The sequence below is a fragment of the Phoenix dactylifera genome, chromosome 1 (assembly GCF_009389715.1).
Source record: "Phoenix dactylifera cultivar Barhee BC4 chromosome 1, palm_55x_up_171113_PBpolish2nd_filt_p, whole genome shotgun sequence".
In the NCBI taxonomy this organism is placed as follows: Eukaryota; Viridiplantae; Streptophyta; class Magnoliopsida; order Arecales; family Arecaceae; genus Phoenix; species Phoenix dactylifera.
Window position 1 is genome coordinate 5,894,440 of NC_052392.1, and position 142,802 is coordinate 6,037,241.

General features: G+C 39.4%; 11 protein-coding genes and 2 long non-coding RNA genes across 24 annotated transcripts in view; 7 read left to right on the forward strand and 6 right to left on the reverse strand.

The window, feature by feature from the left end:
• Nucleotides 1-4,422: 4,422 nt before the first annotated feature.
• Nucleotides 4,423-6,905, forward strand: LOC103721455 (myb family transcription factor IPN2). 3 transcript variants are annotated; one of them, XM_039124836.1, is made up of 6 exons: nt 4,423-4,809; nt 5,079-5,155; nt 5,287-5,344; nt 5,530-5,596; nt 5,725-5,797; nt 5,908-6,905. In XM_039124836.1, the coding sequence occupies exons 1-6, from the start codon at nt 4,641-4,643 to the stop codon at nt 6,559-6,561; spliced, it is 1,098 nt and encodes a 365-aa protein (XP_038980764.1). In that variant the 5' UTR covers nt 4,423-4,640; the 3' UTR covers nt 6,562-6,905. The 3 variants fall into 3 exon arrangements, with proteins under 3 accessions (XP_038980764.1, XP_038980768.1, XP_038980765.1); XM_039124840.1 differs by having other exon boundaries at nt 4,424-4,809; nt 5,018-5,155; XM_039124837.1 differs by having other exon boundaries at nt 4,641-4,809; nt 5,728-5,797; nt 5,908-6,561.
• Nucleotides 6,906-12,987: 6,082 nt separating this feature from the next.
• LOC103723438 (RCC1 domain-containing protein RUG3, mitochondrial) lies at nt 12,988-35,321 on the reverse strand. 3 transcript variants are annotated; one of them, XM_039124844.1, is made up of 6 exons: nt 34,716-35,318; nt 32,044-32,183; nt 29,886-30,080; nt 16,973-17,101; nt 16,634-16,789; nt 12,988-13,767 (listed from the first exon to the last, which is right to left on the reverse strand). In XM_039124844.1, exons 1-6 carry the CDS (start codon nt 35,240-35,242, stop codon nt 13,535-13,537), a joined length of 1,380 nt encoding a protein of 459 aa, XP_038980772.1. In that variant the 5' UTR covers nt 35,243-35,318; the 3' UTR covers nt 12,988-13,534. The 3 variants fall into 3 exon arrangements, with proteins under 3 accessions (XP_038980772.1, XP_038980778.1, XP_038980774.1); XM_039124850.1 differs by having other exon boundaries at nt 32,044-32,218; nt 34,716-35,156; XM_039124846.1 differs by lacking the exon at nt 12,988-13,767 and adding an exon at nt 15,372-15,672 and having other exon boundaries at nt 34,716-35,321.
• LOC120110287 lies at nt 20,446-23,135 on the forward strand. 2 transcript variants are annotated; one of them, XR_005511149.1, is made up of 3 exons: nt 20,446-21,299; nt 21,630-22,571; nt 22,925-23,135. It is a non-coding gene; the product is annotated as an uncharacterized LOC120110287 (long non-coding RNA). The 2 variants fall into 2 exon arrangements; XR_005511144.1 differs by having other exon boundaries at nt 20,449-21,299; nt 22,991-23,135.
• Nucleotides 23,213-23,826, forward strand: LOC120110289. 2 transcript variants are annotated; one of them, XR_005511152.1, is made up of 2 exons: nt 23,213-23,315; nt 23,455-23,826. It is a non-coding gene; the product is annotated as an uncharacterized LOC120110289 (long non-coding RNA). The 2 variants fall into 2 exon arrangements; XR_005511155.1 differs by having other exon boundaries at nt 23,459-23,826.
• A 12,223-nt stretch (nt 35,322-47,544) lies between the features above and the next one.
• On the forward strand, nt 47,545-57,121 carry LOC103723435 (histone-lysine N-methyltransferase 2B). The gene is made up of 4 exons (XM_008814344.4): nt 47,545-48,605; nt 48,690-48,833; nt 54,127-54,312; nt 56,687-57,121. The coding sequence occupies exons 1-4, from the start codon at nt 47,619-47,621 to the stop codon at nt 56,765-56,767; spliced, it is 1,398 nt and encodes a 465-aa protein (XP_008812566.2). The 5' UTR covers nt 47,545-47,618; the 3' UTR covers nt 56,768-57,121.
• Nucleotides 57,122-59,328: 2,207 nt separating this feature from the next.
• On the forward strand, nt 59,329-73,601 carry LOC103723436 (protein PLASTID TRANSCRIPTIONALLY ACTIVE 14). Its single transcript, XM_008814346.4, has 13 exons — nt 59,329-59,517; nt 59,619-59,774; nt 59,889-60,026; nt 62,395-62,520; nt 64,220-64,348; nt 68,397-68,486; nt 68,568-68,718; nt 68,923-69,032; nt 69,820-69,891; nt 72,523-72,628; nt 72,749-72,949; nt 73,094-73,136; nt 73,254-73,601. Exons 1-13 carry the CDS (start codon nt 59,335-59,337, stop codon nt 73,330-73,332), a joined length of 1,584 nt encoding a protein of 527 aa, XP_008812568.3. The 5' UTR covers nt 59,329-59,334; the 3' UTR covers nt 73,333-73,601.
• A 1,139-nt stretch (nt 73,602-74,740) lies between these two features.
• On the reverse strand, nt 74,741-82,829 carry LOC103723437 (50S ribosomal protein L22-like). Its single transcript, XM_039124875.1, is given in 8 exon segments — nt 74,741-75,343; nt 75,439-75,500; nt 75,665-75,741; nt 75,743-75,781; nt 79,367-79,528; nt 80,157-80,236; nt 81,049-81,171; nt 82,657-82,829. Coding segments are annotated over 6 exon segments (495 nt in total). The 5' UTR covers nt 80,187-80,236; nt 81,049-81,171; nt 82,657-82,829; the 3' UTR covers nt 74,741-75,218.
• An 809-nt stretch (nt 82,830-83,638) lies between these two features.
• Nucleotides 83,639-106,897, forward strand: LOC103723440 (multiple RNA-binding domain-containing protein 1). Its single transcript, XM_039124877.1, has 15 exons — nt 83,639-83,853; nt 83,959-84,066; nt 84,144-84,258; nt 86,724-87,553; nt 87,690-87,821; nt 90,797-90,889; nt 91,007-91,124; nt 96,773-97,096; nt 98,950-99,014; nt 101,912-102,083; nt 102,646-102,750; nt 102,835-102,936; nt 103,052-103,225; nt 105,981-106,112; nt 106,188-106,897. Coding segments are annotated over exons 1-15 (2,637 nt in total). The 5' UTR covers nt 83,639-83,851; the 3' UTR covers nt 106,353-106,897.
• A 2,143-nt stretch (nt 106,898-109,040) lies between these two features.
• Nucleotides 109,041-117,834, reverse strand: LOC103716205 (vacuolar-sorting receptor 6-like). 2 transcript variants are annotated; one of them, XM_008804117.4, is made up of 13 exons: nt 117,107-117,834; nt 115,530-116,222; nt 115,353-115,441; nt 115,157-115,226; nt 114,544-114,627; nt 114,372-114,448; nt 114,152-114,233; nt 110,670-110,752; nt 110,503-110,566; nt 110,263-110,391; nt 109,705-109,808; nt 109,472-109,577; nt 109,041-109,392 (listed from the first exon to the last, which is right to left on the reverse strand). In XM_008804117.4, exons 1-12 carry the CDS (start codon nt 117,399-117,401, stop codon nt 109,476-109,478), a joined length of 1,872 nt encoding a protein of 623 aa, XP_008802339.2. In that variant the 5' UTR covers nt 117,402-117,834; the 3' UTR covers nt 109,041-109,392; nt 109,472-109,475. The 2 variants fall into 2 exon arrangements, with proteins under 2 accessions (XP_008802339.2, XP_008802338.2); XM_008804116.4 differs by having other exon boundaries at nt 109,051-109,362; nt 117,107-117,822.
• A 3,058-nt stretch (nt 117,835-120,892) lies between these two features.
• On the reverse strand, nt 120,893-125,972 carry LOC103716204 (ATPase WRNIP1). Of its 5 annotated transcripts, XR_005511174.1 has the most exons (4): nt 124,363-125,972; nt 123,184-124,227; nt 121,447-123,072; nt 120,893-121,082 (listed from the first exon to the last, which is right to left on the reverse strand). XR_005511174.1 is itself a non-coding variant. In XM_026808150.2 (2 exons), exons 1-2 carry the CDS (start codon nt 125,955-125,957, stop codon nt 121,064-121,066), a joined length of 1,614 nt encoding a protein of 537 aa, XP_026663951.2. In that variant the 5' UTR covers nt 125,958-125,972; the 3' UTR covers nt 120,893-121,063. The 5 variants fall into 5 exon arrangements, 2 of the variants coding, with proteins under 2 accessions (XP_026663951.2, XP_038980815.1); XR_005511172.1 differs by having other exon boundaries at nt 121,447-124,227; XR_005511175.1 differs by having other exon boundaries at nt 121,447-124,227; nt 124,353-125,972.
• Nucleotides 125,973-134,735: 8,763 nt separating this feature from the next.
• LOC103716203 (pentatricopeptide repeat-containing protein At3g46790, chloroplastic-like) lies at nt 134,736-137,206 on the forward strand. Its single transcript, XM_008804113.4, has one exon. It carries the CDS (start codon nt 134,953-134,955, stop codon nt 136,987-136,989), a length of 2,037 nt encoding a protein of 678 aa, XP_008802335.2. The 5' UTR covers nt 134,736-134,952; the 3' UTR covers nt 136,990-137,206.
• Nucleotides 137,207-140,338: 3,132 nt separating this feature from the next.
• On the reverse strand, nt 140,339-141,151 carry LOC120104243. The gene has a single exon (XM_039115082.1). The coding sequence runs from the start codon at nt 141,149-141,151 to the stop codon at nt 140,339-140,341; it is 813 nt and encodes a 270-aa protein (XP_038971010.1).
• Nucleotides 141,152-142,468: 1,317 nt separating this feature from the next.
• The window catches only part of LOC103716202 (protein ECERIFERUM 26-like), a 6,292-nt gene continuing 5,958 nt past the window's right edge, over nt 142,469-142,802 (reverse strand). The window contains exon 2 of the mRNA XM_008804112.4: nt 142,469-142,802. This exon is cut by the window's right edge and continues 862 nt beyond it. Coding sequence (XP_008802334.2) covers nt 142,795-142,802 — 8 coding nt within the window. The 3' untranslated portion in view covers nt 142,469-142,794.

The window sequence follows — 142,802 nt, forward strand, 5'->3', positions numbered from 1 at the left end:
TAGATCTTGCCTTTTGGGCCAATCTTAGCACAATAAGTTCATCAGATCCGAATCAACTTGTTTCCTGGATTATGTTATTGGTTCATACATATCATTTACTGCCCCCTTTCTAGAGAGACCACTTCAATGGATCAATATGATATTTGAGAGGAACCGAGAGGCTGGAAAAAAGGATTTATATCAGCCCAAACCCTACCACAAGTATCTTGGACACCAGAGGTTTAAACTAGGGCCACTACTGTAACAGGAAACACGGCTAGTCTTTGCTTAAAAAAAGTGCACCTTAGGACCGGTTCGCATGATTTTGACGTGCCATGCATGCTTTTGTAGTGTTTCTTCAGGTTTGAACTCCTATATTATCCCTTCTTCCAATTAGAAGTCCCAAGGGTCCCGCAAACCTTAGTTTGGTGCCGTACCCAATTCAAACGGAAAAAGTAAAGAGGAAAAAAGGGGACACGTTAAACGCTTCATGAGTTCTTTTACAATCCTAGTGCTTTAGAAAAGCTTGATGATCTTTAACAATTCTTATATTAAAAATCCCATTATGGTGAAGATATCATTGGCCAGATATTATGATCGTTCACACCTTAATCTCCATATAACTGAATGCTATGATAGACCACACACACACACACACACACACACACACACACACACACACACACACACACACAGAGATTCAATTAGATTTTTTTCATAGATTAAGAAAAATGTAATGGTACACCTGGGAGGTAAGATGACAGGTGTTCAATTGATCTTCCTGTATCCAAAACTCATAGGGCTCATAAGTTTGGGTGACATGATACTGTCTTTATGATTTGTGTCTTAGCTAATAAGCTCAGTTTTCGGTTTAAATTGTAAACTTAAAACCGATTGATTTTTTTTTATCCCTAACTACATGTTTAAGTTTTGAGTACAAAAAAAAAAAAAGTATAACAATGACGCAAAACTAGCTAGACAAAGCATGCAAGAACGAGAGACTTGTGAAGGAAATATGAAAACGATCGAAAAAGGAGAAATGGCAACTGACTAAAGAGAAGAAAGTGGCAAGCAACTGCGGTTCTGAAACTGAAATGGGATGACTTTGGATCTCTTCCTGGCCATGCAAAGACAAGCCGTAAAGAGCTTTGTCAATTTAATTTGGCTCTATACCAGTAGTATGTGAACCAAGCAATTGTGAGGAAGCAAAACAAAAGGTATCCACTAATTATGGAAAAGAACTTCTAGCTAATTGCTTCACGACTATGCTACAGCCATTTCCATGATCACTGAGTAAATTAAGTTAATAACAATAAATATATTTTCAAAAATTTAATCACTCGCTAATTAATTATTCAATTTGGAGAATCACGTAGCGCATGAAAAAAATATACATACGTAAAGTAAAAGGATTTAATTAGTCAGACAACATTCGGACTAGGATATAGGTCAAGACAAGGATATATTTGCTTCCGATATTATTTTTCGAGCGAATGCTTTTTATATGCATTAGCTGTGCTGATGTGCTCTTTGCCTCTAGGGTTACCTATAAAGCGAGGGCCTGCATGAAGCTTGACAGAAAAGATTGGCACCAATATATTATACAAGGAATCATTCATTCTAAAGAGCATCTCTGAAGTCGTGCTTGAAATCTAAGCTAACATGGCTGGTGGATATGATTTGAAGCTTAATGAACTAAAAGTTAAACACCAACTTTGCAAAGTATATTTAAATGGGACAGCTCCTTTGCACGTGGATTTTATAAGGAACCTTTTAGGCTAATGAGGCCGAAATTTCCTTGTAGAATATGATGACAGGAACCACTATGGACTAAGGACAATGTTATGCGGCAAGAGTGTTTAGAGAGAGAGAGAGAGAGAGAGGCTTGCTATTGACACCCACTTATTCTTAAACACTGCTTTCTTCATTGCAAGGGTGCAACTAATCTAGGCTAGGTTGTAACTTTGAGTCTAAATTGAACAAATATGTACCTAGTTCAGCTCGGTTGGGAACTTAAGATGAGGCCTGAAAAGCTTGTGTGTAATTTGAAAATTTTATGATTGGTTTCCTAGCTCAAGTCGTAATTCTAATTTTCGATATTGGGTCGACCGGTCCGATTCAGTGCAATGAAGCCTAGCCCAGACTAAAATGAACTTATGAAGGTTGCAATCAGAAACAATTTTGGCACTAGAGAACCTAACCAACAAAACCGAATTATGTTTCGGTCGATACGTTTGTATGTTTTCAGGTCATTGTTTGAGCCGGTTGGCTTCGGGCCAAGTTAGATTTGAGTCGCTTTGGGCCCTTGACACAGCCGAGCTCTCCAAATTGAACCAATATTTGCCATGCAATGGTAGGTGCTGGAAATGGTGGGTTCCAAAGCGAGTAATGTAAAAAAATGAGTGATGATAATATTATTCCTTTAGAATCTTGGCTTTATTGGGTTGCACTTTCTTAGAATTTTCGAGAAAAGTATTCAATGATCAAATGGAAGGATAGTCACAGGTATATGGTATTCAAGAATGATATGACTGAGGGAAATTTGTGCATGTACATTGGAAGCTACTAAATTTCAAGTAAAAATTTAACCTTCAGAAATTAATCCAAACAAATGTAAATTAGTCGTTGCACTTTATGGTAGGTAGTGCATGAAAATTTAGCAGTACGAAGGGATTCCAACCACAAATAATTTTCGTAATTCCTTATTAAATGAGCATTTCATGAACAGGCCATGAAAAACCTGCTTATTGTAACTAAGCATGAGGAGAAAAACATGAGAAAAACGAGGAAATTAGCAGAGAGTCACATATAAGGAAGTCTGAAAATATATATGCATGGTTACACAATCAGCCTAAGTTATCTACTTTATTATCACAAGCTGCTGATAAATCTTTTTCTTATCAGTGTTTTCATGATGCATTTTCCGAATTCTCGCCGACCTTCAACATAACACATACTATCAGGATAACTTGAAAGAATGATAGGAAAATTTAACTATGATGGAGAAGCTAGCTTACAGGGAAAAACTAAGAAAAATGAAATTGTAAATAAAACCTATTTCCATGTTCTAAAGATTTAAGACGAATCTTCATTTAAGTGTCAAAGAAGAAAGCATCTATTCCCTTCTGGAAGAGAGTAAATGGCATGCATTATCTCTCTGTGCGAGAGAGAGAGAGAGATGAGAGGAGAGAGACACTGAACTTTATAATGTTCTTACTCATCCTCTCTACTTTTCTCCAGTGGGGCCCTACGTTGTCAACCATATGGGTTTTGACTTATTTATTTTTGTTGTGATTTGGGTGATGGAAATGCTTTAGTGACGTATGCATGGGTGAGACAATCTTCCATTCTACCAAAGCGAATAGGGCCCCACACAGCACCGCACCATCGACTGGCTCCTCTCCGAGAGACTTTTAGGAATGATGGTGCCATGCCCAAGCACCAACACTGGCGCTCAGTGCAAATATACATATAGTCGTTTAAATATTCTAGTGATTACCAATCCAATTCTCATGTTATGTTGATACGGAAGATCACAACAAAATCTGTACTCTGACTGTCCTTTGGTGCAATATATAAAATTTGCTGGCTTATGGCATCTATAGAATATTGATCGCAACTTGGTATGCGAGCTTGATGAATGACTTTAGAAAACAAACGTACTAGTGATTCATGGGAAGTTTATCCAGTATTGTTGTTTCTGGGATAAAGAATTGGCTCAAAACTGCCTTTTTTTTCTTAAAAAAAGACGCCATAACAATGTGTATAGGCTATTAGGCTCAGTAATTTCCACAAGTCACAATGATCAGTAGTTTTTTTTGTTTCTCGTAGAGCACAATAATTATTATTTTTTTTGAGAGAACACAATAATAAGGAGTCGATCGATGTTGCACAAATTTGTCTGAAGTTCATGTTTGACCAAAAGGTACTTAAAGGGTAGAACTTAAGTTGTTGAACTCTTCGTTTTGGTGACGAGATGAGCATAGAGAAAACGCCGAGATGGATGCCTTAATATAAGAAGCAGAGAACTTGAATAGCAGTGAAACATAGAGATACCTGTCCAACTTACCATCACCATGGAACCTCTTCTTTGGTGATATATAAAGAACTAAATGACGGCCTTGTTCCTGACCATTCAACAATAGTTCTAAACGCGAAGTTTGGTTTATGATAGCACTGGAGCACAAAAGTGTTATGCTCCAAGAGGAAGAAAAAAAAGAGGGCCGAGAGAGAGAGAGAGAGAGAGAGAGAGGCAGTGATTGATAGGTGCACCTGGAATAAGTTCAAAATCGAGGAAGGTAGGGCTGCATGCTAGGCCAATATGATTGCATGGGGCTCTCTTATTTTGAAAAAGCTTCGAGTGACTTGAAGAATAATGGCCCTATAAAGACATATGTTCTCTCTCTCTCTCTCTCTCTCTCTCTTTCTCTCTCTCTCTCATCTTTTGGCAAAGGTTTTCGAGTCGGTGGCTTTTATCGCAGGGTTAGAATAACATACCATGGCTTTGCAAGAGAGAGAGTGAGAGAGAGAAGAGAAGAGAGTAAGCTCAGGCCATCTCTCCAGAAAACGCACCCTATTCCTCCATATATGCGACGCTTTTGTTTTTGAATCTCTTCCAAATCTATAGCAGGAGAGAAAGAGAATTAGAGAGAGAAGAAAGAATGTTCCCTTCCAAGAAGCCAACTATGAATTCACATGAAAGGCCGATGTCATGTGTCCAAGGGGACTCTGGCCTTGTCCTCACCACCGATCCCAAGCCCCGGCTTCGCTGGACGGTTGAGCTCCATGATCGCTTTGTTGATGCTGTAACTCAACTCGGAGGACCTGACAGTATGATCATCCTCTGCCTCTCTCTCTCTCTCTCTCTCTCTCTCTCCCCCCCTAACTCTTCTTCCTTCTTCTATTCCTGCTCCTTCACGCTCTCTCCTTATTTTCTCCCCGTCTCTACTCCTCCTCCTCCTCCTCCTCTTCTTCTTCTTATTCCTCTTATTCTGCTGAGTTATCTCTCTCTCTCTCTCTCCCCTTCTCCTCCCCCCAGAAAAAAATTCTAGTAATCATCTATAGACTATGGATGACAAGTACCGCCTTTGGTTTTGTAGAAGCCACGCCAAAAACAATCATGAGGGTTATGGGCGTCAAGGGTCTAACTCTCTATCACCTTAAGAGCCACCTTCAGGTATATCTATATGTGAAAAAGTGATATTACCTTCGCCATGCTATATTGTTTAGCTGCCTCCTTCTAGGGTTGATCAATTTTCATATCCCTTTATACAATCTTGGTTCCTTCCTGCATGTTTTATTTTGCAGAAATTCAGGCTCGGGAAACAACCACACAAAGAATTAAACGACCATTCTGTTAAGGATGGTGAGACAGATCTGACCACATGATATATATATATATATTTTTAACTGGCTCAAGCTAGTGACTGTTTTATAAAAATTTAATCCCATATAAATATTTTTAAGATCTTTGATATCTTCCTTTCTTTGTATCACGTTTCTTGTTCAACATAAACTTACTGTTTAACTTTTTTTTAACCATGATGGCAGCTTCTGCATTAGAGATGCAAAGAAATGGAGCCTCTTCATCAGGGATTATGAGTCGAACCATGAATGAGTAAGCTACTAACATGTCATATTTTAAGAAAGCTGACTAAAAGAACTTATCTAAAGAGAACAGCTATATCTGTCTTCGAGGGATTATTTGGTTATTGAGACTGTTCCTGGATTTGTAAATCTTTTTAGCAGGAACGTGCATATCACTGAAGCAATTAGGATGCAGATGGAAGTGCAGAGGAGATTGCATGAGCAATTAGAGGTGAAAATAAATTTTATAAAAGCACCCATTATTTTCCATCTACATGTGTTTGATAGTATTAATACTTACTTTCTGTTAAATTAATTCGTCATGAATTTTTGGATCAATAGGTGCAAAAGCACCTCCAAATGAGGATAGAGGCTCAAGGCAAGTATATGCAGACCATTTTGGAGAAAGCATGTCAAACACTTGCTGGCGAGGGCATGGCCTCGGGAAGTTACAAAGCTCTTGGAAACCAAGGAGTCGTGGATATGGCAGCCATGAAAGATATGGGCTCACAAATGAGCTATCCTTCACTCCAAGATCTACAGTTATATGGTGGAGATCAACTAGACATGCAGCAACAAATGGATAGGCCTCTTGATGGATTCTTTCCAACTAATGAAGGCATTTGTCTAGGCAAGAAAAGAACCCACCCCTACAGTTCTAATGGGAAGAGCCCATTGATCTGGGTTGATGACTTCCGTCTGCAAGAACTGGGATCAGCTGCAGCATGCATGGGCACACAAGAAGAACCTTCTAAGAGTGATCAGCTCCAACTTGCACCATCTGTGATCGATAGTGGAATGGACATGGACTCGATGACAGATGTCTATGAGACCAAACCAGTGCTCTCGACTGACAGCATGGGTGAGAAGAAGTATGAGGGATCATCAAAGCTGGAGAGGCCATCTCCACAAAGAGCTACTCTTCCTGTGGAAAGGATTAATCCGATGATAAGAGGTGGTGCTCTACCACAGACTAGAAATATATCCTACGGGTGAGGATTGTTGATTCTGCAAGAAAATTCACTCCTTCATGCTTAAATAATTGACTTGAGTGGGAACGACTACGTAAATCTTTAAGTCAAATTGGCATTAGGGTTCATGGTCAAGTACAAGTTACGATGCTATGCGAAGTACTTCATGTTAAAAACTCTTAAGACGTTTATGTTCATCAGTCTTCTGTTGTGTTTTATGGGTCAGGTAGGGTCGAGTTTGTCCTTGTAAGGAAGTTTGGCTGTGCATGCTTAGATAAGTAATTCGATTGGAGATTATTTAAGTAAATTATATTTGTCGAATGGTTTTAGATCAATGCCATGAGAAGCATCTGTTTTTTTCCCGCGTCATTTATCTAAATTCTTCTCTTCTCAGGCAGCAAATGAGCTATGGAACTTTGGCAAATTAATTAATTAACATGCATGTAATATACTTGTAGCATGAAGACTGTGTTTATCGTTGACTGTAGAAAACTTAGATACCCTGCGAAAGATTTTTTTTTTATAGAAAAAAGAACTGTTCTTGACCGGTTTTGCTATTTATGCTTCTAATCTTCTATTCATTCTGTGAATTGTCTTTCTATGCTAATGGAATGACATGACCTAAGAAAGTCAGGGTAGAAGACAGAAAATGATATTAAGTACGCTAGAATTTTATTATTTGGAAGGAAGAATACTTGTGACAATGAGAGAGAACTTACGAAAGATGGTCCTTGGCTCGCTCCATCTTTGCTTTGCTGTTTCTTTTGAAGAAGCCTGGGAGCCTCCACCCCACCCCCCACCCCAATGCCTCTATCTGCTTATCACTTGGAAATCTTTCTTAAAGGTAGCAAACAATAAAAAGAAAAACCAGTTGTCACGGCTTCACGGTTTCCAATGATCTTGGTGCCGAGCGTACTCTTATTTAGAATTCTAACGTCAGCTCATGTGGGTCTTCTAGTGTTCATCTCCTCCCTTGTTCTTTACCGAGGAGTAACCCTTTTTGGCCTTTGCTTTTAGGTTTGTTACTCCAAGTTAGTTACTCTCATCATTGCAAGCATTAACCATTGAATATATCAATCGTGGTAGAAAATATATACCATGCAGACCTACAAGTCCTATACACAACACTCTATCCTTAAAGATATTAAAAAAATTGAAAAACGAAAAATAAAGCAAGAGACATAGCCCTCATTGGAAACTCTTCCTTTTGAGCAAGGCAGACAAAGAGTATCTAGTCTTCCTTTTTCTCTTTTTCAATATATCAGCACACTCCGGTTTCATGAGCATTACAAGAGTACCGTAGCTCTATGACAACTTGGACTAGTTTATATGGTCCTCCAAAATCTCTCTAGTTGGAGGCTTTTTCCTTTCTTTTTTTTTGGGTCGTGGAGTAAAGAGGAGGAGATGGTGCAGTTGCCTTTATTGGTCTCAGGGAAATGTAGGGAGGGTGCAAGTTGGCAAGAGAAAGCTCTCCACCCGAGAGAGAGAGAGAGAGAGAGAGAGAAGGGAGGGATAAAGGCTAAAGGGAGAAACACAACGAGAGAGTGCAGTCCTCGAGGAAGCTTCTCTGAGAGCTTTGGAGGGGAGGCAAGGTGGGGAAGCATTATATTCAAAAGGTGGGTGGTCAGAGCGCCATATGAGGAGGGGTTTAAGGCTCGTTTTCCAATGGAAATCATCTGTGGGGAAGATCAAAGCACCTCGGATGCTGTTGAGGCACTGTCTCTGGGAAGGGACAGCTTTGGTGTTCGCGAAAAGAGAGAGACAGAGAGAGGAGGGAGAGTAAAGAGAAAAAAGGGATTCGGGATAAGAAAGTACCATCAGGAAGAGGGGAAGCTTCGCTTCTTTTGCATGATAGTTGCAGTAGCAGCAGACAGCAGTAGTGCTGGATTCTCTCTCTGTCTCTCTCTCTCACACACACAAATATTTTATAGGGCTCAAGAATGTAGTTTCTGCTCCTCTATACTCGAATGCCAGACGTACACAAAAATATACAGAGAAGAGATAATGTGTTAGTTAACATATGAGATTAGCCAAGCTTCAATGTTACAATATGAGTATGGTTGGATAATCATTCATGGCCTCAAAAGAAATGGAACAGGATAATAAACAAATGCTTTGGTGTTATGGTGTTCAAATTGGGAGAGGTCAGGCTTAACGAGGTAATCATATACTGGAATTTGACACATGCGATGCACATGACAGAGAGTATATGGCTGCAATACTCCAGTCTTATTAAGTTTGTTGCATTATTTATATTATTTTAACTTTTTATTTAATATTAAAATAGATTGTCAAGGCTATTATATATTGATGATCCATTCTTTATTAACTTAAGCTTTTGAGATTAATTAGTTATTTAATATAGTATTTGAGCTTACATTTGTTGGAGATCACAAGTTCCAATCTCTTTAGTATAATTATTTATCTAATGATCCTTGATTAGTCATGAGCATAGATAAATACGTTTCACACAAAAGCTGATTTTTGCCTTATGTGTAGTAGATAGGATTGTTTCACTTTATTTAATACGTATTTCCTCACTCCTTCCCCACTCCTCTCTCTCTCTCTCTCTCTCTCTCTCTCTCTCTCTCTCTCTCTCTCTCTCTCTCTCTCTCTCTCTCTCTCTCTTTGTGTGGATGTTTTAATTAACAAAGATTTATATCATATTATTCTTTGCACTTCTGTATCCTTCATGACATGGGTATATCTTTATTTTTTCTTAAATGCAAATCTAGTATTATCCAACGTGTTCTAGACAGAAGATCAACCAATACAAAATAGATCCTCTAAATTCCTTATTGCATAGGTCACTACATCATGCAATCATGAGCTAAACAACTAATCCAGTTGGCAGATGAGTGATCCAAATCAATAACTCAATTAAATTTTCAGGTCGATCAATGATCCAACTCAATTAATTAATCTCCAAAATTATCTTCTTGAAAAATTTTCATATATCTCAATTATATGTATAGTTACAAAAATTATTATTAAATATTATATATTATGAATTCTTTTTTGCTTATTTGTTGAATGTTCTAGTTTTTAATTTTCGTATTATTTGCATTCCTATATTTTCTAATCATTTTTTGGCTCTTAGTTTAACTTGTCCAAGTCATGAATCAACTACAATCACTAGTAATTAAATCAGCCAAGATTTTGCCATACAAACATCATTAATCATAAATAGCAATGTTGATCTATTAGCCCGATCGGAGAAAAAGAACAAATTTCTTCAACCAACTCAACTTGTATTTCTCAAAAGAATATTGAAAAATAGAAAAATTCACAAAAATGGGGTCTAGATCCCTATTTGTTTCATTAATGATGATAAAGCTGAGCCACAAGGTCTTTATTTGTACTAATAAAGTCTGTCCTTATACAATCCGGATTGGATTACCCTTCTAGTTAAAGAAAATTACAGTTTTTCCAAAATAGAAATGATTAGTGAAAATAATCATAGAAAGTTAAATTCTTACCAGAGATAGATCTCAACTTCTACATCAATTATCTTAGTCTTGGCTTCTTCTCCTAATTTTTTTTTTCCAAATTGATAGATGAACACGATTCAAGTCTTCTCTAAAAACAAAATTTTTATCTTGTTCAACCCATTTCAAGACAAAATAATGGAATTTAGCCCTACTCGATAGTATTTTAAATCCTTTAGAGGTGCACCCATGTCGTATAACTCAAAAGTTATCTAATCTTAAAAAAAGCACTTCAATCGGACATACCATGCAAGCAAATTAAAGTCTCCAAAAATTTGGCACCCGATTCAGTTTCCGACCTTATCCTAACCTTTTTTTTATTAGCCAGAGTAGTACACATTAGATCTAGTAATCCATCTAGATCGTCTATGTGCTTGCATACATGCTTAAATGTTAGCATTGTAGTTTTCATAACACTGGAATAGTTATACTATCAATAGGTTGTACTTAATTCACATTTAAGTCATGACTTCCACCACTGAGTGACAAGATAATACTTGCTGGACTAAGCCATAGTTGGTTTCCTACAAGATAATTGGAATATTTGGATGGAAGAAAGGAGCTCAAACACCTTCAATGCCCTGGTAAAAACTACTTGCAAGCAAACTCATGCATACTTGGTCATTCTCCCCACCCACCACCCACCACCCTCCCAAAAAAAAAAAAAAAACCATCTCGTTACTGCTGGTGCAAATTTAAAGGAACAAGCTCTTAATAATATTCATTGCAATTTTATATTAAATGTATCTAGATCTTAGTGTGACAAAGTACTGTATACAACAAGGATACAAGCTAGTTGAGTTGGTAAAGCCACTAGGTATGAGATGCTAATAATGTGGGTTTGAAGAGAAAAAATGGTTTTAGATAGGTATAGAAGGTTATTTTTCCAACCAAAGTAACATCACTCCTAAAATTTGATATCAGGATTGACTCAGGGGGGAAGCATATGACAAATGGTCATGATCCTATCAACTAATAAAAGTTTATCAATTAGATTTTTGGTTACAGATTTTTTTTCTCTGTGACTACGGGCTCGTTTGGTTCGCGAGAAGCATTTTCCTTCCTAGGAATATGATTCCTGGGAAACAAATTCCTAGGAAGAGGATGCCTAGGAAAGTACTTTTGGCATGTTTGGTTGACCATGGAAAAGTGACAAATTTCCAAGGTGCTTATGTTTGGTTGGCCATCCACTTTCCTAAGAAAGTTATATATAATTCCTATTATGCCCTTAATAAAAATTAGGTTTTTAATGCCTCTTTAATGCTTCTTTAATGCTGAAGGGACTTTTTGGGAAAAAGTAAAAATGGAGTGATTCCCGCCTCATGGGAAAGTAACTTTCCCATGTTTCTCATGGGAAAGACTTTCCCATGAAATGTGGGAATCACAATCCCATGGGAATACAACTTTCCCTTCTCTCTCCTTTGAAAACTCCAACCAAACAAGAGGCATCTCATTACTTTCCCGTTGACCACACTTTCCCCCCTTCTTTTCCCGCGAACCAAACGAGCCCTACGAGAACTGATAACTACACACATATTTGACGACTCTCTCTCTCTCTCTCTCTCTCAAGCGTTATTTTGAGGGTGATTAGATTAAGATGATGCACATACTAAGAAAAGAAATTTCTTTCATACAAACTTCATCGCTGGCCGGCAATTGATGGCTTCACCCAAGGCCTTGACATCATATAGAATAGAGATAATAAGGGACGAGGAAGAATCGTTGAGGCATCGTTGGCTCCTCTTTTTAGAGGGCTAAAACATGACTACATAAGCCTTTTTCGGCTTCATTAGATTAGATGGAAATATAATTTAAATTCCTCCTAGAGAAATGGGAGCAATTAGAGCACCATCTGATTCTCTTAGGCAGCTCTTTAGTGAATAATTAATGCATTAACCATGATCCGGAAACAGTGGAGTCTTATCAGTAAATTTATGTGGGCAACGTCTTGCAAGTCTCTAAGGTAGTCAAAGTAACTCTGGCATGGCAAAATCCCGGCCTTCTTAAAAGTTGTAAAAGAAGGTGAATGGTAAAGGAATGAGCAAGGGTGACTCAGCTGAGACCATCCAAAAGCTACTAAACAGTCAAACGGCCACATTTTCCTCTTTTAAAAGATGCCACCAATAAGGGCATTAAGTTCTATAAGTAGACCAGGCTTCTCATAGTTCAATACAAGACGTGATTCAAGGGATCTTTTGTCAGCCAACTAGTTGGCAACCTTGCTTGGCTTCCCTTACTGCATGCTGAAGAGAAGTACTCATGGATTCTATGTAAACTCTTTAATCATCTCCTCCAGGTAACATGGCATATTGCATCACCACGCCATACTAAGCTAGAGATTCCAATCCAAACAACAGGCCTCTTGATTATGTTTCTGTAATACAGCCTGAAAGCAGAAATCACAAGCAACTCTTGGCACAAACTCGAGCACTCAATACCCTACAATCCTCGGGCACTGAATTCCGCTGAAATTGAGTGCATCCTATGATTTGGCCATAAAAATCTAAAAATCGCAGGCCATTTTGATTGTCATTGAGGTCACAATCTCTAAATTGAGTGTAGCAACTGCTCGGATGACAGCCCGGTCTGCAAGTTTAGCTAGTTAGCTCATTCAATGGCGACTATAACATTGGTTATTTTTGTAATAGCAGATATGTCATTGACTGTAGTAGAGGATCGTAAAAAAGAGTTCGAATTACTAAGATGAAAAACCAAACACCTGACATGTACCACCCCTCTTCATGGAATAGCCAAGATACATTTTGCAGATAAATTCAAGTAAATATACATATTGTAGAAAAAGGCCAAGGAGTCAAGAACTTGCTGTTGGAGTCTAGAAAAGAACTAGAGTTCTAGGCATCATATTGTTGCACTGTTTAATAAAGCTGAGGTACCTCTTCAACTTAAAAGGAGTGCAAGATTAAGTAGATGGATTCAATGCCACGTATAAAGCAGTCAAAACCTTGAATCTTGAGCACCAGCTGCAAATGACATAAAATATCATTCTGCACAGGTGTATGAAATTTAATGCCGCAAACAGAATGCCAGAAACAAGTATGTCTTCAACCAGCAAACTCAAAAATACTTATTCAACTCTTGTTTCCTGATTGTGGGCTACGATATAGCACTGTGATCATATTTGTCCCTTGCAGTAGTGATTACAAGGGCAACAATCACATAAGAAAAATATCAAAATGAAACCGTAAAAATTCTCCTACTATATCTGCAACATTTGGTTCGCCGTTCCCTGGCATGGAGGTGTCCAAAGTGCACATCAACACTATCAGCACTATATACCACAGTTTCTACTTTGTTTCATCAGACATCAATTGCAGCCGATCACTCAAATTTGTATGGACTCTTACTCCTCACCAGGATTCTTCCCCCCAATTTATTTGCTATAGATGGGAGCACTACTTGGACTCAGATTTTAATGAATCGCAGACTTCCTCTACAATCTCAGCTAGGATGTTTATACACAATAGTTTAGGAGAGCTGTGGCTTCTTAAATTAAGGTGTTTGGTACAATCTGGATGGCAAATCCTCTAGCAATTGGCATTGTCTTGCAACCAAGCACATGCCATGTGATGCACCAACTGCAACAGAAATAACATGATGTGGGCCCAATTCTTCATCCTCCATAAGGAACTTCACTTCAATGGGAAAAGGTTGAACATCTGGTAGCCCAGGAACACCTAGCTGACAATCCCTTGCATTTCCCCACATGAATAACTTCCCTGTGTCTGATTTGTCCAGAAAAATGTTAATAGTTAAATTTTGAAAACTACCATTACCATACCAGTAACTCAACAGGTTATATGAGTAATTAAAGATCATTTGGTTATGGCCTTGTATATTCTTCCATTAACTGAAAATAGAGACATTTCTATTGATACACAAGAAATAGTAAAAAAGCTATGATAGCGATATGGAGGCCAATTTTGAGAAGATTCATTCCATGCCAGATTATTTTAAATGCCCAAATTGAACAGTTCCATCCAAGTGAGAGGTTACCACACCAAGGAGTTTTAACTGAGCAGTCCCAGTTGCAATAATTGAACAATTATTACATCGACAGGAACAAAGAAAAGAGGGCATCACCAACATTTGAATATTTCTCCCTCCTATCTTTTCGTTTTTTTCAAAGGTTAGGAAGGAGTCCCACCCATGTAAGTACCTGGGCTGGTCTGAGACCCGAACCCAGGATTTTCGCTTGGAGTTGGAAGGAATTCCCATCCATAACTGGGCAAAATCGTGAGGGTAACACTACTCGAGACTCAAAGCCCACAGACCCCCACTTGCCATTGATCACAGAGATAATGCTCATGTCATCATCATCCTATCTTTTAAAATTTAGCTTTTATCAATTAGTTTGGATTGGAGTAATAGCTATCTTCAATGATTGGTTTCAAGTAGAATGGTGCTTCTTGGAAGCTTAAGCTGTTAAGGTTAGTTGGACAGCTATTTTCATTAACGTTTTTCTTTAGTCATTTTTGTTAAACAGTAATCTTGTTCAGCACTTCAAATGTTGAAGTCAACTTCATCAAGACAAGTGGAACCTATATCACCTAAATCACTTAAAATGGTTGAATTGATAATTCAACCAACCAGTCGTTTATCAGTTAATCAAGAATCAATTCCAATCAACAAGAGGGAAGCCAAGGGAAACATATTTTTGTGAAAATGCGAGAATGAAACCAGCAATGGTCACTTTAATGCAGAAGTCAAACCAGAACATCAAATGATGTAGAGGTCCAATAGAACTCTAATCCAAACAAAGTTTGAGAAAGAAAATCTTGGAGGATGAATATCTGCTTTTGGAAATTTAGGAAACAATTTCAGGCAGCAAATTAGTGAAACGAACAATTAAGTTTCTAAGCAAGTCACTTGGCAAGTGACCAATAATTTGAGACCTTAGACCAAAGTTAACTGTCCTAGAGGCCATTAGGAAATAAAAGTAGGAGCAAACAAGGAATATTAGACAGAGCTGGAACAGTTACTGGTCGTAGTGACCTAACAATTAAATTCAAATGACAATGTGCAGCCTCAACCTACCCATCCTCCACAACCATCTGCTGCACGTGCTAAGTTCTAGCCAACAAAGGAGGAAATATTGTAAGAGAAGAAATGACCAGACATGAAGAAATCAACATGATAAACCTATATTTGATGAAGAATCTGGTGTTTAATTGGCTAAAATGGACCGTGAGTAAAGACAGAACTACTTTGGGTGGCAATCCCCAGTTTAATATGAATCGAAACTAATTGCAAGATATGACCTGGGAATATTATGGACCATGGCCCTGCGGATAAAATCAGTGGGACATCCAATACACCAAAAAACATATTCTAAATGGACTGTTAAATTGCATAACTTACCTCGCTGGCACAAGTTACGTGAGTTTACATTATTTCTTGGGATGTAAACAAATCAACCATAGAACACATTGGTTGATTTACTGTTCAATTTGGAGAAACTATCTTGAATACATACTTCTCAACAATCTTGGCATAATATGTTAACTTGCCAGTGAATTCCATTAATTTGTGGCAAGAGATGGTGCAACAATTTCAAGCTCAGCTCTTTTGAATAGAGCCTGAGGTCTCAATGGCTGACATATGTAGGCTGAGGCAGCGGCTAGGAGAAACTGCCATGCAATACATTATACAAGTTAAGAAAACTAGGGATTGGTGTCATATCACGTATCTGAAATTGAATATTTGTTTAGTTAGCATAAATTATCTAGATTTTAAAGACAAAGTTTGAGGGTGAAAAACTTAAGACTTATTTAAACTGGCCACTAGGGTCATGTGTTATAGTACAATTCTCAGAAACAAAAAAAGCTTAAAAGAAGATTTCTTCTTTTGGTGCATATTAACCAGATCAGCCTAACATGAAATTGACATTGATGCGGCTGAAGTCATTGGAGAAAAAGCCATGAGTTAGCCAAAGAGCATGAAAATTCAGCAAGTAAAGAATCACTTTCATGAAGATGGAAAGCTGAAAATGTCCAATTTAACTAAAGCCAGTCAAAATTTTGATCAAATGTTGGCCGTTCAATTTATTAGGTTGCCGAATAACAATGCTTCTTTAAAACAAATGAAAGGAAACAAATAATTAAAATTTCATAACTTTTTAAGGCATTCAACTAATAATTTTCCTGATGTTTGAAATAAGGTACCAGACAATATACAGAGTTACTAACCCTGAAAAAGGAAAGGAAATTTCAAGGATTGACAATAATCCACTTTCTGGAGCTTTTGAGACCATCATGGCTTGTGAAAAGGAAGTTGAAGAAGAGGATAGCAAACTGAAGGCCGTTGCATTAGAACAAACTAAAAGCAAACTTGAGGAAGAGAATATGAGCAATAAATTGCGTCTGAGATGGTGGAAAAACTTGAATTGGCAACCAATTATCAGCCAAAGTGTAAACAAAGCCAAAATGGGCAGGATTTCAGTCAGACAATTGGTTTGAGCAACTAAAAGCAAACCAACTAAAATTGGCCATGAAATACATCCAGTGTTGAAAATTGCAGAAACATGCAAACAGACCAGGTAAGATAACAAGAAACGCAGTAAGCTAAGAGTATCTGAAAATATAGCCTTACCTGTAACAGCAGCTGAAGATGAACCTCCACATGCTATAAAGACAATATTTTCCTGAGCCAGAGCTTCAATAACAAGAGGAACTCCCTGGTTTTGAATAGAATGATGACCCAATTGACCATGACCACCATGGCCCCATGAAAGAACTTTGCCATTATCTGAGAACATCTTGAGATACTAATTTCTATTCAGAATTGTCTAAATACATCCACATATTAAATAGTAAGTTAACAGCAAAGAGCATTAGCAGAAATAAAGAAATACTTGACATGACAACTGCTAGGTGACGTAATTTTTCACAATCTATCAAACTCCTGAGAAGGACACTGTAACTATTTTACCTGTTAAAGCTAAAGAATGGTAACCACCACAAGCTATTTGAATGATTCGAACATCGTTGAGGCTAGGAATAAGTCGTGGCTTCCAATCACTTGTTCTATCACCCCGTCCTAGTTCAAAATTCGAATTTGCTGCCCAAAAACAATATACTATTGCTAAGCAGTTGGCTGATAGGTCAAAGTCAGAAAAGTTGCCGAGGAAGATAATTAAATATTTAACAGAATTTTCATTGCATTCCAACAGTACAGCAACTTTGTATCCAACATGCCCGAAAACTGAAAAGCATCAAGTGCACTGATCTCTAGTCTATATTAGTGCAACACAAGACAGCATGTCTATATTCGAGAGTATATAAGAAAGAGTCGAGTAAGCAGATAAGAACCACTTTTAGCAATGGCACTTTGAGCAAAACTGTAATTGGTGCGGAAGTTTCTATCATATGGAAAGTGAAAACTGAGAAAAATCTAGATACTTCCATTGAATCAAATAAAATGTTGGTATAGCTGTAAAATAATAACAAAAAATAATGTTAAGATTTCTGTGATCTCATAAATAGACTAACTATATCAAGACAAAATAAACAGAAACAGAAAACTATACTACAACATTAAGATGTACTCATATTCCAAAATAGTATTAATCACCCAAAAGGGACCACGTTGCCAGGTATTTTGTTTTAGACTGAAATGAGTTCTCCATCTACAGATTTTTCTTCAGATATGCCATTGGGGTATCTACAAGACTGTTCTTCCATTCATCCCCATGATCAGCATGTATCTTATAAAAAATAGAAATACAAAACCACTAAGTCTATGAAGTTTTTAGTTGGGAACAAAGTTCGCCGTCTCAGTACCAAATCCTGTACCGGTGCCACACCAGCACAGTGTCGGTATGGTACGATACAAAATTTTTTGGACGTACCGAATATCGATATGCCACCCGTACCGGATACTGGTACCGAAGAGTATGGCGTACCCTGCTTGGGACATTATCTTTTCCGTGGGAACCACAGAGCATGCAAACACGCACACACAAGAGAGAGAGAGAGAGACCCCGATTCATAGAATTCCACCAGAAGTACTTGTTAGACAGAAATGGAACTCCAGAACACCTCCAAATGACATTTAACTGGTAAACCGAGCAGACCGTTGAAAAATCAAAATTGACTATGACAGCGCAAAATCAATACGTTGGGCTATCAAATGCACCTATTTTTTGGGCAAATGACGATTTCAGAATTGTGCATTACAGATGTTGACCAGTTTAACCAACACTCTGGATTACTCGACAAAAATAAAGCTCCAGAACTTCTTCAGTAGGAATGTTGGCAGTTCGTGAACAAAGCAGACTGCTCTAAATTAATTATGACAAAGTGAATGTTGCATAAAATTAACTTTTCTTCTTTTTTTTGCAGAATTTCTTTTACAGAAGAATACACATTGGTCTAAGTACAAGACAAGCTATACACATTTGCAGGGTTTCCAAAACACATTTACTGAACAGATTTCCAAAACACTCAATACACAAATTTTGAATGTCTGATGCACACTTGTTCAGACTACCACCCGCCTTATACTCATAGTAATGGACAAATCATAATGGGACCCTAAATGTATAACAGTTTGCCAAAAAAACACCCAACAATTTTGTGCAAAATTAAATAATTAAGTTGATATCTTTCCAAAATAAACTATGACAATGAAAGCATGCAGACGGCCTTGAAGAGCATATATAACAGAGGCTTTGTAGTTCCTCTTAATTAACGAATAAAAACATACGTTTGCGCCCAGTGCGACCAATTGGTGTTTGCGTCAATATTCGTGTGTCCTCAATGACGATTCGACGAGCACTTGGTAGTTTACAGTGATGAGTAAACAGAGCTCGGTGATGACGACGGAGGAGAAGGCAGAGGAGGAATAGAGGGCCAGCGAGGCCAAGGGGAAAGGCATAGGCGGTGAATGGCCAACCCCGAGAAAGGTGGAGAAGCTTCCGATGTGGTCGACAGTGGCCCAAGCTCAGCCTCAGCAGCCACTGTGGACCAACCATCGCATATCGAAACAGGAACTCGAGACCCTCCTAAAGCATTTCATAGAGGTACTCGAGCTGCCGTCGGAGAGGGTGGGGAAGGCTCGAAAGGCATGGGCGTCCACGTCAGTCATCTTCCGAAGTCTGGGAAGGCAGGTACGGGCGAAATGGATTGCTCGGGAATTAAGACTGAGGGGGAAGCTCGACTATGACATCGAGGTGTTCCCGATGGCGGAGGAGCACTTGATCGTTCGTTTTAGGAGCGAGGGGCACAGGGACGTGGCACTGGCCAACGGCCTGTGGCTAGTGGCCGACCAACTTTTGGCCATGGAGCGTTGGATGCCGAACTTTGCCCCAGGCGTCAAGACCGTGAGCTGGGTTGTTGTATGGATCCGGCTCCCCTCCCTTCTGTTGGAGTATTAGGAAAAGGAGTCAATATGGGATATTGCGACGGCGGCCGGCCACTGGCCCTAGATGGATTCACATACTAGGTGCGGAAGCTAGGATTTGCCCGGGTCAAGGTGGAAGTAGATGCCCTCAAATCGCTCAAGCCAGGGATCTATATCAAGGGGGAGGAGATGAGACACTGGCAGGCTTTCGTTTATGAAAACTTGCCGACGTCCTGCTACAGATGTGCCCAGATCGAGCATGTCGAGGGGGAATATCGTTTCCCCCCTCCCCCCCAACAGTATCGACGGAGGAGGGGGTTAGGGCATCCCCTGTGCCAATGGTCGTGGAGGCCTTTGCGGAGCCAGGAGGGGAGGTGTCTGACCAGGGTCGCCGCCCAATCTTCGGATCGTGGTTGGCCACTAACCAGGTCCGATAGCCAAAGGTGGCCGTTGTTGAGGTGCGGCAGAGGAGGGCGACTGCGACCATCCCGGAGTCAACTTTGGACCCGTCATCTAGCCATTCCGGCCTGAGTTCCCTGAGGGCTCGACCGAATTCATCCGAGTTTGGCAGCGACTCGAATGGACCGCAAAAGCCCTCCAAGGTGGCGCGGAGGTCGCCAGTGAAAGGGGGCAGCTCAGCCGGCGGCTCGGCGTACTCGGGTGATGAGGGGAGGATAGGGGTTTCTGGTTCTGAGTCGGGGGCAAGTGGGGCCGATGGGCTAGGCCCGGTGCCGGTTCCGAGCCTGCCGGAGCGAGCCATAGCGGCCCCGGTCGATGTGGCTATGGGGGAGGCTGACATTGGGCTGGCCCGTTGAAACGGGCCAGGAGCTCAATGAAAGTTGTGGCACAGTTGAAAACAGTCCTCCAAGGGCTGGTAGAGGGGCAAGGACTCGGATGAGCTGGTGGTGAAGGAGGCTGGGGAGGTGAGGCTCACGAGTGATGACCAACCCCCCAACGGGGTGAATGAAAAACCTGCTATGGAATTGTCGGGGGGGGGGGGGGGGGGGGGGGGCGGGGCGGGAAGCCATCCTTTCGTCCGGCCTTCCGTAGGATTGTACAGTTACATGATCCAGAGATATGTGTTGTTCGAAACTCGGTTGTCGGGGGGCAGTCTGCATCGAGCCAGGTGGGGTTTGCCAAGATCATGAGAGTTCTATGCAGTAGAATCTCAAAGGCTGTCGGAGGGATTATTGTGACTTGGCGGCTAGGAAGTTGTAACATTGATATTTTGTCATAAATATAATCAACAGGTCTTTATGGTCATATCAGAAGAAAATGGGCGCCAATGGATTTTCTCTGCAGTTTGTGGGTACTGTTGGATGAGATATCCAGTAGAGGTGGCAAAATATGACCCGACCCGCCAACCCGACCCGTGTTCGACCCGCCATAAACAGGTTTGGATTTGGCCTAAACAGGTTCGGGTCGTAAACAGGTTGACCCGTTTAACTTGTTTATTAATTGGGTCGGATACGGGTTTTAGACGTCGGACCCGTTTAACCCGTATAACCTGTTTAACTGTTGGGCTGATAGATAAGGGCCACAATCCACAAGATTCAGGGCCGGCCCAATTCTCCGCCTCGGCCCAATTTCACCGCGTTGGCCCGATTTCACCGCGAGGTCCTTAGGGTTAGGGATTGCCGTTTGTGCGCCGCCCGAGCTCATAGTCTCTGTCTCTCGCTCTCCCCTCTACTCTCGGTGCCGCCCGAGCTCCGGATTCTTCGCCTCCCGAGCCCTCTCCTCTAGACCTCCACCTCCGCCCTCTCGTCCCCCTTGCCGACTACTTCCGCCTCCCCGTCGACGGCGACCACGGCGGCTCGACCGGTCCTGGGATTTCTTTGGCTCCCGTCGCCTTCCCTCTCCCTCTTCTGTTCAAAGTCTTCCGTGCGTGCGAGGTCGGATCCTCTGCTCTACCGAGGTAAGATCCATCTTTTGATGAATGCTTTCGATTCACTCGTCTAGTTTATTTTTTTTTCTTCCAATTATCTCTCAGATCTGATACGGTACGGATTCATCCCTACCTACGTTTATTTCTTGGATTTCTAGGGTTTTTTCTGTTGTTCTCTTTTCTCCTGTTGTTCTCTTTGATATTTTAATCTTCAACAAATATATAAGAATCATACTGTTAAAGTAGGCCATGATTTGTATAGATCTGCTAGACTGCTAGTACTTTTTTTGATATTAGAAAAACCCCAAAGGTTTTATAATATCAGATAATTTTTTTGTTTTTTTTAAAGAATATTAGCAGAAAAGACATTCACCATCAAACGGTAGAGCACTTTGTCAAGGTCTAGCATTCTTGGGGATTTCTTCCATCAACAATTTCATAAGCTCGGACTAGACCCAACAGGAATGGCTTTCAACTTTGAATTTTGTTGGCCAGGTCAAGCTTCTGAAACACCCTATCGTCACCTTGGCTATAACTAAGATTCAATGGAGACCTGATCCAAAAGTACAAATAGCATTCATCCAATCCATTTGCAGCACCAGCAACCAATAACACTCCATTTCAGGAAATATATTGCTCCCATTCACCTCGGACTGGAGATTCAGTTAATCTAAAAATTTTGAGTAGCCTATGCGTCTCAAATCAGCAAGAGAAGTTTCAAAGCAAATATCAAAATTTTGAACAGACCTGCCTAGGAGTAGAGGCCTTTGTTCCAAAAGAAAAGTGTGATTGAAGCCCACCATGTTTCATTATAATGAGACAAGTTCATCTATGGGGAAATTTGTATGCCATCAAGCTGCATGCTGATGAGAGTACCCCTTTTTTTTGTGTTAGCTTAAACATTGGTAACTTAACATATTCAATTTTATTTTTACCATCAATTTTATGTGTGGCTTCTTTTGATACTTATAGCTATTTGATAGTTTCTTTTGCTAGATTCTTTTTTTGCACAGGTTGCTATTGTAAGTTTGTAACTTTTGATGGAAGCAATGTCTCAGATTGCAAATGATTCTCGGGAGAAGAAGCGCAATTTTACTGAAACCTCATCATCTGAGTGCTAAGTTGGCTCTGCTGCTTCTGCAGACATATCATCTAACTTTGCATGCTCTGTACATACAACAGGGTTTGGTATAATCATCTTGTTGACTTGTATCTGCTGCTTTATAGAAAGATGGACCTGGAGCACCTGGAGGACAGTCATGGACAGTGCAATGGTTGAAGTTCGACAACAGCTACTTCAAGGTAAGATGATCCATCTTTGGATGACAGGCATTGGCATATGTTCACACATCATAATTTGTTTAATAAGTTCTCAAAATTTATTTTTCAACAGAAAAGGAAGCAATATTCTAGAACTGAAATGTAATCTTTTGACTGATAAATGAAGGAATGAACTTTTTTTTTTCTGCATGCACTCTTCTCTTGTAGTGGATTAACTTTGTCAGCTATAAATGTAGTGTCTTGTATGCAAGTAAACATACAAGAGTTTAGTTTGTGATGTTGTTGCAAACTAACAGTATCGCCTCGACCATGATCATCATTATTGTCATCATCATCAACATTGCCTATGTATGATTTTGATTTTTAATGAACAGAGTTGCTTAGATTGTGCCTTGTCTGAATCATCTGTCAGTCTGGTATTTGGTGTGGTTGTGCCACAGGCTGTTGACTGCATATTATCTATGGTTGCCATTGGTGATATTAATTCTTGATGATGTGTGAACATATGCCAATGCCTGGAGGACAGTCATGGACAGTCCAATGGTTGAAGTTCGACAACAGCTCCTTGGACCCATCTTTCAAGGTAAACAGAGAAACTCGTGCTGCCTTCAGGATGATCCAACTCAAGGATATATGTCTGACGAGTTCTAATTTTTGCTGGCTTATGCTGAGAAATATGCGGAGGATCAGGATGCATTTTTCAAGGATTATGCTGAAGCTCATGCTAAACTTAGCAATCTGGGTGCCAAATTTGATCCTCTTGAGGTTAGTTATTGCATCAAAATAGTCGGGTTTTACTTGTTATTCAATCATTTTATTATTTATATGACCAATTGAAAGAAAGGGGAGATGCAGTTTATCTTCAGTCTCTTGAAAACAATACTCATGCCATGGGGATTATCAGCCAGGGTATCTCAATAGATGATGACTCAAAAAGAGCAGCACCGGAGCAATTTGTGGAAGCAAAGTATTCTTCTTGTGAAAAGAAGCTGGTCAAAAAAGCTTGCTAAAAAAATAGGGATGTTGAAGCACTAAAAAAATGAACAAAAATAAGAAGCTGGTCAAAAAGCTTGCTAAGAAGTACCGTGCTTTCCTAGCATTGGAGGCGATCATGTATATTGACATTTGTTCTATGTGAAGCAGATAGTATTTTCGGGCAAATCCATATGTAAATTTGGATGATTTGACTTGTATTCCTTGTCTTTGTAAAGATTAAATACTTTTTGAATATTGCTGGTATTAGATGAATGAACAAATAACTTGTATTCTTTATGTTCAGCTTTTTGTAAAGATTGAATGATTTTTTAATGTCAATGATGTTGGGACAAGATTTTTATAATGTTTTCTACATTTATCTTCTTTTTTTTGTGCTGCTTTATTAAACAGATTAAAACAGGTTTGGTTGGGCAGGTTAAACGGATCGGGTTGGGCAGGTTAAACAGGTCTAAACAGGTTAAACAGGTCGGGTTGGGCAAACAGGTTACCTGTTTATTAAACAGGTTAAACGGGTCGGGTCGGGTTACCTGTTTATTAAACATGACAGGTTCAGGTTGTAATTTCTGACCTGTTTAATAAACAGGTCGGGTTCAGGTTTATAATTTTCTGACCGGACCTGCACGTGACCCGACCCGTTTATGACCCGACCCGACCCAATTGCCACCCCTAATATCCAGTTTGGTACAGCAGGAATTTCCAGCAGTAGTGGCAGGGGATTTCAATTATATTGATGGTCCTCAGGAGAAGAAAGGGGGCAAGGCATTCACCAACAAGATAGAAGTTAGGAAATTTTAGGAGTTCATAGCAGTGAATGGACTGGTTGATCTGAGGTACACCAGGACGAGATTCACCTAGTGCAACAATAGGTTGGGACGAGTGAAAGGACTGACCGAGTGTTCGCCACGGCGGGATGAATTCAGCACTGGCCAGACTTTCGAGTGACTCATCTACCTCGGATAGCATCGAACCACTGCACAGTTCTAGTGAGTACCTCGACTATATGCCCTTACTCTTGGCCCTTTTGTTTTGAGAATATTTGGCTTTCCTACTTTCGGTCGTGGGAGGTGGTAAGGAAGGCTTGGCAGGTGTCGGTGCAGAAAAATGCTATGTACAGGGTGACACGAAAATTGGAGCTAACCAAATGCCAGTTGAGGAAGTGGAACCGAGTAAAGGTTGGAAACATCTTCAGAAGGGTTGAGAAGATTGAGGCTTCAATTGCTAACCTCCAGGAGCGGGAGGAGAGGAGGGGAGGCATGACAGATGTGGAGCTAGAAGAACTCAGGGCCTATTTAGCCATGCATAATTCACTTCTTCGGCAGCAGAAAATCTTATGGAAACAGAAGTCAAGAATTCAGTGGGTCATGAAGGGGGACAGGAACATCAAGTTTTTCCATCAATCGACGATCATATGCCGACAAAGGAATCAAATCGACAATATCAGGAAGGGCAACGGACAAATGACGGAGGACCCCAGTGCCATCAAGAGTGTGCTAGAGAAGTTCTTCAGATCGAGGTGGATAGATGTGTCGGGTGGCATGGAATCATCCACAACGCCTGCACCAGCATCGAGGGTGACGAAGGAGAATGCAAAGCTGATTAGGCCAGTATCAAGCTTGGAGATCTAGGAAGCCCTCTGATCGCTTGCTGAGGATAAGACACCGGGTCCGGATGGTTTTTCTCGGTCTTCTTCAGGAGGTACTGGCACATTGTTAGGAAAGACATAATTGAGGTTGTTTAGCTGTTCTTTATTTCAGCCAGCATGCCTTGTGAGTGGAAGCAGACTTTCATCACCCTGATTCCAAAGAGGAAAAATCCTACAGAGCCGAGCCACTACCGTCTGATCAGCTTGTGCACCACCTTATACAAGGTTGTAGCGAAAATTTTGGTGCGACGAGTAGGGAGGTTTTTGCTTAGGCTTATCAGCCCTAAGCAAGAAGCCTTTGTTGGGGGGGCGCAGCATCTCCAACAACTTGCTGATAGCCCGGGAGTTCAAGTCTAACCTCTAAGAAGCGTCTGGGAGGAAGCGCTTGATGGGCATCAAGCTTGATATGGAGAGAGCCTACAACAAGATGAACTGGGGTTTCCTGGCGCAATCCTTGAAGAGCTTCGGTTTTCATCAATAGTGTATCAAGTGAATTTTTGGGTGAATCCGAACCCCCTCCTTTGCCATCCTAGTGAATGGTACACCAGCATTTTTCGAGTCTGCGGTAGGACTGTGATAGGGTTGTCCATTATCGCCTCTTTTATTCATCATTTATTAGATGCATTGTCCAGATGGCTACGACAGGCCACTAAGGATCAAGCATTGGAGGCCTACAGACCAGTGGAGGGGTCAGTCCAGATTTCTCACTTACTATTTGCGAATGATTTTTTATGACTAGCCCGAGCTAAGAGACACTCCGCATAGGTGCTACGAAGGATCTTGGTGGTGTACTGTGAGGCTTTTGAGCAAAGGATGAATCTGGATAAGTTAGCAATCTGTTTCAGCCCGAAAACCAAAGCATGACTGAGGACCATCATGGAGATCTTAGGCATGGGCGAGCGTGGGAGCACCTTAAGGTATCTTGGAGTTCCAATCACTGGTCGGCAAAAAAGACGAGAAAATTGTTCAGCCATCGAACAGAATATCAGACACAGGATGGAGGGGTGGCAAGCGAGCGCTTTATAAAGATGAAGAGGATCACCCTGGTTGGGTCGGTTCTTAGCTCGATCCTAGTTTATTTATTGTCTAATACCATTGTGTCAGTGGCATCGTTGAGAGCCTTGGAGCATATGTTCAGAAGCTTCATCTGAAGGAGACGAGGAGGGGGAGGGCGTGGTACACACCTTCTTGCTTGGGATGTGATCTGTCAGCAGATTAGGTGGGGAGGTCTGGGTGTTCACTTCCTGATAGTCCAACGAGAGATTATGGCGACCAAACATGTGGCTAGGTACCTTTTGGAACCCAAGAGCCTATGGTGCATACTGATAAGGGCAAAGTATGGGGAGCGGGTGGTCAGGTCAGTTTTTCGTACTGGTCGTCGCTGCTCTTTCATCTAGAGAGAAATTTGCGCTCGTGCTCCGTTGGTGCTCCCGGATCAAATGGGCCATCGGAGATGGGCGGGCTATTGACGCACTGGAGGATTGTTGGGTGTCAGAGCTGCCCCTCGATCGATGGCCCACCATGTTTGACCCGAAGTGTTTGGCAGGGAGAAGAGTATATGATCTGCTTGCACATGGAGAGAGAAGATGGGATGTGGATCGTGTCCGCAGAGCGTTTGGGGAGTAGTTGACGGCGAGGGTCTTGGCCTTGCCGGCCCCTACTAGGGGAGACCACGGACATGAGAGTGTGGAGTGCAACTGGAAGGACGAGGGTGGGTGCTCGAGAACTACAAGTCCTGGTCAGCGAGGGTCTACTCGACGGATGGATGATGGATTTGGAGGCTACGCATTCATCCCCATGTCGTCCTCTTTCTTTAGAAGGTGGTCTGAGGTTGCTTACCAACGAGAAGTGTGCTGGCAAGGCGGGAGGTGCGAGTCACATCAATATGTGAGGGATGCCCCAGTGTGGAGGAAACCATCAGTCATGTACTATTTGGGTGCCCCCATGTAGCTCACGTGTGGAGTTGGGCCACGGACTCACCGCAGAGTGGGACTTCGGCAGAGGACTTTTTAGGCCGGCTAAAGGAAGCCCGACAGCGATCGAGCACTCTGGAGTGGGGCATTAGATGTACCTATGTGGCATATCATATATGGCTGGACAAAAACGTCCAAATCTTTGAGGGCAGAAGAATGCACCCAAAGACAATAGCGAACATGGCTTTACTCCACGCAGTGGAGATCACCAGCACTACTGTTGCATCATTGCCTGGGTCAGCTAGGAACATCTGGAGTTTCCACTTAGCTAGTGTAGCGCCCAAGACCATTCTGGTCTCTTGGGAGCCCTCACCCCTTGGTTTTCTCAAGGTTAACTTTGATGGCAGTATCGCTGACGACGGAGATAGAGGTGGAGTGAGCTTTGTGATCAAGGATCATGAGTCCAAACTCATTGCGGTCGTGGGATGGCACATCTTCGATGAGTCAGTTAGTGGTGCGGAGTAAAGAGCAGCATGGGAGGGCATTATCTTTGCCAGATTGGTACTAGGGGCTTCTTGCATCCACCTTGAGGGTGGCGTGGCCCTTGTGATTACCTAGATTCAGAAGAGTGCTGACAGGCACAAGCGTCTGGATAGGCACCCGCTCTTGTAAGATATATGTGAGATTGTGAAAGGGCATGCAGCATTTCGGGCTACCCATGTCTATCGGGAGGTGAACAGTGCGGCCGACCGGGTCACTTCCTATGCGGCATACCACCCAGGAGGATTTCGCTGGGAGAGCACGAATCTGCTCCCCCACCCCTTCGTCAACTTCTTCTTTTTGACTCTTATAGGTGTACTCATGCACGTATGGTGTGAGTTGTCGTTGTATCAAAAAAAAATGCATGCAAAAAAGCAGAATCTCCGATTCTTCAAGAAGATACAATTTCAGCATTGTATAACTGATTTTCTTTTTTTCTTTTTGATCCTGTTATTTTTTATCTTTCTATCTTTAATTGATTTAGTAGGAATCATTAGGGTTTAAGTTCCTCGACAAAGGGCCCGTATTCCTTGTCATGTTTGGACTTTTTCCTCATTGGCTTTTTCGATTCATGGACATATGGTGAAATACTGAATTGCCTTCATTTGTCACTTTCAACAAGTTAAAAATGAAGGTAAAGTATGTTTCAGATTTCTTTTTTAACCACTCTTCCATCTTTTATGTACTTAGGGTTTAAGTACTTGGAATCTAGTGCTCTTGTTGCTCAATCAAAGACTGAATATAACATAGTTATTAATGAAGATTTGTTTCTTTCTACTTGGAAGCAAAAGTTAATAAAAATGAAAACTTTGACACTATACATGCATGCAAAAGCTGTTATGAAAATTTTAGAGAAGACATTAACTTGCATGAAAGGGGGCATTGCTTGGTTAATGGTAAAGGCTTAGGTTGATAAGTGCAATGGCTCAAGTTCGAGTCCTATAGCAGCCACTTTGTGCACAAAAAAGGGTAAATGTTAGGTCTGCCCCTTGTTTGTCCCTCGCATAACCCCATATTGTCGGGAACATAACTACGTAATGGCCTTTCGAATTTAAAAATGTCTTACTTCAATTTATCTTAGCTTAATGAAAATAAAAAATCTACATAATTTAGTGTATCCTTCTTTAGTAGCATTTTAAGAAGACCTATATCTACAGTCGTAGCAATAGGGGTGTGGTTTTGTAATACACTAATTTGGCCACTATTAGTAGATAAAATGATTTCTTTCACTTCTGAATCCCAACTAATTTGATTAGAAATTAGTACACAAAGATTTCAGGTCATTTCTTCAATTTGCTCTCCACATCTAAGTTCTCAAATGCAAATCTGCATAGGCATGAATTCAAGTTGCAATTCTCATAAGATATATAGATTTAGGCTCAATTATGCTATTTGCTCCATACAGAAAGAAAAAAATGTGCCAAAGGTTACAGTTTTTATTAGCAAGAGAAATGCTAGAGGTAATAAAATGCATTAGATACCATAATTCCAAGTTTTAAGTAATCCAGGTTCAATTACATGGTCTAGTGTGCAGCTACAATAACAAGGTCAGTAACCTGATGCAATTGTTAAGGTATTATGAAAACATTGCAACTTAAGAAAGATGAAAGAACACACTTTTCATTATTTCACGATGTAACAAAAAAATCTCAGAATGTGGAAAATAAGATAATCAGGGATCTTTTGCGGGGAAGTCCTAAAATTTTCCTACATTTTATGTGGTGAATATGACAGAGGATTGAGAAAAGAAACTCGAGAAAAATTGGTTACTGGTCCCAGAATCATGTTAATCCTGAGTAATTTTTCTTGTTACCGCCCCCCCCCCCCCACAAAAAAAAAAAGAAAAAAGAAAAATGTGCTCTTTTCTTTCTTCCCTTGAAATTCCTTTCAATCTTTCACTTTTTAACAGCTAATCAAAGTTCTATAAGAAACTAAAATTTATTTCTAGTTATCAAGTCAATCAATGCTTTAATCAAAATGCTAGGCAACCAACAAGTTAATATATGATTAAACCACAAACTTGATGTGTGTCTTAAATATAAATTTAGTTTATGAAATTCCATAAAAGATAAATTCATACAGAAAATAATGCCTTAGATTCATATCTTCAATTTTGGTCAAAATATTCAAATTCACGTCATTATCTGATAATCTAAAAATGAAGCAAAAATAAATCAACTTGTACGTACTTAATGTTCATAGCCGTTTGAAGCAAAATATCACAGATACTAGAAACATCCTCACCTCCCCAACTCCATACTTGGCCATCTGAAGTTAGTGCCATTGTGAAAAATCCACCACAAGAGACTGCTGCAGCAGGCACAGGTAGTGCGTTCACTTTGGATGGAGTTCCAAGAGAACCCCCCTCACCTGGACCGCCACCGCTGCCAAGGCCCAATCTACCATCACCTTCATCACGGCCCCAGGTATAAAGCTCACCTACAATGAATCATGACATGCATCACGAAGCATAATCTTAGTCAATAAAACTTGATTCAAACAAATTCCAGCAGACAAATGAATTCCAAGTCATTCTCAGGAAATTCAGTAGCTGTGTCTGCAAACTCCAAGGTATCATTAAAATATCATCCAGGGAAATTGCATTCATGTGTGATATACTGACATATAAGATGATCTGTATGTTGTTAGTAGTTTAACGAGCCAAAACTTCAATTCATTACATGGTATCCATTAAAAAGTTTGCAGTCAATGACGGATTTCACCAATGTTCAACAAAATTGAGATGGCACATTTAATGCACATGTATATCAGGTTAAATGAATATAAAGGTTCACACAATTTGGTAGATGAATGACTTTAATTCATTGACACCAGCTACTTAGCAAGGCAACATATAGCTACACTCTTGAAAGATGAAGCAATGCTTTGTTCAAATTGAAACTGATAGCATATGACAATACAACCAAAAAAAAAATGCTTGCAGCTAAGATCCTACTGTCAACCGTTATGCTTCAGCAGTGGACCTAGTAGAGTGAATCAGTGCAAATCCAACATGGTTTGGATTCAAGATTAATCCAGCATGGTTTTGAATTCAAATTTATAACAATAGCAAAGTCTCAATTCATATGGATGGAATAACCCTATTTTGTTGGCTCAAAAAACCACTAGACAGGATAAGGGAGATAATAGGGGGTTATCCGCTAGTTATTCCCCATCCAAACACAGCCACAAAGAATGGCTAAATATTGGTTGAGAAATTTCTTGAGTTATTAGGGTTATGTTTAGATTTAAACTACAACTAAATACTGAGTTGAGGAAGTACTCAAGGCATTTGGATATTGTCATTATTGCTTTAGGTGTATTTATGTATTTAGTTCCATTTAGATCCAAATTTTGTAACCTAAATGTTGATTCTTCTCTATTGTTCAAACAAACGGAAGTCAAGGAACCTCTTATCTTTTCTTCTTTCCATTCATCTTGTATTAATTCTTATTCAACAAATCTGCATTGTCACTTATGAATAGCTCCATAAAAAACTATTCTTTCCAAGCAACAGATGTTTTGATTTTAAACAGAGTTTAAGCTTTTGATGTAGATAATATAAATGCGACGTAGTTCAATATTTAGGACTGCACCAAAATAATTGTCCATTCTAGTTTGAAATTATAGAATAACCAGACCTTTAGTTTCATGCAAAACTCCAATTATAGAAGACCGCATTAACATAATGACCATTAATGTCTGAAAATACTTCGAAAGAATGTTTTAAAAAGTTGAAGCAGTACGGAAGCGGTCAAGGGACTGCATAGTACATATGAATCATGCAGGCTGCATACACATTGCCTGCATGATTCATATGCATACATGGTCAGAGTTTAAAATTTTAAAAATAATGAAAAGTATTATATACAACAATAACAATATTTTATATAGAATACCCATATTAATAACAATAACATCTAGTAACTAGTGTTTATTGCTTAGTAGCAACAGCTGCAGCATAATTACTACACTGACATCACTAATATACATGTGTCCTGCTTGAAATCTGCATTCAACCCAACAATTAGCTTCACCCTGCCTTGTTCATATGGACCTACATAAGAGGACCCACATATATGATTCCGCAATGCTAAAAGGGCCATACATGTGGTGACATAATGATAAGTGGGTTAATTATGCAGCCACTCAATGCTAATTGTATTGTATATGCGTCCAAAAAGTGCTTACCAAAATGTCTTTTCAGCCCATAGACGGCCTAACCACATGGTATCTGCATATAAGGTATGCAATCAGGGGACTGCATATGCATAGGCAGCCACATGCACAGCCTCATGCAGTACATTTTAAAACATGCTTCGGGAATCTAAATGCAGATCATCATCTAGGATGAAAAAGGTTCAGAATTCATTGGCATCTGATTAATGTACGGAAGACTGACCAGAATCAGTAAGTGCCGCAGTATGGGCTCCACTGGTAGCAAGATGGGATATGCGTCCCTTCCAAGAACCATTCACAACCCTGGGCAGTAGTTCCCTGTGATAAACAGAGTGCCCAAGAGCTCCAAACCCACCATAACCCCTGCAAACTCCAGCCAATTGAGCAGTAATGTGACTCTGGCAATCCAGAAGAATAATAAATAAATATGACTTCCATTGCGGAACATAAGCAAAAACTTCTTTTGGACCTACTTAAGAATTTCAAGAGTATAAATAGTCACTATGTCTAATGTCATTAAATTGTTGAACATGTGCAGGGAAAAAGGTATTTCAAATGACTCGGTGCAATACAAATTATAGGAAGGGTCACTAACATCTTTACAGGATCTTGTCATGCCCCAAGAATTTGTTTCCTGCCCAGAACCCAGCCCCAACAAAAGCAGTGAAGTTAGTTCAAGAAGGATCTGTATCTTATCTGCTAAGAAACCATAAAGGTAATCTTTCTTCATATCTTCTACTGAAGAATGTTGCTTTACAAAACAATCTACTTGACTAATATTGGAAATATCTAGCATAAAAAATTAGGCTTCGAAGTTCGAACATTAATCCATTTGGCACCGCTTAGCACTTGGCAATCTGCCCGGCACCCATTTTAATGAAACTCCCTATATACCTGTCCAAGTCCCCAACCAGTAAAAAGAAATGTGAATTATTTTCCTCCATACCAAAAAAACTTTGCTCCATACTAAAAGAATCTCAATCTTTTCTAGAAAATATGTGAATTAGTTCTCTCACAAACTCTCTTGCATCTTGAGGTTTTTGAATGTCTGAAGGTGAGACGACATTGGAGGGCAAGGATGGCAAGCGAAGAAGTGGTGGTGCTGAAAAAACAACTATGGTTGGTGGGGCCTCTCACAAGGAAGAACACTCTATAAAACATTCGACAAGTGATATCACTCTTGTTTGTAGGCCACCTTAGGAAGTTGGCCCTCTAGTACCACCATGGCCACCATCACTAGATTCAACCTCATGGCATGTAATATCCTTAAAATCTCTTCCCTTTCTCTCATATATACTCATATATGAATGTATTGAGGATTATCAAGCACAGGAATGGCAGCCGATATATTATCAATCTGCTGTGAGACTGAGCATGGGGACTACAAATTAACCTATGTAATGCGCTCACTAGATTACATGAACATACAAAGTTTTAAAAACTGTGGGACAAGGCCGATCTGATTTTTCCATGGGATTGCATGCTCCATGTCCCAATACTCAGCATAATGCATGTCCCCTATTTTCCTAGTCTATTTCCCAACATGCCCCATTCCAACACTCAAGATGGTGGGATGCCCCGTTGTCCCAATGGTATTTAAAACCTTGTATGCATATGTGGGTGTACGAGGCCACGTAGACTGGATTTTGAATTGGTGCTCATAGCTCACCTAAAAAAATTGATATGTTCAATCCAATTTTCAAGTAATGGGGATTCTTCCAACATAGAGGCAAACTCAACATCTAGCATCATCAAATAAACCTACCCAAAAGCAGCAAATGTAGAACAAATGAAGCATGTTGACATGGTTAAATTTAGCTTCCTAACATTTATGAACTATGATTATCGATGACTTAGGATTGGAGCGTATTGTGGAGGATCATCATAACCATCAATTTGGGAACTTTACAGAACTAGCAATCAGAGAAGAAAATATAAAAGATAATATACAAGTCAAAGATGGTTAGCAGAAGGGCGAGGAGGAAGGCACCAAATGTAGCAAGCATAAAAAACTTTAGTAATTTGGCTACTCATTAGACAACAACATATTGAAGAAACGATTAACTCAGAAACAACTTCCATGCAAGGTGCACTAAGCTACATTAATGATTGGGAGTTTATATTTGATAACAAGAAGAGGGTCTGTTGTCTTTAAAATAGCGATTGTTAGATCAAAATATGATAAAAGTTTGTCCAAATCCTCAAAAAGTTATCAAACATGGAAAGATGTTGGATGGGAAACTGATATCCATTCCCACTTCCCAATTCCTGCAAACCAAACGTGGCCTTAAATTACATTAACGACCAGTAAAAGCCCAACAACGGAAGGAATGTCAAATGGGTTGTGCTTCTTTAAACATCTACAATTCATCTTCGATAAGATGGACAGATCTAATTAAGTGGCAGATGCACTAAAATAGGGCACTCAATGCAAGTTGAGGTGATCTAGTTCATGCTTCTTAAAGAACGGCATATAGATTGCTGTTGCGGAAATATGACTATATATCATCTGACGAGCGTAGTTGGAAATTTGTCAAAATCAAACTGAAAGAAACACATAACAAAGCCATTGGAGGTCATATTTGGAAGGATAAAACACCATGTCTTATTAAAACGAAATCTTCTATTCACAAACAACGATATAAAAATGAAACGGCGCATCAAAATGTGCATAAATGTGATGAAAATGAGTATACGCAACCCTCCTTGTTCCAAAAGCACCACTACACGTTGTAAAAGGAAACTTCTTGTTGAGTAAAACTGAAACAACGATAGTTTTCAACTCAAGGCACAAAAATCTAACTTTAGAACCGAAACCAAAGCAAAAGTTTTGATTTTAACCACATTTTGCCTACCCAGCGATCAAACAAATCCCCAAAAAACCTGTCTACTGACCATGTAAATACCTCACCAGACCGGGTGAGGGCGGTAGAGTGGATTCCACCAAGCGAAATACTCCGAACACCATCAAGATTAGGGTTGAGCATCGGGACGAAGACGGAGCTCTCATCACCAGAACCAAGCCTGCCACCATCGCCCTTGCCCCAGATCCAGAACCTCCCGTCCACGAGCAAGGCAGAGTGGAACAGCCCACTGGAGATCCCAACCTCGATGGGGGCAGCGGCAGTGGCCGAGTCCTGCGAAGGAAAAGGAGGAGGAGAAAGCGGGAGACGGCCTTGGACGGGGGCAAGGCGGAAGTCCAGCGGGAGGCGGAGAGAAGCCACGGGGGTGGGGTAGAACCGGATCTCCTCCTTGCCGCCGCCGAGCTGGCCGGAGCTGCCCCGGCCCCACGATAGGATTTGGACGGTCGATGACGGTGCAGAGGTTTCCTCTCCGGCGTGGCTCCAAAGGAGCGGGCCGGCAGAGGAGGCAGCGGAGGAGAGACGGCGGAAGGAGGGAAAGAAGCGAGAGCGGATCGCCATCGCTTGGCCGCCCAGGATGGCGGAGAGCGAGGTCGAAAAAAGGAGCGCGCGGCGGGAAAGAAAGGGGTTAGGGTTTTGGTTTATCGGACCGGCCGGGTGTAGATACTGCCTGACTTGACATGGCGGTCCAACGAAAAGAGCCGGCTGGGCGGGGGCCGGTCGCTAACTCGGGGGAACTTCTGGGGCCTTTTGGTCTGGGCCACACGTGCGAGCACCTTCTTTTTCTTTCTTTTTTTTCTCTCCACTTTTAATAGAAATGAATTAAGGCTCATGGCTCGCCATTAGCTGCAAATTTTTTTCTTCTTTCCATCCCAGTCGTGTTTCAAGGTGACAGCAGTTAGGTGTTTAATTCCAAGTAGTTAAATAATGGTCATTATTTGACTATTATTCTAATATACTTGTTGTTATGTAATGAAAATAACTGCTATCAACACTTTTCTGTATGTAAATATATATTCTTTTTTTAAATCATATTTTTTTATACTATTTTTTTCTCTCCCATGCCCTGGACTTGAAAACTCACTCTCATTACTTTGATATTTGAAAGGTCATAAGTACTTCGACGGTAATGTTTTGATAGGTGGAGACAGAGGAGGGATGGGGTTTGTGATTCGGGACTCCACCTCCACTTGGTTGTGGTAGGCGGGTGGCACACTGGCAATATAATTACTATTGGAGGTGAGCTTAGGGTTGCGTAGCAGGGTAACAGCCATCCATTACTCAGAGATATCCAAAGATTGATATGTGGTTGTCTTTCTATTCAGGCTGCTCATATGTATCGGGAGGCAAACAGGGCTGCTGACTGAATTGCCTCCTATGTTGCTCATCACTTGAGAGAGATCTTATGGACAGGGTCTGACTATGCCCCTACACCTTTGTGTCATCTTATTTTTCTTGATTCTACTGGTAGTGCTTACGCTCGTCTGACGTAATCTACCATTGTACGGAAAAAAAAAAAGGGGTCATAAGTACTTTTCCAATCTCACCATTGCTCTCTTTTTATAAGATCATTGCCCAGCTCCTGTGAACAGAATGGGTCTTGAAATAAGGATTGGGGCTTTGATTTATAAGATCATTGCCTAGCTTCTGATGAGCAGAATGGGATCTTGAAATAAGGATTAGGGCTTTGAAAAAGATGTTAAAGATGAATCGATGAAGTGTTTAAAGCCGAAGAATGTAGCTAGGTATTGTGGAGGTTGCTTAAGAACTAAGAGGTGGCCAAAAGGCAGGCCAATGACTCAAATAAAATGAAAGGGTTAGTAGTAGAATGATTCTTCTTCCTTTTCCTATTTTCCTTCAAATGAGATAGAGGACCCAATCTTTGATACAAGTTCTATATTTGCAAGTCTATTGCAAATTTAACAGGTTCAAAATAAGTAGGACTAAAATTTTAGTCCCTATGAAGTTTATATTTATGGACTCAAAATAAGTCTATGTGAACTCAAAATGAAATTATTTCGAACCTTTAAATCTATACCTATGTTCAAGTTGCTAAGTGGTTAAGATGGTAAAGTTTCTTAGTATGAATATAAGAGATATAAGTTAGATTATGCACCTAATTTCTAGCCAAGCTTCTACTTGTAGGAGTTATAGAAAAAAATTTACTTACTTTAAGCCCAAAAGTACTTACTTTGAGTCCATAAACTTTTGCATTAATCCAAAACAAACCCTCAAATTCATTTTGAACTCACAAAATTCACATAATTTAAAAAATCCCCTATCCAACCCAGGCATTGCTAAGGATTACCAAACTTACCTATTTACTTATCCAATGTGAGATGAGGGGATTGGTCTAATACGTGAGGAGATGTACCTCATGTGAGGAGTGGTTATTCATAGAAACTAAATAGATTTTGTTTATTAAATTTTTTAGAAAAAATATAATTTGACTTTTTTAATACCATTCTTTTTGTTTGAATTTTGATAAAAATATAGATATGGCCGGTTCGGGTAAAAATGGACTCCAAGCTCTCATCTAAAAAATTGGAAAAGAAAATGAAAGGAGGGCAATGACAAGGTGCCCCATGATCAAAATACTAGAATGGGCAAGAAAAAGATGTCGATGAGAGTGAAAATTCTTTATACTTTTTATATGTTTATCTTTAAAAATTTATTTGCTACATGTCAGATTTTTAGTGCATGTAAATAAAAAAAATTGTACAAAGGATTAGATCTAGCACTTCCCCTCTAAGCATAGGCTCGATATGAAGAGGATAGTTAGGTATCGACATAGAGAGCATCAAGGTGTGATGGCAGTGACCCTTCCTATCCTCTCCCTTCTCTCTCTCTCTCTCTCTCTCTTTTATGCACTTTCTTCTATTTTTTTGAGCTTATAACAGTAGTTATAAAGTAACCTTACTGATACTTGTTAGTTGCGAGTTCTTTATACAAATCGAGATATCAAAATCTTGGTTCTGATTTTGGTTGAAGTTTTATAATATTAGTTTTAAGAAATTCTCATCTGTCATCTTGGTCAAGATAGATTTTTGGATCACAGTTCATCTTAGTATCAATTGCTAGATGCCATAAAAGATACTATTATTTTAAAACCTTGTTTTAAGCTTAGCCTTGGTCAATTGTCTAAATTCCAAAAGACCCTAGCCCACTTCTAGACCACGTCCATTTGATTGGGCCTGGTTCATTCCTAAAACCCTTTCTCAAGTTCAAACCCAAAAAAGCGTTCGAATGGTGTAGGATTGCAGATTGAGCGGTTTCAAATGGTTCAAACGGTCCTTTAGCAGTTTCCCTGAGAGATCCTCAGAACATACAAATAGAGGGGAGGAAGAAGGACAAGAACAGAATTCTCTCAAGGCTTTCGATCGCAGCAACTACTTTATTTTTGCAACCCCACGAATTCTTTATCTACGAATCTCTCTAATATGAAGTTCCATTCCATCTACATTGTTTGTACCAAGTAAGTGTCTACTCCATTCAATTCAATTCCTTCACGTGGGCTATTTGGTCTCTAATTTCATAAAAAAAAATTTAAGTTCTGTCACGCCCCAAACCCAAAATGTAATAGGTGTTGCATACCTGTAGAATGGACCATACAAGCATGCAAGGCTACAGAACCATGTTCCGAATGGAAAGAGAGCTTTCGGGCCCTCTCTTGGAGTCGGGCTAGGCCAATGGGCCGGCCCAGTGAGGCTGGGCCTCACAAGTTCTTTTTTTTTAAAAAATACAACGGTGCCTCACGCTACACACGCGCAGGTGCACCCATAAGAGTCATGGAAAAAAAGAAGGCGAAGGGAAAAAGGGGCGGACTCAAAACTCTCCCAGAGAAACTCTCCTGAGTGGTGTGCCGCGAAGGAGGCAGCTCAGTTCATTGCACTATTCGCCTCCCGAAGCACATGCACGGCCCGGAAAGCCACAATCTCCCGCACCATCTCATGTACATCAAGTAGAAACAGGCGCTAGTCACTCCATCTGTGCCTGTCAACGCTCTGTTAAATCCAGTCGATCACTTTAGCAACGTCTCCTTCGAGGCGGATGCACTCCACTCCCAACACGGTCCCAGCATAAGTAATATCCTCCCAAGCTGCTCTCAGCTCTATGCCACAAACAGACACATCAAATATGCGTCGTCACTTGACCGCCACTAGCCTGGATCTGTGATTCTTGATCACGAAGCCCACTCCAGCCAAGTCACCTTCCTCAAAGACACTCACATCAAAATTAATGTTCGTCCGATTCCTGTCTAACTAAAAATATGCTAGATAGATCGTTGTTAGAACCGACAAACAAAGTTTAATTTAATTTTACTCTTACCTTTCCTACTCGAAGAATAGCGGTTGTAAGAGGTCGATCCACAAGGAGGCGATTGGAGTTGCTTAAAAATAAAAACGTTCACTCGGATTCAAAAGTGATTTTTGAATAACTAAAGAAAAACATTATGTCGGGGATGTTGATATGATTTTCTAATTGAAACTAACTAAAAGAAAGGTACTTAGATTCGAAAAGCATTTATTTAATTAATCAAAGAAGAGTTTTGGCATAAATTAAAATGGATGAAAACAAGAAAATTGAGGTGAACACAAATTGCATGAAGGAAGATTTAATTATATTGCATAAAAAGAAAAATTACAGAATGTGAAAAACATAAATTAAGATTGCAAATCTAAAGCTCTTAAAATAAAACTCTCCAGTAAAATTGCAACAGAAAGAGCTACAAATAAGACTCTTAATTAAATTAAAAACAACAATGCTCTTAATTAAACTAAAACTAAAAGAAAATAAAAAAAAAAAGAAGAACAAGTAACATGCTCTGTTTGAAAACAGAGCATGAACTTTTTCTTTCTTTCTTCTTCCCCGAACCGAACCTCCCTCCTCCCCTGTTTCTTTCTTGGACCCGCCGGCCACCACCCAGCCAAGCTCCCTCCTCCTCTCGTTCTCCCCCTTCTTATAGATCGCGGGGTGCTAAAATTAGAGGAGGAATGCGTGTCATCCGGGATGCTGGGGCTGAATCGAGGTGCTAAACCGGAAGAGAGCTGGCCTGCCGTTCCTTGACAATGCATCGCGGGATCGACGGAAGGGCTTGGATCACGGGATGGAATCTTGGGCTGCTTCACAGGCTGGGATCATGGCGGATTGTGGAGGAGGGGGTCGATGATCGTTGGAGACGCGGAAGCTTGATCCGTGGAGGGGGATCACGGGATGAGCTGGATTACCGGCTGCTGGCTAGCGGGCTGAGGCGAAGGCTGCCGTGGGATCGTCCGGCTTGGATCACGGGAGAGGGGCTGGAGCTCACTTGGAAAGCGCCGCGGGACCACTGCTAGCATCACGGGAGGGAAGAGCTGGCTCGGGAGCTCTCGATGTGGAGGAGGCCGGACGGGATGAGTGGCTGTGAGCCGCTGAGAGCAGCGTTGAAGATGCGGAATGGAAGAGACGCGCGTGGGATGAGGCGGAGGAGCTGCAGATTCGGAAAGAGTTGGAGGTGTCGTGGACGGCGGATGGTGGCGTGATCACGCCTTGCTGGAACGTTGAATGGGTCATGTGCCAGTTTCTGCAATGGAATTAGATTTTGGAAGAAGGTCTGGGACTTTCTTTGCCCTCCTGAGATGAGAGCTGGGAGATGCCAAGTTCCGTCCAATTAGTCATATAGATAAAAAAATAGTGTGATATGAAATTTGGCTTGTAGACAGACGGACTGAGTTCGTCACGGGTCATCTGTTCTGACTGGAGATCAAGTGCAAGTCTTTCAAGTCATGGGTCACCCAGCACCTCATAGTTATGATATGGCCAAATTAGATTTGCCCAAAATTCTTTCCCAAAAGCACAAAGAAAGTGGACCTGACTCGGACCCGAACCTGACTCGGACCCGACCCGATCTTCAACCGGGTCGGATCTGGGAAGGGATCCTTTTGAAGTCAAATTTGTACTCAATGTGCATTTTATCTCTAATTTATGATAATCTGTGTCAACCCCAAATATAATATTAATCCAATAAATTTACCATTATTGGTTAGCAATAACACTAATTTTAGTGACATGTAGGTTGCACTTTTATGCTCTCATCAATTAACCTAGAGAGAACCAGTGGATGGGGGTTCATAGGAGACAAATATGGTCTTGGACGCTACATGAGCTTGATGGAAACTTCAGGTATTTTCGACCAACCCATATGAGGTCATAGTAGTACCATCAAGGATCTTCGCTGCATGGCATAAGGCACTATCAGGCACTTCCCTAGGATGCACTAATCTCCCCTCAAATATCGATCCATTTTTATCTAGCCAGATGTGATAGATCATGTAGGTGCATCTAATCCTCCACTCCAGGGAGCCCAGATTTTGCTGGAATTCCTTCAGCTGGCTTAGAAAGTCCTCGGTATACATCATTCCCTACGGTGGATCTACAATACAACCCCATACCTGCACTACCTGATGGCATCCAAAGAGTACATGACTGATCGTCTCCTCCACACTGGGGCACTCCACACATACTGATGGGACCTGCAGCCCCTCCTGGCCAGGACGTCTCTGGTCGGCAAGCAGCCCTATGCCACCTTCCAAAGGAACAAAGTAACTTGGGGGCGGATACGCAACCTCCAGATCCACCCTCCATCTATCCGATAGGTCGGCTCCTCACTGATCATGGTCTGAAGCTCCCATGCTCTAACCTTGGTCCCACTAGCAGTGCACCAGACCCTCTTGTCCATAGACTCCATAGTGGGCACTATCACGGCCAAGATCCTCTCCGTCAACTGCACCCCAATAGCTCGGCGTACAACATCCCCATCCTATCCTCTCCTCTTGAGTACAAGGAGATCACATACCCTACTCCCAGCCAAGCTGTCCAGGTCAAACAAGGTAGGCCACTGTCCGAGGGGCTGCTCTGACACCCAACTATCCTCCAAGATATCAATATCTCGACCGTCACTAATAGCCCAATTAATTATCGGCATCACCAAGGGGGACCGAGCACTGATCTCACGCCATATGAAGAAGCACTGGTGACCAGGATGAAAGGAAGACCTTGTCATCCCCTCTCTGTACTTTGCCCTCATCAGTGAACTCCATAGGCCCTCTGGCTCTAGTAGATACCTGGCTACATGTTTGGCTGCCATGATCTCCCGCCTGGTGATCAGGAAATGAACGCCCAGTCCCCTACAGCTAGTCGGCTGACAAATCACATCTCAGGCAAGTAGGTGAGTACTAAGCCCACCCCATCCTCGCCTACTCCAGATGAAGTTCCTAAACATTTGCTCTATAGATCTCAGAGGTTCCACTGGCAAGATAATATTAGACAACATGTATACTAGGATAGAGCTGAGGACTGACCTAACCAAGATAATTCTCTCCATCATCGATAAGGTGCTTACTTGTCATCCCTCTAACTTGTGTCAAATGTTCTGCTCAATGGCTACACAATCCCCACGTCGCAGGCGCCATCCATAATCGGGACCCCAAGATATCTCAAGGTATTGCCTTGCTCGCCTACCCCCAGAGTGCCCATGATGACTCTCTTCAGTCGCTTCTTAATCTTCGGGTTGAAACAGACTGCAGATTTAGACAGGTTCACCTTCTGCCTAGAGGCCTCACAATACTTTCCCAGTATACTCCATACTGCAAGGGCAAAGTGTCTCGTCGCTCGAGCAAGCAATAGGCAGTCATCTGCAAATAGTAAATAAGAGATTCAAACAGACCCAACCCCCATGCTATACGCCTCCAAACCCTAGAACTCGGCAGCATGCCGAAACCATCTAGACAAAACATCTGCACATATGATAAACAGTAGCAGTGAAAGTGGACACCCAAGCCTCAAACCAACCACCGACTCAGAATGGAGAAGGTGAACCATTCACTAGTATGGAGAAGGAAGGAGTACAGACACACCTCAGTATCTACCTAATCCACTGCTGATGGAAACCAAAACTCTCCAAAGAGTGAGCTAGGAAGCTCCAATTCATTCTGTCATAGGCTCGTTCCATATCCAGTTTAACAACCATCAAGCTCCTTTTGCACGGTGCTTATCGGAGATCAGCCATAAACTTCTGTGCTATTAGTAGATTATCAGAGATGTTGCACCCCCCAACAAAAGCCCCCTACTTAGGACTGATGATCCTAGGCAGAATGCTGCTTACCCTTCTTACCACAATCTTTGCAACCACCTTGTATAGGGTGGTACACAGATTGATGAGTCAGTAGGGACTTAGCTCCAAGGCATTCTATCTCTTCGGGATCAAGACGATGTAAGTCCTTTTCCACTTACGAGCCATGATTGCCGAAGTGAAGCTGAACCACCTCGAATACATCCTGCCTCACAATATGCTAATATCTCCTAAAGAACATCAGAAAAAAGCCATCTGATCCCGGAGCCTTATTCTTAATAAGTGACCACAGAGCCTTCTGAATCTCCAGCACTGATACCGGCCTAATTAGCTCTGCATTCTTCTCCTCAGATACCTTCACCCTCGATTCTGGCTCACTATGTAGGCCCCTTCCACCTGACACCTTCATCCATCTAACTCTAAAGAACTGCTCCAATACACTCCTGATAATGTCAGGATCCTCCATAACCTGCCCGCTGCTCTCCCTGATATTACTGATCATGCTCCTCTGTCGGTTGATAATAGTCGACTGATGGAAAAAACTGGTGTTCCTATCTCCCTTCATAACCCACTGTATCCTCGATTTCTGCTGCCGAAGGAGTAAGTGATGCACCGCCAGGTGTGCCCTAAGCTCCCCCTACTTCGACCCAGTCAGGCCCCACCTCCGCTCCTCTCTCTCTTGAAGGTCAACAATCACCGCTTCACTTTCCTCAATCCTCCTAAATATATTCTCCACATTTTTGCTGTTCCGCTTCCTCAATCGATGCTTGGTTAGATCCAACTCTATGGTCACTCTAGATATGGCGCCCCCCCCACACTGCAGACTGTTAGGCCTCCCTTACCACCTCCCATGACCGGGGGTAGAAAAGCCAAAACTTCTCAAAGCGGAAAGGACTAACATAAGAGTAGACAGACGAGATACTAACTAGGAGAAGGCATTGATCTGATGCAATCCGAGGTAGATGGCTCACTCGGTAGTCCGACCAGTGTTGGATCCATCCTGCTATGGCGAACATCCGATCGATCCATTCCCAAACTCTCGCTTAGCCTAGCTTGTTGTTACACCAAGTAAATCTAGTCCCGGTGAACCCTAGGTTGACCAGGTCGGTCATCGCGATGAACTTCTGAAACTCTCTAACTTTGACCTTTTTGGTGAAGGCCTTACCCCCTCTCTTCTTCTGAGGCCCATCAATGCAGTTGAAATCTCACATCATAACAGTTGGAAAACCCTACTGCACTATGCTGGTTATCTCACCCCGAAACATCCTCCTTTTTCGGCAGTCAGTACTCGCATACACTGCTTAGAGGACCCATGGGCGCCCATTGCCTTCTGATATCACCATAATGACCTGCTGGTTACATTGATGGAAAATATTCATATTCCAATTTTCTTGTTTCCAAGTTACAATGATGCCACCAGATAGCCCTGGGGACTCTATGGTATAAAATTCCTAAGATCTTGGCAGCCCCTGCCTAGCTTGATACAAAGTTCTCCTAGAAAGTCTTGTTTCAAAAGCACATAAATCTGTAGATCATGCAGGTGCACAAGTCTTCGAAATGCCGGGCGAAAGGAAGGCATCCCCACCCTATAGCAGTTCCATAATAAAATCTTCATTGGTCTCCTTGGGAGGGCTGGCCCCCCTCCTTGGGCTCCTCCACTACCATTCTCTCAGTCTTCGCCATCCCCTGAAGGGCCCCTTTGAATTTTAATACTACTTGCCTATGAGTTCCCTATTCCCGGCACGCCACTTGTGTATCAGCCCCCACTTGTTTACGGGACTTGTTCCCTATATTAAAACCGGGCTTCGATTCCTCCCCCTCCACTGATACTAAACCCCCTTCCTTGCGGCCTCGCTCTAGCCTCCCCCACCTTCCCCATCGCGGCTGCGCTTGTGCCAACCACCCTGTCCGCCTGCACCCCCTTCGATCCGCCCCTCCCTTGCTTCCCAACCTTCATCTCGAGCTCCTCATACCACCGGCCATCGGCCCTCGAGATAGATGCACCATTCCGAGATATAGGAGGGTTCTGGCAGCCGTTGGTGCCTCCAAAGCTTTCCACCTTGCCGGAACCTCGAGAGGTAAGCCTCAAACCCTCCCCTCCCTCGTCCTGTCTCTACTGTTTCACCTTAGACTTAGGGCGTCCTTTGGATTCCCCCGGTCCGTCCCCTGCTCCAGCGAGCCTCGCGCCCTCCTTTCCTTCCTCGCCGCTCTCGGTGCCGTCCTCCACTACCTTGGGGGTTGATAGCGACCTGAGGTTCTGCCCGTGGTCATTGGCACCTCCTTCCTGTAGCACTCCTCCATTTTCGAGGGAAACGGGTCGTCGGCCCACTCTAGGGGGTCCCAGGTCACCCACCTACGGGCCTCCACCCACACAGTCTTCGCATGGGCCCTTAGAGCTAGGCTCACTAGTCACCTCCCCACACACAACCGACTCGGTTGGCTAGCTCGGTATTGACTCCTCTAGCCGACCGACCTTTTGAGCTTTGGCTAGGCTTCGCACCCGCTTCAAAGAACCTGACTTACAACCTGCCTCCACCATGGGCTCATCTCGCTGGGCCTCCTCAACCTGCTGCACTAGTTCTATTGCCTGAGTCCAGCCCGCCCCACAGCCTGGCTCGCTTCCGACTCAGAGCCATGGCTGTCCCTACCTATCTTCTCCCCTGAGGTTGACGAGTCACCAGCCGGCGTGCCCTTCACCGGCGACCTCCTCCGTGCCACCTTCAAGGGTTTTTGCCATCCATCCGAGTCGGGTGAGCTCGGTTGGGCCCTTGGAGAGCTCAGCCCAGACTGACTCGACGACAACCCCAAGTTAGACTCGGCAGTCACCACACCCATCCTCCTCGGCCTCAACCCCACCTCGCCCGCCCTCGGCTGCTTGATGCGGGTGCTTGTTAGCCAAGGCCCGAAAATCGGTCACCAACCCTGACCATGCTCCCTTCCCCCCATCTCCTTAGGGGTCTCCACAAACATCAGCATGGGCAAGCTCTCGTGCCTCTCCCCCCTATCACCTCTGGCGAAGGCGGAAGGAACCTACACTCTCCCTTCTGGTGACCAAACCTTGCACATTTGTAGCAGAAAATTGACAAGTTTTCATAAACGAAAGCATGCCAAAAGTTTTCCTCCCCCCTCCGATGAGAATACCCGGTTTGAGTGGCAGCCCAACATCCACCGCCGCCTTCACTCTAGCGTACCCGATCCTTCAGAGGTGGTCTGTGAACCCATCTAGGACCATCGACTGCCCAACCATCTTAGCTATCTTTTAGATCGACTCCTTATCACAGTATTCAAGTGGGAGAGAAGGGAGCCGAAGCCACACAACGACCCTGTTCACCACTTTGGCGCCTGGGGAGAAATTCGGCCGCCAATGATCCATCGCCAGTAGTTGACCGGCCATCATCCACGGGCCATTCTCCAGAGCTGCATCTCTGTCCCCTTGTTTCTGAAGCAGAGAGTCAGGTGCTCCTCTGCCATTGGGAAGCCTGATAAGTGCTAAATAATGAATAAATTTATCTATTTTACATAGCACTTATTATTATGTTTATGTACATATTTTAAATGTAAACATAAAAAATGTGTTTCTCTTCATCATTGCATTTTAATGAATTACTAGGAGTAATTCGAGTTTGATTTAATTATTTATTGGTCGAATCTACTGTATGCAGATCAAGTTAAACTCAAATGGATGATGCCTAACCCACACTGCACCATTTCACAAGACCACAGCCAATCAGAGTTGACTCCAATAATTCTTCTCGAAGACCAACTGCATCCCATCAAATTCTTCCCTTCTCCTTATGTGTTCACCCATAAAGACTATTTCCTTCCACATGTCCAAACTTTCCTTGTTTTAGCTTTAAAACAAAACCATCTCCCAACTAATTGGAGTCGGCCCACGTCCTCCCGAGTCGACCCCAATCTCCTTTCTCAGGGCGTGGAATAAGTCCCAGGCATCCTTCACAGAATCCAAACCTCCACGTCCACGAACAGAGCCGTCCCAGCCGGACTCCCATACCCGGACAAGCCCAGATTGTGCTCCACATCGCTATCCGCATCCCCTGCACCCGCAACAATCCCACGCTCATCCCGAATCCAACCTTCCTCCTCTTCTGAATCCTTCCCAGATTTCCCCTCGCGCCTGTGTTCATCTTCCACGGGTCCAAGCTCCTCCTTATCACTAAGTTAATATAAGATCATCCATGCTTAGGAAAAATGCAGTGTCCTGCCATATTAGTTTAGGGTAGACATTTCATGCTAACTGAAGATGGATGTTCATAAATTACTTTTGTGAAATTTTATTTGAATGCTTATAGAGCTTGTAGCAAATTTGTATATTAATCCAAGAATGAATTAAAATATAAATAATCCTTATTCCTCTATTAGTGGTGAATTTTTTGCCCTAGGTTCTCTCAACTGATATCATTTTAATTGCATTTCCTATTAAATTATTTAGTTCAATAGTCTTCACAAATTCTCTTTTTCAAATATTTTTAAGAAAACAATTGTACCCCAATCTCGGTGGATCGATATCCGTAATCACTATCCTACCAGATATGTGCTATTGCGTGGTCTTTAAAATTGGCTATCAAAGCCCCCTATATTCATTGTATCTTCTCATCAAATGATCCATCGGCCACGTGGATTATGTTTCAAGAACGATCCTGGGTGGCAACCAGGCTCCATATTGCAGCCCACTCAAAGCCAAACCGAAACTTGGACCAAAGCCTATTTGGGTTGGGTTGGTTCTAAGGCCTGTTTTCCGTCTCCTCTTCTTGCAATCTAGCCCTAAGCGGCAGGTACTGCGGTCTGTCTCTCGCAACACCCGACCGGATGAGAGGCTTAAACAGGCTAGCCGCCGCCCCCGGCCGCCCCACCGCCTCCGCCGTCTCCGCCGCGTACTCCACCTTCTCCGGCGGCGGTGGAGGTGGCGGCGGAGGAGGGGGAAGGGGCCGCGGCTCCAGCCCTCCACCGAGACCCCCGCTCCATCCCCGTGCCCCCGGCCAAGCCGAACCCGACGCTGACGAGGACCCCTTCGCCCCTACGGGCCTCGGCCATGGACGAGGTCGCCCGGTCCTCCCCTCCTCCCCCGTCCTGCCTGCGTTCTCCTCCTGGATGTCCTCATTCAAGCCCTCCTCCTCCCCCGCCGCCGGCCGCGGACGCGCCCCGCCCCCGGAATCCGCCGGCCGCGGCCGTGGCCTCCCCCAGCCTCCGCCCGCCTCCGCCGACGATTCCCAGACCAAAAGACCTATCTTTTTCAAAAGGGAGGATTTTCCCGTTCCCCCGGAAGAAACCCAATTCACCGATCCCGAGGAAGTGACCCCTCTCCCTCGGAGCCTCTCCCCCCTCCTCTCCGGATCCGGCCGGGGAAAGCCCACCCGGCCGGAGGAACCGGATTCCCGGGCGAGCGAGGAGAATCGGCATCTCCGGCGTCGAGCGCCCATCGGGGCCCCGAGGGGCGGGCGGGAGCCAGCGGAGCCGAGAGCGGGCCAGCCGAGACTGGACCGTGAGGAGGCGGTGAGGAAGGCGGTGGAGGTTCTGTCTCGAGGGGGCCCTGGCGGCGGGAGGGGGAGAGGAGGGAGAGGGGCTGCAATGCGTGGGAGAGGGAGGGGCGGGAGGTTTAGGGGCCGCCGGGCTGATGAAGCTGCGGAGGAGTATGGTCTTTATCTTGGGGACAATGCTGATGGAGAGAGATTGGAGAAGAAGCTTGGAGAAGAGAATATGAAGAAGTTGGGTGAAGGATTCGAAGAGATGAGCTGGAGTGCGCTGCCTTCTCCATTGGAAGATGCCTACTGGGATGCTGTCCATACTAACAATATGGTGTGATTAATTGAACTGGTTGATTCTGTTCTTTATATTGTTTCTTTGATTTTTTTTTTGATTGTAATGATGTTATTTGTGTAGATCGAATTTGAGCCAGAATATCTGGTGGATTTTGACAATCCTGATATCGACGAGAAGCCTCCGATGTCCCTCCGTGATTCACTGGAGAAGGCAAAGCCTTTCTTGATGGCATATGAGGGGATAAAAAGCCAAGAGGAGTGGGAGGTACTTGCATTTGCTTAATCTGTATGAGCTCCTTAAAATTTAACTTAAGTTTTATCTATTTATGTGGAGGTTCCATATATATTAACTTTATTTAATCTTTTTCCCCCCTTTCATCAATTATTTTGAGTCCTCAACTATAGCCAGGGGTGCTACTTCCTACCTGCCGATGAATATTTACTAAGAACTAAGCATTATTTGCCTTTAGTCGCTTTGTCTCCTTATCTGCCCACCAGTGCCAGGCTAGATGTTGGCACAAGTGGCAGTAGGGTTGATGTCAGTCTTGCAATTGGTTGCACAAATCTGCTTAATCCTTAAATAGAGCTTATATGGCTTGGTTTTGTGCTCAATGCCCATCACTAGATATGGAAGGGCTGGTTCTTGCTTATTGAATTCTTTCTTACTAAAGATTCTTTTGTTAAATATATGTTGTCGCAATTTTCTACCCAATGTTAGCATCTAAATTGGGAGTGGATGTGAGAGCAATGGCTGAAGATATTTAGAGTAATGAAGCATCTAGGAAGTGGCTGTGAAGTTAGAATCTATAGAGATTCTGAAGCAGACATGGCATGTTGATTGAAGATGCTGATTGCTGAGATCTAATGGGAGCTTAACATCATACTGAATCTTCAATTTTCTGCCCTATGAAACATCCAAGTCTTTTCATGCCTGCTTACGTTTTGACATTTAAAGCTTCTCTCATATTTTTAAATATAGCTGTTAATATAATCTTTCACTGTATGCATTCATATAGGAGAGCATTGGTATGGGAGTGTGTAGGTTGGGGAGCTCTCTCTCTCTCTCTCCCCCCCTCCCTCCCTCTCTTCCCCCTCCGACCATGGTTTATCATTTAGCTTATGTTATGGTATAAAAGTTGCTCAAGATCTATCTTGATAATTTTTTTGGTTATTCTTCAAATTTTTGTTTGGCTATTTTATGCTTATGGTATGGAATAAGCATCTTAAAGATCCAATCTTGTTAGTGTAATTTTGAATTCACATACACTCTACTGCCTTTTTCTCTTGTGGGTTATTTCATACCAAGGAATGCTGAACCGGTCCATACCGAACCGGTACTGGCTTTGACCAGTCCGGTTCGGTGTTAAAAACCGATATCAGTCCGTACCGGCTCCAAATTTTTTTGGACTTTGGATACGTGAACCAAGCTAAATCAGTGGTACCGGTTTGGTACCGGTCCGAACCGATACCGGCGCCTACCGATACATCGATACGGTCGGTACGGAGGACCTTGTTTCATACTACCTTAAAATATAACTTGACGAGCATGCAAAAAGGATTTTATGTTCTAATGGAAGTAATGCATAGTAGGATCTGCCACTCCAAGCCCACATAATGGCATAAGGCTAATTCTGATGCTTATGGTGTAAGTATCTTTTACATTAATTTTTATATTGCTTTCCTTCTTTCTTGATTTCTTATATGAGGGACAATGACTTTGGAAAAAAACTTTTGCTAGACAAAACTAACTGCTACAACTTTGTATGGTTCAGCAGAGTTTGAATAATAAAAAAAAAGGTGATAACAAAAAATGTGGGTGTTGCAGAAACAAAAATTTTGAGATGGATGTGTGGTAAGAAAATGGAGTTAGAAATGGGCATATGAGAGAATGTGGAGTGGCAACAATATAGTACAAAGTGATCAAGACTGGCTGCGATGGTATGGACACATGCAATAAAGGTTTGTGGAAGTTTCAATTAGGAAAGTTGCTCCAACATGTGGTCTAGGGTCTATAAAGAGAAGGGAGCAGCCTAGGCTAACACGGATGGAGGTTGTGAAAAAAGATCAAGAAATTCTTTAAGAAGTCATTGGTCACTCCTAATAGAAATGATTGGCATAATGGATTCATAAAGCCTACTACAAATATTTTGGACAAGTCTTGATAGTTATGGTTATGATTTACTTAATGACCCAGGCTAATTCTAAATGGATCAACTAATATTCATTTTAAGAGTATTATGTTATTCTATTGCCAATATTGATATATGTTAGCCCCATACAAGGCATCATATGGTGCTTTAGTCACTTTTGACATGGTTCATTTCCTTCATTATATTCTTTATTAGAACATGCGGTAAAATAATGGCTACTAAATCAAGTGGATTTTCTTTTTATGATTAGGAAGAAACAAATGGATATTAACCTTTCAAAGTACCTTCTTGAGAAATTTTTTATAGCAAAAACTTAAGATAGGAAGTGCTTGAAGCAATTTGGAATCACATTCAATTCCAATCCTTCATATCCTCTAATATTCTATGATGCCTTTGCAAATTTATGCTTAGCATGAGCTGTACCAGCTTGATATTTTTTCATGGATGACTTTCATTTCCAATTTTTTCGGCAGCCTCCTCATTGAATTCTGAATTTCTGTAAAAACATTGGAAAATACATGTTTCAACTATTCTTGGACAAGAAAGTTGATTTCCTCTTATCAATGATACATTCTATATTTTTTTGTCAATTGCATTAGCTCAAGTCTTGTTTTCCTTCCTCTTCCCATGATTTAAGTATTATTCCAATGAAAAAGTCTCAACATTCTTCTGACCTTTTTGAGGGACAGCATCTGTTTCAGACATTGGATGTGAAGCTTAATCTAGAGCAAATATTCTTAAACTGGTTGAAACCTGTTATAGTGATCTCCTTTTCACTTTAGAATGAAGGTACCTAGCACACTTTTTCACTAGCATTCTTTTACCTCTATCTTCTCATATGTCTTGGTATATGGCTACTTACACAATTTACCCTCATTGGCTAAATGACATACTTTATGTTCCCCAAATTTACTATTAGTCTAGACTGATAGGTGATTGGTATCTTGATAATCTATTTACCATATATAGGAACTTCAAATTTTGCATGCTATATGAACCCACAAGGCTATAAGATATGATAACAATTTGCATGACTTATTAATTTGATTTAAGTTGTTTAACAGATCTCATGGTGGGGTTCATATGTTGGGAGTGAAGATTGGTTGCTCGTGGCCTGCTCTTAACTTCTAAGCTAGGCTTGGTCATTTACTTGTATGCTTTGGTGGCTTTGCTTTGATTAGATAATTAGGTGAATCAAATTTCTTTGCGAATTGAAGGTTATGGTTTTGGGACCTTTTGCATATACACTCTTTTAGATGTGGCCATTGCATATTTACCCTTCAAACCCCTTGAGACATCCTATTTTTACAACAATACCCGTCCAATTAGATTTTCGAGTGGCAGTGTTAATAACATTATCTGTGACCATGAATAATGATATAATTCAATAAATGTAAAAGTTGGATATATGGTAAAACTGGGATTGATAAATTCATATATGAGCATGGGAGCATGAAAGTTAATATAACAACAATTTTATATAAAGTGAAGCATAGTCAATTTGGATAGATGTGTAATGTAGGATAGAAATGATAGAGATGATGTCACGCCCCCACCTCCGCAGGGCACGTGCGGCACCCAGTGCCCATGTGGGGGCCACATGAGGGGGGAACATGTAGCTCCCCTGCCAGATATTGTCCGGTTTTGGAGCCCGCACGCGCGCCGCACGCACTACTCAGACTCCTCTTCGGTTTTGTTTTCCACCCAAAACGCGTCTGCAGGATTTGGAGACATTCACTTCATATGCTCAGGCTCTGGAACGAGTCTTTCTGATGCGGGACTATTGGGCCTCACACCCTTTCCACCATCAGACAAGCGCCGTCCTCGACTCTGATACCAAATGTCACGCCCCCGTCTTCGCGGGGCACGTGCGACACCCAGTGCCCATGTAGGGCCCACATGAGGGAGGAACACGAGGTTCTCCTGCCAGATATTGTCCAGTTCCGGGGCCCGCACGCACCGCTCAGACCTTTCCCCGGTTTTGTTTTCCACCCAAAACGCGTCTGCAGGATTTGGAGACATCCGCCTCATATGCCCAGGCTCTGGAACGAGTCTTTCTGATGTAGGACTATTGGGCCTCACAGATGAGGAGCTGGTCGTTCAAAAGTTCGGTTATAACAAAGGAAACTTGGATGGAAAAAATAGGGAAGGACTTACTTTATGCTTCATATCGTAAGTCTTGACTTGGGTTTAGAACCAGTGTCAGAGGAGGACCTGCAAAATCGACTCTAAATTGTGAGATTAAGTTTGCCTCTGTGTATGGTGTATCTTTCATGGATACTTGCCCATGGTGGTGTCTGATGGAATGCTTTTGTATTTGGTTAAGTGTCTTTAGTGCCTACTAATGATCCCTTTTGATGATCGAAACCCTTTGATGATTGTTTCAATGATAGAAATGGTAAATGTTAGCTCTTGCTACTCTTCTGGTCAAAGGCAAATATTTTCTATCCTTGACTTTTGTTTGCTGAAATATGTCAATTTTGTTTTAGACATGATATCCCGCTGTGGTTCTGACATTACAATGCCGACAGCCACCCTCCCCTCTCTCTGGTCCTTTTGTTGTGCTATTTTATTTGTGACTTTCTGCAATTTGTTTATTATGTTCAAAAACCAATCTTCTTACGGACTGCATGACGTTAACAAAGGTGCTCGTGCTTTGTCTGTTACCAGTCATGCGCGAATGCCATGCATGTTTAGAATTTCATTTTTTCTTTTATATAGTAATATTGATCACTTATAATCATATGCAATTAACTCCATATACAATGTAATTGATAAGAACAAATCGTCAAAGGATAGCATCCAAAAGCAAATGGACCCAAACAAAGATTAGATATTGTTAAAAATAGTATTAATGATCATAATTTTTTAATAATGGCTATAAATTATAAATTAACTCCAAGCATCAGCAATCCATAATAGTTTCATGAAAAAGATGATATGCATGACAAATGCTATCAAATATCATAAAAATAGAATTTATAAAATTCTGTTGGTCTAGAATATTTTAGTCATTCAATGGGTATGACCAGAACCAGATTACCACCTTAACTCCCACTATTTGTTTTTAGGAGTACTATAGATTTGTGTTTAATCACCATTCTGGCAAGAGTTCTGTCATCTTGCTTTGTCAGTACAGAAATTTCTCTGGCTTAGGCTATTTTCTTCCTGTATTCGTCTTACTCCAAGCCTCTTTATTATTTGCCATCTGATTATTACTGAGTTTTGGTTTAAATTAGTCTGAACTAAAGGTTGATTTTTTAAAATTTTTACTAAATCAAAGGGGCTATTGTTATATTTGATTTCTTGACTCCCCATATCCATGATGTGTGAACAGTTGCAGAAAATATTGTACAGCAAAATTTTGTTTATTTTTTAGATCATCTGATGGTGGATTCTATCTTCCAGGAAGCTGTTCAAGAGACAATGGAAAAGGTACCATATCTGAATGAGCTTATAGAAATGTACGCTGGGCCTGATACAGTTACCGCAAAGCAACAACAACAAGAGTTGGAAAGAGTGGCAAAAACACTTCCAGAGAATACACCTTCTTCTGTAAAAAGATTTGCCAATAGTGCTGTTCTTACTCTCCAGGTTTGCCTTCTTGTTCATTTTCATGGTCTATATCGATCAAATTATGGTTTAAGTCGGTCAATAGTAGGATAAGCTAGTTCTGCATGGAAAGAAGAGAAGAAAATGTCTTATATGTAGGGGAAAATTGTAGAGGAATGTTGAAATATTTCCTCATGTTTCCTTTGGAAACAAATCAGTGTGCTTGTTTGGAGGATACCTCATAAATGAGTTTCTCCACTACTACCACAACTACCCGTGCAAATGGTTACAAGCAGAAACTTGACCTTAACTTTCAAGCTACTTTAATGTGAAGCTATATTAATGGATCAAAGCATGATCCCCTAAAGTTTGAGAGTTTGTCATGATGGAAGCTAGAAATTTGAATATATTCATAAAATTTGTCGATTGTAGCATTTAACTCTACCTGTAAACTCTAACTGCCGGGCTGTTCTTTTTTTTTTTTTTGTTAAAACCCTGATTTATCAGCTACATTTAAGCTATTAGGCATATAGCCACATTCTCAAGAGTAAAAAGACATCTAAGAAGTTATTTTTGTTGAACTAGTTCCCTGTGGTGATTGATTTAAGCAGATTGCAATCCTTGTTCACTTCTAGAAGCATTATGTGCAAACTTAAACAATTAAAACATCCTTCACTCTTGTTTATTTGTACTAGTCAGTATATAGTACATTTGGGTCCTAGTAAAGAGGGGCTTGGGTTTGTATGTAAAGGTCAAAGAAGAGTAGGCATAAATATAAGAAACTACGGATAGGATATGCCGAATTATTTGGAATAAGTTTCTATTTATGGAAGTCTTTGCAAAGAAATTCCTGAACTTATGATAAGCGTTGTTATTTACTAGTGGTGTTTATTTATTCAACAAAAATATGACCTGTCCCTCATGTTTATGTTTTGATACATGGAATTTTGATATTTCCCTTATATTCATCTCAAATTCTTAGGCAAGCTTCTAACTTAAATAGCATTTTGCTATTTAAATATAAGGCTGAAAATGGATCAGATATGAATCAGACATTGGCGTATCCATATTTGTTCTATACAAATATAGATGCAAGTCAGATATTAATCATATTCATATTTTTCTAGCTGAATATGGATATAAATCGGATATTATGTAAATATCAATCATTTTGAGGATAATTCAATAATGAAAGCTAATGTAAATGACATGATCATAGAGAATAGGAGTAGAATGCATTACACGCAATGCATAAAATACTAGGTAGGTGCCTAAAATATAGGGATTAAACCTGCATAGAGACCCACCCCAACCAAGGGTTCGGGTCACTGATCTGACCAGGTTTGTGTTAAAAATATAAAAAATTAAAATTATTTAAAATGCAGTATAATATAAAAATAATAACGAATTTTCTATATTAAATACCACCATTACTCTATAATTGCAGTGTAAATAAAATTTATTCATGAATTATCAATTCTTTAGAAAGCTTGTAAGAAAAAAATTGTATAAATTTTGGATTACATAAAAGTTGTTGATATTATTAAATATTTTAAACAGCAGAGTTTTGAAAAAATCATAAAGAGTAAAATGAAGAATATTTATATTTCATTTTTTATTCTAGGGAAAAGGATTGAAAAAATAATTATTAAAATATAAAATATCACAATGTACATCAAATGTAAAATATAAAATAATTATTAAAAATATAAAAAATTAAAATTATTTAAAATGCAGTATAATATAAAAATAATAACGAATTTTCTATATTAAATACCACCATTACTCTATAATTGCAGTGTAAATAAAATTTATTCATGAATTATCAATTCTTTAGAAAGCTTTTAAGAAAAAAATTGTATAAATTTTGGATTACATAAAAGTTGTTGATATTATTAAATATTTTAAACAGCAGAGTTTTGAAAAAATCATAAAGAGTAAAATGAAGAATATTTATATTTCATTTTTTATTCTAGGGAAAAGGATTGAATAAATTTTGAATAAGCATAACAGGCCATTATTATAAAACAACACCAGGTTCTATCCTAGTGGTTGAGCAGTACATATCCAAGTTAAAGGGGGTTTGATTGTGGATTTAATATCTATTTGGATCTATTTTTCTTTTTACTGGATATCTAAATCTGGATCTGAATTCAGCAAAATTAATAAATATGTGTCCAGATCTCTTTCTAGATCTTGGATACAAGAATATCTGTTCGAATCTGATCCGAACCGGTTACGAAGATGGATCTAGTTGGATATTACCCAACCCATTTTCATCCCTTTATAAATTCCGACCTAGCACTCTATCTATACCACCTTCTGCTGTATGTTTTAAAGAATTTAATTTAAAGTGATTTGTATGTTGATAAAATGTGCATCCATAATCCTGATGTTCAAAAGTCATACTCTGCAGAGCAATCCAGGCTGGGGTTGGGACAAGAAGTGCCAATTCATGGACAAGCTTGTGTGGGAGGTTTCCCAGCATTATCAATAGAGCAGTATCGCCATCTTGGGTCCGGTTCTGATGAAATCTTTACATATTGGCCATCAATAATGGGATTTTGGTGAAGCTAAGAGCTGATGCAATGTGTTTGTTATCCTACCGACTGTATCTTATGTTTAGTTGTTGATACATCTACATTACTAGAATGGAAGGAATAAATTTTTCTATTTAAATACTCTACAGTTATCCAGGCAACGTTACTAATTCACTGAATATTTACAATGCTCTGCAGCAGAAGTTATAGATATAGATGGAACTGCAGTGGCAATTTGTTTCAAATTTTACCTGTGCTGTAGATTGAATTCATTATTTTAGTGAAGATTTGTTGCACTCCAATTGCTTTTCCATCAGCTTCTCCATGGTCTATTGTTTTTCTTTACCCTTCATCCCTTGGAACCCCACCAAACAGGGTGCCCTGCTTGCATCTGGGCATCTATTGCATTATAAATGAATCTCTGAAAGGGAGATTCCAAGGAGGTCTTCGGTCATCCATTACAAACTAAATCCATTGTTCCAGATATTGTTGAGGTGAACAGCTTTCAAATAAATGTATTGGATTTCATAAATTACAAGTTTGAATCCCCATTGTCATCCCTGATCTTATAATAAAAATTCTTTTATGGACAGCTTGCTCTCAATGTACTCGCTGCCTTGTGGTTTTCAATTGCTGAGATCTTGGCAATCTTGGCGAATGCATGGTATCAAGATGGACTTGGATCTCTCTCTATTTTTATGGGGGTTGTCAAAGTAGGAAGCTCAGAGGAAAAAAAAAAGGAGATGCTATAGAGTAAACCTAGACCAAAAAGAAAAGAGTTTGAGGCCATGGAAACCTTGGCGGATTTAATGGATTATATTGGTTTATATTAATTCATATTGGCTGCTACAATGACTGATGTATAGCTCATGTCAAATTGATATTTAAGGTAAGATATTAGCTAAGATACAAACCTTGCTTTGTTTACAATCTATTTCGGTCTTTACTCTGCTTAGGGGTGTATAGTCTCCATCCTTAATAAATACAAACCACATCTTGTTCTCTTAAGGGATTAAAACTAGTGAACAGAGTGAGAGTACCTTCATTAAGCTAGATAAAAGAGAAGAAGAATTGCAGCCATTTATGTTGCTCTCATGCCACGTAACACATGCCTAATGCGGCCTTATGGATCACTCTCAATGTTGTGGGAGTCTGATAAGAAGATGGCAAAAGAGACATGATCATGAGATCAAGGTGGCTGAACGATCTTACAATCCCAAGTATTTTGAGGTTCTGAATAATTCTATCAGGAGAATCATATATCGAAACCTTGAGATTGGGTGGTGCCCATAGGCCCTGTTGACCATGCCATTGGGGACTATGTTTAGATCCAGACTACCAGTACATGGGCTACTGGACAATTGCTTCATTGAAGCATGAATTTTATGTTAAAAAGGATTATCTTATAAAGAGATTGGCAAATCTTGAATTCTGCAGCCCAATCATGGTCTTCCACTGTTATTTGCTAAAAGTACAAACATAAAAGGAAAACATCAGCTAAACACTGAACCTAATAAATTAAGATTCTATTCATGATTATTTTTTAATATTTGACTACAGTGAAATAATAAAATAAAATAAAAATAGAAAAGCATACATTTGGCATTCAATAGCTCATTTGTTTCTGTGCTACATTTAGCATGTACAGAAGTTATCTAGACATGGATGCACAAGAGTGGTAGCGAATTAATATTAGTATTGTTATTCCATAACCCTAGAACCACAATAACTTAAGACAAAATTGAAAAAGTGATAGTTAAAAATGTTTTGCTTTATTTTAATAATATAAATATGGGTGATATTGGAGGAAATTGTTGCTTAGCAAATTTTGTTATAACAATTACCATCCTCGGTGGATTGGGAATTGTAATTTTGGAATAGTTATAATAATAATTTTAATTAGAAATAAGTTAACATGGTACAAAAATTTTTTAGTAGAGGATTTTGTCATATAACTAGTTCTATTAACAAGATGCGCTATTGAAAAAGGAGTTGCCTATAGTGTTTTAGAATTTATTATTTTTTTAATTTTATTAGATATATTCATGCTAAAATTGTATGAATTATTTGTTTGAGAAAAAAAAATCTTCTGTAACAATTGTTCCAAACCACATAATATATGTTATTTTTTTTTTTTTTTTGAACCAAAGCATTTTTCTAATTTTTTTTTCCTTATGGGGGACACGGCCTAACCGATGCTTTTCGGTTTGCACCGGTCCATGAGTTCTTCAAAAGGATGGCTTCTTCATTTATTTTTTTTTGCTGAAAAAAAGAGAAGGGGAAGAGAGGGACAAGCCTACTCCCGTGTAGCAGCCTCTACTGGGCTCCCGTTCTGTCAGGAGAGTGTTCGATGTGGATAAAAATGGCCGTATGTTGGCACTTCGACCGATTTTATTTATATCTTCCATCTGTGGGTTTGGTACGGTTACTTTTTTGAGCTCCGGCTCCAATCTCACGCGTCATATTTGGCATCGCTAAGGCTACTAGAGGTCGACCAAGGGTCCATAGGCCGATGTCGAAGCGGATGGCTTCTCCATTCTCCGACTTTATTTTGAAGTCTTTCGCACGCTCTCTCCTGAGGGATAACGTTTTCCTGCGAAACACTCCCCATCAACCGCTTTCATCTGTCCCTTCCCTCGCAATCCCAATGGCTTCTTCCTCTCTCTCCCTCCGTCTCCCCACACCTTCCATCTTCTCCAACCAAACTGTAAGCCCCCCCTACTCTCTTTTTGCCCTCTTCTTTCTTCATACCCAGATGATCTCATTTCCCCGAGTTCTCCTCTTCTTCCTCATCAAATCTCTCAACAGGTCAAGAATCGCGAGAATGCTTTCCTTCTATCAGCCACCAGCAGCAGCAGCAACCCTTCCCTCAAAAGGCAGAGGACTCCTCCGGTTAGAGCGTCGACATCTCTGCCTCCATTCAAACTGTTCGAGCTGCCAAAAGTTGAGGAGTCGCCTTCCGAGGTGGTGTCTCATCTACTCTTCCTTGCTATTCTCAAGACCAGTTTATTATTATTATTATTATTATCTGTTTTAAGGCTTGCTGATATGATGTAATTTGAGTGTCTTTTTGGGCAGTTGGAGCCTGCCGATCCTGATTTCTATAGGATTGGGTACGTGCGGAGTGTTCGGGCGTATGGGATCGACTTCATGGAAGGGCCTGATGGGTTTGGAGTGTACGCATCTCGAGACGTGGAGCCGTTGCGCAGAGCCAGAGTGAGTCATTTTTATGTTTCAAAGGATCTATTTTCTTGGCTGGGTGACAATCTGATCTGTGACTTTTTGTCTGTATGAAATTTGGAAGCCATCCGGTTTGATTTGGTGGTCTTCATTGTTCATTTGTTTAGGGTTTCTTTGTTTCATGTTTTGTTTTCAAAAACTCAAGAAGAAAAATGAACAACACTGAACGAACATGTATGATGAAACCCTTTTGTTTTCTTAAAATATCTAGAATTTTTGGTAGCAAAGATTTATTGCTATCAGAAAAGAGTGAAAATAAAAGCATGGAATATCAGAAGTTTTGTTAAGATGCTATCTTCAACATCAATCTCCATGTCACATTTCACTAATTTGTAGTGAAACCCAAAAAAAAAAAAAAAAAAGGAGCGATGGGGACCGGGCCTTTAGCGTTTTTGGTTTCTGTACTTGTGTTGTTTCTGTGGCAATGGGACCTGAGCTAACAATTCCAAAGCCTTTCCTTATTTTTGCATTTGAGATGATGAATTTAATGCAGAGAGGTATGGCAAATTCCTGGGAGGAGGTTGGGAGGAAAATAATGGACTTACATCAATCATATCTAAGAAAACAAAAGGAAAATGTCAAGCATAGAGTTTTCTTAAGAATGATTTCTGTTTAAAGATCGCCGAGCAATAGCCAAGTGATGTCATATTGGAAGCTGGGGAACAGACAACAGAAATGGCCAAAAGCAAAAGCTACTTCTCCATGACAATAATCACTTAAACCCATGCTTCCATGTAGGTTAAGGACAATCCAGTTCCTCATGTCAGCTGGCAAACTGTCCATGTTAAGGTGTCACAAGACACTTTGTAACGGTTAGTAGCCATAATTAGAGAGCAAGAAAGTCACTGAAGGTTAAAAAAAGAGTACAAAAGTGCAAGAGTACTTGACATAGCAGAAGGACATCTGCAGAAAGATGTTTAGAATACTTTGGGGTCCAGAAAAAGAGGATGATTTAGCACTTTGGAGTACAGAAAAAGTATAACTTAATTAAAAAAAAGTGATATATTTAAAAGAAGGTGCATGGAGGATTTCCGTCATATACTACAGCCATATGATCCATATGCAGTGAAAAGCACCACCACTCAGGCACCTGGAAGATTCAGCAAGTTGGGAAAAAGGAAGCAAAATGTCAGGCCAAAAGCTCAAACCTCCAAGCAGAAAAGGAACCATATGCAACGAAAAGCAAACGAATTTATACAAGGAGATTTACAATTCAGAGTAGTCCTCCTAAGTGGCAATCATTGCTCCATAGTTTTATATAAGAAATTGTATATTCAAGAGGATGTAACCATTGTTTAGTTTCCTATGTTTTTCCTCAAAATGGAGGTATCGACTCTGTCAGTCTCCTCTTCCGGGTTTCATATTCCGTGTGTGGCAAATCCCATCCTTATACCTCTGGGATGTTCAGCCCAATCCCCTCTGGTTTATCCAAATTTTATTGAGGTTGGTTATGGTTGGGTGACAATCATTGGCTGGATTTGATCAATGTTTTTGTGCACTTGCATATCCACGGTAAAAACTCAGTCATGTAGACCTTGATGAGATGGTCATGCCCAAAAGAGAAGATTTGCTAAGAGCAAGCTAATAAAGGTTTGAAGTTTATAGACGCTCCTAGAAAGACAATCATCATGACATAATTGTATAGCTTGGAGCTTTTCTAGCATTACAGAATATGCTATTTTCATGCAACAAACAAAAGGAAAAAAGTGGATACACACAAATAAATCAGTATAAATATCAACTTGTCAGTAACTAACTTGTCCTGAAGCATAAGATGGGGAACCTCCCTTAGCTGTTTTCTAGATCCTTCTTTGGTTTCTTGTCTTATCACCGATATCTCAGGTTTGCTGGAAATTAAATCAAAAGGTCTTGCTAAATGCTTTTGTTGGTAAAAACCAGTCAGAAGGATACTAATGTTCCCTGTAAACTATATTATGAGTCAAAGGGGAAAATCCACAGATTTTTTTACGTTTTAAGCTCCCTGCTCTCTCTCCTTTTTTTTTCATGCATTAGGAGCCTTAATTAATAGAGTACTCTCTTATTTGGTTGTTGGTTGCTCAGTTATGCAATAACCTTTAAGGACCTTTACTCCAAATCATAGTGGGAAGGAGACCTTTCTGATTGTATCACACTTCCAGAGAGAACCAGCCCACCAACACATGTTTGCATTACTTATAAGCATTTGCTCTCGTTTTTCTTCATTGCGTTTTGTTTGTTGATGGAGACCTTTCTGCTCATTGTGTCTTGCTGCTTATTTTACAATTTCCTTGCTTAATTCTTGGTTATTGCAAATTGTTATTTGAATGATGATGCTAGATTTCTCCAAACTTTTTTTTTTTTGCAGATGATCATGGAAATTCCATTGGAGTTGATGCTGACTATAAGTCAAAAACATCCTTGGATGTTTTTCCCTGATATCATACCGATAGGTCATCCTATATTCGATATTATCAATTCAACAAATCCAGAGGTAATTGAACTCTATGTTTTCTATAACTTTGTTTGAAAGAACAGCTCCCCTGCTTTTGGTTGTCAGATTTGTAGTAGTGGGAATCTTCCATCTAGGGTGGTGCATGCGCTTCTGAATCTCCTCAGAAACTTATCCTTGCACCTGCTTCCTAAGTGTTTTCTTATTAAAATATTTTTAAGAGATCCACTTCCTTGTATCTGCACCCACCAACACCTAGTAACTAATGTCGGATCCCAGAGCATCTGATTTTACCTGATATATTGATGACCTCTACATTGATATAGTTATGTAGCACATCACCAACTGCTTGGACATGGGTAATTATGGCATGGGTGGGGTCTCCCTCCCTTTCTTTCTTTCATTCTAGTGACAACTGGGATGAATCTGAAGCTTCATTTTAAGCCAATCACGAGAAAATTATATCTGGTTCAACATTGACCATTATTAGATATAAATGCTTTCATCTTAGATATTATTGTTTTAGCAACAATTTTCTTGTGACCTAACTTATTCTAAGAATTCCTCCTTGCATTTTAATATTTTAATCAGTTAGTGAGAACATGGACTTGTAATGCTTGATGTCGAGGATGTATCCTTTTGGTGATTTCACATTTTAATTGTCAAAGGTTATTTAAGATTTAAAAAATCATGTTTAGAGTGTAAACTCATTGGTGTAATGAGGATTGAGGAACTGCTTACAGAAAAAAAGAGAAGTCCCTCTAGTTGCTGGTTTGCACCTGAATTAAATCTTTCGAGTAGCCAAATTTCAAATGTGGCATTTCAGGCCCATATTCATGTTGTAGAGGAGTGTTTGGTTTGAAACTAATGCCCATGTGTCATCTGGAGGACGAAATCACTAGTTCTGGGTCTTACAGAAGTGGAGCTAATAAAATAATATTATGGGTCACTTTGGGAAGTCACTAAAGAAGGTTTAGGGATCAAACAGCTTCTGCATTAATAGGATATGTACCATTTTTGCTATATCATACCAACTGACAGCATAACATAACATTTTATGTCTACAATGGCAGACCTTGATTTGACTGGCATGGTGAATGATTTTTCGGTCCTTGAACTATATATTGATGCAATGATTGAGAACAAATTGAAGGACATTATTTTCTTAGGATAGAGTCAATGACAAATTAGGATTCTTAAGTGGATTTCGAATTTGGCATTTATGTCCTCATACCTGAGTCATAGTATTGTCTGCATATGTTGACTTATCTTGAAAAAGTAACTTTTCCTTGGGACCCATAAATCTTTATCTGGTAATTACTGCCAAAGTATTGTAAGTTCAATTATTTTTTTAGAATTAGGATGGATGGAACCTGGCCGGAAATTGGAGGGAGAACACTATCGAACCTGGGTCTCTTGTGTCAGCACAAAAGACTTTGCCAACTAGGCCAGTTGTCACTCTCCTTTAGTGTAGGTTTATTTTCTTTCTTCAGAATCTTTCTGGAATACTTTATTCCATATGGTAGTTATCCTTTTTTATTTTCTCTGTTTTTAACTTCTAAATCCAGCATCTAAATTCCAGTTTTATTATAACCATTTCATTTCTTCATGCTTAGTCCTTTTAGGCATTTGAAAGAAGTTTTTTTACTAATATATTACTCAGCACGTATTTAAATATTTTAAAAATGATGTTAGATTTCCAACAAATTTGCATCTCTATAATTTTGTTGCTTGTTTGCAGACAGATTGGGATTTGAGACTGGCCTGCCTTCTTTTATATGCATTTGATGTGGAAGGCAACTTTTGGCAGCTGTATGGTGATTTTTTACCAAGTGCAGAAGAATGCACTAGCTTTCTTCAGGCCCAGAAGGTTAGTGTGAAAGCAACCTATAACACATTTAGTATTAAAGAAATAGGAATACATATTCTCATGCTAGAAAAGTTCTTATTCTAGTTTTTAAATATTTTTCTGTAATTTTTTTTCTTCTTTCTAAAGTATGTTCCAAAGATATGTGCCCCATAGGTCATGAATCTGAAAATTATGTTTTTTTTTTAAATTAAAGATTTATTGGAAAATCATGCACATTGGCTAAATCATCTACTAAATCTCTGGGAAGTTGTATTTTTTTATTATTATTACTTTGGGGAGAATGTAGTTTTTTGAATTGTTGATGTTGTAACTTGTTATAAGGAGGAAAAACAAGACTTAGCTTTTCTACAGGAATTATAAAGATTATAATAGCTTCTCCTTGTGTTTAAGACCATTATGTAAAGGTTGCGTGCATAATTAAACAACTCTTTCACCAACTTAAAATTTTAAATTGATCATTTGCCTCTATAGGAAGTGATCACATGTTCTCCTTATTCTTTTTAGAGTTTATCATGACGAGGGAGCAATAGTAGGCTTTAGGGTAGGCCGAACCAGACCGAACCGTCCGGTTAGGCCCGTATCGAGCCGATCCGGTGGAAAATCGGATTGGTTCGCCTATTGAAATCGGTTCTGGCTCCGAACCAGTCGGAACAAGTTCCGAACCAACCAAAAAAGGCCGAATCGGACCGAACCGGCCGATTTTGTTCAAACTCTGTGCGAACCCGGTGGGACGATTCGCACTGAGTCGACCTGGTTCGGAACCGGCCCCCTCCCTCGTTGGTTTTTTTTTTTAAAAAACAAGCAAAGGCCTTCCCAACAGTTTGTTTTGGAAGTTCATGTAGCCGTAAGACGGCTAAACGACTCTTCTTTCTCCCCAATTTGCGAAATCATATCGATTCAGCGCGATTGAAGGAAAATCCAAGCCTAAATAAGGTGTGCTTCCTCGCCTCTATCTCATTCTCTTTATTTTTTTTGGCTTGAAAAAATAGCTCGAAATTTGCAAAATAAGTAGAGATCATGCTAAAATTTTCGAGCTAGCCTTAATTTTATTATATGTTGTAGATCCATAGATGATCTACACGATGACATAAAATTTTTAATTTTCGGATGATCTATTGGTATGTACATTGTACTTTAAATATATGTAATTGATTATATTATTTTATTTTTTTTTGTCTCACTACTTCATTTGAGGATATTTCATGTTGCATCTTGTAGCATGCAGTATCTCACTAATCATTTTATATTTTGTATTATTTTAAAACAATAAGATGCATCATTTAGGTTAAACCGGGATCATAGAAACATAAAAAAAGTCAAAAAATTATTAAATTAGACTTAAAATCATTGAAAAAGTTCAAAAAGATTGATTACAAATTAAATCAATTTGAATTTTTTTTTAAAAAAATTGACCGTGCTGGTACGGAACCGGCATGCGTACCGGCATGCCCACGCATACTGTGTCGGTTCGGTAAGCACGCCCAAGCGTACTGTGTGTCGGTTCGGTAAGCACGCCCAAGCATATCGTGTGCCGTACCGACCCATCGCCGACCGGTACGGGTCCCCGTACCGGTTCGGCGGACCTTGGTGGGCTTTGTTGTTATTATCAAGTAAAGAGGAAAACAAGGGCCTATTGTTAATAAAGATCAACTGATCCAATGTGATTTATGTTATCTACTCTATGGACATGAGTCATGGCTTAAATCATCGAGAAAAACTGCTATTTTATCTAAATTATATTTGGACAAGTATTCCGCTGGTAAGTTTGTGTTTTGTGGGTTTTTTGGATGAGTTCTGTAGAGCTTTAACGTTTCTGGTAGCCCTTCATCTTTAGAGGTCTTTCAGACTTCAAATAGGTTGTTCTTTGTTGATACACTTGCATGGTTTTCTTGGCATCATCATTCTACTTCTAAATTTAGCTTGGATGCGCTATTCTCTCACTGCAATTGCTTTCCTTCATGTTACATCACTTATTCTCGTTCAAAAGTTAATAGATTTTCATTGGTTTGAATTCCGCATTGGTTCCTAGTGCATTAGTATCTTCCTCACATTTAAACCATCATTTCTTAGTTCATAGCTCCCCATAGTAGCAGCTTCGACCTCAAAGTTGCTGTTTTTTTATAAAAATGTTATTGATTAGCCACCTGGTCGCCATGTTTGCATGCTGCCTTTGTCTCCTCTCTATGTGTCTCTACCACAGGTAAACCAGCTCCTGTTGATCCTTGACAGGGTATTTAATATTTCATTGATCTTCAAATATTTCTGTATTTCTCACTAGTTTTCTTTATCAAATGTGTGGGTAGATATCGCTCTTTAGTTTTTATAGATTTTGCTTCTGATTGCCTGTAATTTTTGTGGGCCTGATTTATAAAAATCTCTTACTAAAAACAAGGTCATTTCTCCATCAGTTCAGCTGACACATCTGGAGGCCTGAGAATCACACCATAGTGGATATGTTAAGATGTGAAACCAGTTCACCACATCTATAATGAACCATAAACATGGATTCAACATCGAGCTATAGATCCAAGCATCATCAAACCCCCAGTGTGTATAGTGTGTAAATATGAATATTTTTATTCGCATTTACAATTTTCCCAGATCTATCCTCTTTAATTAACTTTAAAAAATGCTTTCAATCTTCTGATTTCCATTACTTTTTATAGTCATTCTAGTTTCATCCTGTGCAATGCAACTTTATAGATCAAGATGTAGGAGAAGAACAAGTTTTCAACTACATCACTATTTGACAGTATACCCTAAAAGCTATCAAACATTATGACTGGGGAGTATTTTATTGTCAATTGGTTTCTCTGTAATTCTATAGGAGTATTTCTCACATATTGGCTAAGTTTAGCACATGGCCAACTACCAGCCTGGGGCTGAACAAAGAATTTTCTCGTTCTCAAGCATGAAACATATTTATTACTTTGTGGGGGTCTTGATTAGTGCAGTTACATGGCTGCCATAATGTATGGGTGGTTTTCATTGAGAATAACCCTTTTAAACAACAATGACAGTAGTGGATTTAGCTTCTATTTGGCATTTCAAGCAGTCTTTAGACTTACAGATACTATTATTAGTTATTTTCAAGTCCTAGTCTCTATGTAGTCAACCACACTAGGTTGATATATTGAAATTTGTTGGGGGATAGGCTATTTACAGAAAGCCATCAGTGACATTTGTGCAGTTCGAGATGGTGTCTTTCTCAGGCATAAAATCGAGCACTGATGCATAGGAAGGTTTGACAAGCTTTGCTGAATATCCACGAAAGTTTCCTTGGCATTCTGATCATGTCACCAATCTTTATGGCCATTATATGCATTCTTAATGGTTGAACAATGCTTTTTCTGCATTTTTGTGGATTGACCATGAATAAGAATTGGTGCAAAGTTTGAATGGCAGAAAAAACTTGGGAAAGATGGGGCTTTCAGTGAAACTGAGGCCAAGTTTTCTTTGTCATATTTGTTGACTATTGTATATACTTTCTCACGAAAACATCATTTGCCATTATACCTTGCTGAAGAGAGACGAAATTCCTTTTACACTTTTGGTAACCACACATAAAAATGAAAATGCAGAATCTGGTTAATATGGGAAGTTCTAAATTGTTATTCAACTGGCTTCTTGCCAGGATTTCCCTCACTAGCTTAGTCAGACTGAAGCAAGCTCATTTATGGACTCAACCATCTGGGAGGAAACATTGGTCAGAACACTGCATTGTTAATTTTTTCTACTTGATCTTTCCTCGTAGAGAAGGCAATTGCAGTAGCCTGAAGTCTAAAAATGATCAGGAATGATCATCTTAACTTTGTTTTTCTTATCTAGCATCTCTTATAGCTATCTATTTTTTTCTTTTACTTTTAATTATATTTATTCTTTATAACTTGATCTAGTTGGACTACACTGGTTTTCTTATTGAATCAGGATTGAAAGAGTCTTCCTGATCCCTTCTATTCATTCCTTTGATTCCCATGATGTAATATTGCTTTGTCGTTATAGCTCTGATATTGGATTTTAACTTTGATCTGGAAACACCTTGTTTTAGGAAGACCTTTTGGAGCTGCAAGACCCACTTTTGGCTTCAAAGATGGAAGGACAGCAGCAACGGGCATTAGAATTTTGGGAAAAAAACTGGGTTAGCTGATTTGTGCTTTTGCTGACTTTCATTGCTCTTGATATTTAGTTTAACATGAATTTTATGTTTAACCATAAACAGCATTCTGCCGCCCCTCTAAAAATAAGGCGCCTTGCCCATGATCCTGAAAGATTTCTTTGGGCATTAAGTATTGCTCAGTCACGTGCTCTTCTCATGAAAATAAGGGTTGGAGCACTTGTACAAGATGCAAACATGCTGGTTCCTTATGCTGGTACGGCCACTGAATCTCTAAGGGATGATTTGTTATACCCAAAATAATATTTTTGTCAAATTTAATTACAACCTATCGAAGCAAGGGTATGCGTGCTGCCTTGCCAGCATAAATCCATGAATTCATGGAGAGACAATAAATGGTTCTAACTTCTAGGTTTTAACTTAAGTAAATTGGCTGAATTTTCTCATCTTCCTTATGCAGATATGTTGAATCATTCTTTTCAGCCAAACTGTTTCCTCCATTGGCGTTTCAGGGATCGCATGCTTGAAGTGATGATAAATGCTGGACAACGTGTCAAGAAAGGAGATGAGGTAATGTGTAATAACATAAATTATTTGAATCATCTGACAATGAAATGCATAAATCTTGCTTGTGCAAATCTAGAATTCAAGACATGTTTAACAAATGCATCAAAAGTGGACTTGTAGGCTGCCCACTGAAATATCTCCATTTGGTCTTTAGCATCTATTGTATATTCAAAGAGTCATAAAAAATGAGTACTGCTTGTCTTAAATGGACTAAATTAAATGCTTTTGCTTATATGATTTCCATATTGGTGGTCCTAGATGCAGCGAGTGTTTTTATTGGATTTTTTGGCATGAAATTTGAGTTTGCAATCTTAGTAGAAACATTAATACAATGACTTTAAAACATATGTGCTCCCTCAAACTCCAAAGATGAACTTATATAATGAACCACACCAAATCAGAAGTTTTCCTGATTTTTGGTACATTCATGCATAGTTAATTACTTTTGGATTTCTTTTTTTTTTCTCCTCAATTTGTTGAACCAATGGAGCTTTCTTCTGAAGATATGCCTAAAATATATCTAGAAAGTTAACATGTGAGCATATCTTTTTCTTTCTTGGTAATACTTGTATGCATTTTTTGAATTAATAATTTTGAGTAGTTTGAATTTGCATGGATTTATGCTTAATCTACTGTTTAGTGTGGGACAATAGATGTTCTATTAATTATTTTTTCTTGTTGAGTCATTAAGAAGTCTGCAACCTTCAATGGATTACTATCACTCATCTTTTACTAATTCAGTTGCTCTATGTTATTCTATCCTAATTTTAAATTTCCTCAAGTATGGCAGATGACAATTAATTATATGAGCGGGCAGAAGAATGACGTGTTCATGGAAAGATATGGTTTTTCATCGCCAACGGTAATTCTTAATGATTGTTTCAAAAAAGAACTTCAATTGTCATAGTATACATGTCTAGACACACACACACACACACACACACACGTGTACATACATAAGTAAAACTATTTTCTTTCATTTATGTGAAAGGTTTTAAACAGGTAAAGCTACTAATTATTCTGTATTAAAGTATGTGTTTCCAGCTGGTACCTACTGGTTATTTCTCGCCTAGTTCAGTTAATTTCTCTTCTTTGTTTATTGTAAAGATTTAGTATCTCTTAAATTTCTTGCTAAAATTTTTGATGATCTGCATTGAAGTGTAACAAATAAGGGGTTTTCATCCCATCTATCAATGTTTGAAGACACTAAGCCTAGACAAACAAACATTAATAGATTTAGCCTTGCAAAATATGTTAAAAATACTTATGCATAACAGCTCCATGTCATTGAAAGGTCTTTATGGTGACAGATAATTTCTTGTTTCGATCCCTGTAACTGACTTTCTGAAACTTATTAAACAAAATAAAAATGTTGCTAAGTTGAATAATTTGATGAATTTTTTGTGTGGACTAAACCCTTAAATTCAGTTTGAGTGTGCAGCTCAAATACCTTTTATATATTGAGACTTCGGAGTTCCCCATCATTCATTATCCACATTTTGGTTAGTATCTGGTCTTTAGTTCTTCAAATTTTGAATTTTAGCGTGCATGAAACTTATTGAAACATTATCTATATTCAATTGATCCTTAAACTCAAATTCTAATTAAAGTTTCAAGAACCCGGATTTGTTTTTGGTTCTGGTTGGTTCTGTTAAGTTTCATTTTGATGGTTTTGGCAGTATTAATTTGGAGTTCCACAAGAAGCAATTAAAAAATGATAAAAAAATCAAGAAATATGTTACAACGTAAAAGAAGCCAAGGGGCTAGCCATATCACCTAACTTAATGGTATACTGTATTGTTTTGAATATTTTTATGCATTGAAATTGTGGCTTAAGGCGGAAAATAAGTTTAGACTCTTTTGATGGCACAAGTTGGTGAAGTCAACCAGTGGCAACATAAATTTTTTGGCAAAGTTGCCTGGTGATAACAATAATTAGCATGGAACAGTGGTGCAAGGCTGCTAGGAGATGCTCAACAGTGCTAATGGGAGATGACAAATTCAAGCCCCAACAAAAAGGGTGGCTAGGTTTGCAGAAGGGCACTGCAAAAGGGAGATGAGTTGTGGACAAATGCTAAGAAGGATAAAGGATGCAATTGAGTCTCGAGCATCGTGAAACTCTGATGCACCGGTAGAGGCTTAACTAAAAGATGTGAAAATATTACAGTAGTAGAGATGAAGGTTGCAGATGCAAGACAAAGATGCAGTGCATAGTTGTGGATAAGGTGAACCCAAGAAACAACGACAAGCAGGAAGACTAATGGTAACAACTCCATGATGGAAACAAAGGCTAAGGCAGGTATGTCCAAGCCTAAAATGCAAAGCCAACGACAAGATGAAACAGTAATTGATAATAATATCTCAAATGAAGGCGGACCGAATTAAGGACAGTGAGAGTTGAAGGTGAATGAAACCTAAAAAAAGGTGGTTTATTAGGCATAATACAGACATGACATGCAAATGTTGGATGCATAATGAAACATCAGCAGGAGTGTGATGAAAATTAACGAGATACTGTAAAAACCTTACAGGCAATGCTTCAAGTCTAGTAGGATTTGGTCAAGTACCAAAGACCAGATACTGTAGAAACATCAACGGCAATGGTTCATGTCTAGAAGGACTTGGTCAGGGGAGTATCAAAGACCAATCAAGAACAAATTAGCTGGGTCACCATTGCAGACCAGAGGAGATGGAGAAGACATAAAAAGTAGCAAAATGTGGTTGGTCTTGCATAATGATTGGAGGGCTGACAAGAGCATACGAACCAACCTGGTCAAGAGAGGTAAATCATTAACAAGAAGAGCATTTATAATGTGTTATGGCAATGGGAGCCATTTTCAATCTACTGATGGGATGTGAAGGTACAAGTAAGTAAATATTGATAAATTGCCTAGTCTGTATGTGAGAGTAATTGACACAGCAGTGCTGTACATAACACTTCCTTTTAGTTATCTAAATGAAAAGATTTAATTGAGTTAGTACTCTTTTCATCATTTATGAAAAAAGCGGCTGCATTGCTGCTTTATACTACAGGTTTACGGTAAGGTTTCAGTCTTGATATTGGACCCTACATGGGTGGCTTATCAGTGCAGGTTGGACCAATACGGTATACCCCTGTACCAAGACATGGTATGCTAATGGAGGCATACCTGGTAGCAGATAGCATTTGATACTGAAAACTTTGGATTACAGTTATGTGAAGCTTTTTTTGTTTTGGTTCATTTCCCATGATTAATATCTTGTAGAGGTTGTGTTAACTGATCCCTAGGCAACCGTACACCAAGACTTTAAGGTTCTTCTCTACCTGATATGTAAATGTAATCACCTGGACTGTTTTACTAAGCAGACCACAAGTATTTGGATGAGATTTGTTGGTTATAATTCTACAAAATGCTACCCTGGTAAAGAGTTTTGGTTCTGTATGGATAGAGACTCTTATCTACTTAGGGTCTATGAATGCCCCTAAGGATTTTCTCAATTCTTATATTTTCAGAATCCTTGGGATGTGATAAATTTCTCAAGCAGTTCAAAGATTCACTTGGATTCCTTCTTATCAGTCTTCAACATCTCTGGCTTGCCAGAAGAATTCTATCACAATGGTGAGGATGCAGCAATTCTCTTGGATGGTTTGTGATATCATGAAGATTTCAGTTCGCCTCCTTTTCTCCAAAAAGGCTGTTATTTTCTGTTTAATGTCGTCTGTTGTTTCATAATCTCAGGCCTCTTGTCCAGTGGAGAAGACAATAACTTTGTCAACGGAGCAGTCATAGCAGCGGCACGTACACTGCCCACTTGGTCTGATGGAGATATGCCCCCTATCCCAAGCTTAGAAAGGAAAGCTGCACGGGAGTTGCGAGAAGAATGCCATCACATGCTTGCAGAATTTCCAACCACGTCTCAGGAGGATCAGCAAATCCTAGGTACTATCATCCAAAACATTGAATAAATGAACTGTTGCAATATTAGGCCACACCTAATCTTCTTTTAATTAGTGGAAGAACATGATTCAGAATTCCTTTTTTTTTTCTTGTATTTATTGGTTTTTTCCTCTTTTGGATTTCCAGATTCAAACCCAGAAGCCAGTAGAACACGTGAAGCTGCCATTAAGTATGTAGACTCCCACCCATTCTCTTAATTCTATTATTTCCTTGCAGATCTTGTTCTTCTTTTAACTAGAGTACTTCTTTATCCCTGACATTCCTCAATCCACTTTTATCAATGCAGATATCGGTTGCATCGGAAGTTATTCCTAGAAAAGGTTATCCGGGCATTAGAACTTTATCAGGACAGTATATTGTTTTAACTGTGTATACTTAGCTATTTATATCATATTCTTTGGTAGCTGGTAGCAGTAACCTGTAAGAATTGCCGATCCTATTTGTGCATTGCTGCCAACCAAGGGTCTCTGCGCAAGCTTTAGAGAGTGCACTAATTTCTATCTGCTTCTCTCCTTCCTGTAGGTCACCTCCATTTCAGTTGAATGGATTATTTGAATCAATAGGTTTCAACTTTGCATGGATATTCTCTGCCATCAAAAATATCAATAAAAAAAATATCGAGTCATGATAAACACTGTTTGGAATTTCTCTGTGGTAATGAAGTTGAGATCCAGAAAGTACACCAGCACTAGAACAGCACTGAAATTACATGAGTCGCTAAGTTGGGATCAACATTGATATTACTTTTAGTAGATACGTAGACAATTTCTGGCTACGTAGTTGTTTGAGATAATTCTCTGTAAACATAAACCACTACAAACCTAATGGAAGTGGGATCTGTAAAGAGTTTCTCATAATCCATAGAGATTTTGCCAAGAGGGTAGGGGGGGATCTTCAGGAGCAATTGAAGGTGTGTGGTAGAAAGTAAATATTATATAGATTTAGATCTACTTGGCTGAACATGAAAAAGGGTAAAGTGTTGTGGACTGATCAACCAAGCAGGAGCAAGGTACTAAATACCTATGCTCTACTTTCTAATACTTCAGATTTCTTTGACGGTAAGCGGCGTTAGTAACAAGAAAATAAGTGAATATGACGGCATCCTAGACTTGCAAACAAAAGCATGGTGAAAGCTTTGAAGGTTCTACCTTGTGGCTTCCTTTCTGTGGAATCTCATAACACCGTTCTGAGCTAATTACGGGAACCTAAATCCTGTATTTTACAGCCGCTGTAATCTTTTTCATTTTCCCAACAGAAATTGTTGTGACAGTTAAATATGATCAACGAAGTCCACAGAAGATAGAACCTTTTTCATTGCTTCAAAAGCTGTTGAGGGCTTCTTTCTAAGCAAAATCATGCAGAAACTTGGAACAGTATAGCCAGTAGAAGTAACAATGTTTTGGATAGTCTTTTGTTTGCCTTTTCAATTTTTATTCACCTCTAACGTTGCAGATCAGGAATAACCTTCTGCAAACAGGCTACAAAATGTAGTTATGGTTAAGACTTAAATTGTAGGCTCCCTTTATTTCTACCTTTCTTTAATGGATGATTACAAGCTTATTGGAAATTACCCCAAAAAAACATATTCACAAACAACAAATATATAAGATATGCTAATTGCCGACAGTCCCTAGGTTTCCTAGTATGTGTAATCGGTATTAAACTGCTCCAGGGTTTTAGTAAAAGTTAGAGATCAAACTTTAACAATATCCTTGTGAATATTTATAGATAAATTTTATAATTAATGGAGAAAACCAGCAAGTGCCACAACAATTATCAAGTGAGTTAATGGCATTAAGAGAACAGTGCAACAACATTGTCTCCAACACATGATGAGACATATAGTTACAGTGGAAACAATAAATTCATGGCATCCACTATAAAGATATTGAAGCCAAAATGTCATATAGTTCGACTTCAATCTATTCTGACTTAAAGAACTGGTAATGCAGAAAATTTGGTATGATAAGCACCCCAAATTTTTCACTGAATTCAAGTTGCTTGTACAAAGGTTTGCTGTTAACCTTTCAAAACTTCCAGTGGTCCCACCCAAACAGGTAATGCCTGCTGCTTTTCACAAGCAAACTAAAAGAAGTCAACACCATGGGTTGCTCAAGCTGTCATGGCCTCCTTCCCTTTCCGGCCCCACCTTGGCGTGGTCTCGATAAGCCGATGAGGAACAAGCTGCCTCTCCCGCCTCGTCAACTTCTTGAAGTTGCTGACCCTCAGCTTAGCGATCTTTGCCTCCTCTTCAGGAGTGATCTCCCTCACCACCACTGTTAGCCGGCATTTGGGTCTTTACCATGATCCCACTCCTCCCCTTGGCATGGTATGACAGCCTCTTCAGATAAACCCCTTTTCCAACAAAGGCTTCATCTGCAGGAGGAAAAGGAAATGAAAAAGAAAATTTTAATTGAAAGGCACATAACAATCCATTTTTGCCCCTTCAAAGGAATTAAACATTCACTTACCAACAAGGAGACGTTCAGGGTCCAACCCATGGTTATGCGCTGCATTGGCACGGGCTGAGTTGCAGTGGTTTAGATGGATAATGGTAAGACAGAGACTAAACTCCCAGTATCAGCTAAGATGTCATATGCTTTCCCAGTTCCTTGGTGGGAGAAACAAAGTACCAGCATAATTATTAAAGATATCCGAGTCAAAATTTTCACTAAATAAACTACTCTGCAAGTTCATAGCACCTGATAGACTGTCTTTGCAGCTCTTTTTACAGTTACTTGCAGCTGCAAAAGTGCATCTTCAACTTGCATTCCACAAAACCAGTTTGGCCACCAGATTGACCTTCTTGGGACTCTGACACCGCCATGCATAAAAATCTATTTAGAGATGGATATATAATAGAAAATCAATATCTGAGAGCAGAACAGGATAGGCATGTAAGCATATTCTCATCCTATAGAACTGTGACTGTCTCAGTATTGTCTATCATCTATACGTCAACTTCACCTTTTAATATTCTGTTCACATGAACATGCATAAAGAAAGAATCTGAAAGTGACAAATTTGCTGTACATGCAGGTTCCGAACAATATTGAATATCAAGCCTTATTCTAGCTATATGGGGTTAACCTAGTGGATCAAGCCTTGATCTATCGAAGTTAGAGAATGCTTTATGGCTGCCTCTTGACTTGATGGCAGCACTCTATGGTCGATGTCAAATTCCTGACCATGGTAACTCTTAGGAAAAGGGGTACCTAATACGAGGCAATTGGCAAGTATGAATGCCTACCCTTTGATTCTATAATTTAAGATCATGCAACCATGAAAGTGACTTTCCAAGTTTCCCCTAAACAGGAAATTGTCTAGATTTTCTTTTCCCCAAATCAATGTTTTATGTAGGATGGCATCCATATTTGCAGTACAAATCACAAGCTGAAGAGCCAACCAAAACACAACTCCCGGTGAGCCATTCCAACAACAAAAAGGATACATGATGACAAAACAATTGATGGCATCAAAACTGCAGCCAGGGAATGGGACTTGATATGGTGCAGATTCCGTGCAAAACTATGGCATAAAGTAGGACGTGATAGAGCATGCATCAAAAGTAAAAATTAAAAGGGTGTTATATAATGACCATTCTAAACAACTGGCTTCAGAAAGTAGTTATCCTTTATGCACTGGGGTCTTCTGATTTCAATTAGCAAGCTATAAATGACTGAGTTAAAATTTGAATGCTATATAATATAGAGCAAGGATTTAAATACCATGGCACAGGGCCTCCTGGTTTTTCTGTGGATGTCTGATCTTGTCCCTGTCTATTTCCCAACTTGTCCCGACACCACAATCAGGGTGGTGCCCTGTCATGCCCCGTCATCCCACTGGTATTTAAAACCATGATATACAGTTTATTCTTCAAGACGATTAGGTGTTTTTTGCCCCTTACACCAGAAAAACAGAATAAAAGGTGAAGATAAAGCAGAAGAAAGTGAAGGAGAATCATTATTTGATCTTATGTTTTAAAAAAATTAGGAACACAGATCTTTACATTACCAAAAAAATTGTCTCTAACCTACAACACTGAAACCACCCAAACTCTAACTGTGAAGCATTATATCTGCAAATATGAAGAAGGCAGGGAAGGAAGAAGGTGAAGGATATGATGACAGAGAAGGAAGAAATGAATGAATAAAAGGAGACCATGACAACAGTAAAGAATACTATTGATTTTGAGTTGGCATTGTTTTTGATGACTTATTTTAGAACTATTTTAGGTTATGCAAGCTTTGACGGAAATTCTACTGATTGAGAATGCTCTCTAAGTCATATGAATAGAAGCTTGTATTGAGGTGACTGGTAATTTTAGAAGCTGGAATCTAAAGAGTCATTTTCTAGTCTTTCGCTTCAACTAAGAGCTGGTTTTGCTGTGCTTCCTCCCATAAGACACTGCCACAATCCCTTCCATCTTAAACCCTAGTCCCTTGATACAATGACCCTTTTAAGTTTTAACCATCCCAAAGCCCCAAAATCCCAAGAAATGTGTACTCTTCCTCTCAAATTACAGCAAATCAAGGACTATCTAACATGCACGGCTAGTGTGCGTGCCTGTGCGTGTATGCATGTGCTTGTGCTTGCGTGTGTTTGTGTCCCAGAGAGAGAGAGATGCAGCCTCGCCATTCCAAGAGCCTAAAAATAAAGATGCATCCCAGGGATTACAACAGAAACCATCAAGAATGGTTTAAAACACAACCCTTGCTATTCAAAGAAATAATTCAAACTTTGGTGATTCTTATGAACATGATCACAAGAGGATCTCTAAGGGTGCAAGCCCTCATTCACCATGTGTTGTACAAGAGCGAGATTTCTGTTTAAATATTTCTGATGCAGTCCATCAAGATATTCTAAACAATAAGCAGTCAAGATGATGTACACTAAATCTGGAATTGATCCTTAATACAATAGGAAAATTGTTCCATCATGCCAAGGAGAGGAATAAAACATGCCAAAAGGTTAAAGACGTAAAGCAATTTGTCAACAATTAATGGATGTGCAGGTATTGTATTCTTAATATGCACATACTCCTAGTGGATCCTTGTCAATCTCACAGGCATTTAACTTTATCTGTTACACTCAAAGAAGTGAAAACATATATCTCAGGTTGCATAGTTGAAAAATCAACAACTGTGTAAATCATAGGACAAAGCTTTTAATAGTTTTAGATGCCCAAGCTTTTGCAGCACAAGGACAAAGGTGGTGTTTACTGCACATAAGTGATGTATTAAATTGGATCTTGCCCAAGTTTGAATCTGAAGATTGACTTATTCCTTGAAATCAAGGAACAATTTTCACCTCAAACTTTACTTTTGGCCATGAAAAGAAATGATCAGAGCACCATTAAGGCCCTCAAGAATCTAAAGAAACTTTTGCCGCACTTGTTCTCGATCAAACTTGTGAAAACCTCCCAGCCCGCTTTATTAATAATTTACGATGCTTGACACGCAATTATAAAACAATCCATAATGCATCAACCAGTGGTATTAGTTCTTCAACTGAAAGATATTGCATCATCTAACATCGAAAGGTGATAAAAAAGCAAAACACTTCCAGTACAAACAATAATTAGGTTAACAGGCACAAGTCACAAATTTCAAATGTCTCGTTCTTTATTCCAAATCAAATGGATGTAAAGTTGTTATAATAGCAACTAATTTTCATTTCTCTAGGCCAAAAAATTCTATTAAATTTAAATTTCAAAACTCTTTATAGGTAAATGCTAAAAATCCCTAAAATTCCTCCTGGGTGGTAAGAAAGTTAAGGCCTATCCCCTCTTAAGGACTACTTTGGTTCACGGGAAAAGAAGGGGAAGTATGGTCAACGGAAAAACAAAAAGCAAGTCTCTTGTTTGGTTGGAGTTGTCAAAAGAGAGAGATGGAAAAGTAACATTTTCATGGGAATAAGATTTCCATGTTTTATGGGAAAGAAAAATTCATGGAGGACAAGTAAAAGCTACTTTCCCATTGGTTAGATATTGGAGTCCTTTTTTTTCCAAAAGTACTCTTGATCCATGGGTAAGGCCTTTCTCTTTATTAAGGATATAATAGGTATTTCATAAAACTTTTTCAGAAAAGTAAATACTCAACCAAACAAAAGCCACTTTGGAATGTGCCAATTTTCCATGATCAATCAAACATGCCAAAACCATTTTCTTAAGCATCATATTTCCAGGAATCATCTTTCCAGAAAAAATATTTCAGTGAGAAAAAATTCTTCCTGCATACCAAACGAGTCCTAAAGGTAAACACAATGCCAAATGCCACATATAGATAAGCCTCTCAGCAAAACAAGTTAAAGCTGCATACTCAAATTCGGCGTTTTAATTAATAAATGGCTAAGGGAACATGTTAAAAGTGGATAAGACAGTTTTGCACTGATTGGCACCTGTCTGATATCCTTCTTAACAGCTTGAACCCTCAAGGGTTTAGAGACTGCACTCTTTTTCTCTGTTTTCCCACCATCTCCCATGATTGGAGTCAGAGGGGAGGAAATTGGCACCATGCTCGCATCTTCTTCTGCCAACAAGTTCTTTGAACTGAATATTCCCTGCAATACCACAATATGAGGCCAAACTTCAGGATTAATAATTATACGCCAGACAAAAATGATATGTAGAAATAAATGAGGACACAATTACCCAGAGTACCTGACTAGGCAAGCATGTGTAAAATGAAATAATATTTATGTGATATGCAATACTCTGTGATAGACATGACCAGAAGCCGACAAAAAGGAAAAAGACCAACACTGCCATTCCATATTAGGAAACATAAGGTATTACGGTGATCTGCTAATGCACCCAAAGAGATGATATACAAACTGAATAAAACCTCACATGGATCTTGACTCTAAGTGGAAGGGCCATAATCCATAAGTCACACTTGAAACCAAGAAACATGTGGTATAATTTATAATGCCTCTAAATAGATGATCTGCAGACTAAAGGAAACCTATGTAGAAGTAGGAAAGCATATCTGCATATTAATTAAATACCAAATTGTCCAATGCCTGCCAAGCAAGTTTATGATGTTCACTGGAAGTGAAGCAGATAAAAAACAACCAGGTGTGCTGTTTGCTAATTCCAATGTATATGCATCAATTTGGAAAATGAACACGGCATGTGAATTATAACATGATATCATGCACAGAGTAATTAAGGATGTAAGACGATTACCGAGTGTTGCAGATACTGATAGAAAGGCATGGTTCTTCTGGTAGAAAGATCAGATATGCTCCACAGATGTTTACATTGGCCTGCAGTGATTTTGTATGTCACTTTTGGTAGAATTAATTCTTATCAGCATGGAATGCATCAAAAAGAATGTAGCTGCACTGAGAAACTAACTTTGAAGGCAGATAAAAAAATAAAATAAAATAGGAAACTGAACAGCAATATGAAAAGCCTAAAAATTACATCAGGGTAAGTTGAAGAAGTGTAGAACTACGCATCCAAGTATCAGTGCATGACAGAAAGATGTAGACAGACAGGAAAATGCATAAGTCCAAGACTAACATCTAGAAACAGTTACTTGAATATGGAAAGCAAATGGGACATATATAGATGCTACTGAAAAAAAAGAATGAAACTCTGTTTTACGTTAAAAAATTGCTGCCCTCAATGCTCCAGACTTCAGAACTGAGAGGCAAATTAAATTAGCTGTCACAAACTCGCAATCTATCAACAGGTTTGTATAGGTATTACTTTGCTCCAGATTCTACTTATAGGGCCACCTTTAGGATGGGTGATGGAAAAAAAAATTACTGTGATAGCATCATTTGTTATAGCTGGAAGCTTCAAAGAACTCCTTTGTTACTAAAATTTCTTCAAAAGATCAAAATTACAAATCAAAATTGTTCAGTAACATGAATTTTAGGAGTACAGCGTGATTTATCAGTCAAGATCAGATGTTAGATGCATTTGTTAGATATATAGCATAAATGGCATGTTTACAAGTTAGTTCAAATTATTATAATCATAACCATCAAACGTTGTCCAGTACCTATCATTGAAATATTAGAACTTTTAAAGAGGAGTAGAAAAATGTGTGCAGAATATTGAACATTACCCAGTAATGGAAAAGGCTTTGTACAGGTGCTATATGGAACCGAACATGGTCCACGATTTTGCTCCACTATGGTGGCAGCCTGGCGAAGGACAGAGCGCAGACACCTTTGCCATCCCACCACGACTACAAAACTTGAGCAGGTTTATCCAATTAATTTTCCATAAGATTCACTCATCAATTGTATCGGTACACAAGATACAAGAAAAGAACAAATTGAAGCAGCCTATTTTACATATGTGACTACCAAATATGCATTTGAAAACAATCACATCAGCCCCCAAAGATATCATAAGATTTTGTGAGGTCATAAAAGATGTTAATATTTGAAACAAGATCCCAAGATCCAATATGACCATTCAAGCACTTATATGGAGACTATGTGATGCTAGAATATGACACTTAACATATTGCTTTTACTGCATATTTACCCAAACCACCGACATTAGCCATTGTATTTCATTATCTTAGAATTCTTTCTAAACAACATTACTGACACTAAGAAACTCATAGAAGGAAGTTAATCATATGGCAAGGAAATATTATGATTTAGTTAAGATATTATGTTAAGTTGAAAGAAGGCAAGCATCTTTTCTTTTTCTGATGGGCAGATGTATAATTGACACATTGATGTATCCAGAAACTTCAAAATGAACAACATTTCTCACTTTCATCATTTTTTCCCACTTCCATGGAAACTGCATCTTGTTTTCAACATCAACTTGCAAGGTCTTCAAGCAGCATATTTGTCACAAGCTCCTGATATCTTAAGTTGCAATATAGTGATCCATAAAGCACACAACTTGCCCCATGCTTCACAGTGGAACAGCATATGAGCCTAAAATTCTCAAAGAGTACTAAATTTTTTAACCAAAAGTCAACTGTAGGATTTTTTAAGAAAGATTGAACTGAATAATCAATAAAATTGCATTTATATTGTGTAAGTCCGAGCTACTTTCGTTGTTGATTACCGCAACAAGTACTATGAACAATCCACAAAATGCAACTTGTTATATCAATAACAAAAAACCATGCAAACAAGATAGTTATTGGTAACGATGGCACTAAATACTTCAAGTAATTCACAACATGACATTATGACTCGAAAACATATTACCCGAACACATGGATGTTACTGAAAATGCAATTCGATTTGTGCAAAACCAAAGCTTCTTTCTTAGTGGTAACAACAGATATGACCAGATATATTCACAAAAGACAACATTTAAAGGGGGAACAAATCAAAAATTCATCCCCAAACATGAAAAGATCACTAAAAATGCATTTAAGTTTGAATAGATAGAGATGCTCTGCACGAATTTATTCACAAGAGAAATTACATAGAAACTGTCACAAACTTAAGCAAGTGCGTCGATAGTAGCAGTCCTAAACACTTCGATATTTCAGAATTCACATTCTTCTAAAACGAAATTGAAAAAAAATCAAGGTCGTTCCTCCCTCTACATCATTATAAGCGCAAGAAAAAACGTACAGTGATTACTTTTATCAATCCCATATAACGGAACAGACAGTACTCCGATCTAGAAATCCCAGACGATAAACAAGGAGAAGAGAAAAGCTAAGGAAACAAGTTCGTGTACGAGAGAAAACCTCTAGGTGGCGGGCGACGACGGGCGGAGCCGCTCCGCGAGACGGTCGGCGGCGGGACAAGAGGAGGCGGAGTTCGCTTCTCGGGAGTCGGGACTTTAGACCTTGGAGAGCCACGTGGGTCGGTTCGGGTCCAGGAGGGCAGGGTGGAGGGAACCGACCCGTGGTCGAGGTTTCTGACATCGCGCAACTTAGGCCGGGTTAACCCGAACACAAAAGCCGCCCGACCCGTAATTTTTACTTGAGCTGGGCCTGGGCCTATCTTTTTCTTTTCTTGGCTAAGCCCACCCACACATGGGACTTTGGCTGTGCAAAATAACATGCCATAATTAATAAAAAAAAGTTGCATTTTTTTACATAAATATTTTTCTAAAAATTTAGATTTATACAAATATTTTTTTTAAAAAATTATATTTATTTTTATTCTCATAAAATAATGTATTTTTATAAATTCGACTCTTTTAATGATTAATAAAAGCCATATTTATTTTAATTAATAGTAAAATAAAATTTTCAAATTATTTTTTATCCTCTATCTCGATTGTTTTGTAAATTTTTTTTTTGCACATCGGTATTTTAGTCATTTTAATTTAAAAGCGTTAATTTTTTAATAGTATTAGATGACGTAGGTATATATGCAAAAGTAAAGATAAAACAAAAAAATAACAAAATAAATATTACGAAAATATACATGCAAATATTAATTTTATAAAAATATTTATATAAAATTAGATATTTAAAAAAATATTCATTGAAAAAAAATCCAAAAAAGTTCTTCTCTTTTCCTACAATTTTTTTTTCTTATCTTTCTTTTCTTTAGTTTCTTCTTTTGGGCACTAGATCTTTTTTTTTTTTTGTATTTCTTTTTTATACTATTTCGTTCTTTTAATAGGTCTTCTTTACACTCTTAATTGATGAGTGAGAATTTAAATTGATTAGTGGGTAGGGTTACGGGTTTATGAGGTCCTTGACCTGAACTTGGTTTGATCCTTGATCCGACCTCAGCGCTATAACCAGACCTAAGCTTTTGTAGTTTTTTTCTCCCTGCTTGGCCGCCTTTCCCTCTCACTTCGCCGCATAGCCGCCGCTGCGGCTCGCCGGATTTCGCCTTCCATTCCTTTTTCGAGGCTCTTCTTTCCCTGCTTTCTCATAAACCGATCCTTCCCCACTTCCGAATTCCTCCCAAAAAGTTCCAAGGATGTGAGTACTTCTCTCCTCTCTTCTCCTCTCCTCTCATCGTGCTATCTTTTGCTTGCTTTTTTTTTTTTCCTGATGTTATTGGCTTGTTTTGTTATTCGATCACAGGTCTCGGATCTGCGTGAAGAATTTGCCCAACTACGTCAAAGAGGACCGTCTCCGGGAGTTTTTCTCCCAGAAGGGGGAGGTCACCGATGCCAAGCTCATGCGCACCAAGTAAAAAACTTAAAAATTTTCATTCTTTTCTCTTTGAAACAATGGATTCTCTCATTCTTGGCTTTGGTTCTGGTCAGAGATGGGAAGAGTAGGCAGTTTGCTTTCATTGGGTTCCGAACTGAGAAGGAAGCTGAAGAGGCCCTCAAGTACTTCAACAACACCTACATGGATACTCGCAAGATCATGTGCGAGGTATTACTTTGATTTTCATGGTCATTACATTCCATCTTTTGGTTGAGAGTATCTCTGTGCTAGTGGTCCATGAAACTGAATGAATATCATGAGCTTTAGGATGAGCTGGATTACTGCAATGAATATAGTGATATTAATTGGTTTGATTACTCTGGTTGTCTCCATGCATCTTGCTGATGTTTGTATTTCCCCCAAGATATGAATGTAATTCTCTAAATTAAACCTTGCCTTCTCTGTTCAATGACTTATCTCCAAGTCGAGAGAACTATTGGATGTTGCTCTTAGGCTTGTGGATTGTGTGAGTGTACACTAAGCAACCAAGAAGGCAGGTTTCTTGATTGCCGATTGGCTTTAGGTTTCACCCAGGCCCCTTTTTTGTTGGATGAAGATGCCTACCTAGGGATTTGGCACTAGTTTATAGGGCTAACATTCAAGTGGAAAACTCTTAAGTGTTCTTAAACTTCGATGGATCATAACTTGATATTTATGTTTATCAAAAACACAGATGTGATCATGCTTGTGGTTAAGGTGAAGGTTAGGTACTTAGTTTAGCAATTCGTTGTGAATGGCTATAATGCTCTGTGGGTTATCAAGTCATTTGTTGGGTTCAATTCTCTTTTGGTGCCTATGCAGGTAAGAACGATTCACCATATATTTTAACTGAAATATGATAAAACATAAATTGTATTAAATTTAATCAATATAGTTTACTTGGTGTAGAGTGTAGGCACAATTTTGTTAAGAGGTCTTTTCTCTTTCGGCTAGTTATTAAAAAACTCTGGTTACTTACAAAAGGATCACCACAGCAGAATGAGAATCTTATTAGTTAGACATTAGTGTTTCACTATATAAATGATAACATTGATAAGTTATGACTATTTTTGATGGGAATATTTGTACTGTTAGCTAAACCCTGGGGCTAGTGAACGAGTACTGAAAAAAACATTTTAAATCCTAAGCAATGCAAAATAAATAACGTAAAATCATGAACAAGTTTGGAATGAAATATCTCCTGGTGCTGACTAAGTTCATTGTAATATATTTGGGTTTGTCTAAGATTTGCTTAGTCTTGGACCTTGATAATAGGAGCATCATGACATGACGGGCAGGCCTGTGTGATAGGACAAGATTGGCCAAAGTGTTGACAAACTAAGCAAAAACATTGACACATTATTTGGTTCATTACATACCATTCTGTTTCTAAAAGTCAACTTCCTTGTCTATGAATGATAAATTTTTGGGAAGACTATGGTGAGCGAGTCATTTTTTTCATTCCTCCATTCTGTTGCTTCTATTTTTTAAAGAAAACTGATATTTTAGTTGGCTCCTACAGGGTTTGACGTGATTCAGGTTGGTTCGAATTAACGTCGACCCAGAATTGGACAGATCTTAATATGCTCTCCGTTGTTACGATTGTAACCAAATCAATCACCATTGAAATTCAAAACAAGAGCAACCAAACCAATCTATGCTCTTCATCGTTACAACTGCAACCAAACCAATCACCATCGAAATTCAAAACAAGACCAACCAACCAAGATTGTGTTGGTTCAGTTTGTTTCTTGGGTTACCTGAAAATAGGACAAAAGAAATTCAGTAAATTGATCTATTGATTCTATTCACGAATAACAAGCTACAACAAGTAATGAACAACATAACCCGGAAAGCCTAGTCTATTTAACATTATCTTACAACATCAAACCTGAACGATAAAGCATAGATACTACCTAACATATTACAACAACAATGCAACCTAATATACTATTCTATTCTATGATTTGATAAACCATGCAGTGGTTTATATTATGTCACAAATAGTATATGTGATAATGATCTGATTAGCTGAGTTTAGATTGGTTACCTGATCCTTGACTTGGAAACTAATTGATCTAGTTGGGTTTTTTTTCAAAATGAGAACTGGAACCAAATGAAGTATGCTTAAACTTGAATTGAACCAACCCAACCAGGCCTGTTCGATTTGGTTCTCAGGATGATCTAGGACCATGTACATCCCTAGTTAGAAAATTGACTTAGACAATTGCAGATTTAAGTTTTAATTGTTTTTTGTTATTTTTGAAAGAATTTTGATCAATCTCTTGCTAAGTTCATTGGTTCAAGTTATTCATCCATTTGTAGAAACTGTTTCATGGTAATAATTACATGATTAGAAATGTTTCCTTGACAATATTCCGTACATGATGCCTTAGCTCTCTAGTCCTGTCACCAGTTGCTCAAGTTTATGAGATTTTCCTTATTTTTTTTTTGAAGTTTTAAACAATCATTGCAGTCATTTTCTGGAATGAAATTTAAATAAATACTATTAGGAAAATTATGCTTGACATTGAGGGCATTTTTACCACTTTTAACCATGTACTGATTTCAAAGTAATTGCAAATACAGTGATATGTTTCAGATTGTTTGTACAAAAAAAGTCAGTTTTTCATGTAATATTTATTTGTTAACAGATTGCTCATAAAGTTGGTGATCCAAATATACCTAGCCCATGGAGTCGTTATTCTGCAAAGAAAGGTAGTGAAGGCAACAAAGATATCATTGCTGTTGAAGCTAAAAGTTCAGTCATCAAAAATTCGAAAGGCCTAGGATCCTCAACTGATGTGTCCAAAAACTCCAAGGAGGGAGAAAATAATGATCCCAAACTTCAAGAGTTTCTTCAGATCATGCAGCCACGTGTTAAATCAAAGCTGTGGGCAAATGATACATTGGGTGGTATCCAACTTATTGAAAAAGATGAAAGAGGTGCCGAAAAAGAAGCTCAGCCACCCAAGAGTAAAAGAAATGAATCAGCTAAACTGAAGGTTCAGGTCATTGATGGGAGTAATGGGGAAAATGGGGTAGCCCATGGGACTACATCAGTTCACATACAGAAAGGGGCTTCTGAAACATCAACTGAACAATCAAATGAAATTGCACAATATGATGTCATGACAGATATGGATTATTTTAAGAGTAGAATTAAGAAAAATTGGTCAGATTCAGAAACTGATAATGAGGATTCAAGAAGCGAGGAAGATTCCAAATGTGAATCAGAGTCTGAATCTGATGATGAGAAATCATTCGAAACGCGAGAGGTTGATGCAAAAGGTCGAACTGTCCAAACAGATGGTAGCACTCCTGCTGGACACAACCAAGTTGAAGTAGAAAATGAGACTTCTTTAGAAGATTCTGAGGGGGAAACTGATGACAATGAGAACCCAACATCATCACTTAGTGATGAGAAAAAACAGGCATTGGACACTGGCCGCCTGTTTATCCGCAACCTTCCATACACAACAACGTAAACTGATTTCTCTACCCCCTATAATAGCGTTATATTTAGTAAATGTTAATTCTGTAAGATTTCTTTTTGGACAACAAGGTTCAGATTATTTTTTTTTCTGATAAATCTTAATTTATTTGCTGATGGAACCCAGCGAAGATGAGTTGATGGAGCTCTTTGGTCAGTTTGGTGATATTTCACAGGTCCATCTTGTGGTTGACAAAGATACAAAACAATCCAAAGGCATTGCCTATGTACTGTACACACTACCAGAATCTGCCGTCAGGTACTTTCTTATTTTGGTATTTTATTCTTTTCGTGTCTAGATAAAATCTTAGTATATTTTGAGTCTTATTCATGATAATATCAGGCACCATTTATATATGTATATCCATGGGTATTACTTGTTGTCTTCTTCTTGTTTACAAGTTGACCTATAACTTGATTTTCTTTCTGGCGCTGTCTTAGTTATGCAAGGAGAAATGTAAACATTTCTCTCAACCATGCTTATTAATGAGTGGCATTTTTATGGGTTGATGCATGAAAAATAGAATTTTAGTATACAAAATTATTGGCCTAGAGGAAAAGATTAAAGTTTTAGCATGTTGCATCTCATCTTTGGCATACCATGAATGTTCCTTAGAAGAATATGTTCTTTAGACAAGGAGGCAAAGGAACCCTTGTTGTTGCAATCCTGTCATGATGCATCTGCTGGGTGGTTGAAGGAGTTTCAAGCAAAAGGGATGAGGAGGAAACTAGTGGAATGTGCAATTGCCCAAACATTCTGGATGTGGAGTTAACTGCATGTTTGGCAAGAGCAGTATCGGCAAAGAAGTTTTATGTCTTAAGGGTGCTTTAGACAAGGGGACAAAAGACCCTTGTTGATGTGAACCTGTAATGAGGCAAATGCTGGGTGGTTGAAGGAGTTTGGAGCAAGGGGGAAGGGGAGGACTAGTGAATGTGACTAGTTGCATATGCTGGGTGGTTGGAGCTGTTTGGAGCAAAAGGGAAGAGGAGGAAAATAGTGGAATGTGCAGTTGGCTGAAAGGTCTGGGATGTAGATTTATGTGCATGACAAAAAAGTATTGGCAAGAAGTTGATAAGATGCTGATTGTACATATTGCATGCTTGTATTGTATCAGCCTGCGCTGTAATATCAGCATGGCACAGTACTTGATGCGTAATGACATTAGTAACCAACTAAAAGCCAACATGACTAAGAAAATACCCAATCCATTCTGTGATGGTGAACCAGACTGCCCAAACTCAGACCTGAGCCAAGATCAAAATTTTCAACTCAAACCTAATCTGAATTGGTTGGGTTAGATCAGGTTGGTTGATTCAACCCATGTTTGACCTAGGTTGGAGGATGCATAATTGTTGAAATATAGGGCTAATTTGGTTTTGCATAAGCTGGGATTGCTATGAAGAATATTGGGTTGGACTCTGGGTGGGTCAGGTTAGCTGGAAGCCTGGAGCATAGGCTGGGATTGCTGCGAAGAATATTGGGTTGGACTCCGGGTGGCTCGGGTTAGCTGGAGTAACAAACAGATTTGGGTTGGTCAGGTCATCAAAGTTTTCACTTGCACCTGATTTAATTTGAAATTAGGTTGACATCAACTCAAGCCCAGCACAAGTTTATATTAGCGCAACTCAACCTAGCTTACAGGCGGGCTCAGTTTGGGTTTGGGCTAACTTGGTCCAGTTTGCGCCCTAGTTTTGTAATTGCTGTGCTTTCTGTCGTCTGTAATTGTTATATTGTTAATTCAGATAGACTACTCTTTCATACCATATGTTTGTTTAAGTGCTTCTATGGTTTGTTACAGTTTTGCATTGTCTTTTGAACTTTTTTTACTTTTGAACATTATTAATTTTTTGTGTTAAACTGTTTAAGATGATGTTTGACTAAAAATCAAAATGTGTTTAATATGATTAAGGATTCTATATCAGTTTATGTGGGTTAAAAAATCCTATATGATTTTTGAACATAGGTAGCTAGGAAGGGGTGGGGTGGGGTGGGGGGGAAATATGCTGTCACCAGCGTAGGGCCAGGCCACATATCTAGGCCATTGAGGCCTATGCAGGCACCTAATGTGCTGATATGTTTTCCAGCTGCATATGGGCGGTCTGATTAATGTTGATCTGATTCCTCTTTTGCATTCTGCTTTTATATTCTTGCAAGGAACATATCACTACTTTTGGTTTGAAATCTATATAACCTCATAATATTATACACCACAAGTAGTTTAATAATTTTGTGAAATATTTTCTTAATTTTTTTTGAAATTCAATGCCTTGTACTGGTGTATGATATTTATACTTCTACCAGTATAAAGTTACATAGAAATTATAGATATAGAACACTCTCAGTGCAGTCAGATCGTGATTTATGAGAGTAAGAATAATAATTATTTGGTCAATGATGATGAAGTTAAGCGGACATGGAAGTATATAACTATAAGTTGTTAAGCTACACTTTACTAGAGAATTTTTTTATGTAAAACCATTTATTTAGGAGGATCACATTCATAGCTCCACGATACAAGGTTTTCTGAAGACAGAGTTGATGAGAAATTGATGAAAATTTCTGGGCTTATTGATAGAGCCATAATTGCATGTATTATTATATTTGTGATGAACACTGCTGGCTGATTATTGTCATGGAAACTTGATGAATTCCCTCTTACATAGAGGACTAAGGGTTTATGCAAGTGAACTAGGGCAAAGTTTAAGGGGATCAGCTTGGTTTTGATGTCATGGATGAGTACTTGGGACTAGAAGATGATCTGAGAAGGTTGACACCTTTGTGGAAAGACTTGTGAGGGTAGAGTACTTATTTCTGGTGAAGAATTTAGCACCAACTTTCGGAGAGTTGGTGGCAGCTTGAAGTTTAGTCGTACCATGTTCTTAAACCTTGATGATTTTTTTTTGATCCATTAATGACCACAGTGGAATGAAGCATGTTGGTTTAAGGTTTGGTTGGGATGGTGGTTGTTAAAGCTTTCTTAGTTTTCTTACTGTAACTGCAATTAGGTTGCTGGAATCATAAACTGCTTAATCGTGAATTCATTTTTATCCCTAATGTTGTTCATAGTTACCAAATTCAGCTTGTCAGAGCTATGCTACTCTTGATATTTATCCCTTTTCCTCATAGGTAGTGACTTCTATGCATGTATCAAATGATTGTTACTCCTTGTGGTTCAATTCCTTTAGACTGCATTTATTTTGTAACGTGATTATTTCTTGGGACTCCTAATGCAGGGCATTAGAAGAATTAGATAACTCTATCTTCCAAGGCAGATTGTTACATGTTTTGCCTGCAAAACCACAAAATCCATCTACTCAGAAGCTTGAGTAAGGATATAGCTACTATCTCATTTGTCTTACCGCACATTCTTTTAACATTACGATCTTCGAACTCTCGTTTTTGTTGTTACAATAATGTATGTCTTAATTTTGCAAAACTTCAAGGTCGGATCATGCAACTATCAAAAAGACTTTCAAGCAGCAACGGGAGGAACAAAGGAAGGCGTCTGAAGCTAGTGGTGATACACGAGCATGGAATAGTTTGTTCATGCGCCCAGACACAGTATGACCATGCTTCAAAAGCAAACCTAAACTGTGAAGATATTCTTTTGTTTAACTTGATGTTTGTTTTCAACAACATATTGTTTGACATGCCCACATTCTACTGCTGAGTCTCCACACTTTTTGGCATCTGCTGCTTTTTCTGTCTACTTAACTGTTGCATATTTCCATCATGAATGAAATGCTATTAGATGATTCATCACCATATTTCATCTTGTTCTTTTTTGATTTGTTGTTTTGTCCCTCCTTTCTAACTTGCCCAAATAATCGAGACAAGGCTTGATGATTATGATCAAGGTCGGAGGAACCGGTACCGGGCACCATACCGGTTCTCCGGTTGCATGAGTCCGTACGGGCCGTGACGGGCTTGTACCGACAGATGAGAGGGCACAGTACCGTGAGAGAGAAAGAGAGAGAGAGAGAATGGGGAGAGAGGGAGGGAGGCCGACGGAGGGTGGCAGAAGCCGGCGGACGCCAACGAAGGCCGGTGGAGGGCCAACGGAGGCTGAGGAAGGTTCAAAACAGAGGAACCAGCTGCGGCCTCCGCGGGCCCTCCGCTGACGTCCCGACTTCTCCCTCTCCCTCTCCCTCCTCTGCTTACTCTCTTTTCTTCTTCTTTTCTAGCTCCGGTAACGGGTCTCATTTTCGTTGTTGGAACCGTACTGGTGAGCCACTGGTACGGCTCGGAATGGCCAGAACCGTCCGGTTCGAGACGGTTCCGCCAGCCCTGGTTAAGGTTATGACGATATTTTCATCTTGCTTACAAGAGCAAATTATAAGTGTTGTCAAATGTAAAGAAGCCAGCTTGAAGTATGAAAAGCCTTTGCTAGATAAATCTCAACAGCTTCAATAATTTTTTTAATTATATTAGTTTAGCTACTAAAAATACTGAGAGAACCATCCCCTTTAGAGCACCATAAAATAAATTCTATGGTTCATGTAATCAACCATCTATTGGCTCATGCCAGTAGAGGACATGCTTTGGAGTTTAGATAATAAAACCCTTCAAACTGCGAATTCATTCTTGTCTTCAAACAATTATCCAAGATTTGGTAGAACATGTGTTCCAAACTAGTAATCAAAGTTCACCGTACTTGTGTGTATCGTCCCATACCAGGCATACTAAACTGAGACTCAGTATAGAGGATGTATTGTGTCTTGAAATATTGAATAGACCCTATATCGGGCGTACGACATTGACCAATGTGGTACCGATATAGGATCCAGTATCGAGACAGTGGATCTTGCTAGCAGCGTTTGCCGAACCGACCTGAACTAGGCGATTCGGCTTGTATTGAATTGTACCGACACGAAATTAGGACGGTTTGGCCGTTTGGGTCAATTTGGCTTATAAAATCCCCCGCTCGCTCTTGTTTGCTACTCTCTTGCTCTTGTTCGGCCTCTTGCTCTTCTCTCTCTCCCTCTGCAAACCTAGGGACCTCCACTCTTCTCCTCTCCGAGCTTTGGCCCTCCCATCCATTGTCGTCCCTCATCGAGATCGCTCTTTGATGACGTGTTGTCATCCCTCCTCGAGATCGCTCCCATCCTCCACCCAGCAACATCAATGAGGTAAGCCCCCCCTCTTCCTCCCTCTCCCACTCTCCCTCTCTCGCCCCTCCTCTCTCCCCCCCCTCCTTTCCTCCTTTCTCTCTTGCTCTCTTCCTCCCTCTCCTTCTCCCTTTTCCTCCCCTTGGTTTGGTATGCCTCAGATTGGTACGGTATGTATCGGTACTATACCAATTTGGTTGCCGATCAGTACGACCCCCAATACCAGTCTGGCAATCTTACTAGTCAGATTTGTCAAGTAATATTCTCCAATATGTAAGAGGCTAGATATCAGAGGATTTTATTTACTCTTAATTACACTTTTGTTAGGGTTTTAGTGTTTGTCTAGTTTGGGTGATTGATTCTGAGCTAATTAACATTCTGATGCTCTATAAAGTAACCTCTCTTAAGGAGTTTGGATTGCTATATCTGGAAGATGTATTGGTGGAAGAAAAAAGAGCTAGTTGAATTCTAGAAATACAGGCACAATGAGCTACAATAATACTTTTCTATTTTTTTACTAAAAAGATGCATTTAAAATTAAAAAATAATGATAATGTTATAGGAGAAAAGTTGATGAGGTAAAGATTGAGTGGGGAAACACGTATGGTCAAATCACTTCTTGCAGGGGCATGTCATTGGAGTTGGCGATATACTCATATACAGCAAATTAGATTTATTAGTTGTTAGTAAGCATTTCTTCTCATCTTGCTCGCTTATATATATATATATATTACCCTACAAAGTGATCACACATGCTTCATTTGGGTAAATACACTTCTTCTTGGATTGTTAAGTGTGTTTAACTGCTTTAAAAACTGAGCATATCATTGTAGATAATAATATTTCCTTTTATGAACCCTAGATTCTTTATGCTAGGAGACATCCAACCTTCTTCAGGAAGAAGTGCTGAGTGATGTTCTTGCTGATTAAATTTTTCTTTATCTCATATTTCCAAGCTTATTGAACTTGAATTGTATTCATAGCTGGACATGCTTTTTATGATTGATCATCAGCCTAATGTCAATCTTCTAACTTTCTTAACCTATGTTTGTCACCAGAATCAATTGCGATATATTTCCAAGATCATCCTTCATTTTACTCATGCTTTGTCTATTTGCTCTCTCTTTCTTGAATTTGCTTCTCCAGAATTCTCTTATATTTTCTTTTCAGTGTCCTTTGTAAGTTGCCTCACCCCCCTCTCTCCGTCACCTCTTTTGCCACATATTTATTCTTTTTTACTTGCTTTGCCCTGATGCACCTTGTGAGTCCTCTATTCCTGTGCTTTTCCTAGTGCTCTTTGATCCTTATAATTGCCTTCTTTTCCTTATCTTGATGAACCTGCTGATGATCCATGTTGGGATCTTGTGCACATACACATCTTGCCCTTGATCTTCTATTTTCTTGTGGACTGCAATTCGTCACAATTTTTTGTGTTTTCAATCCATATATTCTTAAATCTTAATAGAAGCTCTAATATTTTTGAGGATTGTTCAACATCTGCAGTCACATACCACTATGTCCAAGAAGCTCCTCTCTTGGTAACTTGTCCACTTCTAGACTTTCGTTCCTTTCTTGGGAGGATAGCTTGTTTAAAAGGAGATACGTTGTAAACTAAGATAATTAGTTGAAATAGGAGCAAATGGTCTGAAGGCACTTCACTAATGGCATTGCTAATGTTCGTCGAATCGGTATTGGAGGTTGTATTGGCTGGCAACTGGTTCGATACGATATGGGTTTGTATTATGCCGTTTTGGGGCATATTGAAAATAGGGAGAGGGGGAGAGAGATAACAAGAGGAAGAGAGAGAGGGAGGGGGAGAGGGAGGTAGGAAGGGGAGGCTGGGGGGTAAACCCTAACCCTAACTCTAGTGGAGGGAGGGAGAGAGAGAGGGAGGAAGGGGGAGGGCTGAGGGTTGAACCCTAACCGTAGCCCTATCGGAGGGAGAGGGAGAGGGAGGGTGAGAAACTTACCAGTGCCAGTGGTGGCCGAGAGGGAGCAAGTAGCACCGGATGCCATCAAAACCCTCGAATGCTTGGGAGGATGCTCTTGTACCATCGCGAGCGAGGGCCGGGAGGTGAGGATGCTCTCATACCATCACGAGCGAGGGCTGGGGGGCGTCGTGAGCATGGGGGGCTCGAACCATTGCCAGTAGGCAAGGTGGAGACTTGAACCATCGCAAGTGGGCGGAGAAGCTTTCATAAGCAAACCGGGGGTGGGGTAGGGGTTTAACAACTGGACTGACCCGACCCTCTAAACCGTTCCGACTTAGCATCGGTTCGGATTGGTTCGGCAATCACTAGGCATAGCTGTAAAATTGAAGAGATGATTGCAAAGAAAGCGATGCCTATAAATATCTGTATTTCCCGTTAGAGAGAGAGAGAGAGTCCAGGTGAGAAAGTATTGGAAGATATTACAAAATGAGTGAGTAGTAACAATTGTATGCATACTGATTATCTTGGGTACTAGTTTGTCTTTGATTTTGTTCTAGTTTTCTTTTCCTTGTATACAAATGACTTGAGCACTGTTAATTTGGGTGCCAAGGTGGATAATGAGTCAATAAGACAGGAACCTGTGGAACTCAATATTGTTCTGATGTTAGAAAGTGAACCTTAAGTTAGTATCATTTGAGGAAAAATATATAATGCTCCAATAATTCATGTGGGCACTCAATATCTTCCCATGTATCAGCCTACAAGAAAGGGCTCTCACTACTTGCAAAATTGTCAACGAAGTCAGTATCTTTATCACTTTTAGTTTCACTTCATGATTCTGACTTATGACTGAACCTACATCTAGTGAAAACAACCACTATGAATGGTGGTACCATTGTGGTTGGTCCCTTTGTTGGTGTCTGTTTCTTGGTTTGTGTGTTCAACGGGCTTAGATTGTGGCTGTCCTGTGATCTTCGCTTACGCTGTTGTCAATATTGTCTTCATGGAGAGATGGTATTAGAATGCTCTATTAGCTTGAATATGCTAAAATGGTGTCTTTGTCTGGAAATGATGCTTCCAACTCTGATAACTTAAGGTAGCACATCTCATGTCAGTTTGAAATGAACTTAAGAATGTTTTCTAGGTCCTTGACTTGTGTTCTTGTAAAGGGTAATTTTAGTATGTTTCTCTGAACCTAAAGTATGAGGTCTCACAGGCTCACACTGTTAATTGGCGACTGGTCTTCTCTATAAAACTCACGTTGCTACATATGGTTTTTGGGGTGAGCCTGCAGGTCTTCCACATTCCTTGAAACCTTTGAGGGACTTCGTAGAGTCATCATTGTTATTGATTGATTTGATAATTTGGCTGATACTCAACTGCCTGTTTTGTTTTATTTGGAGGACTGAGAAAGTGACGATCGGTCCTAGTTAGTATCTTTTGTACAGCTAAGTATAAAAAGTTTATGATTTCTTCGACCATAATACCACACAATTTGAGTACTGTGGGTGATCAATAATGAATTCAAATGGGAATATACTAGAGATATTGCTGGACTTATATTGTTTTCCACATCTTTCTCTTGATGTTCATGATTTGTTAACTAGATTTTTGAACTTTGTGACCATTTTATCAATGCATTGCATTATTTTTTTCAAGCACTTGCTTCTCAAGTCGTATGCATTTCAATTTTTTTTTTTGAATCGTTCAAGTTTCAAGTTATTTTTTCTATTAAGCTTTTTGTGATGTCTTTCCTGAAAATAGCAGGACAGCAAGAAGCAGAATATACTTTTCTGTTAGAATATTTAAGAAAAAAGCAGTCATAAGAACATATCACTTTACTTTTGCCATCTCCTCTCCGACGACTAATTATGATATCCAAACAAATCTCATTATGATGCGTGACATCTGCCATCCGCCTTTTTTCTCACATCAATCACTGGCCACCTGTGTAAAAGTAACCTTCATGCACATTTGGTGGTGGTTGACATTATAAAATAGTAGACGGTGGATCCCTTGCTTCCACATACCACTTGATTGGATGTGGTGATTACAATCTGATAATTTTTTTTTTCATAATCTTAAACTGCAAACTTATTGCTTAATGTGCCAAGTACTTTCTTCCATGCATATTGTGTTATTCAGCTTATGGTCTTCTGCATATCAATAGGTTGTTGAAAACATAGCTAGAAAACATGGCATCAGTAAAAGTGATCTCCTCGATCGAGAAGCAGATGATCTTGCTGTACGTATTGCACTTGGAGAAACACATGTGATAGCACAGACCAAGAATGCTCTATCTAATGCTGGAGTTAATATCATTGCAGTGGAAGAATATGCTTCTAAGAAGACTGACAATATCAAAAGAAGCAACCATGTAATATTGGTTAAGAATTTACCTTACAGTTCTTGTGAAGGGGATCTTGTTAATTTGTTTGGGAAATTTGGAAGTCTGGACAAAGTAATTCTCCCACCGACCAGAGTATTGGCCTTGGTATGTTAACATTGTTTCATTAGTCTTAATTTGACATATGAAGTTTTGTATAAGTATCTCTTCAATTTTTTAATATGCTGTTATTTGATTATATTGGGCAATCTTTTGACTTAGATCAGTCTCATGGGAATCTCTTGAATGCTACATGTTCGTAATATGTTTTCTGTTATGTAACCCTGAATCCCTTTGTTCATATGCTTGGTTTTTAAGCCATGTCCTCGCTTCTTGGCATAAAACCCCTTATCAGTAGTAATTTAGGAGTAAAACCCTCATACTCAAGTCATGATGATATTCTTATTAAATATCATACTCCAAGTTTTAGATATGATCCTCGATTTTAATATTGAAATCAGATTTAACAATAACTTTTGATCTATAATAAATTTCAAAATGCGCCTTTCTTCCACTTCTCTCTTGTTGTGATACCTTGAGGTCATGGTGAGCTCACCCTTCACGCCCCACCTCCCCCCCCCCCCCCCCCCCCCCCCCCCCCACCCAACACGCACAACAACAACAACAACAGTGGGATATGGTGTATTAAGTCTTTTCATATTATGGTTTCTTTGTGCTTATCACTTTTGTGAGATTCCTTCTTACTAGTGTCAAAAACCAGGTTGAAATATTTTGCAATCTTTGCAGTACTCATTTGTATTGTTAAAGCCAAATTTGCTACCCTTGTATGTCATCATCGTTGTATGAAGCAGATGTTTTCATAGATCAGTAAGGTACATTTTATGTGATTATGCCAACATATTTATCCATCTACATATTGATATTCAGTGGGTGAGAATTTTTCTTATTAACTTGAGGATTTGTATCCTTAGCTTAATGTGCATTTGCTATATGTGCACACTTCAATTCCTTAATTTTGGTAAATCTTGGATTTCCCCACACCAGGATAACCCCCCCTTATCTCACCTCAGTATGATCTAATTACTTTGTGAACTTTGCTGATGCTGGCTGCTCCTTTTTGTTCCAAAATGTCTTGCAGTTTATGGACTTGCTGCTTTTCTTTTCCGTTATAAGATAAGAGTTACACTGTAAGTCATTGCAGCAACTGTTAAAAGATCAACCTTTTCTTCTTTTCCGTCAGTCTTTTATTTATGTTGATGATCTTGTCATCACTGAAATGATATGACATTTGTCAACAGTTTCAAGTTTAAGGCAATGTTGTCCTTTGAAATGAAGTAATCGTTTGACTTTATGTTGCTCCTCCCAGGTCAAATACACTTAACCTGTATGGTGATATCCAATTTAACCATCAGTGATTCCCCAATGTTGGCCTCAAATTTGATAAAATAATGCTTTGGTGGTTGGAATTGTTTTAGTTGACATACTAGAACTGGACCTGCTGAACAAACTTTCTAGCTGCTTCATATGAATGTCTATTCAAAAGTCCTCCCCAGCTTCTTAGTTATCTGGTTTCATACAATGTGTAGTGAAGTTAGTTGAGCATCTTGAGGGGAATGGGAAATCTTTATGGGGTTAAATTTTTTGTTGTGATTAAACTATTTTTTGATTGTTTTTGCTTAACAAATTCAATAAGGAATAAATGGGTTTACAGTGGCCAGTTCACTTTTTATTGATGCCATTTTGCAATAAAAATCAATTTTGTTGTTTAATTTTTTTCTGTTTAAGTTGATATGTTTGGTCGTTCCTTCATGGGCCTAGTAAATACTATCACCGGAATCTATGAAGAATGTTGAGTTCGTTTTAGACTACTATGATGTATACAAATTAAATAAAATGCTTGTTATATGAAATTGTTTATGAAGTCAACTACTACCGCATCGAGATTTGTGGTAATAGATATAAGCCTGTTTTATCTTAGGATTTCTGGTCACATGTTTCAGGTTATTTTTCTTGAAGCAGCTGAAGCTCGTGCTGCATTCAAGGGTTTAGCATACAAACGATACAAGTATGGCTCTGTGTACATTTGTTTCTTATATTTGGTGGTTAGAAGGAAAAATTGCATAGTGCTTCTCTTATTCTTTATGATGCATCCTGTTCATGTTTGATCAAACACTTACAGTTATGAAATTCTTATTCAATTTTGGTTATGAAATTCAATCCGTATGGGTTTTTGTTTTGTAAAATCATAATGGTTAGAACTTAGGAGTAAATAACGTGTGGTGCTTCTCGTATTCTTTATGGTGCATTATTGTTTGTGTTTGATCAAACACTTAATTATGGTTATGAGATTCTCTCTCTCTCTCTCTCTCTCTCTCTCCACAACAGTTTTGGTTATAAAACTCAATCCACATGGGCTTTTATTTTGTAGTAACATAAATGGTTGAGCTCAATTCCTTGATTCTGAATGCAATTCGACTTAAGGAAATAACATGTGGTTATAAGGCAATAATATGAAGTATAGGTCCAAAATGCGGTCAATCATGCCCTTATTCTTTTTCTTTCTTGATCAAATAAGAACCAAAAATGCTGATGTCCATACAAAGAATGATTAGGACTAGATTTAATAAAATGCTTACTCAAGTATGTGTTGACTTACATAATTTTCTCTCGTTTGATATTGCTCACAAGAAAAATATGTGCTTTTTTAAGCAATTTATATTTATGTATAGAACATGTAGATCCTTATGCAGTGACAAGGGTGGAAAAGTATGTTATGGCTTCTTAATCTTGCACCTAATCTTTCTTTTGTTCAAATGATTCCCGTGCCAGTCTGTATACTGACATATATTGTTTTCTATTTTTAATGAACCCTTTATAATATATCACATCTCATGATTCAGATCAGGTCAAAATTAAAATTTGATTTGCTTTCTGCATGCTATTACTTTATTTTTAAGACCTGTATTAGTCTTCCAACCTAAAATAAACCTGAGGGAACTCTTTTACCTTTGTTCCATTCCCTTCTGTTCCACCTAAATATCTAAAATAATGTGCATGATCACAGAAGTTGGTGCATAGAACCCAAAAAATTATATCATCAATCCCTAACCTGCTAGAAAGCCCAATAAAATCCCATCTCTTTGTTCCCTAACCACAGCATTAACTCCTACCAGACCAGGTCATTTGAAACCCTAGAAAGTCCTTTGCTCTTTATTTTCCCATAAATCAATTCGGCCCAGATCTGTCATGTTTACTGTTTTAGGACAGCAAGCTGCGAAAACCATTTTAAACTCTGGAAACCCTATTTTGACCTAAATTTTACTTATATGCTGCCCTTGCTCTCCTAGGATCTTGCATCAAATGCCCACCCAAGGAATTGTGTCTTATCATGTTACTAGGTTATCAAAATTCAAAACCCTCATACATTTGTCCTAAAAATTAAACCAAATGCTTTGCATAGTTTTCTTTATTTATATAAATTAGAAGGAAAAAAAATCCAAAAAAGAAAGCCACTGGAACAGAAAGACATAGAAGCACGGTTATGGACTGTTGATCAGTTAATCTGAGATCTTGATTTAAAGACTGAAGAAACATCTGTTTATGTGATACTGGAACAGATATAAGATAAACATGTCCTTTGGAAAGAGAAAAGTGTAACATTATATGTCTCCATGTCTCTTTGAGTAGACATGGTCAGACAATGTACACCACCGGTGAGCAAAGAATGTGATTCTATACTTCTCAAAATCACCTATAAAGTTTACCATCATGGCTACTGCTAGAGCTTGGTTCCAATCAAGAATCTGATTATTTCTGAACCTCCACTGATGATTGATGGGCTTTGGCAAATCACTGTTTGTTAGCTGGAAACATCATGGGAACATGGAGAACACAGTATAAATCGATCTAATGAAAAACAAACTATGCTTGGCAGTTGGCGCCAATACCAATGCTAGGATTTTCAACTGATAAAACCCAAAATGATGAGGCAAGGCACATTGCAGTAGCACCAGCATGTTCTAGCAAAAGAAGTTTCGCTAGATATATAGGTAAAATCACTTCCCTTGTTACCGTAGGATGAAATATAAATTTTATTATCCTAAGTGCCCTTACTTGATGCAGTGCATGTATATAAAACATCTTCAGCAGGTGAGCATCCATTTACAGAAACCCAGCGAATTGACAACAGAATTTCTCAATGGATTTTCAGATGGTTTTCCCATCTTTCTCTTAAAAAAAATAAGAGAGAGAGAGAGAGAGAGAGAGAGAGAGAGAGAGAGAGAGAGAGAGATTCTGACCTCCACTATATACAAGGTCTATAAGGGTTTTCTTTCCATTGTCGATTCTTTTTATTGAAGAACAGCTGCACTTTGATTAAAACTTGTTTCTTTTTCTAAGGGAAAGTAAGCCTTTTATATTATGAATCAATTCAAATGACATGATATTTGGAAGCAGCTAAATTACACTCAAGTGCCTTTACTTGAGATGATATCTGTATTAATGCACCAAAGTCTAGTTTGAATAACTATAAAAGTTGTTCGTTTCCCACTTCTCTAGTAGAGATATGTAATGGAAGAAGTGAGTGTTGCATTGCAAATGTTAGTCCTTTTTGCAAAAGAAAAGGTGAAAGGAAAATGTAATGGTGTTTGCTTGAGTGCTGTGAGTTTGCTGTTTGAAGTTCCTAATAGAGTATTCTCTTAAATAATGAAATGCGGAGATTAAAACCGTTATGAGAGTTAAGAAGAACCACATGTGATACCATCATAGTTTATTGACATAATTTCGCATACACTTTCTGATTTCTTTACGCCATGATCTTTGCCATTCTAAGGTGCGAAGCTCTCTCTCTTTTTTTTATACTTTAGTTTTGTTCTTTGTTGTTTCTTTTATCTTTTAGCATGCTTTCTTATTATCCTTAAGCAGACTTTTCTGAGTCTGATTTAATAATGTTGCAAACTGTAGAGATGCTCCACTATATTTGGAATGGGCCCCTGCCGATATTTTATCTCCTAACCCTACATCAGAGAGTGAGGAACAAAAAAATGTAGTTGGTGAACAAAATGTTAAGAAGGTTTTACTGGAGCAAAGTGTGGAAGGTTTACCAGAAGAAGATATAGATCCTGACAGAGTGGAGGTTTGACATTTTTCTCACTTTTGTTTTGGCTATTAACATTCTCTCTAGATTTTTTTATTGTCAATTTACATTATATTTTAGATGATTTCTTGGAGAAACTAACATTTTTAGCCCACTAAGCAGTGGAGAAGATACTCAAGCTGAGCAAAGTTTTCGCATGTTGTTGGATTAACTATTTACATGCATCAGTCAAAGTTTTTGCTCGTGCCAGTTGTTGTAGCCACTGTGCATATTTTTAGTAGTTTTATTGAATTTCAGTAGAATTCGTTATATATAAATGTGTTCATTATATTATTTTTTTTGGAGGGGGATCAGTAATTAGAAGTATTAGCTTGCCTCAAGATTAACCAAACTTTATGCAAACTTTGCTTGATCGATGTGCTATTTGTCTAAATTCATGTATCTGACCTTAACGTACTATTTTTTTTTTACTTTTTCCCATCAGGTCTAACCTTTGCTGCTGTTAAATTAATAATCTAATTCGTTTATTTTTTCAATAATGGATTGCATATTGCATGCGATTCCTCTGACCACTTGTAATTTTCGTTATTGGTTTATGCAGTCGCGATCATTGTTTGTGAAGAACCTGAATTTCCAGACATCCGATGAATCTTTGAAAAAACATTTTAGTGATAATATGAAGAGTGGATCTATAAGAAGTGTAAAAGTAAATTTACATGTTCCTCGGCTAGCCTTTCACTGATTTCTCTGCTTTTATTATATCTTAATATCGATTTTTATTCTCTCTTAGGTGAAAAAGCACATTAAAAATGGGAAGAATGTCTCCATGGGTTTTGGTTTCATTGAATTTGATTCTGTGGAGACGGCAACCAATGTATGCAAGGATTTACAGGTACTATATTAAGGGAAGCACTTTGTAGATACTTTGCCTGTGGCACGGACTCAGATGTTCATTTTTCAAGTTCTTATGCAAAAGAGCATAGTGAGTTCTGATATTTTCTTTACAGGGAACTGTTCTGGATGGGCATGCTCTTATCTTGCAACTATGTCATGCCAAGAAAGATGGTCAAGTTCTAAAGAAGGATGAGAAAGACAGGAGTTCCACTAAACTGCTTGTTAGAAATGTGGCATTTGAGGCAACAGAAAAAGATTTAAGGCAGTTGTTTAGTCCATTTGGCCAGGTAAAACTTTGTTCCCTTAACCAGAAAAGTCTCCTAATATCCAATGCTAGCCACCATGTTTGAGTCGCTGAATAGTCTGCAACCCCAAAAGTCTTCTTGCATTAGATGCCCCTTCATAGGCCCCTCAGGCTCATTTTCTTTAGTAGATACTACTTTGATAGAGGTATATCCAGCTTAAGTTATCTTTTCTTGAGAATTCCAAACTTACCTTTATGCCCAGCACTATTTCTTGCTAATACATAATAAGAACTCCCTGCTTGAAAAACATGACTGACCATCTGGTGTTTTTGTGGGTGTTCATCTATAACACATGATCTCAGTGAGTTGGAAAGCTTCATGTTTAAAGAGGGAAAGGAAAAACACAATAAAAGTGGAAAAGAAAAGGAAGTATTAGAAGAATGGAATGCTGAAACCGGATGAAATAAAGAAAATAATAAAAAATAAAAAATGTCCAAGATCAAGACTTCAATCTGGATGGATATACAAGGGGGGGAGCAACAAGGTCCAAACAAAGCAGCATAAAAAACTAGAAATAAAAATAAAGACTCATGAATAAATAACAAAATTAGAAAAATATAAATATGCCAAGTCTCCAATATGAGTGAGTTTTTTTTTTCAAAAAAAATAAAGGCAACAGCTTGTCCATGTAGAGTTTCTTAATGGATTTCAAGCTGGGAGTCACTTCATTTTCAAGAAGGGATAAATAAGCCTAGTCAATAAGATAAAATAATAAAATATTGTGCCATTCCAACAGCATATTCAGGGATGCTTTTCTTTTTCCTTTTTTTCCCCTTCCAGATGATTTGTCTTACTGAAATCTCTATATTTTTGAGATGGAATATATGTTTTTATATGTACGTGTGTGTGTGTGTGTGTGTGTGTGTGTGTGTGTGTGTGTGTGTGTGGGATTTCCAGGTTATCTGGGATTTTAGAGACTAGTAGGAACTTGTCTTTATCCCTACTTATTTCACTGAATTATATTTTTTTTGAGATCTTGATTTTTTAACTTCTCATAGCAGATCCTTCCTCTTGAGTTAGCCCCATGCATTGCATGTATGTAGATCTAGTCAAAGCTATTATATATGCCAGTTCTTTAGTGTGGATATCCAACTGTTCGAGTACAGTTTTGAAGAGAGAGCTCTAGGCCCTGAATACCCAGTTAGTTGATGCGGATCCTTACCACTGTCTCTCTCTCTCTCTCTATAAGCAGGATACACTATCCAGTCCTTGAATAAATACAACCATTTGAGTCGGTGTGCAAAATATTTAAGAGATGGGTTGCAAGCACCTTTGAGTTTTATCATCTAACAATCCTACTTTCTAGGTCAATTATGCCAATCCACTGTCACCTGTACTTTTGTCCTTTATATGTTTAAGAATGTTCCTGCCTTGAAGTTCTATCCTTTCTAAACTTTTTATTGCATAAATGCTTCAAGGCTGACTTGAAAAAACATGCAACATGGGATAAGGTAGATATATGCCTCCCCACATCTTCAGAAAAAATCAATTTTTCCCACCTGGAAAAATTCCATGTAAGCTTTGCATGGTACTGTTCCCAAGCTAGTTACTGAACCAGGAATGGTTGTAGCAACCACTTCTACTTCTGACACCCATTATAAGGAGTTGCTATCCACCTTTAATTCATTGGGTAAAACAAAAAAATAAACAAGCCTTTGCTGTATTATTTATACAAAGTAACAAAAAAATACTTATTCTCTTTCTTTTTTTGGGGGGGGGGGGATGACATCATTATTATCTGCTAAAAGTTGGATCTTAGAGGGTGGATATGCAACTGAAGTGGATGCATCCTGCAACAGAATCTTCTTATGGGCAGGCTAATGCTGCTGCATTCCGATGTGCACCAGTGTCTCCTTGTATCTTGTTATTGGTCATCTACAAGATTTCATGGTCCATTTAATCCAAATGTTAACTTATTGGTCTTTCTTTCTATTTAACTTCATCCAGTTGCAAAATTCCAGATTGGCGTTGAGTAAATTGTGATTAAAAGAAATGTTATATTCCAATCAAACTATGTAAGCCTATCTGCTATTAAAGTAGCTCATCTGAATGGTGTGAATTTACCAAATTTACCGCTTACACTGTTTATAACTGAACAAATAATGATCTAAGTAAAAACTTTTCTTGCCAATAATAATTTAGGTATTTAGTGAATATTTGTATTTACAGGACATAGGTAGGAATGTCTTTTCGGTACCAGGTGACGTTTATCAGTTGTCCTAAATAAGACCTGTAGATAGCCAGGATTACAAAAAGAATAATATTTTAGGAGTCTTTGGCTTAATGGTCCTGACTGAAGGGATTTGCAAACCTTAATGCAGACTAAATTTTTTTGCAGTAAAATGGATGTTATGGATTCATTAAAAGAAATTACCACTAAAAGAAACTCTTTGCTCTTATTGTCTTTGATGATAATTGTATCCTGCATCACTTTCCCCAGTTGGTGAATGTAATACAGCTCTGCACCAAGCAGTCATCTCATTTAGAAGAGTGTTGGCCCAATAATCTGTTACCTCACGAAGCTGTTGAGACAAGAAGTTGTGAACATATAACAAAATTAACCTACCTACTTCAAGAATTTTTGTGTTCTATTTAAGAGTCAAACAGGTCGCTCTTTTTTATTCCTCTCTCTCTCTCTCTCTCTCTTTTAAGGGAATGATTATGCAAGCCTAACACAGTTACATTGAGAACATGAAAGTAAACCGTGCAATTACATGTTGTGTATTCTAATTTTCAGATCAGAAGATTGAGGTTGCCAATGAAGTTTGGTAGTCACAGAGGTTTTGCATTTGTGGAGTATGTTACAAAGCAGGAGGCACAGAATGCTTTAAAAGCTCTTCCAAGCACACATCTCTACGGCCGTCATCTGGTAATTCTCAGAGTTATTGCCACACTACGTGCATCTTCTCCTTCCATGCGGCTGTACTAAATAGTTTTCTTTCAGGTCCTGGAGCGAGCAAAAGAGGGAGAGAGCTTGGAAGAATTAAGAGCAAGAACTGCTGCCCAATTTGTGGATGAAAATAATGGATTTCAAAAGCTGTCAAAAAAAAGAAAACACATGACCGTTGTTGACGAAGGCAATGTCAAATTTGCAAGGATAATAGACTAACAGTGTTTATCTAGTTGCATCACTCCGAGGTTAATCACCTTAAAATTTTGTTGTATATCTCTAGTTTCTTTTTTCTGTACAGGAGGCACAGCAATCATATAGCATGGTGCCCCATAGTAGTTACTCCGGCAAAGTTTCTTGCTGTTAAGTTTTGACAGAAATCATGGCCCAAACATTCAGGTGAAGCTTTTGGCTCCATTTTGTTTCTTTCATTAAAAGTGATTGCTGTGCAATTGAGATCCCATATCGGTCTACTGGAGGGAGTGCTACCCAGTTTGTCTAGCACATTGGTGCCCTATGGGCCTGTCTAAGAACCATTTGAACAGGAAAAATGCAAAGCTATAGAGATGTTAATGGATATTTGATTGTACATGGAGAGGAGAGGCGTTTGGGAATGGTATTTACATGTAACAAGTTGCTTTATGGCTATTCTAACAAGCAAGCAGTCAACAACCTTGAAGAGTTGAATCGTTCATGCTGAAGTTGCAATTTTGTACAATCCACAAGACAATATTTTTGTCCATTTTACCAGCTTGTTACGAGGTCCTTTGCAACAGATTTGTTCGCAGCCATACTGGGCATCATAAAAGTAGCTTACTGGTATGGTATAGGTCGGTATGGTAAGTGAGATATCATGTGTCGGCAAAGTGCCGAAGTTGAGCTGATGTACTATGTCAGTATTTTAGTGATATGGTATGACATGCATAGTGTTGAACAGTATAGCAACCCTTGAGATTGGCTATAGAGGAACTCTTTTACTTTCAGGACCTCCATGGCTATTCAAACTGCTTGTGCATCCTGGTCTCTCTATTCCCATGAAGAGCTTAACCATTATGCCCTAGTCATTATGGAAACAATAACACAGGCTCTCTCTGTCGCCTTTGTTGTTATTCTTCTCCGTTGGATTCCTTTGCTACCATACGTCTGAATCGTTCTCAAGCCTCACCAAGAAAAAAAAAATTTCTGCATGCAGATGCAGGCAAAAGTTCAGCGAGCAGTATTGATTGTTCCTCTTTAACTGCTGATATCTTTTCGTTCCTCGAGAATTCCCTGGATGAGCTTTGATAACTAATTTTCGTTTTTATTCTTTTTTCCCTCCTTTTCGTGTACATCTGACTGTTATGGTGAGCAAGTGATTTTATATTTCTTTAGTTGTAATGTTGAAGCTCTATTTGGAGATTTATTAAGAACAGGTTTAAATTTTTGCCGACCAACTCGTACTACATAGTAAATTGCAGGACAATTCCATGCCGGGGGCTCCAAATCTTTCCTCACAAACACGTATGGATTGGTCCACATGAGCAAATCTTCTGGTAAGGAATTTGGCACTTCACAATGCTTCTGGCATTTCAGAATGGCACTCATCTAGATTGAGTGCTGCCATAATATAGTTCTAGCTGAATTAACCAAATTAAATGGGCTGCTTCAAACATGAATATGTGCAAAGAATGGACTCTTGGCAAATCAAAATTGGAGAATGTGTTTCAACTTTTCTGAAGGTTTTGGCATCTCTGGTCAGGAGAGCTCATGATCATCGGCTTTCCATAGGGATTTCAACATCTAAAGTCTATTCTAATCAATAGTGGAACGTTAAAAGATAAACCTTTACAACATCGGATAAGCTATCGAAAGCTCTACTTCTGGCCCAAATCGTGTAGCATCTTTCAGATATATGGCTGTTGTTGCTCCTACTGTGGCTGTTAAATACCAAAATTATGAAATTTCTAGCCAATTATTTATGCGTTAGGTATAAGATGAAGGTATTTCCTGACAAAATTTGAGAGAGTTTATGGTTGAACGCCAACTTGATTTCAACCCCTTCGTTATTTGTTATTCAACATTGAATGGATAAACTGTCTCTTATTTTCATAATGTTAATACATTGATTCAAAATAAACACTAGGTCACCTACTTTCAAAACTGAATAGCACAGTTTACAGGTATGGTCCTTGACATATCCACTTTGAACTCAATTCAAGGAATGATCGGTTTTCCTCTTCCAAACTAAATAGCTAACAGATTTTAAGATGATTTTGTTTGACATCTTCCAAAATTTTCTTTCTCAGCCTTTGTTAGGTTTTGCTTTACTGGCCTCGTTACTCGAAAAATCAGCATGTTGTTGTTGCTAATACTTTTTTGCTTGTAGGGCAGTAAATGGTTTTTTTCTTATCGGATCAACGATTAACCCTAACAAGGAAAATGTTGACGGCTTTTAAAGGTCTTTTTTTATTGATGGCTTAACCTGTTTGTTAGGGTTTTATGCGGGCAAAGGGTCTATATGTAGTAGAGGTTATGTGCCAAATTTCTTTCTTTTATAGATTCAACGAAATTTGAACTATATGATACCTAGGACAATTCTTCGATCACATATTTCTGTAGGGGGGAGAAGAGATGAGATACTGAGCTTTCCTTTTTTTCAGCTGTCCAGTCATTAGTTTAATAGGGGAAGAAAAAGTTTTAAAAAATAAATTAAGTGAGGGTGATGTAAAAGTAGAGCATGTTTATCTTTCACCTCTCATCCCTACGTATATTAGATGTCTGTGGAGTTCACTCAGACACAATGATTTGTCAATTTAGAAGCCCAAAATCTAAGCAGAATCCCTTTTCTATTAAATAACTTTCTTGCTGAGATTCCTGCTTTATACTTGATTTGATGTATCCAAAGAAACCAATGTGAAGGTATAAATATGCACACAACTTTTACATGAGACAAACAACAAGCTGTAACTCTTTGTTTCTTATTATAACTGATTTACATTAATCATGTGTTATATGTGTACCTAAATTTACATCATAATTATAATAATCTACTCACAAAGGGAAATAGTGATTACCGGTAGAACCTTGATTCTCTCGTGTCGAATGCAAATGTTCCAACCATATTACATTTTACAAGAAAAACCATTCGTGTATGATGAAAGGGATCTTGAATACTTTGATTCTTAAAAACTTGGGGCCACAATCTAACCACTCTCAAGAGAACTTCAATGATTCACCTTTGAATTTGCATCTGAATATTTTACCCACAAAACAAATTTTCCTGTCAAAACCTAATATTTTGAAAATGTAAAAAAAAAAAGAACGGATGAAAATTTTCTACAAAGAATTGAAGAAATTACCTCATTATGCTGTTGAATCCGATCGTAGGGGTTGGTTCTCATTGTGCTGGTTGTCTAATGGCATATATTGGGACATGATAGCCATGATCTCAGAATCCATGTAAGACTGCAAAAGGCAATCATCAGTAAGTCAAAGAACCATAAATACTGGCTATGAATGTGAGGCCCCCTACTTTTTCCTTATAGAAATTTTATGACAAGTTTAATTCTCTATTTGAGATCAATGAACATACCCTGAGCCTGTATTTGTAGAATATGTAACCTACTACTCCAGCACCAACCACACATGCTAGAACCAAAATCGTCAAAAACCAACCAAACCTTGACATATTCTTGGCTGCATTAGAATACAATTATAATCAAGCTCATAATTGGACAATAATATTCTGTGAGGCATCAAAACAGAATTATGTAAACATGGCATGACATAAAAAAATAAAATAATTTCCATTTATAATTTGGTTACTGAAAATATGGTGAAGCTAGAAAATTTGGTATATGCATGCACATCCACATTATACATTTGCCTCTGTGGGCAGATTGTAATGCAAAGCACCAATTATGTACCAAAACACCAAGTAAAGAATCCATATATATAAACAACAAAAAATAATAGTACTAGTTAATTCCTAAAATAAAAGCTGAACTCAACCATGTAATAATTGTTGTTAAACTATATTTTTTGTTTTAAATTATATAGGTGATTCATGCAACCTAGACTAGGAATTTAATGATACATCTTTCAATCTGAATATTGTATCATTTTCTTATTATTGTTATAGCATCCTTACCAATGCACATGTCCTCTGCCTTTATGTACAAAAGATTTCCCTTGCACTTGCAGTCATATCCTCCCCATGTGTTCGTGCAGGAGCAATCAGGGCACTGGCATGCAAGCTTTTCCTTGCATTCATTAACATCTGAGACATTCATATAAAATTTACGATCATTTTTCAAAATGTAACTATAAGAGTTAAATATAAATTCTAGAAAAGGTTTATCGATAATGAAATGTGATCAGAAAGTATTACCTTCACATTTCTTACCATCACCATGAAATCCAAATGGACAGCGGCACCCACTCAACTCTAACTCCTTAATGCAACAAGAAACAATTTATAAGCACAAGATTATCTTCTAGAGTAATAGGTATGACAAGAATATACATTCAAAAACAGCAACAGTAACATGACTGAACTGAGCAGGCAGAAAATATTTGCCCATTCCTTGTGTCTGACCAACAACCTCCATTGTCCATTGTACACCTTCCCGGTCCCACAGCTGTAAATAATAGAAAATGTAAGAACTAACAAGCCTTTAATTTTAAATATCTTGTTCTATAATCAGAAGCAACAGTGCTGAAATTTCATATTAAATGGTAATATTACATTGGCCAGTAAGCTTAAGATAATTTATATATAGGCAAGGTAAGATGCCTGAAAAGTCCATCTATTAAAGAAATTGAACATAGATTACACAATGAATCTGGAAAGATGAGTGGGGGTTCAAATAAACAAATTGAACATAGATTACACAATGAATCATGGAAAGATGAGTGGGGGTTCAAATCCAAGGCAAGCAACTACGAGTAAATCATGGAGTCCTTAGGCTACAGGGCTTAGAATTGGAGTATCATCATTTTGAGTATAATGAATCTATGGAGTTCATGATTAAGTCCAAGTTATCTATCACCATCGAGGACTCTCATACTCCTTTTCTTCCCTTAATTCTTCCTAAAATTTTATGCTCTCTCATTTTTTCATATCATTAGACCATCAATTTCCATTTAGCACCAGATTTAGGGGGTTATGTGACATCTTATTATATAATACTGAAAGATGTTAACTTATCAGAGGAGGATTTCTTTTAAGACATTAACATGTTTGTTACACTTCAAAATTAAGTAGATGCACTTGCCTAATGTACGAAAGTTAGTAAAACAAATGAATGCTGCATTCAAGATGGAGAGTCATAAGGCAGAGACATTCATATGTTATTCTTTGATAATGATGTATAGTAAAAAACAATGTAGCCAACGGGAAACATAAAAGGTGACAGGAAAAATAAGGAGTACTATGCCATTGCTTGTAAATGAAGGCAGACCTGGATTGCATATCAGGAGAACCAAAACTAATAAGGATGGCAATTTTTAAGTTATCCCATATTTAATGCAAAACTATAGAGTAGAGTAATTAAAATTTATGTAGACAAGATATTTTTTAGTTATCTAGACCATTAAAGTTGTGTGATTATACTTGCCTGGATGATTTTTCTATGACAGCTTTACAACTATGTATAAATATGGCAAGTTATCTTGCTTTTAACGTTTGATTGTGGATAATAGTAAAGAAATCAAAACTAGAATTTTTTTTAACCTTATTTTGACAGGATTAGTGGAACTATTCGATTTATCTATCTTTCAATCTGGCAACACCGGTGCAACCATTAGTCTATCCAAATTAATCTACCATATCTTTCACCACTAAACTAATCCCAGAGTTGATAGGCTACACCATATTTCCTCAAGAAAATGCATGTCATCAGTCTGAGCTGCGCATGCTATAGGTGTTGCAAGAGGTGGACTTCGGATATATGCCTCCACCAGATGGTTGTCTTATGCAAGTCAAGGTGGTGCCCACCCCCACCCCTAAAAAGAAGGAACAGAATGTGGAAAAGTAAGTCACCTGAATAGTTTTCCTTAGTAGAACTTGCTTGTGATTACTAATTAGTCTATAAGCATAATATTTTCCCCTACATGACTGTTATCAAGTTTTCATGCTGCATCTTAAGCAAATTTATTCAAAGAATCTATTAAATAGATTAACATGAACCAGAAGTACACTATGAACATCATCAAATATCTAATACCATTGTGAATTAGCTTGCATTTGATCAACCTGGAAATGTAAAAATTATGGCAGGTGATAAAGCATTTTAAATGAAAATGACTGAGTCAAAGAACTTGTTAACTTTTAGTGAAAATCCAACTAAAACTTCTGATCGTCATCTCATGTTAAATTCGAAACTACATTGATTGTTTTAGTATTATCATCTGGGAAGCTAACCAAATGTATAACCATAACCTTGGCCATGAGCCCTTGTCCCCATCATTTAATGTCAGCTTTTTAAATCATTATTTGTGGACAATTCCTATTGAGGGTTGCCTCTCGGGTTAATACGAGCTATTTGAAAATCCTTCGTACAACTCCTGTCATTTTTCTTTCATCCTTCCTCTTTGTTGGCTTATCATCTTCATCGTTCCTAATTCTTTAATGAGAATTTGAGCACCTCTGATTGCCGTGGCCTTCTCAGAACCTTGTTGGACTTGTCTAAAACATAAAAGGTTAAGTTATTATCACTTTGTCCTCAACTGGGCCCTCTCCTACTACTGTAATAAACCTTACTAATTTTACCAGTTGTCTTTCTCAATATTGTTTTCTCCTTAATATTCACCTTGTTTGCTTGGCTTGATTTCCTGTCCAGCAATTTGAACCATGTAGTAACACAGTTTTCTCATTTTTGCACTTAGGTCTCTAAGGCATGTATTGGTGGTCACCATGCGACAAAGCAACTCTCATGTAACAAAATAATATATGTAATTAGCAACTGAAGTCTTAGAAACTATCAAGATATTCATTATTGTTATAATCTTCTAAAATGGTTTCTGTTCATATCAGTTTTTCATTCTCCTCAAGCCTAGCAAAGTAGAGAACCTACATGATTCAAAAGAAAAAGATAAGATATGATTCAAGTAATTAGTAAGTCATGCTATCCATTTATAACATGTTTTGGTGCTCGATGATCAAGAATATTTTTTTGGAACTATTAGGCCTTCTTTATTTTTGTGTCTCAGCAAACTCACAGTCAAAAAGTCGTTATATTCTAGTAAAAAAACAAAAGCAGAGTGCTTAATTCCACCAGTTTTATGGGCCAATAAACACAACATTCTATTTCTACATATGAAGAAATTGGGAAGGATGGTTACATAAAGTTTTCCCTTAAAGATAATGTTGGTTGCACTAATATTCACATTCAAATTTATATTCAATCTCATAAATTCAATTCTCATATTTATATTCATCAGGTTTAATTTTTTTCTCAGTTCAAGAAAGTCAATGATATTTGCAGTAAAAAAAAAAAAAAATATTGTTCATATGTTGTATTTGGAGTTGGCCTTGTAATATATCCCTTTGTACTTGAGGCTGGGGTTGCAGTCATCAGTGAAGCCTTTCAATATATTTCTTCAACATATAGCTAATATTATGCTTGATGCCTTTCCAGTAGATATGAAGTTTCAGAGGTTACGATAACAAGCATAACTGAACCATGGAAAGCTTTCTGAATATTCATCCTTTTCTTTTACCGAACATAGAAGTCATAGAAACACATATATTTTCCAAGCCTAGAAAAGGCTCATCAAGTTCACTTGAAAAGCAAAGAACAAAAAAATCTTATTTGATTCTTTCTAAAGACTATTGCCTCAGTCACAAACCCACTGTGAGGTAATACTTATATATAGTCCCTAAAAATTACTGCAAATTTATTAGGATCACATAACCTTAAGAACTTCAGTCTACCACTCAAAATCTGATGCTTTAAAGACTACAGAAAAATGATAATGGTCTGCTACAGCTAACAGTAATAGCAACAGAATATTGCGGAGGAACACATAAGAAGTACCTTGACAGGAAGTATAACCATCACCCTCATACCGAACCCCGTTAACTGTGGGGCATTTACAGATTCTGCCCCTGAAAGTGTCCTATAAAGAGATAGTATTTACAATTAATCAAAAGCTTAACAAGTTTATCACAAATTGGCATTCATGTATTTGTGGACCAGTGAGAGGGTAATTCCTCATAGAGCATATGAGGCTGTACTAGCATGCAGGAGAAAATACCTTGCAGGCAGTTATGTTTAATCGTAACTCCTGCCAACATCCGCCATTGGATTCAAGGCACTGATTTGTCTCAATGTCTGAGGGAAGAAATAAAAGAGAAACAGTCCTTGTAAGTATAGCAGGGAAAAGGTTTACATAGATAATGTCCAGTAGTAGGAGAATAGATGTTAACCTCCACTCAAGCAAACAGGAGGCTCGGTCGACTCTTTAAATCCCGCACATATTGCCTTCAGAATAGCACTCCTCTCCAATATTCCTTCAGAAAAAAAAAAACATTTTACCACAACAAGATCATGAGATTTTCTAGTATGAACCAGAATGAGTTCATGAAATGCTCATAATGATAAAACTGCTGAAAGTAGCTAACAACTATGAAAGAAATCAAGTAGAAGAAACTGGAACAGAAGCAGAAACTTAGAGTACAATAAGGAGATAATTAATTGCGGCTTTTCCTTTTGCATTTTTACACATTTAATCCACGTAAATTTGCCATTGGATTATATAAGAAGGGAAAAGGGTGTCATTCATAGAATATCAATGATAAGTAATCCAACTTTGCAGGACTTATATATGCTGACATGTACAAAAAACAATCTATAGTTAGAGAAAAAAAGCTCCACCCTATGCTTTCCTTGATTTAAGAATATCATTTTCATAAAAATTTTCTTTAATGTTCACTTTTGACATATTGAGAAGGAACATAAAATATTAAGTGGACAGTATAGCTACAATATTTAAACTTTGACAAAGTCATAGTAGACCGAACAATGGATTTTGTAACAAACCTCGATACTGAACATTGTTTATAACCAGAGTAGGCAAGATGGTCACATCTCCACGAGAGCCATGGCCGACCTAGAACACAAATATTTTTTAGAACTGCAGCAATTCTTGCAGATGTATTAAACATATAATGATTTCTAAGTTCTGAAGACATCTTATTGGTTGATGCCTCCAAATAAAATTTTCAATTTGAAGTACCTGGACCTCTTGCTCTCTCTTTAGGACTTCGTTCTCAACATCGGCTTCAGGATCACCCATGCATTTTGAAATCTTGTCCAGAGGCAAACCTGATGCATCGTATTACATTCAAACAATATAGAACAATAAACAAAACTAATTATAAAAGGATCTATGTCCATAATGTTCATTGCTTACCAAGAGATTTAACTACTTTGTCAGCACAGTCCCTGCTATATTTCTTCTCCTTCATTGAGCATCTGATATGATAATCTGTCACAAAATCCCACCAGACCCATGGCCGACCACTCTCATTCGCTACTCTATGAACACAAAGCTGCCTCAAGTTCTCGATGACAACATCCTTCCCATCATACCCCTCACCAAAGTCTTGCTCTGGGTCGGGAGCACAATATCTTCCTTTGTTTATGCACTGAGACTTGCATTGCCTGCTAAGTACGAAGGGTTCTGGGCAATACCAGGTTATGTAATGAGGTGTAAACTGAGTGAAGCCTCCCCTCTCAAGAAGTTGAGCGTGACCCTTGAAGTTTTTAACAAAGTTCATTTGTTCTTGACAGCGAGGGCCACACTCATCATTGCTGTTAGTCCAAAACTCGTATTCAACCCTGTTGTCAGGGTGAGGCATGGACTCTCTCCAGTCCAGCCTAACCACAACCTCCTCATTCCCCTTCGCCAAGGCCTTCTTAAGTGCCTCGCCAAAGGCTCGGTTGATGAGGGCGGAGGGAATGGTGATCTTTTCTACATACTCAGAGTTCCGGCTGGCTTCTGGAGTGTCCATGGTTAGCAAGGGCTCATCAACGTTGTCAGCAACTAGGACAGCAGCGGCACCAGCATTCTGCCCATGCCATGCCTTCAAAGCAAAGTAGCAATCTAGAGAAGGTGAAAAGAGGGTCAAGGCCCACTTCTCAGAAGGTATATCTTAATCTTTGCTTAGAATAGAAGGAAGTTTGACTTGTTAACCAAACTATGAGTTCCATCAAGGAAAAAGAAAGAAGAACTACCTCACCTAATCCAGTAGGACACCAAAACATCGCACAATACTAAATCGATATGCCCCCCCCCCCCCCCCCCCCCAGATCTAACAGAAGAAAAATTTCTGCAAAGTTGAATTGAACGATGAAACATGTTGCTGTTATTTGTATTTTATTACTTTTATTATGAGGTTGGGTGTGGGGGGGGAGGGGGAGGTCGGGTCTGCCAATTTTTGTTCTGAAATCAATCCAATATCAAGAACTGATAATTTAGTGAGAAATATTCCAAATTTCACAGATGTAAACACTATGCAGGACTTCTTCCTGTTCGATTGGCATGAAAACGTCGAGAAATTTAAAAAGTCAAAGCAGCAGCAATACCCAGATTAACTATCAATTACTAAATCCTTCATAGGTGAGAAGGAAATTAATCCGAAATCTCTAAGATCAAGTTAAAATTAAAATCCAAACTGGCTCTTTAATCACCCTTCCTAAACTAACACAAATTAAATGGAAGCAGAAAACAAATAAGAGGCTAAAGAAAGACTTGACTCTCAGAAAGTCAACGCTAACAATGAATACCAGATGTAAACTACCCAATATGACATCTTCTTCTTCGCAACCGAGCTATTACAATTCCCAGTGAGAGAAAAACAGAGCAAAACGAAGACACAAAAACACAACAGAGAGAAATAATTTAAATCATACCAAGCAACAACCGTTATAACCAAGACTGTCGGAGGCGGAGAATATAAAAGGAAGGAGGAAGAATAGTTCGATTACCTCCGCGGTCGAGGAGGAGAATCACTGGCCGTTTACTCTTGGACTTAAAAGCTCCGTTGGGGAAGGAAGCGCAGCCGATAGTCCCCTTTTCGGGGTACATGACGACGCCGGTCATCGTCCCGCCGTAGTTCGGCACGCCGAAGTTGGCGATGGCCGCGTCGTGGTGACCCCGGATATGCTCCGGCGACAGCACTCTGACAAAGCTCTTCTCGACTATGAATCGGCCGGCCACCGAGCTCATCGCTGCTGCTGAGAGGACTAAGAAGGTGGCGAGCCATCCTTGGAGGCTCGCCATGTTTGCCGTTAGTTTTTTTTTTTTTTTTCTCTTCTTCTTCTTTGGATATGGGAGAAGGTGAGAGTGGGGGAGGAGACTTGGAGAAGAAGATGGGAGAAGACGAGGGTGGAAGAGAAGACCAAACGGGGGTTGGGTTGCTAAAAGAACCTCGCTAACGGTAGCATATATGGAATTTTAGAGAGAGAGAGAGAGAGATTGCTTGGTTCCTACAATTTGCCGTGATGTGTTCATCGCTTACTTTCCAAATGATGATGTTATATATGTTGATTTTGTCTAACGTGTAAGAGAAGGTGACAAGGAGAGATGGGGAATTCAATCTGACGGGAAGAAAGAGGTTGGAGGATGAAAGAGACTACTGTTAAAAAATCTACTGATAGACTAATTTGGCCTTCTTCTTTTTACTAATATCCTTTATATTTATTGGATGCAATCTTATGAATATTATATATATATATGATGAGCTATATAAGCTCCCATTTGTTGCTCATGCACTCTTTTTATTTCTCTCTGCTAAGTAAGGATTGAATTTATTAAATACATTTTTACTTAAAAAAAGATATTTATAAGACATCTATATAGACAAGTGGCAGTGTTTTAGTATCTATGACAGCTTAACATTTCCTCAAAGCTCCGTGTAATTTGGATTAAGAAAGCAAAGATGTTGGACTTCAGATTTATTAATTCAAAAATACCAAAAAAAAATCACTTAAATTCTCAAATATTTACCAAGTCATCCTACTACATCACCTATATCAAATGGATGCTTACTTTAATATGCCAATAGATCTTGCACTTTAATCCCAATGCTCTTTCCGTTGAAATAGAAAGTCCATGTGGTTTGACAATTTTATTCTTAAAGAAAAGAGTCCAGCAAAACCTAACACACTTTTGTTTAGGTTTAGCAATTGCCATTATTATACATAAAAACCATCATCCAAACCATGACAAACTTTTATAAAAATCTAATGAAACATCATTAACATAAAATTGTTTTAAAAACATTTCAGAATTATGTGTAAATCTATAGTAGTTGTCTTACTAGCTATAATGATATATTTCATCGATACATTTTTCACATATTTTTATTCTATATCTAATAAAACATAAAAGCTTTATCTATAAACATAAGCCTTGAAATAATGAACATGCCAAGCAATGTAACTTATAGTTTGTAGTGTTGTTATAGTTTTAATGCACAATGAATTTGTATTATATATGGGTTGGCTGCATGATGATTATTATATTATATTATAACTAATGTTAATGATTATGTATATTCTATTAGAGCTTACACTGATATAGATAAAGCATGTCGACAATCTTGGTGCACGAAGTGATAAAGACAGCATATATAGACTAATTAGCATTAGCATTTGTTAGATGCTCATTGAAAAATCATAACTAAAAGATATAGCTAACGTGCGTAGGAAATTCATATGAAATATATATGTATAAATATTAGAGCTTCCAACAAAAGTTTATAGTCTTAGAAGTGAGGATTAGAACTAGAAAATTTGGTCTTACCAATCTGATTTTTTCAAAAAAGTTTAATCAAGTTTCAAGATCATTGACCATGGAGAATTTGAAAAAGTCCATCAAGAAGCTCGTGAATAATAAGTCTTTCTAGGTGCAAGAATATGTTGTCACTTTTTCACTGATATGGATATTTTGGTCATTTAGAGTCTCGCCCCAGAGTAGAAGGCAAGCAACAAGACCTCTTCGTTCCAAACCGTTGACGGTAAGATAATCCGAGGAGCATTGTAAGGTCATGACAACGATCTGCACCCTACCCCCATCGACAAGCACGACGAACAATCTCAACCGTCCAATGGTTATCCAATCTTATCAGATACATCAAAAAGCGTGATCACTTTCTATGATGTACAAACTTTTGTTCCATTCCCATCAACCGTCCAAATTTCAATGAAGGGTATCAGGTGATTCTAATAGACCTGATGACTTTTATTAATGTGCCAACGTGAGGCAGGAGGAGGACATGGAATATATAATTGGTAGACGCGAAGTCGTCGCTTAAATGTCATTGATGTGAACTGGAAAGAACACCTAAAGACTTTGACTGGTTCCGCCACGACCCACGACTCCACAAACTTTTCTTTCTATATTGGATGAGGTTTAGATCCTCCAAGGCCTTATTGGGTATTACCATAAATTTTAAGATAAAATTAAAATAAAAATATAAAATTTATATTAAGATATAAAATTAGGATAAAAATATATTACTAAACTATTTTTATTTCTAAAATTTAATTTATTTTAGAATAAAATTTATTCAAAATATAAATTTTAACTTAAAAAAATAGAATCTATGCCATGCAGCTACCACTACCATCATCTCTTATCGCCACGGCCTCTAATAAATTTTATATTCATATTTCAAAAAATTGATTACATCAACATGTTTATATTTTCAATATTTAAAACATAAAAAAGATTTCATGTTTCATATTTAGAAACAATAAAAAACTCGATGTTGGTAAATGCGGTTTAAGTTATCATTTCTAGCCTATAAAATCATTGCATGATTTCAAGCTAGTTTTGAGTCTCAGAGTTTACATTTTCAACATTGGAGATGACCTAAACTGTATCTTTCTACATTGTCATGCACACTCTGATCTTGACTATGGATTTAATTTACATTGCCATAATAATATAAAGATTTTTTTATCTAAAATAATAAATAATATAATAGTCATGAAACATGCAGTGGTCCCCATTATTTATACAATATAATGGGCATTTAGATGATGGTCATAATTTAGCTAGCTGACAGATTATTACCATTGTTATGTAGCAGAACCATTGACCATTATCTGTTCCTTTTGCAGTTCACAAGACTAAAGTACTGTTTTTGTATTTATTATTTTATAGATATATAGAGACAGTAATCCAAAAATTTTGGTCCTGGCGCTTACAAACGGTCGTACTAAATATTTTGATCGATTTTTACATGATTGTGAGGAAGATAAATGGGTTGAGAGAGGATAATCTCTGGGTGGAAATATAATACTCTAGTAGGTAATAAATCACTATTTTAGCTATTTTTTTAATTAACCCAAACCCTTGATCAAACAAAAAACTAATTATTTCTTAAGCGCCATCCCAGCCCACACGGATGTCATCCCAATTATAAATATATAATAATTGCCAACCCTGTCTAAAGGACTGTTTCATAGTTCATAGATGCAGGAGCCATCAAAGTTTGTATACCTAAAGAAGAACAATGCAGCAGACTTGCATATAGTTTATGGAGTTAGTGTATATCTATCACTTTTTAAGCAATACTCCACCGGATCTCACAGGTTGTAAAATGGTAAATTAAAATCAGGAGAATCAATGCTTGGGTAGATGCAGGAGTGGTTAGAGTTATAGATCCAATTCATTATTTTATTGATTAGATTATGATGCATTTGGTTTTCCACTGAAGATACCTATGGCTCTTTGATGTCATAGCTGATTATTCTAACCATTACTAATCTAGAACACGGTTGCAGCATCATTATTCCATGGAAAAGTCCCCCAAAATGGTGTGCATGACAAAAATACTGAGAGGGTTAAAGAACAAAAGGGAAAAGAAGACATGCTAAGATTACCATGGCGTGCATAAAACTTGTGAAGAGAGTGGAAGCAGTCTCCTGCAAGGGTCAAGAAGAAGCAATCCACCTGTAAAAGAGTCCAGAAGGTCACAATATTCGAACGTTAGATCTATAGAAGAACCAGTTCTTCCTGAATGCAATCCAGGTATGGTGAAAGAAGGACGAATTTATAGCAGCCTGTGCAAGCTCAGATGAGCATGCGATCACATTCTATTACTTCTGGGAATCACTCAGCCCAAGTGGCAGCAAAAGGGCATAACACAGTAACACTGATTCATCCTTTGGAGGACTGGAGGCTTTCAAAGCAGCAGAAAAGCCGCTTATGAGAAAATTGGGCTTCAAGAATATTAATATATATATATATATATATATGATATGATATGATATGATATGATATGATATGATATGATATCAAGGGAATACACATTCACCATGTAATGAAGAAGGCATGGAAAACAGCTTGCTGATTGCGAATATATGCCATCCCACGGTGATGATTATATTGAGGAACAAAACCCTTCCCCAGCTCACAGCATTCATTATTTTGTATACTTCATCATTCTGAAGCCCAAGAAACATGGAACTCCCAATAAGCAAAACTATATTAAGAAACATGAAAATTGCCAAACATGAGCAACCATTGGTAAGAACTCTTGTTTTCAACTTAAATATTAAGTCCGCTTTGGATGAAAAGGGGGGCAATTGATGATCTAAAAACTTGCTTGAATGCATATTATCGTATCATCCTGCTATTTAGTGAAATAACTATGCTGAAAATTCCAGAAATATTTAGCTCAAACCACTTGGCCCTAGCTAGCATGGCCCAAGATATGAGTTGGTAACTATGAGAGCTTTACTGTTCGATAAACTCCCATTTTCCATTAGTTGGGGCCGCAACGAGTCTCTCCTCCATGGAGGGTCAAGAGACAGACACAAAAGAGGAATACTGGTACAACCAATTTTCATGCTTTTGAATATAACTGAGCTAAAACCATTTCCAACACATCTGCACTTTGTGCAATAAATAAGTTCACGAACATGTTGATAACAAATTAGAAACATTCCCTCAGTTTCTAAATTGAATGGTATACAATAATCTGAAACTGATAAATTTTGAGTGCAGATAAAGCAGTTATGATGGTAAAATATCTACTTAAAATATTACAGACATAACAGGTGCTCTAACAACAAGAATACATATTGGTGTTATCAACGATGCATAAAAAATTTGAAGCAAATTTGGAATATAAACTTCCATACTGATTGTCCTTGTATAGTTGATATCAGTGGTCTTTCCATGCCTATTCAACACATTTGGAGTCACATAAGCAGCACAACAATGTTAGCTAAACCAAATCCCAACTCCCATAACATCCTCATTTAACTTTCTTTTTCTTCTTAGAGCACATGTTTTTCTCTATATTGCACCAGAACCAGTAGATAGACTAGACCATAAAAAACAGGTGACACTCGCATTTTTAGCTTGGTCATCAGCAAGATCTAATTGGATGCATCTAAAAACAATTTGTTGTTGAATGAAGAGTGGGTTTAAAGCTATGGCACACCACTTCTATGAACATAACTTACCCTTGCCTAGTTAATTCAATCAGACAAGCTACGCTTGACTACAATGCAAACTAATGGACACATCCCTTACTTTTTGAGTATTTAGCAGACAAGGCAGGAAAAACATCCTACTCACCTATCGCCGCTTACAACCTCCTGAATATTAGCAAATAATGAGGCAGTTGAAAGTTTAAGCAAAGCAAATAAATACTCAACCTTCATACAGCTGGCAGAAATCTATAGCCTGGTCCTAATGAAATTTGCAGAACATTCATTGATATTGTCAGCAAAGATGAATTGAGAAGCATGAATCTGAAAATTAAATTCTGCCTGTTGTAGAATTCTATCCTTCATGGTTACTTGGATCTGAACCTTAACAGTGCAGTAGCATCAGCTTGACTCTTGGGCGGCCTCTGGTTCATTTTCCTCACTGCTGTTGAAGCTAAAATGCCGGGAACTCAACGTAACCAGAGGAGCAGGTTGTTGCAAAGCTGCAATATACCAACAACCCCCTAACGCCTCATCCCCAACCCAACCCACGCGAGCGAGCGAGTGAGCGAGAGAGAGGGAGAGAGAGAGAGAGAGAGAGAGAGAGAGCAGACCTGAATGCTGTGATATAGTAGTCCCCTTTAACAAAATGTTCATCAGCACTCAGATTATTGCACCGCATGAAACAGGGAGCATCATAGTCAAACAACCAACTCTTACATAATGCCAGAGTTAGAGATCCGATTGCAAGGGGAAAAAGGAAAGAACTTCTATTTTAGATTTAGATTTGAATAAGTACAAGAAGTAGTTATTTTGCTCAAAGCCACCTTGGCTACCCAAATCAATATCCTTTTCTGATAAGAAATCCAATATATTTTAATATACTTCAAAACAAATCTAATTGCAAACATAGTAATGCCAATGCAGGACTCTACATTTAACGATGGAATAATGTAAATGGTGGGCCTAAAAGGATAGATGGAAAAAGATAATGGGTGACATTTTCTTAGATGAACTTTAGAATTTGAACTTGGGGCCTGTCAAGCAATCTGAAACTTCTCTAATACTTCCTGAAAATAGCTGTAAAAATGCAAACTGCAGAAAGAACTATCCCAACTTGAATATTTTAGTTACATCAACTCAAAGGGATGCGCCTTCCCTTTATCAGTAGTTAATAATGGCCTTCATACATAAAATTGGCATCATTATTGCCTCCTTCCACTAGATGGATGCCTTTTTAAGATTGCCAATAAAATAGAACTTCTTCAAGAAATCATCGATCTTCCCCCTCAGAGCATGCAAATTTGGCATCATGTCCTTTTAACCAGCGTTCATAAAGGCATTTTCAAGGCGCAAGTCATAGCATAATGAGCCCAAAACACCCCAAGTCAGCAAAGGAACTAAAACTCTATATGGGTCACTAGCTCAACACATACTCAATATGCACAAAAATAATTTAGTCAGAAGTTCATTTTTGTGACAAGTGCCCTCTAGTAGAGAAGGCAACCATATGATCTATTTAGTAGCTAAGGTTTGCAAAAAAAAGGTTGTATAATTAAATATTACACTTCATCACACCAATGGTAAAAGCATCATCACCAACAACACAAGTATAGGGGGCTCAAAGCTTGCATACTGCAAATTACCCCACCGGGATCCTGCGAGAGATAATTTAATAGGTTCCAAAATGCAAACAAGCCAATAAAAGCAAGCTGATCATAGATTATGTAAGAAACTGCCATGAAGAGCAGACAAAAAGCAGAAAAGCCAGTTTTGAGCATACCCGAACTCACCGATGCTTTTCATCGATAGGTGGCCAGTCAAGAAACCTGCAACCCTGAAGGGATGGTGGCAGATATGTCTGCGACGAACAATCAGGATGATCAGGAGGATACATGTAACCTTCCCCGTATCCCATTTCCTTCATCAGCTTTGTGGGTGCATTCCTCAAATGCAATGGCACGCCCTCGTTCCCCCCGCCCGACTCCCTCACCACCCTCCGCGCCTCATTCAGTGCTCGGTACACGGCCACCGACTTAGGCGCCCGGGCCAAGTAGGCCACGCACTGCGCAAGACACACATCGCACTCCGGCATACCGATGAAGTGGCACGCCTGGTAGCATGCAACAGCATGACCGAGTGCAGCAGGGTCTGCGAGCCCCACATCCTCGCTTGCAAACCGGACTAGCCGGCGCGCAATGTACAGCGGCTGCTCCCCTCCCTCCAGCATCCTCGCAAGCCAGTAGATTGCAGCGTCAGGGTCGCTCCCGCGCATTGATTTGTGTAGGGCACTGATCAAATTGTAGTGCTCGTCACCTGCTCGATCATATGCCAAGTGCTTGCACTGCATCGCCTCCTTCGCATGGTCGACGGTCACCGTCATATTCCCGTTGTCGTCTTGGGTCGATCGCCGGTCGACGGCCAATGTGGCTGCAATCTCCAGTGCGTTGAGGGCAACACGAGCATCGCCGTCGCAGTGGAGAGAGAGGAATTCGAGGGCTTCTTGATCGACCGAGATGGGCACTCCAGTGGTGACCTGGAGACCTTTCTCAGGGTCTGAGACGGCTCGGCGGAGAAGGGACTCGACGTGGTGGGGCTTGAGGGGGTGCAGGGCGAGGACTCGGCAGCGGGAGAGGAGCGGCGTGGTGAGGTGGAAGGAGGGGTTCTCGGTGGTGGCTCCGACGAGGACGATGGAGCCGTCCTCGATGGCGGGGAGGAAGGAGTCCTGCTGGGACTTGGAGAAGCGGTGGATCTCGTCGACGAAGAGGACGGTGCGGCGACCGAGGTGGCGGGCGCGGCGGGCGGCGTCGACGGCGTCGCGGAGGTCGCGGACGCCGGCGGTGACGGCGGAGAGGGGGACGAAGCGGTGGGACGGCTGGGGGAGGGCGGCGGCGAGGGCGCGGGCGAGGGAGGTCTTGCCAGAGCCCGGCGGGCCCCAGAGGATGAAGGAAGGGAGGGCGGCGGCGGTAGCGGGGGGGCGGAGGGCGGAGCGAAGGAGGGAGGCCGGGCCGAGGAGGTGGTCCTGGCCGAGGACAGCGTCGAGGGTGGCGGGGCGCATGCGGTCAGAGAGAGGGGCAGTGGTGGGGGCGGCAGTAGCGGAGGGGGAGGCAGTAGGAGGGGCAGCTGGGGCGGTGACGGAGGGGGAGGCGGTGGCAGGGGTGGCGGAAGGGTGGGGACGTTTGGAGTGGGGTGTGTTGTGGTGGGAGAGGAGGAAGCGGTCGAGGCTGGGTTGGAAGGTGGGGGAATGAGATGAGGGTTTGGAGGAAGGGGAGGAGGAGGGTTGGGAGAGAATCCACTCGGTGGCTTCGAGAGAGGAGCGGCCGCCGGTGGCGGCGAGGGCTTGGGAGGCCAGCTCCTGGGAGAAGCCCATGCTGAGGAGTTCCTCCATAGTTGTTCTTTTTGTTATTATTTCATTTATAAACTTCTACCGCTTCCTAAGAATGGATGGTTACAGAGCGGTTTGCAATTTTTTGTTTTTTTTAACCGGATACATCCTCTAGTACGACAATATCTCAAAAAATGTTGGAAAAAAAAATCGCAGTTATCGAAAAACTAGCTATTTGAGTATTGTGCAATATATGAAGGCCCTGTTTGGGGGAGCTGTTGGAAATAGAGCTGTCTGAAGTAGAGCTGTTATATAAAGCTATTTGCTGTTTGATAACTACATCGTAAAGTGCTGTGGTACTTTGTTTTGTATTTAGTAAACAAACTGAGAAAGTACTTTTGTACGACAAAATTACCATAAAAGACATTGCATAGTATTATACAACAGAACATAATAAAACATAACATAAATTAATACATAAATATACGATATAGTATAATATTATTGTAATATAAAATAATATTATGTTAATATAGCATAATAGTAATATAATTATTAGAGTAAATTAATATTTGGTAATATAACATAATATTAAATTATTTAACATAACATATTAATGCATTATGATATAATGTAATATATATTATATTTATAGTATAATACAATAATAAAAGTATAAAATATTATAATTATTAGTATAAATTAATTTCTCATAATATAACATAATATTAAATTATTTAAAATAACATATTAATGTATTATAATGTAATGTAATATAATACAATATTTATAGTATAATACAATAATAAAGATATAAAATATTATAATTATTATTATAAATTAATTTTTCATAATATAACATAATATTAAATTATTTAAAATAACATATTAATGTATTATAATGTAATGTAATATAATATAATATTTATAGTATAATACAATAATATAGGTATAAAATATTATAATTATTAGTATAAATTAATTTTTCATAATATAACATAATATTAAATTATTTAACATAACATATTAATATATTATGATATAATATGATATTATATTTATAGTATAATACAAAAATAAAGGTATAAAATATTATAATTATTAGTATAAATTAATTTTCCATAATATAACATAATATTAAATTATTTAACATAACATATTAATGTATTATGATATAATATAATATGATATTATATTTATAGTATAATACAAAAATAAAGGTATAAAATATTATGATTATTAGTATAAAATAATTTCCCATAATAATTTCCCATAATAATTTTTCATAATTTTTCATAAAATAATTTTTCGCGGTCCAGGGGCTCTTCTTCGTGGTCCACGCTCGAGGAGGACCTTAGCGTGGGCCGCGAGGTTGATGATAAAAAAAAAACAATAGATTGATTTTGGAAGGTATGGAGAAGGATTAAAATTTTTTTCTTCTAAAATGTGGTACAAGAAAGGCATACAAAAATTGAAAAGAAAAATACCTTTTTTTACAGAAGGGAGTCTGACGGCTAGGGTTCTTGGCTCCAGCAGATTTTTAGGTTTATAAAGGGACAAACTATGTAATTATGTTATTTTAATATGGGCATTTTTGTCAAAAATACAGCTTTCCGAAAAAGCTGAAACAGCTTCCTCCCAAAAGCTCCAAATTGGAGCTTCCTTCCAAAAGCTGTTTTCAGCTTCCCGCAAAAGCTAAAACAGCTTTTTGAAAAATTTACCAAACACAGTTTTTCATCTAAAAGTACTTTTGGAGGGCCAGAAAGTACTTTCCCGCCCTCCAAAAGCTCCCCCAAACAGGGCCGAAGTGACTCAATCAACTATACTATTTATCTCTCGATAAGCATGAGTAACCTGAGAGGCCACACAATCCCTAAAAAAGTTGCGGATGTCCTGCAACAGCAGATGCTTATTGCCTACCCTGACGTGGCCTTGGATCCACCCAATCATAATCATCGAGTCTTCTTCTAGATGAATACGCTCTATCGCCAAAAAATGACCCATGCGGGAGTGATCCCTTCCCAAGCAGCTTTGAGTTCGATTCTAGGAAAAAGAAGTATCATAGAGGCAAGCTGCAAGCAGTCTGGAATCAACGTCTCTGATCACAAAATCAGCACTTTCTCGACCTCCATCCTCATGCACACTACCATCAAAGTTTACCTTAAGAAATCTCGAGAATAGAGGCTCCCAAGAGACAAATATCATACGAGTTGCTTCTAGAGCTAAGTAGGAGCCCTAAATGTCTCTAGCAATCCCAGATCCTCCGACAGCCTAAGCCTGAACGAACTCATCTACATGAAGAAGCGTCCTATCAGCCATAGCCCTCAGACTCTGCCTCTATCCCTCAAAAATTCTGCCATTCCTGTCCAGCCTAATACGATAAGCAACATAGGCTGCGCTAACTCTCCTAGAACAAGTGACAGGTCTGCTAACGGATGTGAGGAAAGTTGCAACTAGGGTCAGAGATTGCAGGAAACCTTAGTTGCCTCTAGCCAACTGCCACACCTGGATTGCTCTCGGGCAGCGAAATAGCACATGCTTGTTGGACCCTTCTACATCCCTGCACCCATCACAACTAGGGTGGAGCCTTACACTCCATCTGCTCAAAAACCCCTGGTTGGGAGGCAACTCCATGCCACCTTCTAAAAAAATAAAGTGACCGAAGGGTTAACACAGAGCCTCCAAAGCCAGCCACCATCTATCGTCTGAGGTGCCTCAACTCTATACAACTCCCCAAGGGCACTTGCTCTCACCTTGGATATGTTCGTTGGACTCTAGGTCCTTTTATCAGGTCCTCCCCCTAGGTCCACCAACTGATCCCCAAAGTGTTAGATATATACCCTAGAAGCCAATCTGGCTGACACATTATTAATTCTGAAACATAGTTTTATACTTGACTTTATTATTATTGAATAATAAATGGGCATCTTTCTTATTCATATTGTTTATGTGTCTATGAATCGTCCAAGGAATTAATAAGATGATGATATATATTCTCAAGAGTTGAGAATTTTAGCCATGTATCATTGGTGATTAATTTCTAAATGCTCCTGATCAATGGATTATCATAAGGACGGTGATCGATCCGATGAGATCAGTGCACAGATTGCTTTTCTTATAGATGGACGAGACTTGAGTCTACAGTGTAGAAACACTGAGGTGATAGTATAGGTGCTTGTTAGAGAACAAGGGTACTGAGCGTGACCAAGATAAGAAGTCACTTGGATGTTTATCCACTCGTTAGTGACTTGCTTGATGTTGCAGTAGTATGACTGGTCCTTTGAACTACGGTGCTTCGACTACTCACAGTGAGGTTATTGTAGTTTGACTACACATATACATGGTCTCTAGTCATATGGGTCCTTGTAGTGTAGATTGGGTGCAGTAGGTTCACTGTAGGAGTAGGGTATGCACTTACATAAAATCTATCGACCTTGATAGATGAGGAGTGATCCTATGTAATTTATAAGACTGAGTTCTAAGACCTTGGCCAGGGCAGTATATACAGTGGAGAAAGAGTTTTCCACTCTCGAATTCAAGTCAAGTAAATCTAGATATATGACAGACGACGGGGTTTGACGAGTTATCTATGACCTCCGGTCTGTAGGGATCCATGATAGAAGGACTGTATCATACGATAATTGTACCTAGAGGTTCATCATTCCATTCTGTTGGGTGGCCACTACATGCTGCTAGGTGTCACTGGTGGATGGTGAGACTCACAGGGACCATCTTGATGGTCGATGATCCCTAGTAAGTTGAGTTGGAATTGTTTCAACCCATTGAAAGAAGTTGTCAATGATATTGTGATAGAGATTGCAATATATCTCACTATCAGACAGAATAGAATCTATGGAGTCACACACATTAGAGGTATTGACCAATCCGATGGTTGAATGTGATTAGGAATCACAAATAATCAATTTGATTGATAATTTGTTGACTCGCTAAAGGTTAGTGAGTTAAAGAAGGAATAATTGCAATCGGATTGTAATTTAATTTAATTAATTGGACTTAATCACGAGTCCTACTTGGAGTAGGATTCTAAGAGTCCTAATTGGATTAGGATTCCAAATTAAATTAGAGTCCTATTTGGAATAGGATTTCTAAGGTCCTAATTGGTTTAGGGCTGAAATTTAAAAAGTCCTAAATTAGATTAGAAGTTCTTAAGTCCTAATTAATTTTAATCTAATTAATTCAATGACTCCTAATTGGATTAGGATTGAAGAGTTCAATAGAGTCATGGTTCAATTGAATCCTAATTAGATTAGGATTTGGAGGAAATGGAAAAAGGGTGCACTCAATTCTATTTTGAATAGGATTGGAGCCATGTATTGGACCCAACCCTTCCTATTTAATTTGATTAAGTGGGGGCTGAGCTATGAGGGAATAAGAGGGAGGGGCGTACGGTACGCCCCTCCCTTGGCACTTTACGTGAAGAAAAGGAGGAGGGGCGTGCGCCCCTCCTCTTGGCTAATAGATAAGGATGGAGCTCCTAAATTTTAGGAGCTCCAACCCTTATCTCAAAAAGGCTTAAGGGGCTGCCGTACAAGGTGAGTTTTATTCTTCCTTTGAGCCGTGAGGCAGCCCCCTTCCTCCTCTGGTTTTCAGCCACAAGCCATAAAAGAACAAGTGGTGGTGTTGTGGCCCCCTTCCTCCTCTATTCCTTCTTCCACTGCATGAACAAAAGAAAAGGCTGCAAAGGGTGTTGTAATCTTCTTCCTTTTCTTCTTTGTTCTTTCTCTCAAATCAATCAAGAGTTGATTGAAAAGGGGATAGCTTCAGCCATCAAAATAAATCTCTGTAAGGGAGCTAGCACCCCGGGTAGATTCAGACATTTGATCGGTCCTTTGCTTCGTGTGGATACCCGTAGAGGCCGGACACGTGTGCAGCTTCAAGCGGACCTTCAATAAATCCACGATTATCAGATTTGCGGTGATCATCTATCCACACAAGGTGAAGATCTGATCTTCATAATGATTTAAAAATGGTTTAAAAGAATTAATCCTAATCTATCTACAAACGAATTTTTAAAAATACGTTCATACGATGAACGGGATCTCGCGCATGCCTTCCGCTGCGATCTGAAAATTTTTTGATTTTTCTGCGACATGCATGGGATCCTAACACAAAGAAGGGCTGGACCTTCATTGCATCCCATCTCCTCTCTCCTAGCCTGAAGAGATCGCACACTCTAGGGTCTACGCTCTCCACATCAACCATGGTGGGCCACAACTGAAAAAGGAAGATCAAACACCCATGTATCATTTAACACATTTATTGACTGGCCATTACCAACTATCCACTGGATTTGGGTCGTCACCTCCGAAGCACGAGAGCACATTTCTCGCCAAATAAAGGAACATTGATCAACTTGGAAGTCTGGTGCCATGGCCTGTCATCATACTTGGCCCTCATCAAAGAGCTCCAAAGGCCATCCAGCTCAAGCAAGAACCAAGCAACATGTCTGGCCGCCATAGCATCCCTCCTGCAAAGGCACTTTGCTCTGACTTTATGAGTCCGAGAAGAATTCCCTCAAGTCTGGCAACCATAACCCTCACAATGACCTTATATAGAGTGGAGTAAAGGGTAATGGGCCTGTAATGGCCCAGTTTAGTAGCATCTTGCCTCCTAAGAATCAGAGTGACAAAGATCCTCTTCCATTCTCTAGGCATGAAAGGCATATGGAAGAATTGCTAGATAGAAGCCACCACCTCACACTGGATGATGGGCCAGTACCTCCTGAAGAAGAAGGGAGGAAAACCATCTGGCCCAGGAGCTTTGTTTCTCCGCTAGTGACCAAACAACCTCAAGAATGTCTTTGGTCGTGATCGGCCTGATGAGATCATTGTTCTTGGACTTTGAGACTCTCACCTCGGGCATAGGTCCAAATGTAGGACTACCACTCTCCAGCTAGCCCACCCTTGACCTAAAAAACTGCAGAAGCTCCTGGCTGATCCTCCCTGCATCCTTCGTTATCTGGGCACCACTGTCCTTAATGCTCCAAATCTCATTTCATTGTCTTCTGATGACCGCCGACTGATGAAAAAATTGGATGTTTTGGTCACCCTCCAAGATCCATTGCATCCTAGTCTTCTATCGCCAGAGAGTCTCCTGCTAGCGCAGAAGCATGTGATAAAAGGCTAGTTGTGCTCGCAACTCAGTCAGGCCCCGAGCGAAAGGCCTCCATCCCTCTCCTCCTTAACGTGGATGGAGGCGATGAAGCCTTCAGTCTCATCCAATCTCCTAGTGATGTCCCTACCTTCTCCCTGTTCACCTTCGGAGGCGGCGTTTGAGTAACTCGAGCTTGGGAGTCACTCTATACATTAAATCCCCCCTAACTGTCGTACGCCAAACCTCCCTAACGATGTCCCAGGAATGTGGGTATGACAGCCAGATTTTCTCAAAGCAGAAGGGGTTGTGATAAGGGATGAAGGCATCATTATTGATGAGGATCGGGTTGTGGTCTGAACTAATGCATGTCAGGTGACGAACAAGGTTGTCCGGGAAGCACTGAATCTACCCTGTTGTGGCGAAGGCTCTATCAATTCTTCTCCAAACTCTCATTCGTCCATGTCGATTATTGCACCAAGTGAACCTCAGACTACTGAACCCCAAATCCATGAGCCCATTAGCCGTGATAAAGTTCTGGAACTCTCTGACCTCGGGCTTGTCTGAGAACATCATACCCCTCGCCCCCCTCCTCGCTTCTCATGTGGCTCATCAATACAGTTGAAGTCACCAGCCACCAAAGAGGGAATGCCCTGCTGCACCATGTAAGACACCTCACTCCACAGCTCTCGATGCACCCTGTAATTTATACTGGCAGACACAACAAATAAATACCAAGGGTCACCATTACTTTCAGTAATCACTATAATGGCTTTTTGGTTATATCTATGAGAAGATGTTGAAGGTGGCAAATCCCAACCTTCACACTGCCGCAATACCCCTAGATAAACCTTGAGATTCAATTGTAAAGAAACCAATTCGAGGATAGGAAGTACTAGAGAATCTGGGTTATCCTGGCCGGACTTGACCAGCCCGTATTATCAAGAAAAAAATTATTTAGATATTCCTCAATTTGAAACCAATTTCACTTAATACCAGCAAATTTTAAAATTTTAAAATAATCCCAATTTTTTTTATTAAGAGATTCATTTAGAGTCGATTTTATTTAACATTTTTAAATTTAAAAAATTTAAAATGATCCCGAAGTTAATTAAGTGATCGGCCTTTACCTCCTCATATATTAATGAGAAGAGGGAGATGAAGCTTGAGTAAGAAGTTCCTTTAACTCTTCCTAATGAAAAGAACTTGTCAGGCTACTCAAGTCTCAAGCAATTGATACAATTTTCTGACTGAAAATTAAATCGCCTTAGCTCTCCAATTAAGTCATACACCAAATTAGCACCAGCATTATCTCTTATGTTACATGGTTTTTTTATATTCAACAAGTTCTTTTTTGTGTCCTTGGTTTTATGTTATGTTCTGGTGCCGGAATCCCTACATGTTGGTTGATATGCTGTTTTACCTCTCAATGGGATGCTCTGTCGAAGTACTTTACCATGGTTTGGTTTTAGTCTTATGTACTATTTATTACTTTTGCTGTGATAGAAATATGTATGGCTGCATGTATCATGAAGTTTTTTTTCTTAATTGTAACACTTATTTATTTATAATTCAGCTATCAGCTCCTTTTTTTACCCAAAAAAAAAACTAGCACCATCATTTGGTTTTTTGATTATCATTTGTGTCTAATACAAATTTCGAGAAACTATTCTGTCGAGCTCTTGATTTTTTTCATTTTTTTTTGTTAAACGATGGAGGAACTCTAATCTTATACATAATTTGTCTCCAACCATAAATAAAAGAATAAGTGAGGACATGGCGTGAAGAGCTTCTCTACCATCATTTTAGTGAAGCAAAAAAAAAAGGAATGATTCATGATCCTAATGAGTTCTCATGGTTTCTTTATCATCATTTTTCATAAATAGGATAGAATGATCCTGAAAAATAGGGGTGAGCCGTGAGCATGAGAAACAAAGGTTCATGATAATAACTTCTAAAAGCTTTACAAACTGTACTAATCAGTACTATTTTTTTTTTTTGGTACATCGGCTGCTTAAACTAATCTCGCGTAAGTACTACCATTAGAGTCAAGAGAAAGAATGCAACCTAGAGGTGGAGGAACAATTACAAGATGGATCAAGAAAATCTTTAGAATGGCTGGCAGTAAAGGAGGTAACCCAATCTGTAGTTCTGTTCGTTTTCTAGTAAACATGTATAGCCTGAAAGGCACCACACTGCTCTTCTGATGGGTGGTTTGCCTCTCATGGCCTCTCTTGTAGGGCTCGTTTGGTTCGCGGGAAGTATTTTCCCTCCTAGGAATATGATTCCTGGGAATCAGATTCCTAGGAAGAGGATACCTAGGAAAGTACTTTTGACATGTTTGGTTAACCATGGGAAAGTGACTAATTTCCAAAGTGCTTATGTTTGGTTGACCATCCACTTTCCTAGGAAAGTTATGTATAATTCCTATTATGCCCTTAATAAAAATTAGGTCTTTAATGCCTCTTTAATGCTTCTTTAATGCTGAAGGGTCTTTTTGGGAAAAAATAAAAAAGGAGTGATTCCCACCTCATGGGAAAGTAACTTTCCCATGTTTCTCATGGGAAAGACTTTCCCATGAAATGTGGAAATCATATTCCCATGGGAATACCACTTTTCCATCTGTCTCCTTTGAAAACTCCAACCAAACAAGAGGCATTTCATTACTTTTCCGTTGACCACACTTTCCCCCCTCATTTTCCTGCGAACCAAACGAGCCCGTAGAATCTGTCTGGAGTGCTCGCCTTGCATAAGAGATTTCCTCCACCACTGCCATCATCATTCTTTATCACCGCTTTCTTTATCACCGCTTTCATATACGAAGGAAGTGAAAAAGAAAAGCAACAAACTCCCTGATCTCGAATTAGGGGGCGAGAGTAGTAGTACCGCAGACCAGAGGAAGCGGCAGGGTGGACGAGATAATGTAGACTTTATAGCCGCTGGACGCATGAAACTCAGAAAAATTAAAGCACCGTCCCCGGCAAGTCAAAACAAAATCTATGCCACTTCATGGCGCCAGACATCTCCCGCGCCTCCTACGACAAGTCTACGCCCATCTCCATCTCCTCTCCTCCTTTCCAATCCCTACCCTTCCAAACCCAAGCTCCAAGACCTCCCCACCCTCCTCAGATCCCTCCGCCAATCCCCACCCCACCTCTACATCCCACTCTTCCAGCTTCTCACCCGCACGCCGGGCTCCCTCCGCCTCGGCCGCCAGCTCCACGCCCACGTCACCCTCCGAGGCCTCCAATCCGATGACGTCCTCGCCGCGAGGATCGCCGCCATGTACTCCAGCTCCGGCGATCTCCGTGCTGCCTCCCTCCTCCTCCGCCACACTCCCCGCCCCTCCTCCCTCCTCTTCAACGCCCTCATCCGCGGCCGCTCCCTCTACGGCACCCCGGAGGACACCCTCAGGCTCTTCGACGAAATGCTCTCCCTTGGTCTGTTGCCCGACCACTTCACCTTCCCGTTTGTACTCAAATGCTGCGCCGATCTCAGCTCCGTGCCCTTTGGACAGTCTGTCCACTCCCAATGCTTGAGGCGGGGCCTCGAGCAGGACCTCTATGCGGGGAGCTCCTTGATCAATATGTATGCCAAATGTGGCGAGATCGATGACGCCCGTCACCTGTTTGATTTAATGAGTATCAGAGACACCTCATCGTGGAATGGTCTTATTGCGGGGTACATGAAAGCTGGGGACTTTAAGGCTGCCGAGGATCTCTTTGCGGCATTGCCCAATCGAAATATCGTTTCTTGGACTGCAATGATATCAGGGTACTCTCAGAATGGCCTGGCGGACCGTGCGCTGGCTTTATTCGAGGAGATGCGGCAGGGCGGTAATGATGTGAAGCCGAATTGGGTGACAATTGCAAGCGTGCTCCCAGCTTGCGCGCACTCTGCTGCGCTCGACCAAGGCGAGCAGATTCATAGCTATGCGAGTGCCATGGGCTCTGACTCGCATCCAGTTGTGAAGATTGCTCTAGTTGCAATGTATGCCAAGTGTGGGAGCCTCGTCAAAGCGCGCCGCTGTTTTGATACGATTGACAAAAAGGACAGGGATGTTGTTGCCTGGAACGCCTTGATCGCAGCCTACGCATCGCATGGGCACGGAGCTGAAGCCGTGTCGGCATTTGAGGAAATGGCAAGATCAGGTGTTCGACCCAATGAAATCACATTCACTGCGTTGCTCTCTGGGTGCAGTCACTCAGGGTTGGTTGATCAAGGGTTAAGGTATTTCGATTGTATGAGGACGGTTCATTCGGTGGAACCGCGCTCAGAGCATTATGCTTGCGTTGTTGATCTTCTCGGTCGAGCAGGTCGGTTGGGCGAGGCAATGGAGATGATCGATCGGATGGAGATCGATGCCGGGCCTAGCGTTTGGGGTGCTCTACTCTCAGCCTGCCGGATTCACCGTAACTTGGAGATCGGAGAGGTCGCAGCGAAGAAACTGTTCGTACTGGAGCCCGAGAACAGCGGAAACTACGTCTTGCTTTCTAACATGTATGCAGAATTTGGAAGGTGGGAGGAGGTGAAGAAGGTGAGAGGTCTTTCGAAAGACAGAGGAATCAGGAAAAGTCTCAGTTGTAGCTGGATTGAGATCAATGGGAAAGTCAATGCATTCCTCTGCGGCGACAGGTCTCATCCGCAAGCGACAAGGATCTACATGTTGTTGGAAGATTTGCCAAAGAAGATCAAGAATGCTGGATATGTGCCCGACACGAGCTTCGTTCTGCATGATGTGAGCGAGGAGGAGAAGGAATGTAATCTGACAACCCACAGCGAGAAGCTGGCGGTTGCCTTCGGGCTTCTGAACGCAGGCCCTGGTACAGTCCTGAGAGTGACTAAAAACCTACGTATCTGCGGAGACTGCCACATGGCCATTAAATTTATTTCAAAGATCTATGACAGAGAAATTATTGTGAGGGATGTGAACCGATTCCATCGTTTCCAAGGTGGGCTGTGTTCTTGTGGAGATTATTGGTGAAAGTTGAGAATTGAACTCAGGCTATATAATTTTCTTGAAACACTGTTGGATTCTTTTCTGTCTGAAAGCTCAGCAAGTGGAGAACATCCTAAGCGGTTGGATATTTGAATAGCAAGTTGAACATGTATTGTGAATTAGGAACAATTAAGTAGTGTTCTTGATTACAAAATGAATAATTGTGGAATATGATGCTCAAGATTATGGGCTTATTATGGTTCGCAGATATGTGATTTTTGCGTAGGCTGCTTGTGGTTATCACCGTGATCATCTTGATTATGGTCATCCATGTGGGAACGGTTCGAAATCTAGGCTATGGTGTGGTGGGATGGATTTGCACGCGAAGCATGTGTATAGAGAGATCAACAGTGCAGAAGATTGGGTGGCCTTATATGTGGTCAACCACTCCAGAAATACTCTTTGGATGGAAAAGAGAAAGCTCGCTTCGGAATTTATTATTTTTCGATTTTTTTTTGACTATATTCATCCTCGTGTATTCATCCTTGTAATGTGTGATATATCCATTTTAGCACAAAAAATAAAAGTATCAAGTCTAGTTGAATTACGTAATCTAATTGACCTTCTAAGAATTATAAAGGGTAAATCTCAGCTCAGCTTTGATCAGATCAACCGAAAATAAAGAAAAAAAAAAAGGCTTTGGTCCAAAATTTTACATCTAGCAAGTCAAGCATTAATTCAAGTCAGAGCTAATTGGAAGATAGTTTTCATACAACTTGCCATAAGAATTGGTTGTATCAGAGGAACCTCCTCCTTCTCAGCTTTTCGGCTTGGCTCATCCGACAACAAAATTCCATGGGAATAGATGAAATCAGAATAAATCTGTACCATCTAATCACTGCACCTCTGTAGGAAATCCTCTCAAATTTGCGCACCCGTATACCATATCCAAATTTCCCGTCCAATTCGCTAGAGAAGATCTCGTCCGTACGTTACAGCGCCAGAGCATCCGCACCATATTTTGTACATCACGGCACCATATATTAACGGATACTGATCGGCGTCAAGTCTACGCGTCAATACCTTACAAAAGGGCGCCCCCCCCCCCCCCGGTAAAAAAAATAGCATGATTAATAACCCTTGAGAGTTTTCATCTTCTTGGTCTCTATTCGATCTCATCTTCTATTTGCGTGGAATTAGATGTTGGTTTCGCGGTTTCATCTTTCTTAAAGTCATTAGAGAATGCCTTAGAAGTCACTGAGTTTCTTTTGCAATTTTTTATAAAAAGTTTCTCGTAAAGAAAACCATACAGTTGTCGTCTTTTCCCCCATTGTTGGGTTAAGTGTCGTATGCCATGTAGAATTCCTGATTTATTGATACATTTGATGATACTAAAGTCATATACAAAGTATTTTGCCACAACTTTCATCAAATTTGCTTCTTGATCATTGATTTGTATATAAGTCTAGCTAATCTCTGTTTTTAATTTACAAAAATAATTCCATCTTTGTTAGTTTTCTTTCTTTTCTATAGCGTGATTAAGAACCCTAGAGTGTTTTCATCTTCTTTCACTCTATCTGTTCTCATCTTCTATTTGCATGAAATTGGACGTAGGCTTCATGGTTCCTTCTTTCTTAAGACGTTAGAGAATAGATTAGAAGTCACTGGGTTTCTTTTTTTGTAAAGAAAGCCATAAATTTGTCATCTTCCCCTGTCTGGCGTAGTACACAGAATGGAATTTCTGAGTTTTGAAATTTACAGTTGTTTAGCTGCAATTCTGTTCCTCAAGATTGATCCCCCATTGTGCTGTATGGAATAGTGGCACGGAAGAAGCCAACCGGATTGAAGGTGCGGATCTTTATGTCAAGTCAGCTCTTGGACTGTGTTTCGTGCTTCTTGGGGCGTTTTAGGGCTTTAACAGTGGCACGCTCGTTTCTATTGCCATCCTTGTGTTACATCCCAATGCCTGGTGCATACTCTAATTTGTCAGTTATAAGTTTCTGCAAAATGCTTTGGTTTTCTCAATCACATCTGATTGTTACCCATTATAATCTAACTTAACCTGCTAGAAGGATTTCTTGATGCCATGCTTGTTGGGTTCCTTTTTTATGTTCATGTTTATCGTTTACTATGGAATAATATGCTGATATTTTTTGATAATACATGTATTTTATGGTTCGAACAAGACACTGAAGATTGATAGGGTGTTTTCATTTTCTAGTACTATAGATGAATATGTTTTTTCTTCCCCTTGATCAACAGTTTCTATATTAAGCATAGAAGGGATTTGGTGATGCATCACAGCAATTGGTGCATTAAAGAGGGAGTTATTGTGGTTAGACTCTTGTAAAACGAAGAACACATGCGTTACTCCTCCTTTTTTTTTGTATATGTAAAGATTTTATGAGTTAACAAGGTGTCAAATTGGTCAGGCTTCCACCTCGTATGCTACACTTGGGCCTTTTCCAGTGGATTGGGGAATGGAGATTTTTTAAGGACATCTGCAGAATGGGATCGGTAGCTCTAGGGGGACACACCAATTGTGAAAGTTGGTGTGCTATGTGAAATTGATATAGGAGGTGATTGTCGGTCTTGACAATACGAAACTAAAATTCATATTTGGTTTTAAAGGGATTTAATGAATGGATACTCAGATGTCATACTCAGATGGACACCACCCTTCGTTCCTTTCCCCTTGGCCGGAGACTACCCGCCACCTCTAGCCACGGTCGCCCGTGACGGTGAGCCACACCTGCCGCCATCGGCCCACTCGACGCGGGTGTTCTGCCCTCAACCCGCGAGGTCCCAGCGGCTCCATCTACAGCTGTTGCACCACCCTTCGCCGATCGGTTGGGGGCTCTCGCTGGCGGCAGGGAGGCGCTCCGGAAGTGCCTCCTTCCTTTCTCTTGCCGGTGTGGGTGCAGACCTTCGAAGGAGGACGATGACGCCGATCTAGGCAGCTGATCCAGCTCATTCATTCTCGCCCCCGAAGCTCTGGTTGACTTGGCCGGGCTCCTAGCCCGCTTCATCGGGCTTGGGCCCTGTCCACAGGCCAGCCTGGTATTAGCGGCCTGGACCGATCCCACCTAGCCCGGCCTATCATGGAGCAACAGGCTTGAGCTTGGGCCCGGATCCAGCCCGACCGACACGGCCCGCCCTGGCTCGGCTTGTCCCAGCTTGCCCAATAGAATGGTCTGGCCCATCCTCCTGGCGAACTCTGAGTCCAACTCGGACCCCGCATCGAGTTGGGTCATCTCGGTGTCTTTCATCGCCGATCCGCCCACCACTTCCTTCTCCGCGACCTCCTAGCCAACTTAGTTGGCTTTTGCCACCCGTCAGTATCCATGAGCGACTCGGGGAGGATCGGTACAGCATGGGGGGTACTCGGCCCCGATTAAGAGGGCTTCTGCACCTGCGTTCGGTCGGCCTTCGATGCGGTCGGCTTCTTCACCGACTTGTTCGACTTCAGCTGCCGTATCTTGGTAGTTGTCAACCATGGACCGAAGGGAAGCCGGCTCACCAACTCGTCCCCCTCCTTCAACTCAGGTGTCGGCTCCTGTGGAAACTCCTCTGTCCCAATCTGCTGCGTACGATGATCTTCCGGTTCTCCGAACGTCGCTGAAGTCGTGGGAGGAAAGGGGCAAGGCCCCTCTTCGTACCCAAGTCGGGCGCACTTGTAGCAAAAAATAGGAAGGTTTTCATAGCGAAATGCCTGCCAGTGTAGGTCGGAACCAACCTGGATGAAGGTCCCAGACCGGATCGGCACATGCGCATCCAACTCAATTTTGACATGGGTGAAGCCTAGTTGGTCGGTGACTTTGTCCAGTGCCAAGGGTCGGCCAGCCTTCGCCGCTATGTCCCAAATCATCTCCTTCGCCCAGTACTCCATCGACAGACTTGGCAACCTAAGCCAAACAACAACCCGGCACAGCTGACCGGCCCCCGGAACGAAGTTTGGCTGCCAGCACTTTATGGCAAGGAGCTGACTGGCCACCAGCCAAGGTCTGGCCTCCATAGTTGCCTCCCGATCCCTCTCACTCCGAAATCGGAAGGCAAAAGTCTCGTCCACTATCAGGAACTCCTCGACATCGTAGTCGAGCTTTTCGGCCACCCGCAGCTCCCGGCTAATCCACTCCACTGGCACTCGGCGACCCAAGCTGCGCATGATCACCGCGGTATTTCGCCACGCCACCCTAGCCATCTCCATCTTCTCCGATGATATCTCCACCACATCCGTAAACCGTCGTTTCAGGGCTTCCAACTCCGCAGCCGAGATCTGATGATTGGTCCAGGTTGGCAGCTTCGATAGTCCCTGCGCCACATCCGACCCTTCTCAACCGCCTTCAAATGAGGCTGCGCCAGCTTATCGCCCAAGCCCACTGCCTCCGTCTTTCCCGGTTCAACTGGATCCCGCGTGGCCATCCTCCACAGCAACCAAGTATTCGATGAAATGCTCCCAATACTAGATGTTTTTTTAGGTTTTTTAAATTTAAGGCATGCATCTTTATATCTTGTATTTCTAGTTGTTCATTTGATAATCGGTACATATGCTTTTTTTATTAGCATACCTAAAATTAAACTCAGTTTATTAAGAATGTTGTTTTTTTTAAGGTTAACATATTATGCTATAATAATACAGGTCCGAAAGTGGGAGATAATGTATATGAATTTTTATTATTTTTTTCTTAGTTATTTATTTTTTTATATATTTTAAGCATTTTATTATTTATTTATTTGAAATACCAATTGTATATGTCCTTGCATAGTGATATGCTGTATGCGATACTTCGCCTACATGCATATCACAGCGGCTTTGGGAGGATAAAATTGCTCCACTGTGACTCAGGAGTCATGGGTTAAAAATGTAGATATTGCTCTCTTCACACAGGGTTAGGGCTGGTGTAAGAGGAGTTCCAGAAAATTTTAAGCATGGGAATAAAAGTATGGAGAAAATTTTAAGCATGAGAATAAAAATATGGAGTGATTGTCACATATTGAAAAGACCAATGCTGCATGCAGCCAAAGCCCATAACTTGTTTCAGTTTCGTTTTCTTTTAACCAATAGAAATGCTCATATTGTGACTCCTTTTTCTCATGTTGAACATATGAAGGGCTCAGAAACCTTACTTGGATTTATTGATTCATTTGTACTCTCATGTGCTGCCTTGGAAATATACATAGTGCTCTTTATTTCATTATCTGAGAGAGAATGTGGGTTTCAACTTTTTAAAACTGATATTGTGAGTGCCCTTCGTATGGCATGTCTCATGATATACAAGTATAGCAAATATTCTGAATTGTTTCTGGAGGCGCTGCTGCTACCACTGAAAGAAGACAAGAAAATTGGAAGCTTTAAAGCAAGAAAATGAAAGCAGGTATCACTCATAAGCTTCTAAATGTTTGGTTTAATGCCTTTCAATTTATTTACATAGGTACATAAGCATTACTTATATCATGATACATAAGTTCAAAGGTTAAATAATTGAATATGCAAAGCATGATTTTCTGATTATACTCTCCAAACTTTCTGAAACACGATACCATTGTCACAGTTTTTTTATTATAATATAGTTACATAAACTACTTCTAATTTATATCTAACATAATACAGTACATTGACAATGGCCAGGATTCCTTTATTGTAGCTTTGCAACCTGACAAAATCCGACATATAACTTGAAAACCTGTTATGCCAGCAAAACTAAACCCTACTGATTCATACAACATGCCTAGATAATAAAAAAACTGTGGCACCCTATCATGTCTTTCACTTCCTCATAGTATGTCTTCATTTAGAGCATTTTACACATATTCTTGACAGATGTCCCCAGAGAAAATTCTCATGTCTGCTCAAGCAA

Bases quoted from the DNA above. Each gene is read 5' to 3' on its own strand.
- LOC103721455 (XM_039124836.1), top strand. From the start codon at position 4,641: ATGTTCCCTTCCAAGAAGCCAACTATGAATTCACATGAAAGGCCGATG. The intron at 5,345-5,529 runs GTGAGACAGATC...CCATGATGGCAG, and splicing joins CGACCATTCTGTTAAGGATG to CTTCTGCATTAGAGATGCAA. The intron at 5,798-5,907 runs GTGAAAATAAAT...TTGGATCAATAG, and splicing joins GATTGCATGAGCAATTAGAG to GTGCAAAAGCACCTCCAAAT.
- LOC103723438 (XM_039124844.1), bottom strand. From the start codon at position 35,242: ATGGCGATCCGCTCTCGCTTCTTTCCCTCCTTCCGCCGTCTCTCCTCC. The intron at 32,184-34,715 runs GTCAGTAGACAG...TGGAGTTTGCAG, and splicing joins TCTGGTGAGGTATTTACATG to GGGTTATGGTGGGTTTGGAG. The intron at 30,081-32,043 runs GTCAGTCTTCCG...GATTCATTGTAG, and splicing joins TGCGGCACTTACTGATTCTG to GTGAGCTTTATACCTGGGGC.
- LOC103723435 (XM_008814344.4), top strand. From the start codon at position 47,619: ATGAGAGGCTTAAACAGGCTAGCCGCCGCCCCCGGCCGCCCCACCGCC. The intron at 48,606-48,689 runs GTGTGATTAATT...TTATTTGTGTAG, and splicing joins CTGTCCATACTAACAATATG to ATCGAATTTGAGCCAGAATA. The intron at 54,313-56,686 runs GTTTGCCTTCTT...CATACTCTGCAG, and splicing joins GTGCTGTTCTTACTCTCCAG to AGCAATCCAGGCTGGGGTTG.
- LOC103723436 (XM_008814346.4), top strand. From the start codon at position 59,335: ATGGCTTCTCCATTCTCCGACTTTATTTTGAAGTCTTTCGCACGCTCT. The intron at 64,349-68,396 runs GTTAGTGTGAAA...ACCTTGTTTTAG, and splicing joins GCTTTCTTCAGGCCCAGAAG to GAAGACCTTTTGGAGCTGCA. The intron at 69,033-69,819 runs GTAATGTGTAAT...CAAGTATGGCAG, and splicing joins GTGTCAAGAAAGGAGATGAG to ATGACAATTAATTATATGAG.
- LOC103723440 (XM_039124877.1), top strand. The intron at 84,067-84,143 runs GTAAAAAACTTA...GGTTCTGGTCAG, and splicing joins GCCAAGCTCATGCGCACCAA to AGATGGGAAGAGTAGGCAGT. The intron at 103,226-105,980 runs GTAAAACTTTGT...TCTAATTTTCAG, and splicing joins TGTTTAGTCCATTTGGCCAG to ATCAGAAGATTGAGGTTGCC.
- LOC103716205 (XM_008804117.4), bottom strand. From the start codon at position 117,401: ATGGCGAGCCTCCAAGGATGGCTCGCCACCTTCTTAGTCCTCTCAGCA. The intron at 114,449-114,543 runs GTTAACATCTAT...TTCTTCCCTCAG, and splicing joins TCCTGTTTGCTTGAGTGGAG to ACATTGAGACAAATCAGTGC. The intron at 110,567-110,669 runs GTTCAGTCATGT...TGTTGCATTAAG, and splicing joins AAATATTTTCTGCCTGCTCA to GAGTTAGAGTTGAGTGGGTG.
- LOC103716204 (XM_026808150.2), bottom strand. From the start codon at position 125,957: ATGGAGGAACTCCTCAGCATGGGCTTCTCCCAGGAGCTGGCCTCCCAA.
- LOC103716203 (XM_008804113.4), top strand. From the start codon at position 134,953: ATGAAACTCAGAAAAATTAAAGCACCGTCCCCGGCAAGTCAAAACAAA.
- LOC120104243 (XM_039115082.1), bottom strand. From the start codon at position 141,151: ATGGAGATGGCTAGGGTGGCGTGGCGAAATACCGCGGTGATCATGCGC.